The sequence below is a fragment of the Microchirus variegatus genome, assembly GCF_963457635.1.
Source record: "Microchirus variegatus genome assembly, chromosome: 3".
NCBI classification, from domain to species: Eukaryota; Metazoa; Chordata; class Actinopteri; order Pleuronectiformes; family Soleidae; genus Microchirus; species Microchirus variegatus.
In genome coordinates, this window is record NC_139804.1 from 27629304 (window position 1) to 27773482 (window position 144179).

The 144179-nt window shown below is 40.9% G+C and overlaps 3 protein-coding genes across 5 annotated transcripts in view; 2 read left to right on the forward strand and 1 right to left on the reverse strand.

Moving 5' to 3' along the window:
• Window positions 1-10848: 10848 nt before the first annotated feature.
• gria4a (glutamate receptor, ionotropic, AMPA 4a) lies at window positions 10849-119038 on the forward strand (the record flags this gene model as incomplete). Of its 3 annotated transcripts, none has more annotated exons than XM_083886687.1 (18): window positions 10849-10942; window positions 13396-13554; window positions 64303-64542; window positions 67702-67754; window positions 68005-68136; window positions 70529-70582; window positions 71155-71313; window positions 76164-76331; window positions 76984-77088; window positions 77872-77982; window positions 84663-84869; window positions 87119-87334; window positions 88335-88495; window positions 101481-101679; window positions 107499-107746; window positions 111120-111234; window positions 114448-114585; window positions 118874-119038. In XM_083886687.1, the coding sequence occupies 18 exons, from the start codon at window positions 10849-10851 to the stop codon at window positions 119036-119038; spliced, it is 2724 nt and encodes a 907-aa protein (XP_083742813.1). The 3 variants fall into 3 exon arrangements, with proteins under 3 accessions (XP_083742813.1, XP_083742814.1, XP_083742812.1); XM_083886688.1 differs by lacking the exon at window positions 111120-111234 and adding an exon at window positions 112675-112789; XM_083886686.1 differs by lacking the exon at window positions 118874-119038 and adding an exon at window positions 112675-112789 and having other exon boundaries at window positions 111120-111323; window positions 114448-114693.
• A 7677-nt stretch (window positions 119039-126715) lies between these two features.
• Window positions 126716-133798, reverse strand: msantd4 (Myb/SANT-like DNA-binding domain containing 4 with coiled-coils; the record flags this gene model as incomplete). Its single annotated transcript, XM_083886932.1, has 5 exons — window positions 126716-127629; window positions 129201-129491; window positions 132510-132605; window positions 133091-133286; window positions 133791-133798. The coding sequence occupies 5 exons, from the start codon at window positions 133796-133798 to the stop codon at window positions 126871-126873; spliced, it is 1350 nt and encodes a 449-aa protein (XP_083743058.1). The 3' UTR covers window positions 126716-126870.
• A 1082-nt stretch (window positions 133799-134880) lies between these two features.
• The window catches only part of aasdhppt (aminoadipate-semialdehyde dehydrogenase-phosphopantetheinyl transferase), a 12380-nt gene continuing 3081 nt past the window's right edge, over window positions 134881-144179 (forward strand). Inside the window, exons 1-5 of the mRNA XM_083886719.1 lie at window positions 134881-135119; window positions 136114-136227; window positions 136943-137063; window positions 137474-137595; window positions 138373-138534. Of these exons, the coding sequence (XP_083742845.1) occupies window positions 134973-135119; window positions 136114-136227; window positions 136943-137063; window positions 137474-137595; window positions 138373-138534 (666 nt within the window). The 5' untranslated portion in view covers window positions 134881-134972. The remainder of the gene's footprint in view (window positions 135120-136113; window positions 136228-136942; window positions 137064-137473; window positions 137596-138372; window positions 138535-144179) is intronic.

Genomic DNA, 144179 nt, shown 5'->3' on the forward strand with positions numbered 1-144179 from the left:
TTTAATAGTGGCTCCGTATGTCTGTCTCTTTGTGTTTCCACACTTGCACTTGCCAATTTGACCAACAGAGGCCGCCAGAGGCCTGTTGTGTGAATGAAAAGTTATATTTGTTCTTATAGTTTACAATGGCGGGCCCTGTCGTCTTGTTTATATGCTTATTTTAAAACTGCCGAAATCTCAAAATTAAAGTAAAAACAACACTGACTTGTTCTCTTTCATCAAGTTTGGTGTGAGAAAATCGGAGATTTCATTATTGAGCCAAATTGCCCAGCCGTGGCACAAATACATTCACTTGTGTTTAGTTCTGTATTTATACACATAGGTAAGCATTCTGTGGCTTTATTGCACATTTGTGTATCCGTGTGAATACGTACGTGTCCATACACTCATATTATCATGGGCAGTTAATAGCCATCTGCCAGCCTGTGGAGGACTGAGCTGCCTCTGCTCTGTCAAGCAGTCTGTATTTAGCCTCCCTCGTGAGAACCTGGGCAGATCATTTAGACAAGGTGAAGATGCAGGACCAACGCACAAGGGTGTAATCATTATCTGACAGGCGCCCGGGGATGGTATTTAATCGTTTTGGCAACTAGCCCGGCAAAGGCGTCTGTCAGCTTCATACCATCTCCGCAAGGATTGATCAGAAACAAACAACAACGTGAGACATGTGGGGTGAAGATCATGTAAGGTGTGGAGAGGGTGTTTTTTTTTTTTTTGCCTACTACTTGTACATAGTTTCCATTTGTGTTTTGGACAAAGACTCAAACAAAATTTGGTTTAAATGTGTTTATACTGTTCAAATTTAATATATAAAAATGTGTATATTTTTAAAAGCTTTTTTTCTTCATTTTAATTTTTTTATACACATTTTAACATGTTGTAAATTGTAAATAACTGCCAAAAAGAAAAAAGGGCAAAAGCACATTTCCTAGCCCTTTTATGGATAAAATAAGCAAAAAAAAGAAATGTCCAGACAGATATTTTGAGGGCTTAGGTGTTAAAAGGTTAAAGGTTAAATATTTGTATTTCACAAGTTGATCAAAATTACCAAGATAAGAGGATCATTTCTGGGATTTATGGTGAAAGTGAAATTTAGGGGTCAAAACCGGAGAAATAAAACGTGTTAAAAATATACTGCTGGGATAAATGAAAACAAAATGAAGAAATAGAGGATGCAGTTTACACTTTAATGGGTAGAATCTTAGTATTATACAATGTGTTTACAGAGACAGACAAAGGTCTCAGTCGAGTGTCTGGCAATAAACACCTGACACCCACATTTATACTTGAGTGCAGCTCGCTGAGTTCTCTCCATGAGCTCCAGTACTTTAATATTTACCATTTTCAGGGACAGAGCTCTTTGTGCAAGCATATGCCATAGAGATACATGCATATGTATAGTTGCTTTTAGTGTGTGTGCGCCATTGCTTTACATAACGTAATAGTATGAAATTGCATGTTCAAGAAAATACTACAGTAGAGAGCCTTTTTTAGATCGATAACAAGTACTATAAGAAAACAACATTATTAGCTCCTTGTCAGCTATTTTCCTTTGATCAGTGTTCCCATTTTATTGATAATTTTGTTGATTGAAAAACATGTTATATACTCTTTGGTTTATTCATTTATGGAATATACCACTTATTCATCATTCACACTTTCTCTCTCTCACACACACACACACTCACAAATGTATTGAAGGGAATGGCCTAAGTTCAGTGTTGTGCCCATTGGTGTTCGACTCCACTTAGAAAAGAGGAGATCAGAGTCAAACAGACAAAACACCTGTTACTTAGCATTCGCATGTAATCATGCTTCAACTAGACTGTGAACACAAGCATGTTTGTAGACCCTTGTAGCCTAAATGTGCAAGACTCTGACATATATTAAAGGTCACATAGAGTGGTCCTGTTGCACATAAATGTTAGTTATGGAGGTCTACTTACATATATTAACTTGTTTTTATGGTCAAAAACCGCCTAGTTTCTGTAAACTAGCCGATAGAAATCCTCTTTTCTGACAGTGTTTTTCAGGCGCGATGTTTCAGAGTGAACTTTCACCCCCAGAAGACAGAGTCTTGTGATTGGCCAGTACTATCCAGCACATCCGTTCTCAGAAGCGCAGCGCCCCCCTCTGGAACGGCGGATGCACTGCTCCTCATTATCAAAGCATTGTTTTAACAGTGTTTAAAAATAGCTTCGTCACGACTCCCCGCCGCAGTCCCTTTTATGACTTTAAACCGGAGTCAGACCCAGAGTCAGAAGACACTGTTGCTCGTGAAACACCTCCACAACGGACGTTATTCTTCTTCTGCGGTTCAATGTACTTAACCGGATGTGACCGGACTACCGCCCGGAGGAGGACGATCGGTTGTTCAGGAGAACCGCTGCTTACGTAACTATTACGGGATTTTCAGTGAACTCGTTGAGCCCCGAGATTACAATAAAACACAACGTTCTCAGCAATGGCTGAACTGTTTGTTTCGAACCGTCAGGGCTTCATAAACAAGGTAATGACGCAGATACACACCAAAAAAAACGGCGATAATAGGAACTTCCGGTCTAGTTCCGCTTTAATGTTATGTTAATTTCTCATTAGGCACCTACTATGTGCAGGAGCTGAGCCAGGAACTGTTCAGTGGGTTGGGCCTGGGTGGAACCTGTGATCATTAAATGTACATCACAAAACAGACAAAATATAGTAGATTAGATCAAAAGTTAAAGAAATTGGAGTCATAATTTGCTCATAAAACTACTAGTTGAGTAGTTTAAACTCTCTCTCTCTATCTATATATATATATGTATGTATATCTATCTATATAGATAGATATATATATATATATATATATATATACATATATATACATATATATACATATACATATATAAAGGATTCTGTTATAGATTTATATTTTTACTTTTACAGCAAACATATATTTGTTCATAGAGCCAGGCGGAGGATTTCCTCTCTGACACTTCATATTTCTTTATCTTCTCATAATTCCCAAACAAGAGACATTTGAAATTGTAAAGACGACATATGGAAGAATCACACTCAAATTCAATTAAATAGAGTCTATCCAAGGGTATTTTGAATTCATGCTATTAATCTGGGCTCTGGCTCATGATGTGCAACTATGTATGTCAATACACAACATTACTAACGCCGCCTATCTCCATCCGTCATCCACTGTACATCTAACCCTCGTAGTTGGCCTCGACACATTAGCCTGAGACCACAGAGACGAGATAAAGAGTCAGCCATGTTTAAAAAGAAACAGACAAACAGAAAACGGAAAAACAAGAAAGAAGGAATACCCTTGGCAACTGGCAGGATTTTGTGTGTAAAACATAAATGAGCTAAACTATCCATCTATCATCCATCCATCCATCTCCATTCTTAACAAGTCACTATAGATTATGAAGGATGTGATGTTGTGTCCGTGTCAGCGCTCGTCCTGGCATCTTGTCATCACTCCTGATTGAAACGTTGCAAGAACAGCCATCACCCCCACTTTCATCTCTGGTTATTCATCCGTCCATTCTTCTCTTTCTCCATTCCCCTGTGCGTGATGATGACTCATCAATCTAAATGCCTTCCTTCTCCCCATGACCTCGTCCATCCCCAGCCTCACCTCATCATACTCCTCGGCTCTATCCGCCACCTCTTCCGTACGCTCCTTGTCTTCTGATTTCTCCTTCCCTTCCTTAACCCCCGTACATTTCCCTCAGCACATCATTATGATTATGATCCACTAACCCTTTTTGTTATCATTCCTTCACCTGTATCTTTTCATCTCATTTTGCCCTTCTTCCCAACTCAACCCGCTGCACCAATCCATATCTCCTTCCTCCGTATTTCTGCTGAAGCATATCTTTTTTTTGCCATACCCTCAAGAGTCAATTCCTACGTTCTCTCCACGTCTCTCCCTCTGCATAACCCCACCAGCTATCTTGTATCTTATTGGAAACAGACAAAAGGAACATTAGCAGATACAAATCAATTGATGGTGTTACATTGTGAGGGTTGCAGCTGGGGACTCATCACATTACTCTGAGTAAGGTGAGGATCAATGCAAGTCAATGGCCGAGAGCACATTCATAACATGCCACAGCAACAGTTCAGCCCCCGTGACTCCGGGTTGATTTTGTCATTGTGATGGAATATGGAATATTTTAACGGTAATGAACAGAAGGCAGAGGGCACTCACCAAGACATGGAGGTAGTTTTTCTCATTGTTATGCAAATCCTTGTCTCTCCTTGTTGGGCACATTTTAATTATATAGCTGCAACTTTTATTAATTGGGTAAAAATAGAATTTCTATTAGACACTGATGGCCACTGTGTTTCTCTGCAAGGATGCAACAATATCCCACACATCCTCATGTTTCCTAAATCCTCGAGGAGCTTTGAAAGTGTTCTTAGATCCCGCTCATGATTGGCTGAATGAGCCCTCTCACAGAGTCACAGAGCCCTCTGCGCCCATAAACTGTGACTTGTATGTTTTGATTCAGTGTGCACACGCGATCGCACAGAGACACATTTGTCATTTTCAAGAGACTCCATATTTCCACTAAGTGATTTTTTTCTTCCCTGTTTGATATTTTGGACTGACACAATGGCTCTTGATTTTGGTCTGGTTTCAGGGGAAATCTTTGCTGGTTTAGTCGGCTTAACAACCAAGGAATTTCCTGCCTCAGCGGTGAAAGGTTTTTGCCACTGTTTCATGATCCAACCAGGTTTGGCAAAGTCTTAAAGGCAGTGGAGATGCTGGCATTGGCCCCGATTAGCCATGAATACGGTCATGTTTGAATTCCAGCCAGAAGAGATTTGGCATCGGACTTGTTAATTTGTTCTCCAAACACGCACTGTTGTCGTGCCATATGGACTGCAATCTTAGTCTAATTAAACCCATTTTGCACCATAAAATTGGGCAAGAGAGCACAAAAATGAATGGTTTAATGTGATTGACCAAGAAACATTCAGTTGAAAGGTAGACATTCCCTCATTAAATCACTTTCATGATGCCAATCTTCACTGACCGTGATTTGTGCGGAACACAAAGCTCACATCAGACTGTGTCAGTGTCCACATGCCTATAGACCTCTCCTTTGATTACTTTAGGCCTTTATTACCAAGGTGTGACTGTCATCTAAGTAAGTGACTTTGGCCAATTCAGACAGAGAGAGAAAGCCTGGGGGGGAAATGGATGTATAGACGAATGAATGGAGGTATAATGAATACAGATCTATTGATTCAGTGTTCTGTGACATATTGGAAAAAGAGAGAAATATATTTTTTTCAATGTGTATGTGTGTGTTTTCTTACAAGGTCCATGGATCTCAAACTGTGGCATGTGTACCACCAGTGGCTTGGTTTAAAAGGTTTCAGAACCACCGCACTAGTTCAATATCTGAACTTAGTAGCATAATGTATTTGGCAGTGATGCGGAGTAATTTGAATTTATGCCGTCGCTGAATTGACTAATCCGTCGATAGCTTACACTCGAGTTCAGGAGGCTTTTAGAAGCTGCCTTTTACCCGAGCAGTACAGCGATGTGTCTAAAACATATACAGTAGAAGAGCTACACAACACCTTAATGGAAGAAATGGAAGGTCTAGGGAAGAGGATCCTCTCTCACCATGATCTTCTTCTTTTGAAATACACTTTTCTGCTTTTTCCTCTTGGAAATAAACATGTATTTCCAAGAAAGGGACGTGCACGTCCTGTATTCTGTCGCCTGCTATGGATACTGTGTTTCTTATACATACAAAGAAAATATAAGAAACATTCAGAAGTTTCAAGGGTTTTTTAATGAATAGTTGCATAGAGCGGTCTTATATATAGCATTTTTAATGTTAACCCCCCCCATAACTTTGATTTCACTGCATTATATTATCCTGGTGGCAAAGAGACAACCAAGCTAAAGGCACTAAGGAAATGATTTATTTTGTATGCAAAACATTCACCTGATATCTGGTGTGTTTTTCATGCTCACTGTGACACAACACCAGCTTGAATGAAAAACACTGCATGAGCATGTACACAGTTTTAATTGAATCCATTCTGAAACAACAGTAACACTATATAAAACGTACTTTGTAATTTTAATTAGTTTCCATTGCTTGATGACTTGACTAAGTCAAAATTCACCGATCTGCCTCGAGTTACTGGTTTTGATGTTGTGTTTGATGCGTGTGTGTACACCTGTGCTGTGTTTGTTGTAGCTCATTATTCAGACTTGTGTGATTCTCTTACAGCCCTCAGCTCAATTATTTGGCCCACTCAGTGTAAATAAAAAAAAAAAAAAAAAAAAAAACTCAGTTCCCAAGTTGGACAAGCATGAATTACCACACAGTTAAGAAGCAGCCGTACAAGATATTATCATACTCCGTGTGCTTTCATAAATAAGTAAGAGAACGGAGTGAATGGACTCCAGTTTGTTCATTTTGTTTGTTTGTTTTCGTTCGCAGCAGTCGTGAGCTGAAGACACAGTGTAGTGCTTTGTCATTATCGAAACAGTCACACGCCTGAATGCTTTGTTGATGTCGCACTTTTCGTCCACGTTAAATGCAACTTACGGGTGCTTCACATAAAACACCGCCACCCAGCCAACCCACTCACACATTTACCCACCCAGAAACATTCACATACCTCAGTATATCCAACTTAGACATGAAGACTCGAATGGATCATACATGACAAACGAGCTGAGGAAACTCTATCAAACCAGTCTGCAAAGGACAAAACACCAGAGGTCTATTTACATATACTGTACAATACTATACAAAGACATATTCTGGCGATGTTCTTAAGGTGTTAATAAAAAAAAAAAAAACAGTCTGAGTAATATTTCTAATGTGTGGATCAAATTCAGAATTCAAAAATAACTCACAGATGACTTGGTTAATTGGATTCAAAGCCAGGGCTTCGGTACCGATGAGTAAAACTTCAAGGAAATCCTTAAAGAGAGCCATCCTTGACTTGATGTCTAAAAAAACAGCAGTTAACAAGGGCATCCCTCCGCCCTGGGTCATCAGGACAAAGATGTTTGTTTTGGATCGCTCTGCATCAGCCTTTTTCTTGGGAGTAGCTTTTCCCAAAAAAACGTCTTTCGTTTGCGACCGACACCTGTTGTTGGCAACTTTTCTACCATAGTGTTGCTGCAACTGTCTCAATCGATTTTTAGCAAGCTAGCATAAGCTCTGGCGTTGTTTTCTGCACATGTGCGATTAGTGCACGAAGAGGGGTACGTGCATGAGGGAAGGGCAGTCTGATTGATGCATCACAATCCAATTCATTCGTTGGGGACGTTATTCATTGGATCATTCATTAATTGGTTACAATTGGCTTGTGAAGAGGATTTTGAGCAATACAGTAAAATTATCTCCCACCCTACCTTTAACTGATTGAAACATTTTCTTTTGTTTTTTTTTTCAGAAGGGGTTTATGTGTGGCAGTTTTCAAGTCAGTTGGAAAAACATCCATCTGAAGAGAGTCATTTACAATATATTAAGTGTATCAGTTTCTAAAGAGCTACTGAACTGATTTAAAAAAATTATGACATAATAGGATCTAAAATGTTCAGCATAACCTTCAGAATCTTCTGGGTGGATTTATCATGGGTGAGGACAGGTAGGTCAGTGTCCTCATGGTACAGGACTGTGAAACACATTTTGGAAAGTATCACAGTGTGTGCATACTGTGAATTAAATTGTAAATAAGGCCTGGCTCTGTATCTGCAGCACAATGATATTATATGTCCTTGGTCGTCAGACGTTTTCCTAATTTCCTGTTACAGCCTGTTTTCTGGTGTAAATATCTGGTGGATTTTCTCTTTTTTTTTTACCCTCAATCTGATAAAAGATAAGAGTTTAATAATAATAACACATGACTTTACTTTGGTCTAAATACATTTAAATAATAACATACATAAATGATCCTGAAACTGGAATTCAAAAAAAAAGAAAAAAGAACAAGTTTGTAAATGCACTTTTGGATGAAAAAAGAGGAATTTTTTGTCATTTTGCACTAAACACTTTGTAATCAGTTTATATTATAAGTAAATAATAATAATAATATTACATTCATTTGTTTAAACGCTTTCTTTCAAAGTTATTTACAGTAAATAAAGAACAGCATGAGATTTGCAATGGCTTACTCAGTTGTCTGTTGTTAGCAAGAAGTTATGTTCCACAGGTATTATCCATAGCCAACTCGGACTATACAGTTAAAAAAAAGTCCACTTCAGAAACGTTGTTGTATAAAGGAGAATATCTGATTTATTACTCGGTTTCAAAGTTATGATCCACTGACTTACAAAAGAACGTGGTTGGTAAATACACTTGTTGTAACTAGGTAGAGAATAAAGTAAGAAAACCATTTTCTTCCATATCTCTCAAGCACTGACTCTGTCATGCAAAAAAAAACATCAAGCCCACGTAACCGGTCTTAAAGGGAAAGTGCACCTTTTTATCAAAAAGTATCAAAATAAACAAAAACATGAATCCTAGTCAGTTTTTAACATTTTTAACATTCACACAAATGTAACATCTTTCATTAGCAAACTGCAAAGAAAAAATGAAACAACAATAATTATAATTAACACTGTGAGCTGTTCTTTCGCCTCAACACAGCCGATTAATTAAAAGTAATCAGCAGGGCAGATTATTTTTAATTAATAATTGTCACCTGAAAAATCAAGTGTCCAGGTTCACAGCTGCATTACTACAATTTCTACAACTGTTACAGTATTGTATATTTGAGGCAGACACATGAATATCCCATGAAGGCCATGCAGTCATGTCAGTCTGGAAAAGGTGATTTAACCAATTAGCAAACCTTCAATCAAGAGACAAGTAGCTAATGAGTGCGGCCTCCTGGCGTGGTGTTTGTTTTCAGAAATACCTGCAGACTCTGTGCTCTCCGTGTGTGCAGAACTCGGTGTGAGAACAGTGTGGAGCCTGTTCTCTCCCCCATCACCCCCTCACCCTGCTGCCAGCATGTGTCACAGTTTGATTTCAGCACCATGGACAGAGTCTCTCAGTCTGCTGAGGGAAAAAGGAAGTTTAAAAACACAAAGTGTTGTTTAAAAGTCCACACTAGGACATCAACACGTGTGTGTGGTATGTTATCGTGTCTTCCATCAATAGTTGATCCTAAAAGCATGTCTCTAAAGTCTTTAGTTCACTGCATTATCTGCTATTTGGTTCATAAAATCAAATTAAACACCATCACTGTATTATGGAATCTCGTTTTGTGTTTATTCAGCAGCCCTGTCTAGAAATTTGAAAACAAAAAATGCTTTGTAAAACTCTAAGAAACGTTGAACTCGCCCTTTCCCAAGCCCCCCCCCCCCCCCCAGCCTGTGTGATTTATGTTCTGCAGTGGACCGGGAAAACCCCCTAAGAGACGGACAGACCGCATCTTTCACTGGGACAACCGTGAAGCATCCCTTTCGTTTTGCCATCTGTAAAAATGAAAGTGTGCTCTCCACCGTGTAACTACGCGCGAACCCCAGACCGTCTGTCAATTTTACCGACCTGCTATCGGCAGCATAGATAAAATGATTCCGGGAGGAATTACGACTACAACATAATGAACTCTAACAGAATATAGCTCAAGCTGTGATTCTTTTTTTTTCACCCCTTCTTCACAGTTTTATGTTCTCGCACATAACAGCTCACTGTTCTTTTCTCTCTCTTTTTTTTTTTTGATCTGTGTCGTTGAGTGATCGCACTTTATTTCTTGTCCATCTCTTCCACCGCACCTTCCACCCCTTTCCCTGCCTGACCAGATGTTTGCGCTCATAAGGTCGTGATGTTGAAATAACGATGATTTCTAGCGGATCCCAAGGGCGCCATCATCAGTGTCCTGCGGCTGTAATGTGGCCCGATGTCCCCTCTCTCTGTCAGCTGTCCTGCATGCTGCTGCTGCTGCTGCTGCTGCTGTGGCGGGACAAACACGAGTGGAGTGAACCAATGCGCCAGGACGTTTACGCGCAGGCAGAGCGTCTCTGTCGCTCTCACTTTAATCACCATGAAAACGCATCAAATCAGTGTTGATCACTTCAAACACTGATAGTGAAAATGCTCATGTTGGGGGGAGCAGGGGGTTGGGGGGGGGGGGGGGGGGGGTGCGTTTGGAGATTGATGGAATACTGAGAGGTTCAATATTCCGTCAAGTGCACACGAAGACCACTACCGCGGATTGTCATTTGCGCGCAAAGACGCACGCGCAATCCATTTCTGAAGGGCTTGTTCCTCCAAGTCCGAGTTGACCAAGCGTTATCAGTGAGAATTCAGTGTTACAGCAAGTTAGAGACGACAGACTGGGAAGACAGTGATGAGGAGGGAGGAAAGCGACACACATCATCTCAATGAGAAAGAGAGAGAGAGCGGAGAGATACATGTGTGAGTGGAAGAGGGAGAGAGGGGTAGAGAGACGGGGATGCGCATGTCCAGTTCCTCCATGCAGACTGTTTTTTTTCAGTTCGCCAATCACACACACTCTCTCTCTCTCTCTCTCTCTCTCTCTCTCTCTCTCTCTCTCTCTCTCTCTCTCTCTCTCTCTCTCGTATGTGCATGTGCACCGGGCGCATACTTCTCTTCTGAGCGGGCACTGCAGGGGAAGAAACGAACGAACCCACCATGGAATAGGAATAACTGCTGGACAAAACGGGCAAAGACAGCCTCTCTCATCTTTATTCCCCCCTTCTTTTCCCTGACACCCCCTTTTTTCTCTTTTTGTCTCGCATCCCCCTTTCTGCCTCTCTCAATGTCTCTCAACAGTTTCTGAAGGGATTGAAGGAATAAGGCAAAAAAAAAAAAAAAAAAAAGATTTTCAAAAATGAGGATTATTATTTTGTCTTGGCACTTTCTCTGGGTGCTTTCCACCCTTTGGGAGGTGGCGACGGGGGCTTTCCCCAGCTCAGTGCAGATAGGTAAGTTGGATGATTACTGATTTTACGCACGGACACTCAGATTTAACACACTGCGCCGAATATCAGTGGGCTTACAGCAGAAACATCAGTCACAGAGAAGAGGGGAGTGCACCGGGACAACTGAGGCACCACAACACAGATGCCAAACTCAATAAATGGATGCAAAGATCATAGATCAGAGCACATAATGATAAAACATCTTCCCTCTCTTCTCTTCATCCTCATCCTTCAATTATTCTGTATCCCAGATATTTCACACCTCATGTCACTCGTCTGGTTTAAAAATGCACAGTAACTCTACTTCATCTATGCTGTATGAGTGGATTCTGGACTCATGGGTGTTTTAGACCCTTGTTGCCTTCTAGTCTGCTTTTTTCACTGTTTAGATACTGCAGTACTCTCTCTCTCTCCCCCCACCCCCCCCCCCCCCTCTCTGTGTGTCAGTGCTGGGGAAACCTGTTTTTTTTTGTCCATCTCATACATAAAGTTTGCAGAATCCAAGACATTGATCACCATTGGTTTGCTCAGTGCCTATGGACCATGTACATAAAATATCGCTCTACCCCCCCCCCCCCCTCCTCTCCCCCTCTCTGTCTTGCACACACACACACACATTCCCACAAGCATGTGAGTGATAATGAATGCACTGCATCACTCCTTGTGGGGGGCAGCTGGGAGGTCCTATAATGAAATCCAGCTCCTTGACTCTTGTCTCCCTACAGCTGCCAATAAACTTAATGCTAAATATTTTCCTCATTGTCACTCTCTCTCTCACACACACACACACACACACACAGTGGGCTCGCACATGCCTCCATAAAACATAAACATACATTCACATGCATGTACAGCACTGATACGCGGGGCATGCACATGACGTGTGCACACAGCGGACATGTATGCGTGCACATGCATAATGCACCGTACAAAGCATACGTGCTCATGCAGAAGAAGACACACACATTCATACTTGATGTCTGTTGTCTGTGTCTGTTAAACACTCACACTCTATGTGTACACTCCGTCGTTCTCTGGGCTCTTAGGCAGGCAGTTCACTTGAGGAGTTTATTTGCATATCTGCATTGCACACGAGTCTAATATCAGTGGAGGCAGAGGCGACGTCTTTTCACCAACACAGATTCAAATGTTAGTGGAATTTCTTGGAGCGCCTGGTGCAGTATGGGACATGGCCATGTGTGTGAGTGTGTCAGTGTCGGTGTGTGTGTGTGCACTCTGAGGTGTGGAATTCTACCCTAAAACAGGATCTCCAAGCCTTAACAGAAGACTGTGAAATACGCTGTGTGGCTACCGTTTAATGCAAATTATGCTTTTGAACATTCACTATACATGCTTAATACGTGAGGTCTTGTTTCATATTTTGCTGTGATCTACGCAGAGAGAACGCAAACAAAAACACTTGCAGTACACATACACACACGGATATGAGTGGCATGCCTAGACTTGACGGCCTGCATGGTAATCTCAGTCTGACTAAGTTAAACTCACATCGCACCGGACATCAGTTTACCGTCGTCCAGATGAAGCGACCTGTCAGTCAGGTGTTGGCAAAGCAAACAAACGTTCATTTACACAAACGCAACAACTTAACCCAACAGCTAATGAAGTGTTAAAGCCGACGATGACCTTTAATCAGGGATACAGTCGGGTTTGTCATGCTTCAGGTCTCGTTAAGGATCAAACGTTGCGTCTGTCATTTTAAGCTAAGACATTTTGACCAAACGGCGTCTGAACTTTTGTGCATTATTCTCCGTATAATCACTGCACTGATGTCACACATTCAATGTCAAGTTAAACATGTGTTATTTAGTTCCTGCATGATTTGCCAGTCTCCTTTTTCTCTCCTTACCTCCTCCTCCTCCAACTCTTTGAGCTCTTTTATGTTACATTCTCTGCATCGTATCATCATTTCTCTTCCCTTCTATTCCTTTTCTGTCAGGAAGACAATATTGAGGGATATTCTCCTTTTAAAGGCCAACTGACACTTAGCACTCACCTCCCCCTCACTTTCTTTTCCATGACCCGTGCTCCTCCTTTATTTATCCAACATTTTGGATTTGGCTTCCCTCCTCTGATTTCTTTTATATCCTCTCCAGCTCATTATCTCTTTGACTGCCTTCCTGTCAGCTCGGTTGTTTCTCTTTTATTCTCTCTCTTTGTCTTTCTTCAGTTGCATCAATGAAATGAACAGTGTGTTTGCTAGTCATGTTTATGAGTTTAAGAGAAGGAGGATGTGCTGAACGACAAATTACCTCTTGTGACAAACTAATGAAGATCTTTGCTGTTTTCCTCTACTCTCCCTTCTTTTCTTATCTTCTTCCTGACTCCCATACTACCCCCTCTGCCCTACAATAACTCACTTCCTTTACTCTCCATCATGTTCCTCTCCTTCTTGCCCTCCCCCTCTCTCTCTCTCTCTCTCTCTCTCTCTCCAGGCGGGTTGTTCATTAGGAATACAGATCAGGAGTATACAGCATTTCGACTAGCTATCTTCCTTCACAACACCAGCCCTAATGCCACAGAAGCTCCTTTTAACCTGGTCCCGCATGTCGACAACATAGAGACAGCCAACAGCTTTGCTGTCACCAATGCATGTAAGTTTAAAAATGTGTGTGTGAGAGTGAAAGTGATGCTCAAACAAATATGTGCTCTATCTTGCTCTGATGTTTGTTTCCCAGTCTCTATCTGCACTCTGCTCCCCAATGCTGTTGAATAAGAAATGGTTTTACAGAGCTTTCATCGTGTTACAGCAGTTGTCTGTGGTCATCTTTGAACAAAGTGTTGTTTTTGGGAATATGGAGTTTGATGCTGTAATTTAAAGTCAGTGTCATTGACTGATTATGGCACACGTTGTTTTTCCTCATACTTTTGTTCCATACCCTTTTCACATCTATTTCCCCTCAGCACGATTCATCCCATTTGGAAGAAAGATAATGTTACTCAGCAGCTTATTACAGCCATAAAATTAGTCTCCGAACTGTTCCACACAGTGGTGGAAATGAGTCCTTTGTGTTCAGAGCACAGGGGAACTGTTGGTACTTGTGTCTTCTCTGTTTTTTTTTTTGTTTTTTTTTGAAGGATGACAGGTAATCTTTCACCATCCATGTCTGTTTCGCTGAGAAGTGAGATCAATCCTTCATATACACTTTCAGGCTTCGAGGAGGTCTTTATGATGTTTGCACTGGCAAGTCAGTGCTAACAAGGCTGCTGTGGGCAGCTAGCAGAAGTGCTCAACATTCAGTAGTTGCCTGTGTATTCAAATTGAAAAAGCGTCACGGAATGAGATGGATTTATCACAGTGACCATTGTTATTATTTTGATTACAGTACAGGTGTTATTCGTGCTGGTGTCTTTGCCTGTCGCATTTATACCAGTGCACGTTGGGTCAGCTGCAAGGTTGTCAGCTGGTGCCAACGTTCACCGATGTTTCCCGCCCTACCCAGTGCATCTCCTGATGGGAAGGATGCAGTAACTAGATGGGGCCGATCCCGAAAAACTGTCCCTTCTGTGTAGCCACAGCAAAAATGTAGTCTTCTCCACCTCCACCAGCTCTTTGATGGCCCTCTGTGAGTTCGCCCCTGTAGTCCCTGCTGCACAAAACACTTGGATTGCTGACTCTGCCACAAAACCCTTGCAACTAACTTTCACTGGGTGAATATTTTCACGCCAGCCAGCCACTCTGCACTTTTCTGCCAGCAGCTCAGAGTACTTGAGGCTCTTGAGCTCATGTGCTGGAGGTCCTCCGTCCCATGGAACTGTGAGATCGATGCTGAGGAGGACACTCTTGGCAGATGTGGACCACATCACGACATCTGTTCCGAGGCTTGTTTGTGCGATCTCAGCGAGGAAAACAAGCTCCCTCCCCAGATCGACACGCATCTCCCGTAGCGTTCCAGATGTGAGCAGCGACAAAGATGTGGTCGATCCCACTGCTATCTTCTGTTGGTTCTCTCCTGGCTTCACCAAGGCAGCGTGTAGCTGCTGTTGGTTTGAAGAATTGTTAGCCCCACTTCTCCAACAGCTCTGCCAACTTCTGTGTCAGTGCAGCGTTGCATCCTGACAGGATGTGCTGGGAGCCAGTGTTGCTGCTGCTGTTGCTGCAAAGTGTGTGCTTCTCCTTCCTCCCAAACCACTGAGAGAAAGATTCCGGAGCATGGAAGAGCCTTGACCAGGTAGTTCTCCTGCTCCATCGATGTGACCTCCTCCAGAACTATTATCTTTCTCTGCTCCCTTGGGTTTGGGGCATAAGGGAGTAGGTTTGTAGAATTTCTCAGCTGCTCACCTGTGCACTTCCAGCAATTTCTTTGTATTGCCTGCTGAAGCTGTTTTTTAGACTCTCACAGCTCCATAACCAGCCAGGTCTTCTCCTGTTTGTATAAGGGAATGTATTGGGTACTGTTTTTTTTTTTACCAAAGAAGCCAGACTTAGCTACCAGTGGGCTAGCTATACCTACTCACTTTCTGATTTCAGGCCCCCTAAAGGCTGCTGTTCATTTGTGTAATTTTGCTCACAGTGACTGAAATCCATTTTCAAAATGACTCCAACAGTGTATACGTCTCTCTGTAGTAGTTTACAATAGTGATTGGTCTGGTTATTGGTCTCCTCTGTCCCCCATTTTTCCTTTCATCCCAACCGGTCGAGGCAGATGGCCACACATCTTCGAGTCTGATTCTGTCAGAGATTTATTCTTTCCACTGCTGCCTAGTGATTGCTCATTTCAACTGTTGGGGTTCTCTGCTCTCCATGATGTCTTGTACAGTGCCTTGAGATAATGTATGTTATGATTTGGCGCTATACAAATAAAATTGTGTTAGATCATAAATAATGAAAGAATAAAATTATCCAACAATATCACCATTTTTTGCAAGGAAAATAAGATGCAGTTCTGATTTTAACAACATCCTCTTTGTATATAAACGTACACATATGTTCTCTTTTTGCACTGTGGTGTGCATTTCTTCACAATGACTAGACTTTCTTTTCCTTATGATGATACTGTTGGCTGTTGGAAGAGGATTAAAATAACTGCACTGATCACTTTGCCTGCACTAACCCCGACCCATAATGAAAATGAGTTAACTGATCATATTATTATTCTCTTAACTCCCAGGACCGCTGAATGTCCTGTCTCTAGCATCTTTCTCACGATTGCTGCGCTGCAACTGTCTGTGTCTTCACTTGACAGAACAAGATTGGTTATTTGCTTTCCGACATCGTCTGCGTGACACTGGCAAAAGTTGCAGTAATCCGAATGCCTTTAATGTGATTAGATGCGTGTGTGTGTGTGTGGGGGGGGGGGGGGGGGGGGGGTGTATGTGTGTGTGTGTGCGTGCTTGTGAGTGTTTTCCCCAGTGTGTTTATGTTCGAGATGGCAACAGTCTCTACAGGATACCCTCTGTGCAATTCTCTAGCTCATCTACTTCCTGTTGAGAGGAGTGTGTGCAATAATGTCACTGCATGAGATGCAATGAAGGATGATGATCGACCTGATCTTTTTTTTTATGTTAGTCAGGAAGCTGTTTCTGAAATATAAAAGTGAAGTATTGGAGTTCATTTTGATGACCATTACATACGATGAGATTTCTTGTGTGGTTGTATTGTCCTGACCATGTCATGTTGTGTCATGACATATTGTGCCGTCTTATTGTTGTGACGTTTTCAAGCTATAGTACAATATTTTACCCCCTCACCTCATTTGACAGCATGGCCACACTCAAAAAGATACAATACAAAGCAATACTTCATCCTATTATATCAATAATGTTTAACAGGATTCTGTAAACGTCCCAAGGTACCAAACTAAAAAAAAGCCCTTCTGTTTAACAAGGTAATGAAAAGAGCAAAAATCCATCCATCCATCTTCTACCGCTTTATCCTCCACATGAGGGTCGCGGGGGCTGCTGTGCCAATCTCAGCTGACATAGAGCGATAGGCGGGACAGTTCGCCAGTCCGTCACAGGGACACACATAGAGACAATCCACAATGTCCAATTTACTGTTTACTAATCCCCATAGTGCATGTCTTTGGACTGTGGGAGGAAACCGGAGAACCCAGAGAAACCCCCCTCACACACACACACACACAGGGAGAACACGCAAACTCCATGCAGAAAGGCCCTTGTTCAGACCAGGTCCCGAATCCGGGTCTTTAGTGCTAATGCTAACCACTACACCGACCGTGTGCAACCCAGAGCAAAAATCAATCAATAAATAAAAATAGTTCTCAAATTCAATAAGGGACGTTTGTTGTCTTCCACATTAACCTACATGAATCAACAATCGATGATTACAAAGTTAGTAATCCAGTCACCCCCTCCCAGCCCAAAATCACATCACATTCTCCGTCTACTGACAAAGTGAGTGACACATACTGAAAAAAACACATCTTGTGGCTTTATTATGTTAGAGCAGGAGTAGGATTTTTTTGTTGTTGTTCCCAGTAATGGCAAAATGGGTGTGCTGAAGAGAAAAGGTTAGACACAATCATTTCTGAGGGCCAAAAAACAAGCCAGCAGATGTTTTATATTATTCCCAATGCAAGCACTGACAGCAGATATGTTACAGTGGTTGTCAGAATCCTTGCTCTCACTTTGTACTCCTATTCTTATTTCAGCTGCAGTATATCCAGTTTAACCCCAGTGACCTGTCAGTGCTTTAGTTATAACAAAATCATGCTGTGATGTGTGCGCGATATCTCGACTGTTTCCCTCTGGCAGAATGGGGCATCCATAAAAAGATGGGAGTCTTGAGTTATAAGATAACAGGCAGTGCGAACATCACAGTTCCTATAAGAAGAACGGCATCTACAGAGTTTATATGTGGCACTGTCAGATCCTAAAGAATAGAATACATTTTCTTATTCACTTTAAGAAAAACAAAGCTAGGAGTCATTTGTTATTGTCATTAAAAGACAGTCTGACACAAACAAACATACACAGGTACTGGACCTTGGGTGTCATAGAGCTTCTTGATCTCTACAGGCAACACATACTTTTTTTTCTATATGTCTCTCTCATCTCTGTTTTTATACACCCTCCCTTGTTGCCGGCATCTCCTCCTCAGTCTCATTCCTCCACTCCTTTATCCAAAGTCATGTTTTCCAGTCCATCTTCCCTTCACAGGCGTGGTGAATGGCTCTCTAAATTACTTCCTGACACTTGCTCCGGATGCTTAGCAATGCGCTGAATTAGAATAGGGAATTCTGCTCGTGACCTTGGCTATTTCCTCTCACTCGCTAGTATTCAGGGAGCGTGAACGGATCATAAAAAAATCCCTGATCCCCATTGTTTTCCCCATTCGCTGTGGAATACGACCCTTTTTTTCTCACTGGTTCACATATTCACATTATCCTCTGCTGCTGTCTATCTTTCTTTGTCTTTGTTGCTTCTTTTGTGCATGCACATACCTCTTTTTTCTGTTTTTGTGGCATGTCGATGTGTATATGTGTGTACTGTACTTTCCTGCTTTTGTGTCTTTTTGATGTACCTCTGCCAGAGAAGCACAGTATTCCACTGGCTGTGTTTACTGGCGCATAGAAAATAATGCACATGAATCAGCACAACCAAAAGCTATTTAGTGAACTTGGTGTGGGTGTGTGTGTGCGTGCATGTGCAGTGACATTTAACTCCATATGAAATGCATGCGCGCACACTTGCGGTGTCACTGAGGTGTAGATAAAGAACGTGACTGTGCGCCGTCAAAAGCAAAGTCTGCTGAAACAGTGTGATGAAGACAGACTGAGAGAGATTATGTGAATTAAGGACAGCAGGGCTAGAAATGATTTGTTTTATTGCAAAGAAGTGTTTATGCCTGATTTGTGGTGAGCTGATGACAATTATGATTATGTGCTGCCATGGCTGTGAATGCAATTCTTGATATGTGGGATGTAACCCCTATTTTTTCCAAAGCATTTCGTAACTTTGTCAGTCTAATCAGATGAAATGCTGTTCTATTCTATTCTATAATGTACAGCAGTGATTATAATCATGATGGTGTGTGGTGTTGTGGTTAAGAATGGTTGATTATTGCAACCATGCATAACCTCATTTGTCATCCAGAGTTAACATAGATTGCCCCCTATAATGAATCATTCACAAATCAATACAGTTTATGTATTATTGACTGCCACAGATTGCATTTAGATGAAGGCTGCACCTGATTATCTTTGCAGCCTGACTGAGTTGTCAGGCACTTAGAGTCAGAAGAGTTCTGTCCCTCGTAATTTGGGGTTATGGACAAAATGAACTCCGAGATGTGGTGGGAAAATAACAATCTCAGTCAGGTTTAGGGCCTCACATTTTGGACAAACGGCAAACGGAACCAGTGTGTGAGAATTAGTAACATCTAAAGGTGAGACTGCAGATTGTCTCTCTTCCTCAAGTGAATTAGGGAACTACAGTGGCCTTCACATAGTGGAAATGGTGTCGTTCTTTTTTGTATTTGTGTAGTAAGCTTCTCCTTCAAATGTGAAACACACCCTCTGGCTGATTTGTCCATTCTGTTCTGCTGTAGAAACACGGCAGCACAAGATGACGTTTGTAAAGCAGAGCCCTAACCTAAAGTACATTAACATTTATATTTTAAAGACATTATACATACATAACTTTCTTATGGGTAGTATATGCAATTTCCAATATACCCTCCTAAATGTTACACACTGGACTTTTACAATGACGTGGATACACCAACTTTCATGTAACATAGATGGTGCCCCTACACTCTTAGAAATAAAAGTGCTAAGTAGAACCATATAAGGTTCTTTGGCTTGTTCCTCATAGGGGAACCCTTTTTGATTCCAGGTAGAACCTTTTTATAAAGGTTCCACCAATAACCCTTTCAAAACCCTTTATTCAGAAAGGGTTTTTAAAGGGTTCTCTAGATCAAAATGGTTCATACTGGAACCATTAGTGTTGCCAAGAACCCTTGAAAAACCCTTTCTTTGGGAAAGGGTTTTTCAGAAGCAAATGGTTCCAGGTAGAACCTCAGCCCTTGTAGAAGGACCCTTTTGGAGCCTTTATTTCTAAGAGTGTATTTGTTTGGAGTATGAATTTGACATTTTGTCCAATTCACATGCATTGTCCCTTTAACAAACATCTTACCTTGACACACACACTTAAAGTGTTCATCTGAGTTCAAGCATGGACATTCCTTCGTGAGATTTTGATCAAATTTGCGACTCCGCAGCACACACGCTCTCACACATACATTCCCCGATACAGTCACACATTGATTTGTAAACCTGTCCATATACTGTATATTCAAACTTCCTAGCATTGCATTGTGCCTTTTCCTACCTCACTTCTTTCAATAAGCAGCTCAGTTTTATGGCCTTGCACAATCATCTCGTAGAAGGTTTGAGATGCTCAATAAAAGCACTGTACCGTCGTCTTTATTGTTGACATTTGCGTGGTTATATGGCCCCTTAATGGACACACTGAGGGAGATAGAAGGGAATGGTATCCAAAATTGTGACAAGTAATAGAGACTCATACATTTAAGCAACATACTGAAGTGCAGGATGACTCTGACGGGGGCCTAAATGCATTTCCTGGCATCAAGATATATTTGGATATCTGGTTCAGTTTAACTGCGTAGTAATAATAGATCAATTTAAAACTTTTCTCATTCGCAGGCGGCTTCACCGGGGCATTGTTTGCCAAGTCACCAGTTAGTAATTTCAGTGCCTTATCGTAGTGTTAACAAAACACAGCGAAACAGCAACACCATGGTGCATTGCAGCTGTATGATCTTGTATACATAGCGTACTCCATATGATGAATCCTGTGCCTGCGAGCTGTGGAGACGGCAGTGCCACTCATCAAAAGGGTTCAAAGCTGCCTCTTGAATCAAATGGTTCTTATTTCGTCAAAGTCAAGTTAACCTCTCGAGAAGCAGAAAAAAATATGGACTCTTTTTAAGGACAGTATTTTCTTTTTCTTACATTTGAAGAGTTTCTCTGAGTGTAATGACACACGAACGCCTTGGTTGGCTTATGAAGTAAATCTAACTCTATTACGACATTAATTCAGATTTTTCCTACATAAGGTGTTAATACGTGCTTAATATTGACTAATAAAGGGCTAGTAGGGTTAGTAAGCGCCTAGTTAATGGTGAATATGTGTCCCTTAATCTAATAAGTTACCAAAAACACTTTCTACTCCAATAATTTCCTAATTTATGGTGCATCTATTATCACAAGATGGCAACAGCAGCAAGCATTTAGTTAGTGAAATACATCTGTGTTTGCAAAAGTGATGACATTTCTTTGAATGCATCATGTTAGCCACTCCTGTTAGCTCAACATGCTGTGGACCCTGCATTACTTATACTAGCTCTTATGTGCTGGAGTTTAGAATATTCAAATATGTGATGAATAATCCTGTTTACAATGTAAAGAGAATTGTTGCTTGAAACCCCCATCCCTAGTAAGGACTGGGGCAGTCATTCATTTTAGCATGTTTTCTCATAATCAACGAATGAATGAAAAAAATGCAATTTGTGCAGTTCGTCAGTTGTGTTAGAAATGAAGAGGAATCCGATTGTGCAGAGAATTATCTTGGTTTGTGAGTCATCAGAAAACATCTCGAGTTACTCGCTTATGTTTTTTTTTGTTGTTTCAGCAGCATGAACTTGAAACCCTTCTCTTGTAACAAGGTCAAGTCTCAGATGTCAGCAATGTAAAAAAAAAACAACAACAATCAAGGTTTAAATGTATGTTATTTCAGAAATCCTTCTTGGAGTCCAATGTGGTGACAAAATGTTGCCTGACACCATTTTGGTTGCTTTTACTTCAGGTCAATCAGGACTTAATGTGATTTCACATCACTTGACACAGGTTTGTCTGTCTGCACACATGCTTTTGTGATTAATTACCTCATTAAATCACACTTTTAAAAAAAAAAGAGTTCCTCTAATGACGACCGAATTACTGAACAGTATTGACTGTGTGTGTGCATATCTTTATCGTGGCTCTTGCAAGTGCTCCCGGAGGAATCACTTAGTTGCATCACTTTATTCAAGCCTCAGCATTAATGACCAAACAGCAAGCAATACTGTTAGCTCAAGCAGCGTGTGGCAAAATGAATCTGCACATTTGCTCCAGGTAATCTGATTTCATTTAGTGGTACAATAAAACAGTGTGTCTCACTTCTTTCATTAAAAACTCCACTGCTGCAGTGTAAAACTGACAGCTCACTGCTATAGCATTAGTGAGAGGGTTTTTTTAAGGACAGTAAATATTCTTGCTTTCACAGCTAGTGGTGATGCACAGACGGATTATATTATTTAATAATTAGACAGTTGTTGTTCAGTCTTACAATTAAGAAAAAGAGAAAATGTCTCTACTGACAGGACTCCCCATCTTTTAATCTTTACACTCGCTGTACACTCGCTGTTCACCACCAAATGACACATTAGTGAAGAGAATGGAGAATTTAGAATTCAGGTTAACACTTAGAACACAGAGCATTCCAGCTGCTTTTTCCCATCACTATGATTAAATGTACACTATAATACATAGGATATAAGAATGTGCAATATAGGGTGTCTTATATTCTTTCTTTTTTTTTCAGCACAACCTAGGCAATTTTCACCAATTATATAAGCAAAAACTACTCAAAATGTTTAAACTGAATACCCCCAGGATGTCCATATAAGGAGTTGTAAATTATTCCTACTGCAATTTGCACTAAAGTTTAAGAGCCTAAAAAGTGCATAAAATAATAGATATCATGCATTGAAAGAATCATGCTAAATCTTTGAAACTGAAACTCTGAAACTGGTCTAGTGTTGCCAAGCAATATTAACTATTAGAGAGTAAAATCAACAAAAAAACAAACATTTAAACCAGTCATTAGCTACAACATTAAAACCGATAATTGGTTTTAGACTTGTGGCAGATGCTTTTATTTTTACTCTCACAACAACGCTAGTTATGAGTTCTAATCAGGGTTTAAAATTCAAGTGCCACTGTGCTGACACAGCTTAAGACGGGAGGGTTACTTGTGAAAGCCACTTGGTCCGTGGCGTGCACTTTTATTGATTTTATTGCAGCACACTCTCCATCTGGGATCTTGGTCAAAATCAGTCTTTGTAATCGTCTTTGGTGAGCCAGAGATCTTGGAATTTGCATTTACTTTAGTACAATTTTATGGGATCTGTACTTTACTCGTGTATCATTTTTGGGGAGAACTCATGACTTAATTCAAGTGCAGTTGAGAGACAAATATTGTACTCATTGTACCCAATAGATTTTTATCCATAACCATGTCCATAACCGTTCTTCTTCTTCTAAAAAACAAAACCAAACATCTCCATGGTCAGATTTAGTTGAGAGATGAAACCATGGACGAAACAATGGAAGAAGACGCAGTAGGTCCATCCCAGGAATCGCCAGACTATTTCAATTCTCTGAACAAGTTGATATAATAGTGTTCGCTTCAAGTGTTTGCTGTGTATACCAAAACAAAACATCACCACTTACAATAATTAAAGGTGCATTATGTAATAAATCTAAAGCATCTGGCCATAAAATCCTCCTAATATGTCACAGATACTCAGAAATAATGTTCATATAACATACTGAACTCAACAACAACAACACTACAGCCAAAATATTTGCATAAAAAAATCTACCAATCATTGCAGTCAGTAGAGTCTCAGCTGCCGAGCAACCACGGGTGCCAGTTACGTCTGAGCTGTAATGGCGGCGAAAACGATACCTAAAAGACCTCGGTATTTTAAGTTTTGATGTAGTAACCGTTTTTGGCCACATTCTTACATATGGCGCCTTTAATCTTCCAACTTGAGGAAGCATGTCGAGGTGCGTACATTAAACATCGTTTCTATACATAAATTAAATGTTTAGAAAATGTACTCTTGTACTCTTGATACTCAAGTACTTTTAAAAACAAGCACTTCAGTACTTTTACTTAAGTAGACATTTGACTGTAGTACTTTTACTTGTACTTGAGTAAAATTTAGCAAGGGGTCCCTGTACTTTTACTCAAGTAATGAAGCTGTGTACTCTGTCCGCCTCTGTGCTTGACGTTACGCGCTCATTGTTCTGCATGGAATCTCGGGTCAACGTTTAAGAGAGACAGTGGACAGTGTCCACAGCACTGCGGGTAATTACAACTCAGAGTTTGTTCTCCTAGTCTATCAGGCAATGCAGGGCGCATGAAACAGGAGGCAGCGTATAACAAATAATGGAGACATTTACCCAAATATCAACATCACTTCTTTCTTGCACAAAATTCAAGCACATTCAATGACCAATGTCTATTTAGGGCAAAGTCCTAGGTCCAGGTCAGTGTTAAACAGTCATAATAAACAGTGGGTAATGATATTATTACACTACGCCTCACTGTGAACTCTATGTTCCCTCAAGGTAATCCGACTTCACATAGATAAAAGGCAGGCTGTGTCTCTTGAACACATGCTGGCCCATACCTGCACACTTGCACATACACACAAACACACCCCAGCACACACATTAGAGCCTCTTCTTGTCTAATGAGTTTCATTAAGACCCTCTATTTTCCCTCTGGGCATGATAGCTCTACTGTAAACAGAAAAAAAATGTCTGTTTCCTCTTTTGTGTTTGTTTTTCATACTCTGTAGTTTGGAAGATGAAAAGCATGAGAAGGGATGACAGTGGATTTTAAGTGTTACGCACCGCCGTAGCAAAACACAGGGGTGATTATAGTGAATGGCGCACTGCTCCCTGTAATTGTGGCTGTGACGTCCTTTTGTTCTTCTTCAGTCTTCGGCTTAGCTGCTGTTGTTTTCACGATCTGATCAAAGGGTTTCCATTTGCAGGAACTTGTTGTTTTTTTTTTTTTACACTTGTTAGCACACACATGCGCATGCATATAGTGACAAAATATTTGTGTTTTTTCCTGCTTTTTAGCCTTTTGACTTTCTGAATATGTTGTAAATTAAACTGTTTTTGCTTGACATTCCACTCCTAATTCTGCTAATCACCATACTGTTGCAGTCTATATATGTATATATATAGATATATATATATATATATCTATATATATGTGTGTGTGTATATATATATATGTGTGTGTGTATATATATATATACATATATATGTATACACACACCTTCTTCGCATGTTTCCATGGATTTATGGTGCGATGAAAGGAAGGGCATTAGTTAATATTGATGAGTGCTGCCACTCTGGTCTTTCTCACTGAGGCTCACTTAGAGATGAGAGGCATGACCTTTACACACACACACACATGTGCGCACACACACACACGCATACACACGATTTTACCACGTATCAAACAAAAACAACAACAAAGGTTTAGGTCATTAGTTGTGGTGGTATTATGTTCGTAAAAACAGTCATGTTTAAACCCCGAACCGTGAAGCCAACGTCAGAACGCCTTGGAACAATTTCATTTTTTGATTCTGTCTCATTGATATTCTGTCGATGTAAAAGATTCCAAGGTAACGAGCACATAATTCATCACGCACTCAGATGAGAGACAAAGCAGGTAGTGAAACAGCCACACACTGATCAGAGGGGCACCAGGCCTCGTACGAGGAGAGAGAAAGAATGAAAGACTCTCATGAAGGTAGGAGAAAATAATTCATTAATTAGTTAAGCACTCCCTGGCAATTATCATGGGGGAAATACACATGAAGAGGTGAGGAGGGCAGACACACACGAGCACGAACGCAAGCACAAACACACACACACGCGCAAACACACAGACAAACGGTTTCCTCCTGACAGCGTTGGTATTTATCTCCTTACATTTACCAGTGTGTGTGTATGTGTGTGCGCGCGTGCGTGTGTGTGTGTTTCAAAAGTCACATCACGGTTTGCCCACTCACATTCTGTCTTTCTGAGGTAGTGGAGTGCATCACATCACACACACACACACACACACACACACACACACACACACACACACACACACACACACACACACACACACACACACACACACACTATCGATTTGGCTCTTCAGACAGACAGTGATGGATGGACGCTGCCTGGGTTCTATTTTTACCTCTGAGCTCTCTCTCTCTCTCTCTCTCTCTGTGTGTGTGTGTGTGTGTCTGCTTTCTCATCTCACCGAACAGAAAACACGAGGAAAATCACGATACAAAAACCGCAAACTGGTCTCTGTGACTGCGTAAGGAGGATATTTGCAACTAGTCCCCATTCCGATGACGAGCGTGCCTTTTTTCACACCCTGTGGTTTTTCATGCCTGAGCCTCATCTTCTACTCTACTACTTCTGAGGCAGCAGTGAGGCGCACCACCACATGGAAGCACTTGCTAGGAGGTTCCTTGGTATTTTTTCTTCTCTGTGCATGCAGACAGTCGTCACACAGTGAACAGTGATGGAATGTGAGACAGCACCTGAGAAATATTTTAGAAGTATGTTGCTTTTGGTATGCAACTCGTCGGACCTTCACTTCAGCTTGTGAGCATTTGCGAGGCATGTTTTCCTGGAGGTTGACGATAACATGAATAGACTAGAAAAGCACTCAGAGAGTGCAGACCTCCGCCAAGGCAGCTCAGTGCCTACAAAATACACCCTGTCGGTGCACCTGGGTCAGACAGCAAGTGTTGTAACCAGTGATAACATTATGGTTAGACAGCAAGTGTTGTAACCAGTGATAGCATCTACGGATCACGCCCAAAATGTAATCACTTGTTCCTGGACCCATTGTGGACATTTCCTGAAATTTCATCCAAATCCGTCCATAACTTCTCGAGTTATGTTGGTCACTAACAGACAGACAAACAGACAAACAAACTGCGGCTAAAACGTATATACCTCCTGAGGTCAATAACGTAATGGCACGGTTCGGTTTGGTATAGTATGGTACAGTTTGGAATGGTAAAGCCCTGGGTCAGGCTTCCATTTCGGGTTATAGCAGTGAATTTACGCTGTGGTTACGCTGTTTTGACCAGTGCCATGTTGAGGTTTTACACCCAGAAATTCACAGGCATCACCAGCTCCTGGTGTACTTTTGGATGACATCAGCTGTCAGTCACACTGGTGTCCACTTGAATCCGTAGTAGGACCGGTCGTTAAAATCCCTGGAGTATCAGCACATCAGTTGACATGGTTGGAGATGTCATCTGTCTTTCGCCTTTTATCACAATCCACCCTCATCCGAGGCTGGCCCACCACCGGCTGATCAGACCTGGGTGTGTGTCGCACTGGAGGCCCCATACGCTCACTTGACAGCCCACACTGTCTTCTTCCTCTTCAACCACAGCCAGTGGCTACTTCTATCTCCTTGATGGTCCTCTGTTAGGCCTGTCCTCTGATTCCCACTTCCTTCAATAGCCTTGTGGTGGCGCTGGCAGCCCACCTCCACTGGCCACACCATAATGTGCTGTGCTTTATTGTCTGTTTTCACTGAAACGAGGAAGAAAATGTGAATGAAGTTACAAATCAACTGAGGATTCAACAAATTCTCTTTTTGCAATTGAGTCGCCCCCTGGTGGCTATTCAATATATTGTTAATTCCTGTTTAGCATCATCGTAACATCCACATTTTTTTATACCGTCTGTGTACACGCAGTAAACTTTCTTTATTTTTTCTCTCTTTATAACTGAAACACGTCAAATAGTTTAAGGTATGAATTGAATCCAAATGGTTCAAGCTAAGCTGTGGTTATTGATTATGGAATTTCCTCTGTTTACACTTGTCCAATGTTATTAGAAATGTTTCTCCTCAAGCTGAGGCAGGGACAGTATTATCATGTATTCATTATAATACTTGTTCATATGAATTTCAAGTGCATATTCTCCCACTTGATTAAGACCAGGGGATAAAATTATATTTTATTATGTCAAGGGTGGTTAGTCTGGGTGATCATCACAGTGACACACAGTTTCTGTGATGACTCTATTTAGAGAGTACAGGGAAATGCAAACTAGTTGAGCATCCACAGAACCTCTTGGCAGTGCAGGAAGAGTTCATAACAAGGTCAAAACCTTCCCATCTGGGGCCCTTTTGGTTGGAGGAGTCACCAGAGGGTGCTCACTAAATGGGATCACCAACTGCCTGGAGGACTCTACTGCTGTTGTTTTCCCCCCTCTGATTTGTTGTCAAGGTAGAACGTCTAAACTGTTTCTGTTATATTCAAAATTATCATCAGAAAATTAATTTGTTTTTCTCAAATTTGGTCTCTTTTCCCCCTCTGTCCAACCATCCGTGATGCATTTAAATTAAAGGAACTAAATACTGTTCATTAGCAGCTATTAGTGTCTGTTGACTGAGCAGTGGGAGCGAAACACTTCGCTCTGAAGCCAGTGATGCAACAGCTTTCAAAATACAGTCAGTAATTACAAATGCAGCAGTCCCACAGGCGAATGTCAAGTTTTGTCAAGACGGTCTTTCTTTCTCTCTTTCTTTCTTTTTCTTTCTTTCTTTGGAAAAGAGAGGAGATAAATATTACCTCAGACAGCTTTTGGTGTTTCTAAGGCAGTAGGTGAGTCTAGAAAGGAAAGAATTGGGTCAGGAATGTGTTTGGTGTCTGCTTGTGATCAGAGAGTGTGAGAGGGAAAAGAAAAAGACAACACGTTTATCGCTGTATTTATTTATGTGCAGATCTGTGTTGCCATTATAATCACACGTGTCCCCTTGGTGAAAAGCAGACAGCGTGTCACCTTCTGCCTTTTCAAAAAAGGATTATTTTGTTGCTGGTACTATATGCCCGAAAAGGTAGTTATAGTGTCGTGACCGCTGTCACGCAGACCAAGAGCATCAACGATCAGCTCTAAACCCGGGATTATCATGTCAGTTACTCTATCTGTGAATTATTGGCACCAATGCACATGCACTCAAACTCTCTCCCCATCTCATTCATTCACATGAGTACAGATATGCTCTCTTTCTCATTCTCCCACAGGCTCAAGTCCACACATATTCTCTCTCTCTATCACACACACACACATGGTCATACCCTTAAGGGGATGATAGGATGATAGTACAGATGGCATAGTGGAGTAATATTCTCCATATGGGAAGGTAATTTCGTCAGAGCAGTCGCATGGGGAGAAGGAGAGAGGGAGATTAGATCTGCAGAGGGAGAGAGACAGGTTTAGTCTCTGTAGAACATGGCCAAGGGACCATGCAGGACTTCATTTAGTAATGTAGATTAATTGCTGTTTATTTTATAGTAAGTAGATCGTAGTAAAAGTCAAACAGTGTGACACACTCATGACATGTCATGTATACATACATCCGTCATATTTTGGTGGCAATAACATTGGAATGAACCATGTTTATAATCCCCATTAAGGACCAGTCCGATACTGGTCTAAATCAGTGGATCTGATATTGAAAAAGATAAAAGTAACAAGCCATAAGCATGTAAAACATGCACGCATCACATTAAATGCTTCCTCGTCAAGCACAGGCCACTTGCGCCACTGTCATGTGACCAGGATGTGAGTGAAGACTGCATGTGTCTTTCACACTGTTGCAGCATTATGTTTTCTTGTATTGGCTGTTGGTGACTAAGTGGTAATTGCATCAGCTCAAAATGTGTTGTTTCCCCGCACGTTGTTGAAAATGGCTAAAGAGACTTTTATTGGACCGATATTGACGGATACTTGAAGTTGTGATGTGGGTTTCACGACACCAAGAATTGGTTTTGAACCATCAAGTGGAATACCTCAAGACTACGGGAACTGGGAGCACTCACAGTACACAAAAGCGCATGCACAGCTGGAAAATGGGGCGAAAGCTTGGTAAATTGGAGGCACACTGCGTCCAAATAAACAGCTAAAAGCATGTTCCGTGTGCTATGGTTTAATCATGACCCAGACGTAGGGAGGCAATGTTCCTTTTATTACCCTGTAGGCTTGTATTTAACTAGATGCGGCGACAACAGGGAGAGCGTAAACAGGATAAGACTGATGACCTCAGTTAGTATGGTGGTTGGTTGTGGTTGTCACAGTTACCTACAGGCAATAATACCGGGGAGAACGCTGGTGCATTCCTGAGCAGGTGCCTCTGCAAGCTGGATTATGGAGTCAGCACCATGGCTGTGATTGTGACACACAGCGTCTCCACTGGGAATACCAGCTCCAGCCAGGCATACAGGAAAGCCACTGAATTCAAGTAACTACACCTCCTGTAAGGGAGTGAATGCATAAGATATGTACTTTTGTAGTACTTTTTCACTTTTGCAAAGGGTTACAGTAAATCTGATTTCATATTTGGTTCATACCTGGACTAAGTCGTTATTCTGTTAGGGATACCTATTTCTAGAGTCAATGAAAAGCAGGAAATCTCTTTTCTGTTTTTTCTTTTTTGTTTCATCGTCCTTTCTGCCACTCGCCCACTCAACTCTAAACTTGGCGAGCGAGAACTTGCGTAGGTGCAGAGTCAAAATTATTCAAATGAGTGGTTTTTGTGACAACAATCTGAAGTAATTGGGCTCCAATGTGTATTATCTTATTATCTTGTGTATCAGAAGATACGGTGGTGTTTGCACACTCTGGCATGGATATTAAAAACAGTTCAGTCACCGTGTTTAGTTCGACTTTATAAAAACCGACTGTAGATTTTTTTCATTCCCCATCATGTATCTGATATTTGTTTTTCTTTAACGTGAAACAACAACAACAACAAAAAAAAGGAGGACCCCTACAAAAAATAAACCTCTGCTTCATTTCATTGAAAGACTGGGGAGTATGGACTGTACTTTCTTTTTATAGAGCAAATTTATTTTTCATGAGACGACTTCTGCATTTTGAGCTCCCTCGACCTTCTGAGTGTTTGCCCACTGTAGATGCTTTGAACAACTAAGAGAAAAGGAAACGCAGATGACGCAGACAACGAATGGACACACATGACACTAACAACGCATTAAGCGCTGAAACGTGTCTTGTATTATTAACTGTTACAAAAACGCATATTTCCTCTCAGGCACATTGAAGGCGGCAAAAACGCGGTCTTCATTAAATCTGCGTCTGTGCGTTTCTGCATTTGTGCTCACCCGACCATCCATCTCGCGGGTGCTCGTGTCCTGCACATGTCTTTGCACATTCATCTTCATATTTCATGTTGTGTGTGTGTGTGTGTGTAATTGTCTGCCCTGTTTGTTTATGGTTATCTGCACACAAACAGCTTAGCCTCAAGAAAGCAAGAGATTGAGTCATTACCAAACACAGCGCCTGAAAGCTTGATGTGCAGATAAGGCTCTGAATGTGTATCTGCACATGCATGAAGATGTGTCTATGGGGTACAAGTTCAGTGATGTATGTAAGTACTGTTTTTTTTTTACCATGGCCAAATGAATGTGGCAAATCTATCACTATATAATACATGATCACAACACAATCTCAAGGCACTGTACATAGTAAGGCAGAAACCAGGCAGAAACAGACTCAAAGATGTGTAGCCATCTGCCTCGACTGGTTGGGGTGAAAGGAAAAATGCGTGTCACGATCTCGATTGTAAATCGAACATTGAGCTAAACATTTGACAAAGGTGGAATCTAGGATTTAACCACACAGCCCCCACAGTGTTTTGGTTGTAGCCATTGTAGCACGACTACACATCAACTCCTCCCGCTAACCCCCCAAGCTGCTAATAGTAAACATGGCATCTTCTGTTTTGGGTGACACGTTGACCGAAATCGAAACCCCTCCCAAAAGCCGTTGTGTGTCATTGTGTGTCATGCAAGTGTGTGCAGTCCTCAAAATTCAACTCTCACTAAAGCCAAACTAGCGCTATAGTGCTATTTAATCAGCCTTGTGGAACCACACTAGGAACAGGACAGCAGGTCATATCTTACTACAAAGATGTTGCCTTTGCCATGTTTTTTTTGGAGGTCAGAGCAGATTTAGTGGCCTTAACAACAGATTGCTGGACTTTCAGAACAACACAGAGCGACATGACTCTCTGTTGACTCTCTGTTACTGGTTATTGTTATGCATTCATGTTGTTAACAAGTCATTTCAATTTGACAATAAAGCCTCGAGTGTGGTTTATTGCAAACAAAGGATGAGTATTATATCACTCATGACACCATATAGACAATCCAAAATTAAATAAGTTGTCATGACATCCAATGATCCTAGACTAAAGCAGACAAGTCTAAAAATGGCAGATCCATCTGCAGAATAGGATTGAATCGTGGTCTTAAAATCAAAATTCAAATCAAATTGAGGATTTGGAGAATTGTGACACCTCTAGTGACAGAGGAGAGTTGGGGGACAGAAAGGAGGGAGAGGAAGGGAAAGAGGGATGCGAGGAAGAGTCAGAAGAGAGAGACTTGGAGCAATGAAAACATTTATCTAATACAAATTAAAATAAACTATTCATTGAGTCCTGTCATTAAGATGCAAAAGATAATGAGAATATAATTAATGTTGGTTTGAGTATGTGTTATTTCACAATTAAACTGAATATTTGTTACACAGGCTCTGTGGCTAAACCATTAATTAAAAACTGCAGTGGCATTTGTTGCTATTGACGTCTAACCTAAAAAGAAGACAAAAACTGCTTTGCATGTTTTTCTTAATAATTTCTCTGTCAAGGACAAAAGTGTTTCAGACGCACTTTTCTTACCAGGACATACTGGTAACGTGCATCTCTTATTAAGTCAAAGGCAAAATTTCATTTTCTAATGCCAGATGAAAAATAAAACAGATAAATAAAGCACAAATAAAATACACAAATAAAAACATCTTCAGCAGTTTCACTACAAAATAGTCTTCCTCCAGTTTCCTACCGCTAACTTCTGAAGGTGATTATGACCACGATGACTGACAACCTTCATAGACATAGTGTGTGCATTCCTCAGTTTTTCCCTCCTGTTTTGCCGGAGTGTTTTTCACTCACTGACGGCTGCTGCTGCTGCTGCTGCTGCGTTTCACTCAAGATTTGACCTTGATAAAGCCATAATATCCACCTCATTCCTATCCCCCTTAATACCTCGCGTGAATTATGGGGGCGACTTCTGGTGCGTCCTGTCGCTGAAGCAGAACTGGTGTTTCCCATGGTGACTGGACTCTAATCACAGAGAGCGACTGTGAAATGTAACATGTGGGAACATCACTGTGGCACCTGCTGTGATCACAGATCTGTCCTCTTCTGCGCAGTCAATTCTGCGGTGTTAAAGTCACACTAAAAGTGTCAATTTAATACCAATTCTGATTAGGACAAAATGTCCTAATCAGACATATTCACCATTAACGAGGTGCTTGCTAACATGCATATAAATAGCATACTAGCCCTTTATTAGTAAATATTACTAATTAGAGACGTATTAGAGATATTTTTTATCATTTACATCCTTATATTTAAGACTCTGGAGGCCCTATCAGTCAGCAAAGTGTGAAAAAAGATGACTTCCGCACTCATTGGGACACACAATGCGCTAAATTCCTGGAATTGTTGTCTCGCAGAGCTCCGCTTTGCCCGTAAAACAGAGCAAAGGTATCCGAAAACCGGAAACCTGAAAAGTTCTATTCTTGGCTCCACAGTGCAGCACAGAGTCCTACACAAACTTCCAGCCTCGGAGGATTTATCTGTCCAGTTATACATGACGGCAATGTGCCTGCGAGAGTCTGCATATGATCACTTTTCCAAATGCTAACTGCTGTTAGCTCCCAGTAGCCTCTGTGGCTGATGTCATTTCCTGTCCCTTAAGTTTTGTTTTACTTTTTATTAAGGTGGACCTTAAGAGATAGGGTATAATACGACTCCTTTAACACCTTGTGTAGGAAAAATCTTAATTCATGTCGTAATAGAGGTAGAAGGTTATTTGGAATAAGGTGTTTAAACGTGCTTAATGATTACTAATAAAGGGCTAGTATGCTTCTTATATACTGTATCTTAGTAAGCACCTAGTTAAAGGTGAATATGTGTTCCCAGGCTGTTTTACTAAAACCATGCGGTTTCCCAAATAATAATAAATGTAAAGGTGAAATGGGACACAATCTTATTTATTTAAAAGCAGACACATTGTCCCACATCACCAAGCCTGGTTTTGTGTTTCAACACCAGGTGATGTACAAACTGCAGGATGCTCATGTATAGCAGGAACAGCACGATCCCACAGTTACACAGACACCGCCCTCACCACTGCTTTTGGCAACTGGAGAGAACTTACTGTAGCTTACTGCTTGCTGCTTCCGCTTCCGCTCCAGAAGTTCCACCTGGAATAATTTCTCCCATCTTGCCTCCAGGAATAAAGCGGATACTGTACGTTTTTAATGCTGCTCTATTGAATTACCAGGACTCCCCTGTTTGAAGCTGCTCGTCTGTCAGTCATGGCAAAGGCTGGAAAAGCTGTGCCAGTTACATTTGCTCTATCAAGACATGACAGTTATCTGTGATTCATGGAAAAAGGTCCAGGTCTGGACAGCACAGCGTCTGGCTCCGCCATTTTATGACCCCTCGTATACATGTTGTAGCGTCTGTATGGACGTGGGCATCCTGCACATCAATATCTGCATATTAATGGTTACTTAAAAACTAGGGACTGGGTTTATTGCTTAGCTCTCATAAAACTGGTGAGGTGCAGCATTTAAGACAATTGCTTTTGTTCTCTCATCTCAATTAAATTTCATGAACACTTAACTGCTCTGAGACTGTTATTCATTACAACAGTTCACTAATGGTTTTAAATTACTTCTCATATCTATGATGTTCGCAGCTCATAGAATTGATTCTTTAATTGTCACAGTAACTGCCAGCTCATATACCGTATGTACACGACATATGTTCACAGAGAAAGATTTTTACTTGTAGGATCTCATCATTTTTTTTTACTGTCATAGCTTTTGTTGCACCAATTGTTGGTTCTTGTGGAGTGTTGAGGATTTTAAATATCACCGTTTGATGTTGTTGGGAGTATATGATTCTAGCTCTATAATAAAAGTTTTAGCTATGTACACTCAGTTGTGTATAAAGTACCTTAAAGGGATACTTGAGTAAAAAAAAATGACTTTGGTAGAAGTTGAAGTCACTTTTTATAATATTACTTAAGTAAAAGTCTTACGGTTTATGACATTTACTGTACTTAAATATCAAAAGTATTTTTTTCTGATATAAAATGTACTTAAGTTTTAGAAAAGGGGGGAGTTTGGACAAGTTGTCTTTCAATTGGAGGGTTGTGGGTTAAATTCCTGGCTCTGCTATGGTCTATGTGTCCTTGAGTAAGACACTTAACTCCATGTTGAAGCATACGAATGATTGTATGGCAAAACTGTGGCGTGAAGCAGCTCATCGAGACTAGAAAACTCTATATAAATACAGACCATTACCAACTCTTCTTCTGATTTTATAACTGTAACAAATATAGTTAGATTAAATGTAGTGGAGTAAAAGTACGCAAATATTTAGGAAATGTAGTGGGGTAAAATTTGCTAGAAATATAAATTACAAAGTTAAGTACAGATTTGACCTTATGACCTTATTTGTAATCATTTCATCATTGGCCTAAGAACAGTGTTACGGGCGCTGTAAAGGTTGAATTCCTGATTCAAGGGCACCTCGACATTGATCAGTGATCTGACTTTTGACATACTGTGTACTGGCTTAACTCAGCATTGCTTTACTTCGGAATCTAGTACCAGAAATGTATGTAAATGAGAGCTTCACAAAAAGACTAAAATGTAAATGTGATGGAGGGGATAGAGATTAAAAGGCATGCTGCAATTGAAATGAAATGAAACACTTTTTTGAGCCAATTCATTATTGCTTCACCGAGAAAGGGCAACATGAACTTGCACTCATAAACCAAGGAAAGTAGTTTTGGTTCCCTGTTGCGTTGTGTTTTAGAGGTAATTTTAATTACTTATGTTGGCAGTGAAAATGTGTTCTTTTTTGATATTCCGTAGTGTCAGGTTTGAACACAGTGAAGCTGCAGGGATAAATGTGCGACATGATGAGTCTTTAACCACGACACAAACTGTAGTGATGTCTCAAGAATGTAATTATTTTAAACTGGAGTTTAAAAAAAGTAAACCGAAACTTAAGGGACATCAGCCACAGAGGCTACTGAGAGCTAACAGCAGTTTGTATTTGGAAAAGTGATCATTTTCAGGCTCTAGCAGGCACATTGCTGTCATATATAACATTTATCCACTGGACAGATAAATCCTCTGAGGCTGGAAGTTTGTGTAGAACTCTGTGCTGCACTGTGGAGCCAAGAATAGAACTTTTATCTCCTGTACGAAGACTGAGGAGGACCACAAAACATTTTTCACACTTTGGCAACTGATAGGGCCTCCAGAGTCCCAAATATAAGCATTTAAATTATTAAAAAGTTGATTTTGCATAACACAAAACCAAGTCACATTTGAAAATCCTCTAGTGCAGGCATGAGAGAGCATTTGTGTGTTATACACTGGCAGCACAGGGGTGGATGGGGACAAGAAGAGTTGAAACTTCTTTGTGTCGTCAGTCATACGTCAACCTGTTTGAAATATGACTGAAGCGCTTCAACTACAGCATTATGTTCCAAGGAATTGAACATCAATGAAATGTCTACAGAAGCATATTGTCTAGACTTCTGTGGCTTCTCCGTCAAAGTCCCAGCTGAATTTTAAAATACATACGTGTGTGTGTGTGTGGAGCACTTCTCCATGTCGTCATCTGCCGCACTGGAAGAGGGATTAATGATTGCACTTTGATGGTACATCATAAATGAATAAATATTAAAATCATTATTAATAATGTGCGTTTAGCCTTCATTTACAGAGATTGACTTTGTTCTTGGAGACAAGGACTGTTCACTGTCCCTGCTCCCCTGCTGTCTGTGTTTGTGTGGAGGTTCCCAGGGGAATGAAATTGCATTCACACTCACAGGAACAAGAGCAGGAAAGGTTGTGTTACACACACACACTTGTGTCTTTTTACTAAGCCCTTGAGCCAAATGTTTTATAAAAGTACAGGAGATAACAGACACGTCAGGCGCCCTTGCAGACTGATAATTTGAACTTGGTGGTATTACTGATTACATCATGCTAATCACGCCGTGTGTTTTGTGATGAAAGTGCAAACCAATTAGAATGCAAGGTAATGTCGTTTTAGTCAGGCTTCCTTCTTGTTCAGAACACCAGGTGATGAGATGATGATGTAGTAAGAAACTCCTCTGACACAAGACTCGTATCGAACAAAGGGAATTTTATTTGTCACAAGTCAAGCGTCAGATCGAGTACTGCAGATACTCGAGAGAGTGTGCACATGTCGAATCTCCGAACAACTCTCCCTGCAAAGAGCAGAAACCTAGTTTTTAAGGATTCTCTGAGTTCCTTATCTTAAACCCCACATTTGGCGGTTGCCCCTGTCTCCTACTTTTATGAGGGTAGCTTTCCTGTGAAACAAGTTGTGTCAGCCAAATCTATACATTCTCACGATTGTCTCAGAATCGATCCTCTCACAAACGTACACATATACAAGTTTTGACATTGGTGTTATTTGGTCCAAACAGGAAACATCTGTACTTCTTTGACCTTATGCATTGTTCAGGACTAACAGGCTTCTGTTGCATCCAGGTTTTAGGTGATGCATCTGGGTGCAGACTAAACCCTCTCGTGAGGAAGTTCCTGTTTGACTCTCAACACATACTCTTCACACAGACAGGACAGAAATCAGCTGAGTCAGAATTAAACACAGCATGTAAAAACCAAAGATTAGCTGTGTTGATGGTGTTTATCTTTGTTCATACACTTCATTCCCCCCTTCGGGACTTCATAGAGTCCCGAAAAACAAACACAGCTAATTTTCTGTCATGTGCCATTGACACGCTTGCTTGCTTCAACAAAATCCCCTTCATTCCGTCCTATATCTAATTTAAAAATGAATATTTGCAATACTTACATTTTGTGAGTAGCTAATTAAGTAATCACCTATTTGATGTCCTATTCGCACACTAGTTTAACTATGTTAGACTAGGTAAACTAATCACCTATCTTCATTTGTTCCAATTCGGCTACACTTAGCCACATCCGCCAATTTCCTTCCAGCCACACTTCTTTAAAACAAATACTTCTTTGAGTGTAGGTGTAAGGGAACCTCACAGATCAGCTGTTATCTCCCAATCAGAAAAACCACCCCTCCTAAAAGGTGGGAAAAAGACTAGGAGACCTTTCCTAAAGTGAAATTGGAGAAATTCCCATCCACAAGCCAATCAGGATAAGAAATCTCCTTTAAAATTAACAACTAATATTTATTTTCTAATTGCATGACCCTTTGCCAATCGGCCATGTAACTCACACTGTCAGTATCTAAGAATTCACAACATCCATAACATCAAAGTTAGAAATGACATGATAATAAAACAAAAATCCATGTTATAAAAGACACACCATAAAAATAAAGAAAAGATAAAGAAATACAGATTTTCCATCTGTGGAACATTCACACATCACTCAGTGTGTCGTTAGATTGTTGATGCAATGTCCAGAGAACGTTGATTCAGTGAATCTTGTCACGGTCGTGTTCAGGGTCCACAGTCCAATTTTGCTGTTTGAGCCGTTGCTCTCTTGCACCTCAAGGTTTTTCCTGGAAAAAAAACATCCAAACCAGATTCTCCGATTGAAAACAGCTCTCCTGTTCCTTCAAAGTCCATGTCCAAAGTGTCGGACCAGTTCCAGTGCTGGCTTCATATTGGAACCATCAGAATCATCTCCATGATCAGGAATAGGAAACAAGTCTGTGTCCCCAGTCATCACCTGAGCTATTTGAACCAGATGTCATTATATTTATATGAACCCTTCTATCAGTCATTCGTCCGTCTCTCATCAGAATGGGAATGATGCAGCATACTGTTACGAAAATTATTATTATTACTATCAATGCACTGACTCCAGCCTTGGCTAGTTATGCTCCTCACTTTCCTCAAATTTTGGTCCAGTCAATCTCATGACATTGTTTTTCCCACCAGCATTCCCTGCAAGCTCCAGCTTCGCAAGGAATTCATGACAAGTGAACAAATTCCATCAGTTGCAGTGTTATTAAGGATATAAAAACAATATTTTCAATAATCTGCCCTGCTTCATCCTGCGCTCTAAAGTCTTCTGGAGTTCTAATCAGTTACTTTTCACTCCAGACATGATATCTAGTGAGACATGGTGTCTAGGTCTCTAAATTTTGCATTACCAGTGTAATGAATTCTATTACATATACCCCTACATAGAACATTATCTCTAACAAACATTATCTCCACACATTTAATAACCGTCTACTATTACTTTCTTTGTTTCTTTGTTCTCCTCTGTTGTCCAGGAAGAATCCTCCACTCCACGAGTTATAAAAATTCTAAATTTTGTGCATGGTTCGCAAATAGAATTAGCTGGACCTGCCAGATCCGCTTGTTAATCCCTCATTCTCCTAATTATCATAGTCATCTGTACACTATCTTCCTCTCCTTATGCCAAGGTTGTTGGTTAGATCAGATTAACATCAGCCATTGTCTTATTCCCTGGTAATTGAGTCAAATTATCAGTTTTTCTATTTGTTTACATTTCAACTGAAGTTCAATACCTACTTCTCTTCACAATCTCTTACATTAACTACTCAATTTCAAGTTACACGGTCTTATCTTTCAGAACTCTCATAGCAACATTTCTTCAAGGGAGTTGAGGTTGCCTGGTAATGCTGGTGTGAATTCTAATGTGTCATGGTCTGATCTGTGTGCATCATACTCATATGAGTCATTGGTCTTTTCTGGAACGGTGTCACTTTCAGGGTTCCGGTTCACTGGGGCTCCGGAAACTGTCCCATCTCCTTCAGCTTCAGTCTCTCTCTTCCCAGGTTTCCTTATATTGTCTTCGCTCTCAGGCCCAATACTGCCCTTCGTCTTGTTGTGCACTTCCTTGTACTGGCTCAGTTGACACAATGCCACACTTCTTTAGTTTGGACTGCCATGATGATAATGATGTTGGTCTCATCACAGTTCAGGCTCCTTCTCTCATTGGCTCATTCCACTTCCTTTGGACCCCCCTCGGGTACACGGGTTCACAGGCAGCAGTCACTCAACTTCCTCATCTCTAACTGAGCTCCTGCCATCTTTTCTGAAAGTCAACAAAACTATGGACATGCCTATGGAGGGCAGTCAACTAATGCGAGTTATTTGATAAAGACAATGCAATTATATAATTCAATACAACTCAATCTTTCAAACAGTGGGTCCTTATGGGTCCTCTCAGCAGCTGTGTTAGCATAGGTCGACCTATTAGCATTTCATGCAGTGTTAGCCCTGGTGTTAATAAGCATGCATTGATTCATAATTGTAATTGTAAGTAGCCAAACATATATTGAGCTAAGTGTAGTGGTAGTCCACAATGCATTAATTCTCTCAACCAAACCTTGACTTTGAATAATAATAAACAACCACTCACTCCCACACTCACACCTACTGTCAATTTAGAGCAATTTACCTAATCCCCTGCTCGGAGATTAAATTTAGAATAAATAATATTCAATTCAAATTCAGTTTATTATTCAGTTCAAATTCAATAATCAATTCAAATCATTTATATAATTTTTTCAAATTCCAAAAACTGTTTTTCTAGAGTGTTTCTTCTTCTCTTTTTTATCAACTGTTTCTGCTCCAAGGTTGTCCGATGGTGCTACTATAATCAAGGACTACAATGGTTCCTCACTAAATATTTAAACTGTCAATCTTCGAATAATATTCTCAGAGGAGTATTAAACTACTCTACACACCAAGATGTATTAGATTATTTCCTACACAAATTTCAATTACAATTTATCTCCCTTTATTTCCTCATTGTAAATGCATAACTTCTCATAACTTCTATTAAATGTATTTTGTTCTTCCAAAAATTGAATTGATTTAATTATTCCAAAACATACTTCCATTATTCCCCCCTCGCACAGATTCCAACTGTGCGAATCCTAAACAAAATGAATCTCAAATCACATTCAACATAATTCCAACTTGCAAATTTATCACCACATCACCTTACTTTAAACAGCATTGTGCAGGGGGAGAACAAAAAAAAAAAAAAATACATATTGCACTAGAATTTAAGACTTTTTTCAGTTTCTCTCAACATTTGGGATCAAATAAACTTCTTCCATTGATTAATAGTCACCATTGCTAACTCACCACTTTCCTTAACCAATAAATGTTCACCTTTGATTGATTGTAAAATAGTTCAATAAGAATACTTTAAAATCCAATCAGGAACCCCCAACATACATCCCCAGTAGAAAAATTTAGAATTGTGTATTTTTCACACAGTTCTTCCCAATTGATTAATGGAAATTTGGGCAGAAGCCAAATTTGGCATTTTGGTCATCACATTTCCAAAAGTTCCCCCTTATAGAAATATTCTCCCCACAAATTTACACATTTATTGGACTAACACCTTCACCTTGAGCAGGCTGAGCTCCACAACCACATTCCTCCCAATCAGGGTCAGCTTGTGAACTTATGCAGTTTTTCACAATGTGTCCAGTCTCACCATATCCACAGCACAGCTGTGGCAGCGTCATTTACATCATTGTTCATCGTTGCAACTTGAGTCTTCTTCTTGCATTTATTGTCAATCCTCAAAGCTGTAACTGTGCCAGCTTTCTTTGCACTGCCTCTCTTTGCATCTAAAAGACATGTTCACTCTTCATCACCTCTAGGGTCTTTTAGTGGGAGATTCACCTGGCAATACTCTCCACACCACCTTTTGATGGTTGGTTTGAGGGTTGAACTTAGTCTCATCTGCCATGGAATTTATCATCCAGCCTTTCCCTCTGGAGTGCAGTAGGTTCTCCACTGCTGATGTTCCAAGAACACAGCTTCATTTCCTTCATGTGGCAAAATTTTCTTCCACTGTCATTTCCTCATATGTTCTCAGCCACTCACTAGCCCCTTCATGAATGTCTGGCAGTCTGGACATCAGCCTCACAAGGTCAAGTGTATGGCGCATAACGACCCTGAGTACCTTTAATAATGAATAAATAAATAAAAAAAACAAGCCGATGAAAGTCTATCTGGTGGGTGTATGTTGGCTCTGTATTTCGTATCTTTTAATGTGATTCTCAACATTATTTTCTGCAGCTTTATCTGTTTGTTGGCCTGCAGTTTCCAAATGTATCTAAACACCGGTCTTTCCCTGTTAAGTTGCATCTCGTGCTGCATAGCAATCTAAGTTTTCTGCATTCTGCTTTTTACTATTGAAATCAAGTATTATGATTGGTCACTTCTAGAATGGAAGCAGTCTGTCATATCAGAATAACGTAAGAAAATCAGTAGGCTGTGGGGATTTTAGCTTTGTCTTTAAATTCTAAATCACCATTAATGTAGATGGACCCTATAAGCAATTGATACAGCCCTGCAATCCCCAGCAAGCTTTGCTGATTTTCTCTGTTTTATTTCCATTACATTTCTGAATACTGACAACCCTGTTCTTCCGTTAATTCTGTATTGTTGGCCTTCCGCATTGAAGAAACCTAGTATAACCAATTCTAATTATCTTTTTTGTTGTTGTTGATAGTTCTTGTCCTATGTTTTGTGATCTTTAATTTGGATTGTCATGTCCAAACACATTTAAATCAAAATGTTCCTTCTTTTGGCCTAAAAAATTCTAATCCATTATACCTGTTCTCCCATTTTACTGACATATTTTGACTGTCCTTCATGAGGTCAGGATGTTTCTTAAAGTTCTAAAATGAATCTTGATATTCAACCCTTTAAAACTAGGCATTAGTTGGTGTTTCAAATCGACAGCCAAATACAATATGACAAACTAAATATCAGAATATATAAACATATACCAATCTATTTGCTGATAGCTGAAATCTGTTAAAAATGCTCAATTTAAATGTATTTACCCAAATCTTAATAGTAACTCTCCACTTTTTAATTGTATGTGTGCAGCTTACATTCAGTGGCTCTCATCCTGTTTTCTCCCTTCTCAAAGTTGGTGAGAGTGGAGACTGAGGATTCATGGTGGAACCGGGGGTGGTGACCAAATGTCAGAGGAAAAGATGATAGGATAGCATGGATAGCCCCTCCTACTTCACTGAGAGTCCTCAAGTTTCATTTCTGCCAAAGACACCCAAGAGAACACTGCTCCAGGCCACACCTAAAACAGCCATTCCAGCTAAACATTAATTGTCCAGCTGCTATTTACACCCTATTCATCACTAAACTTACAAAATTTGCAAAAACTTGAGTCACTAAACAGTGATGAAACATCATGATCATGAAACATTGTTAATCTACCTTTTAATTTTAAGTCAATCAACTATAAATGACCACTGTATTTATCTTAACTTCACAAATAAAAGTAATCAATGCCAACACCATCATAAACACCCTGAAGCAGAAAACCATTTCCAAATTAGCACATTTAACTTTTTAATTTTTCATTCAAACATTTAAATTCAGGTGACAAGGTATAGTTGCAACCTACATACATTCGATTGCCAACACACTTTGGACAACTTTCAGCACAAACACATATTCTTCATGACACACTTCACATTACTCACAGACACACACACACACCAGACAACAGACACTTCATAGTTATTTTGCACATTTCTTCCTTATTAGTCAGTCAGGTCTGTTAATGTAGTCAGTCCACGATACCTATATTAAATGTATGTAATTTGTTAATTACTAATGTCATAATAATATATAATGTAAATTATCAGAAGATATTTAATTTTGGTCAGTATATGTGTTCACCCAAAGCTTGAGAAGAAAAAGAGCGTCCCCCATTTCTCCTCTCTTGGGATCCCCGAAGAGACACAGCGTCCCATGTCTCTCCTTATGACCTCTGATATCTCCTGAGCCTGATTATAGATTATGTGTCCAAATGTTACTTCATACAGTCAAATTAATTTATTCTAGATTACAGATTATTTCAACCCTATAGTGACTGGAATGTATATTACAGATTTATGTGTTAGTTTATAAACACTTCAATGTTTTTCTCATCACATCAAAAACATCCACACAGCACCCTCCTTGTCTATCATGAGACAAAGCCATTTCTAATTAAACAGCATCATGTCACAAATTCAGCTTAAAAACGATTAGTATTTAATTAAAGTTCACCATATTCATATTAAGCGAAGAAAACACTGAATCATTATTGTCAAACTTGCCTAACCCATATAATTCATTAACTGAGGCCATTCAAAGCACTCTTGAACAACTCAGTCTCCCATTCATCCATTCAGATTCTCTCTCCAATACGTACAGTCACATAAAACATACCAACATATATCGGGAGGACTTTGTGTCTTGATCAAGGACACTTTGTCATAAAACAATCCTCTTCACATTAACCAGTTCATGCACTATATACAGTAAAAAGAAACAAATGAAGGTTTCACAGTTGAGCTGACTCAGTTCCAGCCACACATCATCCTCTCCTTAGTGACAGGAAATCCTGCTCCTTTCCAAAGAATAAAATCTATCAACTCGGCTTTCTCCCTTATAATCTCAAACAGAACCTTTCTATTTCAGCCTAATTTAACAATTGAATAATTTGTGTATTATGTTGTTTTTTATTAATATTACAAAATACACAGTTCCTATGATTTATTATAATTATTATTTAATTAGTGTGTTAATTTATAATTACTGTGTTTTTTTCTTTTCTTTTTTTTTTTTTTACTTTATTTTTAAACATTTTAATCAAACCTCAACTTCAACATATTCTTTCCCTGCTCGATACTTTTTAAAGTTTAAAGTGCTTTTAAATCTGAAACCCCCCTTCTCTATGTCTCTCTCTCTCTCTGTGCAGCCTGTAGAAGATTTGACACTCCCCACAGGTGGAGCCACAACTCTTATCATTTTATACTGGTCTTTTCAACATTTAAAAAACCCAAAGGCACATGATTACCATCCAAAATCCAAACACCAAGTAACAACCCTTTTTCTCATCCAGTTTCATACAGCTTCATGCAAACCACCACACCCTTTTCTCTCCTCCTTTTTAATTTTAATTTTTTTTTTTTTTTTTTTTTTTTTTAATTAATCATTTTACATATCAGCTGTCTACAGCAGATCAAAAATTAACTAATGCTCTAGACATGATCTATCTTTTTGTCACAGAGGCATTCCCTCTCCTCCTAAAACTTTCCCTTTAAGACTAGACTACCACCGAAATTATTCCTAAATCAAATAAGCTCATTCAACTCTATTTTATTCAACTTTCTTTTATTAATAATATTATTATCATTATCGATATTCTCATTATTATCCCAAATTCAATCGAGATTATACTTTTTCCCTCTTTTTTCCCAAACTTTCTGCTTGCAATGTATGCTAACCAGACTGTACACCGGGACACATTCTGTTTATCAATGCATCCATTACAACAATCAAATCCCTAATTAAATTCAGTATTTGCTCATCAGTTTAAAGACACCATCTCTCCCTCAGCAGCCCTCCTGGCTCCACAGCCTGCAATGACCCCATGCAAAAACCCAACCTTTCCTCCTCACATAAGCTCTGCAGACTGAGCTCATGTCAACATGCACAAAACAACACAAACCAGCCACACACATGAAAACATCATAGAACAAAACAGAACAACACAAAACAACACAAAACAACACTTAGGCCAACTTTTAAATTTTACCCAATTCTAATTTTAATTTTAGTCGACTTCCAAAAACAATATACCTGCTCGGTCTTGAAGCCAAACGAGGTGGTATTTCGCAACCCCCCAAAACTAATTTTCCGATGATTTGGCCCTCACGAGACAGTCAATTGCTTTCAGTTAATTTAGGATTGATCCATTTATATACAATTTTGTTTTTCTACTAAATGTCTTTGCCTGGCCAGGCTTTTTCACAATTGTCTATCCTTTGATAGACTTCTTTACCATGCGTGCACGCTATGAATCTCAACTTCTCAACATCTCTTTTCATCTGCAGTTTCACTTCTTTGATTAAATAAACCCATGGGATTTCACTCTTTTCCTCTAAATAAACCTGTACACAGGATTTTTCCTTTTCCTTATATATGCACCTATGCACAGGATTTTACTTTTCTTCTTCTTCTTCATCAATTTTCACGCTTCCCGCTACTTGACCTGGCTTACAGTTACTTAATTTCTCCTGCAGTGCCCAAATAGTCTAGTCCACGCTACTCGTTATTCTCTTGAGCTACTGTTGACCTGCCACTCCACCTGACCTACAGATACTTAATTCTCTTGCAGTACTAAAATAGTCTGGGTCAACAGTAGTCATTCTACTTAGATTTCCCTAACGTTAACAGTTCCCTACCAAATTTGCGCTCAACTTTCTCAAAAGTATAGGTGAATACCATGCCTTACAGTTCAGCGAAGATTGGGGCCCTTCTTCGAGATCTTGCACCGTTTACCAGCTTTACTGTTAGTTACTCGTTAGCTCTTTCTTCCCAAATTACTAACTAATCTGTCCCTAATTTCTCATTCTCTTCTTAAATCTAAAATTAATTTTTGCGGGCCCTCTAATTCACACATATTGGTACTTTTATTCCTCTCATATGGCCATTTAGTCTGGCTTACGCTACTCATTATCTACTCATCTACTTCTACTCATTATTCTCTCTAACTTCTACTTTTAACTCTTCATTTTCTTAACTCTTTATCTTTATTCTCTTAACTCTTTGTGAAGGGGACCTACCTCCCCCCCTTTTTTCTTCTTCCTCAACATAAAAATAACAAACAAATTTAGACGGAGCTTACTGCACCATCATCACACCTCAGCCTGCTACCACACAAATGATTCTTTTTAGCATGCTCGTTAGCCCACAGCATTCCAACAGCTAATTCAACAGATCTCCTCTGGCTCCCATACAGTGAGAAATCACTCACCCTTTTATATGCCAGCAGGGAGCAAGAGCAGATCCATCGAAGAGCCATCGGTGTCGCAGACACAGAGCAAATAGACCATCCTGTTCGTGACGCCAAAATGTCGTTTTAGTCAGGCTTCCTTCTTGTTCAGAACACCAGGTGATGAGATGATGATGTAGTAAGAAACTCCTCTGACACAAGACTCGTATCGAACAAAGGGAATTTTATTTGTCACAAGTCAAGCGTCAGATCGAGTACTGCAGATACTCGAGAGAGTGTGCACATGTCGAATCTCCGAACAACTCTCCCTGCAAAGAGCAGAAACCTAGTTTTTAAGGATTCTCTGAGTTCCTTATCTTAAACCCCACATTTGGCGGTTGCCCCTGTCTCCTACTTTTATGAGGGTAGCTTTCCTGTGAAACAAGTTGTGTCAGCCAAATCTATACATTCTCACGATTGTCTCAGAATCGATCCTCTCACAAACGTACACATATACAAGTTTTGACATTGGTGTTATTTGGTCCAAACAGGAAACATCTGTACTTCTTTGACCTTATGCATTGTTCAGGACTAACAGGCTTCTGTTGCATCCAGGTTTTAGGTGATGCATCTGGGTGCAGACTAAACCCTCTCGTGAGGAAGTTCCTGTTTGACTCTCAACACATACTCTTCACACAGACAGGACAGAAATCAGCTGAGTCAGAATTAAACACAGCATGTAAAAACCAAAGATTAGCTGTGTTGATGGTGTTTATCTTTGTTCATACACTTCAGTAATCAAAACGTTTGGTAAACATTAGACGGAAGGCATAAGACGAAATTATTTTGTTTTCAAATACTGTCGCAAAATTATGATTTCTCTCATGCTTCCTCACGGCACGTATTTGGAATGACATTAACTGAAAATGTTAATATTATTTAAGATTTGATGTTCCATCTGCTGTGGTTGCCTGATTTAGAATTTAGAAAATCACAGGTCCCACAGTTACACAGCAGTGTAACAATAATTAACTTATTACATCCCAGTAGTCCTGGCTGTCCTGTTTTATTTTAACAATGCTCGTACAGGGGGAATGTTAGGCTGAATATCCACATTTGTATTTTAACAGTGGAAAAAAAAAAAGGATCTTAATTATCATCTAGAGCAGGGATCACCAACCTCTTTGAGACCGAAAGCTACCTGAAGGGTAAAGAATAATATGGAGGGCTACCATATTAACATTTTATGCGCTATTTTTTTTTTAACCATTTAAATGGTTAATATTATGCATTCAATTGCATACACATCAATTCCAGTGCTTACTCCTAACTATTATCAGTTTTTATAAACAATATCAATGATATTTTACAGAGTGATCATATGGATAAATGCAAGTGAGGTGAAGTGAAGTGAGCCCGCGGGCACCGTATTGGCTGCCTGCGGGCTACCAGGTGCTCGCGGGCACCACGTTGGTGACCCCTGATCTAGAGGTAGCTGTAGTTAAGTTGTAGACATTTCACCTCTTCAATCCAGGTATTTAGCCTCTGAAAGCTGGATAACGTGTTGAGAGAGTTGTTATGTGTAACAACACAGGTTGTTGACCACGGGACACAGTTTCAGGCTGTTAGCTTTGTCAGTTTCAGGGTGCATGCTGGTTCATGCATTTGTTCTGACTTACATGTACTGAGGTTATCTCCTGGTGCACGTGCAACGTTGAATTACCACTATATAAAAAAGGAGACATTTTGCCTATAATCAGACAGTTTCTGTAACAAGCACAGTGTATACCTGCTGTACACCCACTTATATAGACACAAATTTCACTCCAGACAATGCACCTTCAAAATAAGAGTCACATGTTGCACCACTGACTTCAGACCAGGTTGTTTTTGGTTATACGCTTTGCATTAGCTCAGCTTTCAATGAGACAACAACGTGTCTGAGCACAACACGTCCATGGGCGCTCAGATAGGAACATGTGCTGTGTCTAAAAATTGCCAGTAGATAGAAAATAACCATAACTGCTGAAATGAATGACACTCGGCACAAAAATATTGCAATTTTTGAGCAGCCTTTTAACAACATATCAAATAAAAGTTGCCAAAAATGTGCCTCATTGCTTGTCTTTTATATTTATCTTTATGCTGCAATAATGCAATGCAATACATTTGTATCAACAGGTTATTTCTGGCATTCATCGCTATGTAATTAGTGTCACTTTCAAGTCAACAAATTGGTCTGAGGACAAAAAACCCCCCCACAAACATCCATTGCTGATGCAATGAGCCGAGAAATGAAGATGATGTTATAGCAAGATCTTAAGAATATGTTGAAAACGTGTGATATTACACTGACAACATTTGAAAAGACAGCATGATCAAGTATAAATGTATCCACATAGATGGGAATACAATGATATTCAACTGAAATGCTCTCTTCCATCAGCCATCTGTCGATCAGTGGCACTCTTCAGATACAGCGTCTGTGGGAGCAGGAGGCTTCACTCTGATTTGGAATAAATAAAAACAAACCCGATTTGGTTCTCCTAATTAAATAGTTGCTGTTGTTCATTCCAAGAGAAATATGAGACACTTAGGGCCTCTGTCCACCAAGCACCTTGTTTTTTTTTTTTTATTTGCTCGTAGCAACACTCAGCAGATGCTTGGGGAAAGTGCTAGTCATGGTTCCTACTGTTGCTATGCGACAATATGAGAGCACTGGAAATACAATGCTCTTTGGGTAAAATTAGTTTTTTACTGTAATCACACCGCCACATTGACAAAAAAATATAATTTTTTTCGACCTGCAAACGAGAAGACTTTTAGCAGAAGAGCTGCACTCATTTCAAACATAGGAAAAAGTGACGTTGTTCTTGAGCTACTTCACTTTGTGCATTACTTGCTTTTTGTACATGATGATGTTTTATGCCCAGGTTAGGTTTTGGATCCACTCTGAGTAGTTTAAAAGTAGCAGTGGATACAACAAAGCACAGAAGAACTGCACTTTTCTATCACAGCAGGCAAAGCCATTTTCAGTTTGCCTCACATTCACCCACCAGTGGTATTGGAGGGGAAATTCATCGCAGTAGAAATGCTTTGTGATGCCAGGAAATGGCCATCAGAATATTTAGGAACAGCGTCTTGATTCAAACGTTTGGATCGTATCTGTGTACGAACAAATTTAACCGGCTGAGATTGATTTGCATCTCAAAAATGACTGAAAAGTGTCTAATTCTAAAAGTGAGAGGAGAAATTAGGGAAGCAGAAGAAGAAACTTGAGTGAAGTGGATGGATTGAATGAAGAATGAGGAATAGCAAGGTGAGCAGTGAGACAGCAGGAGAAATGGTTGGTGGGATGTCATTTCCTCTATTAAATTACTGCTCTGTTTATCTTGTGAGCACACTCGATCACCGCAGACCCACTCAGCTGCAGGGATATACACAAAACACACACACACACATACCCAGTGATGAGGACACTTTTTTATTACTTTTTAGGACATTATATTAAGGAATATCTTTCATTCATTGTGGTAAAACCACATCCCCTCTCACTTCACTCTCTCTGTCCCTCTATCTCTTCCTAAACACAAGACTTCTGAGTAGGGTTGCAAAATTCCTGGAATTTTCATAGTTGGAAGCTTTCCATGGGAATTGATGGGAAATTATGGAAATGTATGGGTATTAATGTGAATAAACATAGTTGGTAATATATATGTACATATATATTATAGCATAATATTGGCTAAAACTATCAGATTTGATGTGGATACAGTTGAGTATAATATGCTATTCCTCGGTCACATTGATGTAGCACTAACCATTGTGCATTTCTTCATCACATGCACAATGATTTCTAGAATTCTGAACGACTAAAGCTACTTTTCTGAGCCCACAACACAAATAAAAGCCTATTGAAGCCACGCATTTGCTTTATTTTTACATTTTTAATCAGACTGGAGGGGAGTTTTGAAGGGGGAGCTGTAAGTAATATTCCTGTTAACATTCATGTTTTCGTTGTTCAATGAAAGAAAGAAGTACAAATATATTTGTGTCATGTTTATTTTATTTTATTTTATTTTATTTATATATTTAACTGTTTAATTTAATTGTATCCTTTTGCAACTTCTACTTGTGAAAAAAAAACAAATATTTATCTTTATGTTGGTATATCTCTCAGTTTCTTTAATTTATCCAAAATTCCCATTAATTCCCATAATTCCAATGGAAAGTTTCCAATTTGGAATATTTTCCAAATTCCCAAACTGAAGTTTCCATAGAGAGTTTCTGGGAATTTCCCAGGAATCTTCCGCCCCTTTGCAACCCTAGTTCTGAGGAACTGAAAGAATAGAAAAAAAAAGGACCTGATTCTATGTGTAGAACTATTATCCTGCGAATGAATCAGACAAGTAACCTTCTTATCTGAGTTATCCGTCTGACTTGCTGTTTCTTAAGAGTGAACGACTACACTATTGTTTTGCACAGCACAGCACGCCGGATGCAACTGGACACAAATCCAAATCATTGCTGCTACATTCACAGTAAATCTGCAGCAAATGTTTCCAGGCATTGCTCCCAGAAAGAAACAAGAGGTTTCTTTTTTTTTTTTTTTACAGATAAACACACATCATGAATCATAACTCGTGTCTACTGTGAGCAAAAGGATGAAGGGCCAAGTATGAAATCATGTGAATGATTTGGTCAATAAAACATGCGTCTTTGCCAATCGATTTACAGATGTGAAGGGGATTTTTCAACATGTCTGAGACTGACGAGCTGCTTTACGATACAAGATGAAAAGTAGAGACCATTCCTATGAACCTGCTCTACTCACACCCTTTTCTAATAACACTATCAAATGATGCCCTGCGGTTAGATTTCGCTGTTGAATTACCGCATAAACATTCTACATTCTAAAACATACAGTTCCTTCAAACAGGCCTGTATGCAAAACCATGTCGAGCAAAAATGGCTTTATGCACCTGGGGCTGCGGTCCCAAGTGTGGAATTGACAAGTAGGAAATATTTGACGGGTTATGCACGGTTATACAAAACTGCAAGGGAAAATAAAAAGCATATCAAAAGAGAGCAGTGCAAGAGTGGCATGGCCTGCCACTGGAAAGCAAGTTTCTCCATATGAGAGGAGATGAAAGCTCGGTACTTACATACGTACAGTATGAGTCGAGCATAGTGAGTGAGTTTCTCCTCCTCCCTTCCTCACTTTCTTCTCTTCTCCCCCCTTTCCTCTCCCTTGTCTGCTGTGATGAATGGTTTTGATATTGGCCGTGTGTGCCTTTCTTTCCTTGCTCTGCATGCATGTGCATGTATGTGCATGTGTGTGTACGTGTGTGTGTGTGATGAATGACTGTGGTCATACTGGACAGGCCCGCAGGGCATTAGCTACTGTTAGTAGTGCTTAAAGATGACTGGAGTAAAAAGGCTCTCTGTCACATCTCTCTCACTCTCTCACTCTCTCTCTCTCTCTCTCTCACACACAGACACACAGAGGGTGAGCAAGAGAAAGATTAGCCCTGCTTAAAGGGCTGTGTCCTAAGGGTATGCAGCACAGCACAGTGACAGGTGACATGTAGTTTCCCTCTCTCTCTCTTCCCTTCTCCCTCCATCTATCTTTTATCTCTGTGGCTGCAGACCTTATTGGCGGGACAAAGCTTCTGCAGCACATTGTCAATATTGTATAGTCAGCTGCAAACGTGTGTGTGTGTGTGTGTGTGTGTGTGTGTGTGTGTGTGTGTGTGTGTGTGTGTGTGTGTGTGTGTGTGTGTGTGTGTGTGTGTGTGTGTGTGTGTGTGTGTGTGTGTGTGTGTGTGTGTGTGTGTGTGTGTGTGTGTGTGTGTGTGCGCATACATGTGCGTGTGCAGGCATGTGTGCATGTTCGTGTTGTAAAGCAGATACGCTTTAAAGACACATTTTTTTGCCACAGGCTTCTCTTTGCCAGGTTCAGTATTACAAGGTTTATAACATGCTTCAGTTAACACGGGTCCTAGGGACATTTTTTTTTTAATACTGTTTGCATAATAACAAGAATTTGTTTTATTTCTTAAAGGGCAAGAGATTTGGAAATTTGGCACGCTTATTGTAACTGCAGTCCAAATAATGACTGTTTTCCATGATGACACATCCATTTTCTGAATGTCACAAACCTACGTATTTACATAACAATGTCGGGGAAAATGTGTAAAGCAGCCAGTGTCGGCTGACTCATTGTTTGAAAAATCTCAAATAAGGACTAATTTTGATTATCCGGTTTACAAGACAAAAGATAATCTAATCCTGCTGTTAGTGGGCTGTGGTCAAGAGCTTTTCCAATGGTGCGTACAACATGATGTACATTTCTATGCCAATTAAGAAAATGGTGTTACTACTGTGGCGTATTCTATGTGGTATTGTCACATTGAATATATTTGCTTCTGTTTTACTGCCTGAAGTCATCTGATAATAATTCGACAGGTGCATGTGCAGGTGTAAAATGCGGTACAACTCGTGATGGCGCCCGCTGCGATTCCAGTAAACATCTCAAAAAAGTCTGCAACTTCAGCAGTTTTGTGTGAATTACGTTCTTGTCATCTCGAAAAAGGCAACTGAGCCCAACTCTCACTGCCACTGCGTGTGATTGTCTGTGCGCAAGACGAGTCTGATGTTCCAAGTAATGTGCTGAGCTAAGATATATGGAGTAGAGACACTAATGAGATGTTACCAAAATGTGTTCATTTCCCCATGACTTTACAGAAAAGGAAACAGAAGTGCTGATTGTTCATATTCATGGCTCATTGGACTGAGATAGTACTAGTCACAGCCAACATCAGTGTTCAGTGGCTTTTGCGTGTAATTCACTTCCTCCACAGTTTCTTTGTCACGCTCCATTTTCACTGTTGACTAATGCAGAAATGCCACGTTGATATTGAGGTGTGAGTTTTGAAGTTTAGATTTCCCCAATGTACAGACCTGTAAAAATGATCAAAGAAACTTCAAAAACTCTACATGAAAAACATTATTTCTACTTAAAGCGGATCTAGAGTGGTCCTGTTGCACATATATGTTAGTTATGGAGGTCTACTTACATACATTAACTTGTTTTTATGGCCAAAAACCTCCTAGTTGCTGTATACGAGCCGATTGAAATCCTCTTTTCTGACGCTGTTCCTGAGTCGCGATATTTCAGATTGAACTCTCACCCCCATTATCAAAACATTGTTTTAACAATGTTTAAAAATAGCTTCTTCACGACTCCCCGCCGCAGTCCCTTTTATGACTTTGACCTGGAGTCAGACCCAGAGTCAGAAGACACTGTCGCTCGTGAAACACCTCCACAACGGACGTTGTTCTTCTTCTGCCGTTCAATGTACGCAACCGGATGTGCCCGGACTAGTGCCTGGAGCAGGAGGATCTGCTGTTCAGGAGAACCTGTGTTTACGTAACCGGACCGGGTTTTTTCAGAGATCTCGCTGAGCCCGAGATTACAATAAAACACAGCGTTCTCAGCAGTGGCTGAACTGTTTGTTTAGAACCTTCAGGGCTTCTTAAACAAGGTAATGACGCTGATACGCACTAAAAGACAGCGTTAATTGGAACTTCCAGTCTAGGTCCGCTTTAAATAATGTCTTTGCCCTCACTTTTTTTGATATAATCGGCCTGGATTGTCTTACTATAGCATACGTTGTCTTGTGAGAACCAACGTGCGACATAACTTTGATTATTGTTGGTCTTAGTGAACAGAAAGGAAGTTATTATTTGCTTTCTGTGTCAAGAACCTTCTTCGTGTGTATACATGAGCAGGACAGGGACAGGCGGCAAGTACAAGAAACGTTTATGTTTATATCAAACTCCTGAACAGCTGGGTTTGTGACCAGTAGAATTCACTTCAGAGATGCGTCGTAGCACCTCTTTGTGTTCCATCATCCCCTTTACCTGTTGAAATGAAATGAATCACCTGTTTGCAATGCGGAAAAGTCGCCAAGTGACAAGAGACCTAAGCACCCCTATAATGAGCAATTCAGAGAGAGTCATGTGGAGCTGATGGGCTTAATCAGCACTGTGTGAACTCATTTGACAATGGATTAAATGTAGCAGACATTTGTTTCTATTTTAAAGTCGCACAGGACTGTTTTAAAGCTCGGTGTCATCTGACATGTATCTTTGTGGATGGTAAAAGTTTATATTTTGTTTAATACATTGTGTCAGGCATATAATAGTATTGTTACATCCATGGTTTATTTGAGCAAAGTGCTGGCCCGATGTAATCGTTGTGTGCAGGCACTCGACACATGACTGCAGAGCAGTGTGGTGATCTGATCCCGAGTCCTATATCTATGTATGAGGATCAAAGCTAGTATTATCTATTATCTCCTCTGTATATCAAAGCTTGACCTATGTGATGACCTTTGAGGCAGAATGTGTGTGTTTGCTCTTTTTATTTGATCATCCTACTCGGCACTCACACACAGAAAGAGAGAGAGCTATAAAGAAGCGGAGGACTAATTTCCGTCCGTTTCCAAATGGCCTGCTGGGCAACAATTGCTTCCTGCTTTTTTTGTGTATATTTGCTGTCAGTTTCCCCTGCGTTCTCTCTGTGGTGTCTGCTTGGCAAAATCACTGCCATCAATGTCAGAGTCCCTTGTGTGTTTTGGAACGACTCTCTTCCTTTCTTGCTCTTTCTGTCTCTCTTGCTCTTCCTTTTCTGTGTGATGCAGTTTGGTGGGGGAAAAAAGGGGAAGATAGACAGAAAGCAAAGAGGAGACAGACAAGGGGATGAATGGACTCATTCACAAGCACAGCAAACCCGACACAAACAGAAGCAAACAAAACACATCTATCTATCTATCTATCTATCTATCTATCTATCTATCTATCTATCTATCTATCTATCTATCTATCTATCTATCTATCTATCTATCTATCTATCTATCTATCTATCTATCTATCTATCTATCTATCTATCTATCTATCTATCTATCAGCTAGCAAACTTTCATTTTAGCTAGCTAGATATCATCTACATTTTAGCTAGCAAATGTTAATTTTATCTATCTATCAGCTAGCAAACTTTCATTATAGCTAGCTAGATATCATCTATCTACCTTTTAGCTAGCAAACTTGAAATCTATCTATCTATCTATCTATCTATCTATCTATCTATCTATCTATCTATCTATCTATCTATCTATCTATCTATCTATCTATCTATCTATCTATCTATCTATCTATCTATCAGTTAGCAAATTTCATTATAGCTAGCTAGATATCATATATCTACCTTTTAGCTAGCAAACTTGAATTCTTTCTATCTATCTATCTATCTATCTATCTATCTATCTATCTATCTATCTATCTATCTATCTATCTATCTATCTATCTATCTATCTATCTATCTATCTATCTATCTATCTATCTATCTATCTATCTATCTATCAGCTATCAAACTTTCATTTTAGCTAGCTGGCTATCATCTATCTACATTTTAGCTAGCAAACTTTCATTCTATATATCTGATTTTGATTTTAGCTTGCTAGATATCATCTATCTACCTTTTAGCTAGCAAACTTTCTATCTATCTATCTATCTATCTATCTATCTATCTATCTATCTATCTATCTATCTATCTATCTATCTATCTATCTATCTATCTATCAGGTTAATATTATATGAGCACACTTGAGGCCTGATGCCAGTGCTAACCCTTCATCCGTTAGAACAGCATGCTGATGATAAATATGACATAAACAATGAGCACCCATGAGTGTGAGTGTTACACAGAAACTACAAAATTATTTAAAACCACAAAATACGCGGTATATGCCACTAGGGGTCTCTCAATCAAAACAGTGACAACCCCCCTAAAGAAACGGCTTTTGATGATATCGGGTATCAGCGTGGGATCGTGGTATTATTGTTCTTCCTCACACTTCACACAAAAAGAGCTTTAATGCTTTAATGAAAAATAAACATGCTTAAATAAAAAAGAAATGAAAGACAGCCCGCTGCATGGCTAACGAGCAGTACCAAATGTTACCTTCCTGACTGTGATGTTTCATGAGGGTTTGCGCCGGACGTCATAGCAGAGAAGGTCAAGCATGACGTCATTATGAGGTGGCAAAAAAGTCTGTTAGCTTGACTAAAAATTCAGATATCTATGGACTAGAGTGTTGGAGATGTTGTGGAAACTGTAGGTACTCTACTCAACATATAATATATTTTGTTGAGTTTCTAGTCCTTTTTCAGATACTTTAATGACAAAAGTTGCATATTACTTATATCTGTAATTGTGCTCTTTTCGGCGTCCTCGACTCAAAACAGGCAAAAACAAAAAGGTAGGCACTCAATAACATCCTAAATCGACATATATTGATCTGCTTAGGATGGCTGGTCAGTTGTTATCAAGGCTAAAAATAATTTATTAAGGAATGGGTGAAATTGATACGGATGCATAGATTGTTTCAGATCTAATGTGAAATATTATTGAAAAACTAATAATTGCTCATTTTCAGTCATTTAATAATTTTGTGTTTGCTTTGCTGCTGCTTCTGTATTATCAATATGATATTTGGTAAAATTCGCTTCTTCCGTTCGAGTTGCCCATATTCTCTTTTGTTCCATTGTGCCATAATCCATGTTATAAACTAGGAACAAATATGAAATCCATACAGAGACTTCGGTCTCTGCCAGATATTGATCCCCAGGGTTTGTGTTCATAATGCTTCTCTTTGGATGGTGTGCAGGTGCCTTTGTCATATGACACTATTGCTTCAGTTCCTCTCAAAAGAAATCCTTCATACTACTCGTCGTACCAATCAACAATTTAGTTGTAGGTATTGTTGTTATGAGTACAAAACAAGAGCGGGAAACAGCATTTACTGCACTTTTGTAGTGGAGAAAATTGAATTCATATTCACAAAAGCCTATGTTATTGTTTTTTTTAGTGCTTTAAGTCCTTAGCCACTATTTTACATTGTATAAAAGCTCCATGTCCTGTGCTGTCCCTGCTCTGCTGCTAAACTCCATCCTTGATCTCCACTGGTTTGAAAAGCAGAAAGCAGCTATCAAACTCTCAAGGAAAATAGGCAGCCGGTGAGCAAGTGCCATCCACATAGTAAGAGCTGAAATTACTGAAGCAGAGAGAGAGAGCTCTCCATTTATCTCCAGTGAATGTTCAACAAACTACAGCTTCTCAGAAACCTAAGAGTGGCTCAATTTGAAGTGCCCCCCGCACCAAACTTTGTAGGAAGATCATGCAGTGTCAGTAATTTGATTTGGTTCACTCTCTTATTTCGTGCATCTGTCAACTGGGATTGTGAACAATGTGAAACACCCAGTTTTATACATAGAATTAAGTTAAAATCAGTTAAAGGTGCATTATGTAATAAATCTAAATCAACTGGCCATAAAATCCTCCTAATATGTCACAGAGACTCAGGAATAATGTTCATATAACAAACTGAACTCACCAACAACAACAGTACAGCCAAAATATTTGCATTTAAAACATTTTTTTGCAGACTGCAAATCATGTTTCGGCATGTGGCGCCACCTACCACTGTCTACCAGTCATTGCAGTCAGTAGAGTCTCAGCTGCCGAGCAACCACGGGTTGCCAGTTACGTCAGAAAACGAAACCTAAAATACCTCGGTATTTTGAATTTGAATGTAGTAACTGTTTTTGGCCACAATCTTACATATGGCACCTTTAAATCATAACAGTTATCGTTCTTCGGTTTTTTTTCAGTGATGGATATTTTGTTGCCTTATGGTTTTATGCCGTTTTTCTTGTATCCCAAGAGGTCAAATTAATTAAAACAGGGTCAGGAAAAAATGTGTACACGTGCAACCTGTTACAACATCAACTTTAATGAATGTGGATGGATTTCAATCTTCCAGGGCATATTTGTTGTTAGACGTATAAAGACTGACATAAATGTTTGCGGTGGCCTCAGGGAGAACTGATTAATTTTTGCCATTTGCAACAAATGTGCCAGATATGTCACAGATAATTTGTCATTCTCGACGGTTAGAGTAATTGGTGGAAAACTCAGCATCTGTCCCTCGCATCCTTTGCCTCTTTTAGCTCCTTGCAATGACTCAAATGTGGTGCAATATTCACTCATTTCTGCTTTCTGACTTAGCCGCTTTCTCTTCCTCAGTTCCTTTGATAATGATCTTTTCGGTTTCCGTTGCTGTCCTGATGTTCTCACTGAGAATACTAAGCTAGATTTCTCTTACAGCACCAGAGTTATTGGAAAACATTGTGTTCGAAAAAGCACTCTGGCAATGTCAAACGCACAGTTCTCCCTATTATTTGTTTCTGTATCGTTGTTAAAGCTGTTGTTTTAGGATTAATTTTTGTTGCTTTGAGATATTCTGCAACGTAGGAGCTGTCTTGAGACTTCAGAAGGTGATCCCAGTGATTCCACTTTGAGTGTATAATCTCACTACTTGGCTTTTGTATTAACACCCTGGACAGTATTTGTGTCATAGCACATTAGGAGAAATCAGCCTGACAAAATTCAAGCTTGCTATTCAAACCATGTTCCACCTTTTGCCTTGTTTATATCATTTTAAGAAGCAGACCAACCGTCTTTCTTTGAATCTGTTCATAGAGTTCCGTGTTCATGCTGGTGGTTTTTTTAAATAAATGCAAAACTGTTTAGTCGAAAAAAACAACACAGTGTCATTAGTGTACCGCCACCATTTAATCGTGTTGCTACAATTATAATAATAAATGAAACAATAAATGAAATAAATTTCCCGTAAGCCTAAGAAAAGGTTATTGCAATTAGGGGCAAAATGTGCCCACATTGCAGTCCTCTGGCCCTGCATACATCTGTTCTTACAAAAGGAATACAATAAGCGAAATGAAATGCTATAAAGCTTTTAGTCCGTCACCCCAATTACAATGAAACATTAAAATGTAATAGTATTTTTAGCATGTTTTTAGGAATTCTACTGAAAATGTAATTCAGTCTCTCTTTTTTTTTTAATAAATAGTTTAATTCAATAGATTAAGACAAACCCTCACTTGCTGGTAGAGAGGAGAGATACTTAACCAAAGGTGACCTGGTTCTGTTTCTGTTGGTCTGGTAAGTGTAAATAGATTAGCTTATCATCATATCTACAGTGCATATATACAGTATATAGTGTGTTTCAGCTCGCTGTGTGTCAGGCCGTGTTATTAAAGTCCTCTTCTCGTTCATAAATCAAGTGATTCAAACAGTGTGCATACAGTGAGCAATAGGTTATACTGATAAGCCGGATTGAAAACGCAAACTACAGAAAATAAAGCACAGTTGCTGCTTTGTCCTGTTTTACTGATTAGTTTTCATTTATAATGTCTTTTAAAAAATAAAACAACGCTATCATCCATCCATCTTCTATAGCTGCATCCTCCTCCACATGAGGGTCGTGGGGTGTGTTGTCTCAGCTGACATAGGGCGATAGGGGTTGTATCAAATGCTCACAAAGGCTATTGTACCTGGTCTGAATACATGGTTGTTTCTATATTATAGGGCTGAAACAATTACTCGATTAATCAATTTTTAACTATTTTGATAATCGATTAATCCGTTTGAGGGTTTTCTGATTATTAAAACAAGCTGTTTGATTGTTTCAGCTTCTTAAATGTGAATATGTTCTGGTCTATATGCTCCATAAAACAAAGAAATCGTTAAAACTGGATCATTTTGGTTTGTGGACAAAACAAGACGGTTGAGAACGTCGTCATTTCCAGGTTTGACAAACACGGATCAACATTTTAAAACATTTTCTGACATTTTATGGACTGAACAATTATTGATCTATCGAGAAAATGCTAATCAATTATGAATAATTTTTAGTTGCAGCTCTACTACATTACAAGTCTCAGTATCAGATATACATTTCCCACTGCCACAATAGACCCTGTTACCAGTATTAATGCTGTGGCTGACTGGTGTCATGTTACTTTTCATGTATGTTGTTGTTATTGTTCCCTCATATGCTCATGATATTATGTGGGTGGAAGGCGACCACAGGGAAGAAAGTTGTGATCAGATAATGGACACTGAGAGACAAAGTGATATGGACATGATTTAAGATGCCTTTCTGAATGCACACGTGCAAATGAAATAAATCAGATCGAGGCAGAGTGCTGCAGAGGAAGATGTAGACTGGATAAACTGTGTGCAATACTGCAGAGTAATCTTCATGAAGAGAGACAGGTTTTACAAACGGGCAAGTAATTAAGAAAAAAAAAAATCAAACATATTGCGATGCTGTTGGAAAACAAGTGAGGGGAGTAATGGAAGCTAGAGGTAAAGAAAGTCCCAGGAGACCTATTGTGTCCAATGCTTTTACTGTGGTGATGATGCACCATGCCGCTGGTCCTCTCCTCTCATTAAAGTTTTATGAAGCAAGCTTAGCATATGTTTTATTACAATGACGCCACTGCCTGGCACATTCCAACCTTGCGGCGAGGTGGTGTTGGTGAAGTGGGCTGCAGCGAAACATGCCCATTGGGTCAGACATTAGAAAGAGATACGTGGAACAAAAAAAGCGATGAGCAAGTCTGAGAGGCAAAGTCAGAATGAGAATGACATACATGGAATTTTTGTTTTGTGCTCTGAGTCTGTGTATGTCTGAGTATATGGCTGCATGTCTTTGTAGTGTTAAGAATAGGTATATGTTTTCGCCGGAGTTTGTTTGTCTGTTTGTCTGTCTGTTAGCAACATAACTCGAAAAGTCGCAGATGGAAATTTTCAGTAAATGTCCGCAATGGGACCAGGAACAAGTGATTACATTTTGGGCGTGATCCGTAGACGCTATCACTATTTCATCGCTATTTTGGCGGAGGCCTGCGCTCTCCGAGTTCTTTTCTAGATCCATTAGTTTTGTTGGTGAAAAATACAAATTATGAAAAGGGATGTCACAAACTGCATCTAGGCGAAGGTACTACTCAACCATTTGGTCGACCACACTATAAGTCACTATGTCTCATTGAAAAATGCATCAAGCTGAACTCACTAACACTTAATGTGATTTGTTCTGAATGGTGTACTTTATGAATTATGCAAACAAGGTTTATTATGAACAGAGGTCTCAACCGTTTGGTAGAGGCCTGTATCTGAAATATTAGGGTCTAATTTAATATTTAAAATGTAATATTTAAAATTTAATAATAAATAAATAAATAAATATATATATATATATATATCTACATATATATATATATATATATATATATATTGATTTCCGTTATTGTTATCATAAGTAAATAAAATAATAATAAAATAATAATAAAAAATACAAAGAAATCATTTTTCCTTTGCTTTTTTCTTGGTGTGTACCTTAAAGGGTTAAAATCTTTTAAAAAGTCAAATAAACGCAAGTTAGCACTGAGCAGCACCCCTGAATGTTAACCAGTTTGTCATTTCACAGATGCTTATTTTTTATTCTGCTGCCTTTTTATTTTTGCAGAAAAAACAGGTGATAACAAAAACTAATTAATTTAAATCGAGGGGACTGCATTTGCAATGACACTGTTGTCAAAGAAATGCAATTGTATTTTGTTTTTCATTTGTCCTTAGACAGTTTAATGACATCATTTCCCTGAGCCATTTTTCTGCAGAAAGCTGCCGTCATAAATGCCAAGTACGGTTTTCCCTGCGTGTTTCAATTTTAATAGCTGCTTTCTATTTGCTGTACGTTTTTGTCATTCCCTTGTTATTTTGGTTTTCTGTGATTCTTTTCCTAACTTCTGAGCACTTAATGACAACGTCAGCTTCAACAACTGGACATAAACATAACGTATATTAGACTGAGTTAAATATAGCACCTGTCATTATGTAGTTTGTCACACACACACATACAGGCTCATCTCTATTCACCACCTTATTTGTCTCTTCTCTGCTTGTGTGCTTTCAAGTATCATATAAAACCTTTAAAATGAAGTTAAAAAAAATCATCTCTGAGGACACTAAGTATATGAACTTTGAGGACACCGTGACTCAGCTTCTTCTGAATGACGCATGCTAAGTGCATAGTACGCTAGTACTCTGAATTGAAGACATTTAGCTCCTGTCATAATCAAAGACTAAATCCCTGCCTTATTGCATCCTGGGTGCAGAGGCCTCAACTCTGTTTAATTGCCACAAGCCAAACCACCAAAGCTGCATCTCCCTCAGTGTTTAGCCCCTCTGAGGCTTACGGCTGACAATGGAATTACTCCGACTCCCATGAAAGAGAGGGAGTAAGAGAAAGATGATGCAGTCCTAGCAGAAGACACGAAGGAAGCAAAAAGGGGGGGAAAGGAAAGGATGGATGCAGCTGTCTGTCCCAAAAATGAGAAGAGAGCGGAAAAAGGCTTCGAGATGACACGAATCACAAGGAGGTCAAAAGAGAAAAGGTTACATGGTGAAGACCGGCTGTTGCCTAAAGCGAAGCCTGCGGTTCGCCTGTCTAAATGTTTACTCCAGTGTGAGATATTACATGCAGGCTGAACAGGGCAATATGACGCAGGAGATAGAGCTGCAGGTTTGAAACATGTCTGTCTGAAAGAATGGACGTAAGAGAAGACGAAAAGAGAGAGAGGTGGGGAGGACACACACTTTTTATCAGTTTACTCTTTTAATTCTTGGATTTTTTTAATGTTCAAACACAGTTTTGGTCAAACACCAGTCTGCACTCTTAGAAATAAAAGTGCTAAGTAGAACCATATAAGGTTCTTCGTCTTGTCCTCATAGGAAAACCCTTTTTGGAGGTTTCCACCAAGAACCCTTTTAAAACCCTTTATTCAGGAAAGGGGTTTTAAAGGGTTCTCTGGATCAAAAATGGTTCTTACTGGAAACATTAGTGTTACCAAGAACCCTTGATTTTTCACAAGCAAATGGTTCTGGGTAGCCCTTGTAGAAGGACCCTTTTGGAACCCTTATTATTATAAGAGTGTGGATGACTGGCAAACCGAACCATAGGGCAGGTATTTTGGAAGCGAGATAAGTGGAGGATGTTAGTGTCTCTTTGTCACAGATGAAAGCTTTGGGATATTTGAAGACTGCGTTGCATCATTGTAGTGGAAAAGGACTTCACATTTGATGAAAGTGCGCTACACAAATCATATGTGTGTGTCCATGGATGGTTAACTCTGATCAGGAGGATTTTTGATTGCCAGGCTGATCTGATGAGCATGCAAATATGTGGACTCATGCTTCATAACTTTATGTATGAGAATTGGTAGAGAAGGAAAAAAAATCAACAAAAGTAAGGCATAGATTTGTCTTTTCTCTGTGGAAGTTTTTGGTAAATGAGTCACACTTATGAAGGTTCACATAGAGAGTGGTGTTTGTGGATTTTTAATTGGGAGTTGGCTGACACATGCTGAGGCTGTAGCTTAATAAAATGGTTGGCAAAATTCTACAGAGTCAATGCATTTTTCTCGTTGCTCTACCAACTTATTTGCTCTGTTTTTCACAGAAAAGGCATCGAAAGCATTTGTTCCCTATTAACTTTCATTTTTTAATCTCTTTCTTTCCTCCTCCCTTCCCACCCTGATCCCTCTATCTGCAACTCCATCTCTCCTTTTTTTCTCCCGCACATCCTTGCAACAGTCTGTTCTCAGTATTCCAGGGGAGTCTTTGCCATCTTCGGCCTTTACGACAAGCGCTCGGTGAACACACTGACGTCGTTCTGTGGGGCCCTGCACATCAGCCTCGTGACCCCCAGCTTCCCCACTGAAGGAGAAGGCCAGTTCACCCTGCAGCTGCGACCGTCCATCAGAGGGGCTTTGCTGTCACTGTTGGACCATTATGACTGGAGTCGATTTGTCTTCCTCTATGACACAGACAGAGGTATGTCTATGCTTTAAAAAGAGTTGGTTTTCAATTTGGCTGCTTTACATGTGTTACATGTTTTTTTTTGCAAGGATTATCTGAAGGACACGTCTACACTGAGTAGTGTAAACATCCAAGGAAATCAACAAGTCAGTTAGTATTAAATTTGGACTAAACTAATTGGCTGTTAAGTGGAAAAAACTGTGGGTCTGAGATTGAGGAGAGTTGAAGTTTGTGTGAATTTTAAATTATAGCAGCTTTGTTGTAACCAAATCCTCCCTTGTTGGTTTTTAAAAAAAGGACAAAGAAGGGAAATTAACGTAAAAGAGGCTGTAAGTCAGTATTGGTATATTCTACACTGTTCCTGAAGTACTCATGAACTCCACTGAGAACGAGAGATACAGTAACTGAAAAGACTCTCAGAAGCCAATCTGAGAGCCCAAAGTCAAATCAGTCATGGAAGATGAAAATAGATTTCCAAATTTGTTTGGTTTTGAGTGAAGAATTAGCTTTTTAATTTGGATTCATTTTGGAAGCGTTACAATATCATCAATTTATTATCATCTTGTTAAAAGGCTGAGATTAACTCCTACATTTAGCCCTGTTTTTGTATGGGTAACGTATACTGTACAAAGGCAAACACCTTTGAAGCTGCACCGTGTCGATGAAAGGATCCAGCTACAGGAACGAGGGTGTAGCCTGTGACTTTGTTTTTGCCTCAAGTCTCGTAATGTTTACCTGGCTTTTTAATCGCCCCCATGAACCATGTGAAGCAGACACGGCTGATGCATCAAACCCCAAAACCACTATTTATCATTCATCCCTTTCACTCTATCTTTCACCGTTTTGCTCTCTCACAGATATGCAGACACAAACAGAGACAAATTCTCTGCCACAGGGAGAGACAGAGAGGTCAAATATGATGCAGCATCCCCAGAGCCCTGAAAAGTGGCGTATTAGTGAATCAGTGTGTTGCGCCATGTGTGTATATATACGTGTGTGTGTTTGCATGTGTGTGTGTAATTGTGTGTGTCTGTGCCTCCTCTAGGTTGTCTGGGTTAGAACCCAGGGGAAGAAGAGGGAGAAAGAGAAGGGAAGGAGGGGAGGGGGGGGGGCAGGAGAGACAGGTAAGGTGAGTTGAGCTGGTGGAACTGCCAAAAGGAGAAAAAAGCAGAAGAAGTACAAAATGAAAAGAGGAGGAGACAAGCAAGGTGGCAGAGGAAGAGACTGGAAGAGGAGATTGGGGATGTAGATAGGAGGCAGTGGAGGGAGACAGGGGAAGATTACAGAAAAGGCACAAAGGGGGAGCAAGAGAACTGACAGGATCATAAGCCTCTGGGTGTACACATAGCAGGGTGAGGAGGGGTGATGATTGAGAGAACGGGGAAAGGGGAAAGTATGAGGAAATGGTGCAAAGGATGGATGCATAGAGTTTGGGCTGTGTTCACCCATGACTTGGCCGAGGCAGGACCCTTCGTTATAGGCTCCCATCAGGCCCTGCTGCTGCCGGTAATGTGCTAGAAAATGGGCAGTAACATTGTGATCTGTTTTTACGCTCTGTGCTCTGCTCTGCTCCGGATACACACACACACACATACACACACACACACACACACACACACACACACACACACACACACACACACACACACACACACAACATGTACTATGTGCATTTCTTCAATAAATGCATGTACACATGGTGCAAACAAAACCCAACACCTACCTTACTGAGAAGTTCAACCCTTGACACGAATACAGCAATTTAGACATAATTTACAACCGGTTCTAGATTAAATGCACAGTGTCACATACATATTGCACATAAAGACCGATGTCTTTGTCAAACACAATACGACATACATTCACACCCATACACACGGTGATAACTGGGGCTTCAGATGTACATACATTTTGCTTCAATTGAACCAATAAACAGCCCCTATACAAACACAGAAAATAGAGGGCAAAAGTTCATACGGTTTGAGGTACAGTATACACAATATGTGCCTCTGTTTACATCGCTGTCTTTATTGCAGACATTTGCTCTGTGAGGTCTGTCACTTTCCTTGTGCGTGGCTGTGACATCAAGCTCTGACATTTTATTTTTTTCACATAATTTGGAAATTGGTGATACAGACTACAAAAAATGGCAATTGTGTGTCCATATTATAAATATATTATTTGTGTACTACACAAGTTCTACACTCTTCTTCGGCCTGTCCTCATAGGAGAACCCTTTTTGGCTCCAGGTAGAACCTTTTTATAAAGGTTCCACCAAGAACCCTTTTAAAACCCTTTATTCAGGAAAGTGGTTTTAAAGGGTTCTCTGGATCAAAATGGTTCTTACTGGAACCATTAGTGTTACCAAGAACCCTTGAAAAACCCTTTCTTCAGGAAAGGGTTTTGCAGAAGCAAATGGTTCCAGGTTGAACTTCAGCCCTTGTAGATTAAGGGGAAATTCAATTCTGCAGTGAGTTAGTGAACACACACAGCGAGGTGGAGAACATGCTAACCCAGCGCAGTGAGCTGCCATGCCAGTGAGCGGCGCTCGGGGAGCAGTGAGGGGGTTAAGTTGCACTTCAGCTGCGGACTGGTCGGGGATTGAACCTGCTACCTCCCAGTCTCGAGTTTGAAGCCCTAACCACTAGGCCACAGCTGCCCCCAAGAAGAAGAACACTTTTGGAACCCTTATTTCTAACAGTGTAGTGATTTCTACACTTGTTGATCAACAACAATTGAGCTTTCATGAAAGCTGGTCCAAATCCATTCAAATCATAAAATATAACACTGAGAGCTAAAAGCCTGTTACTTTGTAGAAAGTTCCTTTCTCTGTATTGTTCCAGTCTATAAAGCTGTCGTTGTTCTCAGATGAGTTTACACTCGAGTCAAAGTTCACTACTAAAAAAGACACAATGCGACGGTCAATTTAAATTAAAATGTCACTTGAAGCTGTTTCCCTTTCAATTAAACTCACAGCCAGTTCTGTCCGCTCGTTCCTTTTGTCCGTAAGAGCTCTGTAGGTGACAGTCAGAGGAGCGACTGCAAAAGTTTCAATTATAATCAGGCTGTGACTCAAGTACAGGCTCCACTTATTAAATCTTTCTCTCTCTCTCTCTCTCTCTCTCTCTCTCTCTCTCTTTGTCTTTGTCCCTCCATTTCCTCTGTGTTGTCTAGGTTATGCAATACTGCAGGCAATTATGGAGAGAGCGGGACAGAATGGATGGCAGGTCAGGGCACTCACAATCATACACAATTTTTTTTTTTTGGTACCAGGCCAAACAAGCATGGAACACTCATGATTACTTCAGGCATGCATATACATATGTACTTTTTAACTACACACACACGCACACAATATGCACACACTCTTTGGTTTCTTTGCAGGAGCAAACGTAGCAATTTAACTTGCTTGTGGTAGCACACGCACATTACCTGTTTGCGTAAATGCACACAAATGTACATAATATGTTATCATAGGTGAGTGCAATCTGTGTGGAGAGTTTCAACGAGGCAGCGTATCGCCGGCTGCTGGAGGACCTGGACCGACGTCAGGAGAGGAAATATGTCATCGATCTGGAGCCTGAGCGACTACAGAACATCCTAGAACAGGTAACGTCGTTGATTAGATTACCGTAGCACACAACATGAGCTGTGCAGCTACAACTGATGGTATTAGAGCACAGTGGTACATGGATCGACAGAGTAATCGGAAGGTAAACTCACCTTACTTCCACATATAGCACCAGTTTTAAAGACAAAGTGATGGCAAGGGAGTGATTTATTCATATTTTATATTGCTGTATCTGTACTTTTACTGAGGTGAGAGTCTGAATGAAGCAAAATGATTACATCAATATTTTCCCATAGTGCCTTCACCACAGCGTCATAAATGGTGGGAGATAAAAGATGGAAAGTAGGACTGCATGAAGTGTTTTTACAGACTGTACTGTTCACTCAAAAAGACACGGAGCTAAAGAGGAGTGAAGAACAGCGGGAAACCAGGCGTGACACTTTGAAGGGAAGCCTGCAGCAGGAACTGGGTCAGCGAGAGCTAATGTTCTTACTTTTTTTAAACAAATAAGTTGAAGTGAAATGGTCCATCAAAAAGACTTGGATGTAGCTCCGTTAGAGAGGGCAGAGATTACATCACTAACCTGATTATAATAGCAATTAACATCTCGCAAAGAGGTTCAACAACACAACACACGCTGAGACCTTAAACCACATCGTTCAGCACGGGCTGTGGTAAGTCATGAGAGTCTGTGAGTGGATTTAAAACAATTAGAGTCCGCATTACATCACATAATATTGTTGAATGCACCTGTTTTTTTTTTTTTTAATGTTTGTTGTTTTCTTTACTTGTGTCATGTCTGCCTGCTGTCTGCTCCAGTCAGCTCGCTACAACAGCACTCCTTATGCTTTCTGACATCTGTGAAGAAAACACAGTTTGAGATTTCCCCTGGAGACATTGAATGAAAAATGTGACTTCACAAACAGACACATCAGAGCGGGACACACAGTGTGGGGTGTTTGCACATCAGTGTAGGACCACACCACCACACCACCACCACACCACGCTGCCCACTAAGATACAGATTTACACGCACACAAAAGCTGACACCTTACGCTTGTCCAAGTTCATTAGATGAGTTCTATTGCTTGGTGATTAAGTCTTGAGCTCTGTCAGATGCTGCAGCGTGTGTGCGAGCGTGCGCCTGTGTGGCCTGTGACTCAGGATCCAGTGTAACATTCCATTGGTTCTGCCGCCTGTCATCACATCTGTCAAACTCAATGACCAGTAGTTACACTCACACACACACACACACACACACACACACACACACATTTTGTACTTATAGATTTGTGAGGACACACATTGACGTCAAAAAATCTCAGACATACACACACACACACATTCATACAAAGCATGCAAACAGAAGACACATTCTGCTTCTAACTAGGGCTGAGCGATTTTGAATAAATATCTAATTGGGATTATTTAAACAGGAAATGCTGCGATATGATTCGCAATATCAGAGAGAATGGTAATTTTTACTTCATTATTCTCATATTCAAAAAAACATACGTAAAAGGATAAACGTGTGATATTTGTGCAGCTTTGTGAGGAACAAACACATTCTCTTCAGTCTGTAGAATAAGATGTGTCGTAATAATTCATCTAAAATGATATTTTGACACACATTTTGGCTTGAGCAAATATTGTGCCATCCTGCGATTTGAAAATTGCAGTAAGCGATCAGTTGTTCAGCCCTATAAACTCATACATGCAACCACAAGCAAACAAACAAGAATAACATTGGTGCCCACACACTCTGCTAAACACGGAACAACACAAACACACATCCACTAACGGCCTCCCAGAGACAGACTGACAGACTGCTTCTCAATTGGCTTCTCTGGTGTGTGTGAACAGACAAACGGACACACACACACAGTCTCCCATCACGGTGGGCTGTGTGGTGTCTCTATTGGCGAGTCTCCCTGCTCTGAGACAGATACTGCTTTGTTTGTGTGCCCCACCAGCTGCAATCTGTGTGTGTGTGTGTGTGTGTGTGTGTGCATCTGTCTGTATCACTGATAAGTGTGGGTGGGTGAGAGAGACGAGAGGAAGCCAACTTTCAAATAAAATGTATTAAGTAGGTTTATGCACCATGTTAATACAACTACTAAGTTTCACATCTGACCCCATCCAATTGTACAGATCAAATGACGATTACTGACTTTAGTGTTTGAGCAGAAAGAATAAGAAGTTTGTTGGCAAACTGTCAGACACTCAATCCCACACGAGACACACAATCAGTTGTAATTTTTCTCCGACAGCATGTAGTGGAAAAGAAAAAATTTTCAGGTCAAGGCAGTTTGCTAGGATTGGTTGCACCAAATAGTTTGATGCAAAATAGGAGTCTGAACTTTTTTCTAAACCAGTTTAAATCACCTCTCTCCCATCATCTCTTTCTCTCTGTTTTTACTTTATTTCCAGGCTGTCAGTGTGGGGAAACATGTTAAAGGTTTCCATTACATCGTAGCAAACCTGGTAAGAACTCTTAATGTCATTGCTTTCAGCTATTATTTTTTGATGTATGTTTGTTACTGTGCTTTCAAATCAGAGCGCAGGATGTTTGGAGCCACATAACAGACTCTACTCACTCCAACTTTTAATGTTAAAAAAATAAAATGAAAAAAACCTTAAACGGTAAATAAAAATCTCTGGAGTAATTTGTGGAAACAACAAATTGTGTTTGGCAGTCGCACAACAGTCATAGCTCTAGGAATCACTGTCAGAACCCATGCCAGTAAAGGATCTCTGCTATGGTTAAAAATAAAAAAAATAAATAAAAAAGCTCAGGTCAAGCTACACAGAGCTTTTAGCAGTTACCCAGTACAACCTTCACATGTCTTTACACTCTGGCTCTGCTCCTCTCACAAATTGATCCCTCTTCACAACTACTTTACTGTGAAGTGACACTACATGTGGAAATCACTCCACATTAAGTACGGGTGCAAATGAGTATGATCGGGATGTGAACTTTCACCAAATCCTCCAGAGGATTAGGTCACACACGCTTCTTCTGTTCTGTTCCCTTAATTCTGTCTTTCTTTCCACAGGGATTTAAGGACATATCTTTGGAGAGGTTCATGCACGGAGGCGCAAACGTGACTGGTTTCCAGCTGGTGGACTTCAGCAAGCCCATAGTCATTAAACTGATGCAGCGCTGGAACAAACTGGATCAGAGGGAGTACCCTGGATCTGACAGCCCACCGAAGGTAATAAAACATGTTTTTAAATACTCGCTGTATATTTACAGATTATACTATAACTGTCCATGCCATGTCCCTCCCACTGTCACATGACTTTGTCCTGATTTCATCTCTCTGCCCTTCCTTTCTGTCTGTCTTTTTCCCCTCTTCTCCTTATCCACACCTCTATTGACTGGCTACTGACCTGCCGCCAACTGCAGCTGATTTGAGAATATATTAACTGGAAATATGTCCACCTACCTATTAAAAAAACATCGCTATGCAGCCTTTTTCCTTTGCTCCCTGGCTCATGCTCACATGCAGTCGGTTGCAGGAGACACACACATACACAGTGTCGAGAAATATGAAAAATCGTGTTGTGGTCGTAGTCCATCATTAGCATGTCATTTTTCACCCAGGGACTTGTGGTAATGAACTAATTAACATTCGTAGATTGGCCTGATGGAATCTCATGCACACGCCGGCTGCATTAATTGTCCCTTAATGTTTACGTAAAATTAGCTGTGTATACCGAGGTATAGTCTTATGAGGCATGTTTTTGATGAACAAGACCCCGTGAACATGCAGTACAGTACTGTACAAGGTCACGACAAGCTACGTGTGAGTATTTTCTGTACATTTGATGCAGCACTTTGCGCTGTTCTCCCACAAAGAACTCTACAAAGGATTTTGGCCTTTCCCAACCATGGGAATACCTTTCTTTGTGATCTAACAGAATAACAGAAAACCAGATATCTCAAGTGTCAACAGATGTCTTTAAATTGTTCTAGGCTAATTGGTGCTATGTAAAATCTGTACTCAGTTAGCCTTGGGCCAATTCACACCCTCAGGCCAAGTAGAACTAATAATGTGCAGTGTGAAAAGCACTAATGGGACTTGTCCCTTTTGCACCGAAGACTGGAGTTTGAGCGAGCTGCTTTTAGCCATCAATCAAAACGGCTCAACCCAGTGATTCTAGACTTGTGTTCCTTGAAATGAGCTCTTGTGTGCCAGGAGATTTTCGCTGAAATGTAATGAAAATGATCAGCGAGCTGGCAAAGTAATATTCATCAAACTTCATCAAAATACACAGTGCTTGTGATCTTCTCTCTGACTTTTTCCCGGATCAAAACCTTAGCATATTTCTGTGTTACACTCGGAATATTTACAACATTTGAGTTACTGCATTAACTAACATGACAACCTTTATCAATATTTGTCCATGAGTCAAACATTTATTGCTTGCCAGACTGGTGCAAATCTCACTCTTTATCCTCCACATGAGGGCGTGAGGGGCGCTTGCAGCAAACTCAGCTGAAACACGGGGTGCACCCTGGACACAGGTAATAGGTCCATAACAGAGCCACATATAGAGACAAACAACCATCCACTCTTACACCTACGGTCAATTTAGAGAGTTCAATTTACCTAATCCCCATAATGCATGTTTTTGGACTGTGGGAAGAAAATGGAGAACCTGGGGAAAACCCACACATACATGCAGGGAGAACATGCAAACTCCATGCAGAAAGGCCCTTGCACACCAACCATCTTGAATCTTGTAGGCCCTATACTCTATGTAGAGTCAACCATTTGGAACTGGGCCTTCTCTACACTATGATATTTATAAATATATATAAGATTTAATGTCTTCTAGTCAAACCTCGGTAGCCCCACCACCACGTACCACTGAGTGAAGCAGCTTGGTTTCAGATCTGTACTGATAGATATCATCAAGTGTCATTATTCACGGGCGTTTGACCCTCATATGACCATATTGATATTCAGGCCGCCTAGACTTATTTTTTTTTTATGGCTGTTGAATTGTCAAAAAATGTTCAACGAGTGACTGCCCCTTTTTTCAAAATAACTCTGGCAGTTATTCAACCGTTTAGGAATTATGGAACTGAGAAGCAGACGTCACAAACGTGCTGGTGAATCTTGTCTGTGATTGGACGTTTGTTCCGTGGAACGAAAAGTATATGGGTGCAGAGCTCTATTTCTCTGCTTTCTGCTTTCCATCCATCCATCTTCTACGGCTTTATCCTCCACACATCCTGGACAGATCCCCAATCCATAGTTTTTGTAGATATCACAAATGGTCTAAGAGTTACGGTCATGAGAAGTAGGCATGCTAAATCTGGTGATTCTGGTCACAGAAGGGTTAACCTGTTTCTTTATCTAGACTAGTGAAATGTCAGCATGCATACCTTCAAGACAGGAACACACATGGACATACGTTGAACAACTGTATGTGACGGTGACCTATAACTAATGTGACTTCTGTGTTTTCTGTAACTCCTGATTATGTGTCCTGAAGATGTCGATAACACTGACAATGTAGCATCCAGACCCATCTCCCTCACATCCTCAACCCCCTGTTTTCACAGACGCTCCTTAATTTGATATTAGCCTCGTCCTCTATTAGCACAACGTTTGTGACAATGTTTGAATAAATAAATAAAGGATTTAGCATGAATAAATGTAGGAATAAAAAAAAAGTTTTCCTTATGCATGCATCATGCCTTTATCTCACTTAGGTCTGCTCAATCCCTGAAGTCAGTTCTATAATTTATAGAGGGAATCTGTTGGGACTGGATTTATCTGTACTAAAAGAATTGTCATAGGGGAGTAAAACAAAGTTTAGAAACAGACTTTTCTGTGTTCCCAAGTGGTTCTTGCGTGACCCTGACAGAAACAGGTCTGTCGTTGGCTCAGTATTGCTGTTGTTTTCTCCTTGATTTAAATTCTATAGTCCTCGTCTGTCAGTTACCCACCCTAAAGTTCTCTTTAGTTTCAAAAGGGGGAGATGAAAGAAAGATGACATGCTTGTGCAGCCTTCCAAAACATGCCTCGTGGGATATAAATCAAGGGATGTCAGTATGGAGAGAAAACTACCTGCAGAGGAATGGAGAGCGGCGGCAGCGGAGTTTTTCAGATGACTTCCCTTCTTTCCTCCCATTTTCATCTTGCCACTTGTTTCTGCTGTGATGTGAAGGCAGCCTGCTGTGTGTTTGACTGCCTCTGTCTGAGTGGTGCTGTGCGTGGTGTGGGTGGCGGTGTTATTGCTGAGTGCGTGGCATGGCTCCCTGCCGTGCCTTGCTTTACCTGTAATGAATTTGTCAAACAATCTGCCAAGATTACCTCCGTTTTAAGAGAGCAGATACTGGCGACTTCTTCTCCTCTTTTTTTTTTTTTATTCATCCTTTAAAGGTCCCTTCTAACACTGAATATATGTAATTGACTCCAAATGACCTCTGGTGTGCCACATTCATGAACCAGTTATGAGATAATGAGTCCCTGGGCGCAGACATGTTGAGGGCCAGCACTGCTACATAATGGACAGAGCCCGAGAGTCAAAAAGAGACTACTGTACTTGTTGTTGTTGTGGTTGTTTTACATCTGTTTTTATTCATTCTTGGTATTTTTGTTATAGTTTGATTGACTTCTCGCCAAGAAGTAGTCACCTTCAAACAGTAATACAATGATGAAATTGTCATAAATCTTGTTATGTGAACCCAAATCTCACCATTAGTAGGAATTCTCCAGTTAAGTGGAGTTAATGACAATCCAGCTATAAAGCAAGCTGCGTCTGTCTGTCTGTGACGGGCATATCTCACTGACCATTATTCAGATCGCCCTAAGAGTTTGGATATGGGTTGAGCATGGCCGGATTGTGTGCATCTTTGATTTTCACATTTAGTAATTTAGTAATTTTAATGTTTGCTGAAATATCACGCTACACCAGGCAGGCAGCGGCTCATCAGCAGCAGCTGCGCTGTCTGGGGCAGGGAGGTGGGAGTGAAGAGGGCTGTCTTCACGGTGGGTGAGACATTTTCACACGGTTCAACGCAGAACATGGCGTTATACTAAAACGATGAAGTCGGTGTCCATTCACCAATGCACGAGCACATATTTATTTAGCATTACAATGCTATTATTTTGCGGCTGACTTTGCAAACCTGTTCCCAAAGGTAAGCTAGCGAGGCTACGAGTAGCATTAGCGTAGGGCTAACATAATACAAACACTGTGCAACCTCATTAGGGACAAGGCATTATTTTTAATTTTCAATTAGCATTAGCGTAGCTAGCTGTTTTGACTGTCGGCCACTCCAGTTATTAAGTTAGCCTTTACGTTCCTTATCATGCTTTACCATAACTGAAAAATCTTCTTCAGCTCCCACTATAGGAATACATACTTCCTACAGGCACTGCACTAGACTCAAGGACTGTATTAGAAAACCGTCAGCTTGTCTTGTTGCATTTACAGTGGTGTTGACTGATCAAATAAATCTAAGAGTGGTGAGATAGAAAGGGACACAGGTCAGCATGGTCTGCTGCTGAGGTTTGCATGGACTTAAGATGGTCCAATGAGGTCCAATGCCGTAATAAAGCTGAGGTTTTACTGGCTCTCACATAGCTCTTCACTACAGCTCTGCATCAAACCTGTCATGGTCTGTATTTACACTATTAGACTCTTTTCAGTCTTGATGACCACAGATTACACACCACAGTCTTGCCCCATGCACACCTGTTTACACACACACACACAGTGCATCTATTTGCAGTACTTTTTTTTCTAACACGCATCAATAACAACCATTCACACACTGCCAACAGAGCAGCCAGAAGCAGTTTGGAATTAAGTGTCTAGCCCAGGGACACATTAGCATGTAGACATGTAAACTAGAGGAACCGGGGATTCAACCCAGACCTTCAGACCAACTCTGTGCCCTGACATTCATTTCATCACTTTCTACCATCCTGTGCTTTTTTTTCGACTTCAAAGAAATATTTATATCCCTGTGAAAAAAAAGGTTCAAAACTTGTCATTCTCTTCCCTAAGTCTGCCTTTGTCTTGTTGTCTTGTTCTTCAGTATACCTCGTCGCTAACATATGACGGTGTCCTTGTCATGGCCGAGGCATTCCGCACCCTGCGCCGTCAGAAGATTGACATCAGTCGCCGTGGAAACGCTGGTGACTGCCTGGCCAATCCGGCTGCTCCCTGGAACCAAGGAATAGATATGGAGCGTGCACTCAAACAGGTGGAGACAAGTGCCATATACATATAGACTGGCAAAGACATAATGTTCACAAAGTATACCACAAAAAAACACAAACATCTAGACATAAGTGCTCAACACAAGCATTTTTAAATGTTTGTATTTATAAGTTCTGTGACACTATGATTCATGGGACATTCAATTCCTTGGATCTTAAAATTGTAGTGCAGGTCTGATAGTATTTCTTATACTGTTAAAGGTGCATTATGTAATAAATCTAAAGCAACTGGCCATAAAATCCTCCTAATATGTCACAGAGACTCAGGAATAATGTTCATATAACAAACTGAACTCACTAACAACAACAGTACAGACAAAATAAGTGCATTAAAAAAAAATATTTTGCAGACTGCAAATCATGTTTATGTTTTGAAATCATGTTTTGGCCTGTGGCGCAACCTACCACCGTCCACCAACCATAGCAGTCAGTAGAGTCTCAGCTGCCGAGCAACCACGGGGTTGCCAGTTACATCAGAAAACGAAACCTAAAAGACCTCGGCATTTTGGATTTGAATGTAGTAACTGTTTTTGGCCACATTCTTACATTACATTTAGTAGTTACTGCGTCATGTAGAAGAGGGTTGTAATTCAGTTTTCTTCCCACTCCTTTCTGTCATTGTTCCAACAAACTCAGGTACGCATTCAGGGCCTGACTGGGAACATTCAGTTTGATCACTATGGTCGAAGGGTCAACTACACCATGGACGTGTTTGAACTGAAGAGTAACGGACCACGGAAGGTGAGCTCTCAAATATTTAAACAACAAAAAAGACATATGACTCATTCCCTTTTTGACTCTTACATACTGTCTTAATCTTCACTGAAAGGATATGCTGCAATCGTGCTGTGACGAATGGACGATTTATGTAATTTTCAATGTGTGTTGCCTTTATCTTGCTTTATAATTTTTACCGCATAATTATTGCCCTTCATTTGCAATGAATAAAATATCATTTGTAAATATGTTAATAACTGAAATCACACCATTGCAGCTTCTGATCAGCTTTTCGTTTTAGCGACACTCTGACGATACTCACACAAACGGGAGATACATAAAACTTTGTATTGACAAAAAGCAAAGTTTAAAGATAATCCATCTTAACTATCGTAAAACAGATGGTAAATTTCAAGTTTAAAGTGGTCATAATTTGTGTTAATTGGGGGCAAAAAAAGCATGTGTAGCAGCAATAACGAGGAGAAAAGACCATGTTCCAGGTCCTGAAGTGTTCCCTGGACAGCAATGTGTGCTTATTGAAAGTTCCTACCTCACACTCAATATCTCTCAATATATTCTACAGTACCAATGGGAAATTTGCTGAAGTGAGCTCAATCCAACAGATTTTATTCTTTTTTCTATATCTTTCTCTCATCTCACTTATCCTCCTTCTTTGTTTTATATTACGTTTTTCCCCTCTATCTTGAGTTTATCTTACTTTATTTTAATTCCATAATGAATGAGTTACAGTATATTCATCACTCTCATTAATACACTTCCTGTACTTTTTTCTATTTTTTCTTACAGATTGGCTACTGGAACGACATCGACAAACTTGTGTTGGTCCAGAATGAAAACGCTCTGTCCAATGAGAGCTCGGCGATGGAGAACCGAACTGTTGTTGTGACGACCATCATGGTAATGTACCTTCATTTCTAATGCCTTTCCCATTAATTCCAATGAATAATAGTTAATTCATCATAAATCCGGGATTAATTTGCCTTGATTGCCTCCAAATTATATCCAGTGATTAAAAAAATCATTGATAAAAGTATAATTTGGGGAGAGAAAAAAAAAAGGTTTTCTTCAAGCTGAAAACAGCTTGAGTACCCAGGAGCCAGTGGCACTTATCCAGCTGGAAGATTGCACTAATGTCTCATTAGAAAGCTAAAACTAAAACTGACCTCAAATTACCATTTAGAAGTGACCTCAGCCCAGTGTCTTCTAATGGCTTCCACATAGACAACAGTCTGTAGCCCAGTTTAATTATTCCTGTCTCCCACAAACAAGGATAAAGAAGGGCTAATTGGTGAATTTGTGCACATCCTCTACTTACATTTGATTTCACTTCACCCATCTGCAGCCTTTTTATAGTGGCCATCCCCTTCCTGTAAATGTAATCAGGCTAATTCAATTGGGCATGCAAAATGATGCAAGTGAAAGCAACTCAAAAGACTAATTTCAGCCCAGAGATAAAACACACCACAGATGCTCGCGCTTCAGTGGTTTTCGGATTTAGTTTCAAGGCACATTGATTTATCCAGCAAACTCACACTCAAGCGTCAACAAAAATGTCTGTACTCGTTGCGGTTTCTGTAGTGTGAACAAAGATCTTAAAGATTGTCCAATGATTTTTGCCGTGATTGTAAAAAAAAAAAAAAAACACTCGAGTGCCCCCAATGGTTAGACGCGGTAGTGATGGTCAAGTCTGCATCAGAGAGAAAACAAGCACATACATGCTGCTGGACAGGGTTCAGAAAAGATGAATTCATCTGCACTAAGTGACAGCTCCACCTCCAGAAATGTGCACTTCGACAGGCAGTGTATTAAACCACGCTGCAGTGTGCAGTGTGGTGCTGAGAGCCAGGTTCAAGACAAGCAAATACAAACCCATCAGCACAGTCGAATAAATGAAACAGCAACCATTATCAACTATTATGATTATATGTTAATGTGTAATTCATGTATATCAAACACTGTACTTTGTGTGGATTGTTTGTGTGGCGTGTACATCTTTCCGAAGTTTGTCCCTCCCATGTCTATTGTTTTTCCCCGATACTGCTATCCTGTCTCTCCTCTCACCGTGTCTTGCTGTCTTTCTTTGACTCCAACCATCTCTGTCAAATTCCCCCGCCCTTCCCTGTTTTCACCTCCATGCTTTTCCCCACCTGCATATTTCTCTGTGGATGGTGACCTCAGCAGGCCTTGGCTAATGTTAGCTCAGCCGCCTCCTCCTCTTTGCAGCCTCTGATGATGAGGAAGCCTCTTCTGCGACACTGATGCCGGGGTCTGCAGACAGAGTGACAGACTGACACGCAGACTCACCTGAGTCGTAAACCCCTCGGGAAAGACAGAGGACAGACATTGATAGACTATAAAGTCTATAAAGATCGGCACAAGGATGCTCTGTTTTTGTCATGATGCCTTTTCCTTTGTTTCTTGCATTTTGTTTTGTTTTAAATTATTTTCTCCAACAAAGGCACCAAGCTTTACAGGCTCATGTGCTCACACGTGCTCAGTTGGACAAGAGCTCTGCGAGGGATTCTGTCGCTGTTTGTCACAAAATCACTGGACCTTTGCACAGCCCCGATCGTTTTCCATTGTTTCATTCTTTTTATGGACGCCACACTATTATCTGTTTCTTAACAGATCACAAATTCCCTTTATCACAATTTATTACTGTGTCATATTGTCTTTCTTTATTTCTGGGAAAAGAGAGACACAAGAGCTCTTCATGTCACTCCTGCATTTGGCAACCTTCACCTTACCACTTCTTCACCCTGTAAATGTACTCTGCCTAGTTTCCTTTGCTTTGTTTCAGTGTCTGCAAGAAACATTTCTAAAATTTCCACAGTGTGAGAGATTTGACATTAAGGCATTGACATGGCACTGTTTGTTATTTTATTAACTTTTGAGGTTAGTTTCATACTGGTATTGCAGTTGTTTGTCACAGTAAATATTTGACAGTAGATTGTGTTTAAAAACTACAGTGATGTGACACTGTTGCTCACATTTTTGCCATCCAAATGTAGCCGATTTTAAACCTTTACTCGATTATTCATATACACATGTGCATGTAGGGCCACACAGTTGGTGTAGTGGTTAGCACTCATGCCTTTGCAGCAAGAAGACCCAGATTCGAGCCCCCAGTTTCTGCAGTTTGCATCTCCCTGTGTGTGTTTGGGTTTTCTCCGGGTTCTCCGGCTTCTTCCCACAGTCCAAAAACATGCAATATGTGAGAGTGAATGGTTGACTGGTTCTCTGGCCCTGCGATGGACTGGTGAACCGTCGGCCTATGTGAGCTGAGATTGGCACAGCACCTCCCGCGACCCTCCTCTGGAGGATAAAGTGGTAGATAATGGATGGACGGACGTGTGCATTTCCAAAAGTTAAGTCACTCTCAGCAAAGTGCATTGACGGGGACTTATTTGCCTTGACAAGCACTTGGTGGTCTTGTTAACTCCTAAGAGATAATGCCCCAGAGAATATGACACTCTTTTGTTTATGATTTTAAATTGACCTTAGGTTTGCTGAAGCAAGCAAAACGTACAATTGATTTTATATTAATTATAGTTGACCAACTGGCTGACAGACTATATGAATTCTTTAGCTTTTCAACAACACTGATCCAGGAATTAGAAGCACAAAAAACAAACAAAAAAAACCAGCCTGGAATAAAGACTCACATGCCCACTCCAAACGCAGAAACGTTTCTGAAAAATGATGGACTTGCCTTCATGACTTTGACTGGTTTGTTACCATGTTTGCAGCTGACATGGCTTCTGACTGTCCGTGTGGTTGTCTGACTAACTGGGTGTAAAGCTGCTTTACTGGCAGGTTGACTCAGTGATAGACCAAATGACACGGTGACAATCAGACACAGGGGTAGTGGAGTGACTGGGTGACTTGAATGAATGAGTGATTGACTGGTGTAACGACTGACTGGCCATCTGGCTGCAGAACTGCCTTTTTCTTCTTTAATGTCTGGTAAATAATCGTCATGATTCACTGGCCAAACCTGAGACTAGATATGATTATGCTCTGTAATTGTAGTAATTAATAAATGAATGAACTGATTAACCAACTGAGGGACTGACACGGGCTGTGACTAACCCACTGCCTGGCTTGGCTCACTGACCATGTGAATGAATGCTTGCAGGCTGATTAAATGTCTTGGTGGTTGGCTAACTCTTTATGCGGCCGTCTGGCTTTTAAAACGCTGAACTGATTGAGTGTCCGGTTGGCAGCCTTGATGAATAACTGGACAGTTAGTGAGTGTCCAGTTGGATGCCTGTCTTTTTTTTTTACTGGCTCACTCGCTGGCTTACATAGCAAGTCCTCTCTGCCTTTTTGGCTCCTGTGTGGCGTGTTTCATGTCTTATCAGCCCCAAACATTTGCTTCTACAAAGCTGCTCCCCCTCTTTCACCCGCTCCTTCCCCCCTCCTTTTAGCTCATCCACTTAGTCTGTTCCTCTCTCTACTTTCCTCTCCATTTTTCATTTTTGTCATATTCTCTTTTTTCTCCTAATCTCTCCTTCTTTTTTTACTTTCTACTTTTCTCTGTATTTTCGATCTGCTCCTTCAGCTTTCTTTTATAGTTCCGTTCCCAATCGATTTTCCACTTTTCCCATTCCCCCTCTTTTCGTTGCCTGAGCTTTGCTCCTCTTTTTCTCCTCTTTCCGTCTTCTTCCGATGTCCAGATTGGTGAAACTACCAAGTTATAACATCAAGCACAAGCACGCGATGATGGCATTAATCCTATCACATTGAGACAAGAGTGTCTGAGGCAAACTGATAACAAACCTTGAGGAGGCTTTGGGGTTAAACTGTTGGCAGAGCTTCCATTAGTGAATATATACATGTACAGTAGATGTATATGACTGTGTGTAGTTACATAATTCTAAATCGACTAAACGAAGCAGCCTGCTCTGCTTTGAACAACATAGATAAACCGATGGAGGGTACTTTGACGCACAAAATTAAAAAGGATGTCTCTGATATGACAATCTCCCACTCAAGGGTCAAGTGTCCTATTCACTCTTAGAAGTAAGGGTTCCAAAAGTGTTCTTCTACAATGGCTGAGGTTCTACCTGGAACCATTTGTTTTTCATAGGGTTCTTGGTCACACTAATGGTTCCAGTAAGAACCATTTAGATCCAGAGAACCCTTTAAAACCCCTTTCCTGAATAAAGGATTTTAAAAGGGTTCTTGGTAGGGTTCTCCTGTGAGGACAAGCCGAAGAACCATATATGGTTAGACTTGGCACTTTTATTTCTTTAATTAAATTATATTTTATTATTTGGATCTGTGATGATCATTTCAGTAAATACAAAACTGATAAATCGTATCACTGAGGATGGATGTTAACACCAAGTGTGGTCTGATCAATAAGTATTCAACAAGGAAGCTCATAATATTTACTAAAATGTCAACATATCTCTTTGAACTGTGTTTTTTTGTGAAATTGTTTTTATTTAAATGTATTGCACAATATTTAGTCTTTATGTCTCAGTGCCATGAAAGAGAATTACTGAATGAACAGTGACGGAGTTGATCTGTAAACATTTTGTTTTAAGTCTATCTTTTCATTGCATTTAAGTATCTCCAGTGTCTTGCATCATGTTAATAATTCCGTCTGAATATAACCACGCTCACTGTGGTTACAGTTGGCTCTTTTTTGACTGGCTTATAAACAATCTGTGCTCAATCGTCGCTCAACACTTGAAGTTTATGATATGAAACTGATTCTGTTTTTTCATGTAGCAGCTAAAAAAAAAGTATTGCACTTATGACATGTTTGTCACTTAATTCTGAATTTCTTAAGTGTACCTCTTCATTGTTCAACATCACTATGAATTTGCCCTGGGGACTATTTGAAGAACCATAATTGTATGTTCTGACTCATAATATGTCCAGATTTGTGTATTTGATGATCATAATGGTGATGTAAAGTGTTTACGGAATTAATTGAGAACTGAACTCTTTATTTTTTTATTCTTGTGTGTTGTGGGTTGTTTTTGAAAGCAATATTTTTTTGTTTGGACGCATTTTATACTGATGACTGAATAATGTATGTTTCTGTTTTAGATATAATGTCAACACAAAGCTTGGTTGTAGATTCATTTATATGTAAACACATTGTTCTTATTAATATTTCACCATGTAATGGGAACAGCCACTCATTGGCACTGCAATGGTTTGAAATACAAACTAAAGTCAGAACAAAATCCAAATGATAATATAATATATTGATGTTTGTCAGCTTTATGTTGTTTACTGTGCATGTGGTACAAATCAGATCGACAACTGTTTCATAAATAGTCATTCTTAACAAATATGAAAACAAAAATAAAAGTGCTCCTTTTGTCTGAACATGTAAACGAAATGAATAATCAAACAGAAATTGAATTAATTTGCATATTTGTCGCACACGAGTGAGCAAAGAAATTGTGATTTCATGCCATCTTTTTTTTTTTTTTTTTTACTGAAGAAAAAGAAAATCAATGTCCAAATCCGGCTTCTCTCTCTAGGTCTTGTTTGTATTGATTTGAATGCCTCAGTCTGACTTGTTTTCAGTGTAACTCAGTTTCCCAAAATATTACACTTGTCACTCAGCGACACCTTTCAAAGAACGTCGGTGTAAAAACAACTTTGGTCAAATTCATGAATGAAGAATCTATAAAGAAAAAAAATACAGTCAGTATATGTTATCATTTTTATCACTGCGCTTTTTCGATCAACCTGCTTAAGTAATTAGATTAGATTAAAGTAGTTTGGAAGCGTTTTTAATAGGCGTGGATTCACTTGGATTACAGGGTGAGCAGCCCTCAGGCGTAATACAATAACTCTGCTGCTACTGCTGATGCAAACGCTGTCGGTGGAAAACAAATGTGTGCTTCTTTTCTCTGTGCATATGCCGTAGCTGCTGTTGTGTCTGTGGGCATGTTTCTCTGTTATCATGCACATGCTTCAGTCGGTGTGCGTGTGCGTGCGTGTTATTTCTAATGCAATCACCATTTGGCTAAAGCCTTTCATCTTTGCAGACCGCACGCTGTGATATCATCCTACATCCATTGACGCGTCTCGTCTTTCTTCTTTTCTCCTCTTCCTCCCTTCTCCTCTCGCGCTCTCTCTCTCTTTCTCTCTCTCTCTTTGCTGTTTCTCGTACATTTCTCACTTCTCAGCAATAGTGTTGTTCCGAGTTAGACGAAGATTCCCTGTGGTATCACGTAGAGTCAGACGAAGGCAGAAAACAAGACACTGGAAGTCAGAATTACAGGCTATAAAACATCTACCTTAAAAATGTTCCAGTTTATGAACATATGCCATCCATTGTCATACATTGTCAAACATATACTCTGTTTTTGAGTTGTCTGCAACGTTGCATTGTTTATACTGCAGAGCTTTGCCCCATTAGTTATAATAATAAAACAAAAGTAATACACATTCATTTAAAAAATATATATGGTGTAAGGTTTCCAACCAAACTACTTCCTCCTCTGGATTAATTATCATGTTCCTTATTTCATTAATGCATTTTCTCGCTGTGATGTTCCTCCAAACAGACGTGTTTTTCTTCCCTTATGCTGCTTTTGTAGGAGGGTCCCTACGTGATGCTGAAGAAGAACTGGGAACTTTACGAAGGCAACGACCAGTTCGAGGGATACTGTGTGGACCTGGCGTCAGAGATCGCCAAACACATTGGGATCAAGTATAAGATCTCAATCGTACCAGATGGCAAATATGGAGCCAGAGATCCAGAGACTAAGATATGGAATGGCATGGTTGGAGAGCTTGTTTATGGGGTAAGTTTGTGGACTTTTAATCAGTTGTTTTGTCTGTAACGATTGTGGTCGATCTAATGTCAGATCTTACCGTATTGTCTTAAGTTGCCTTTGCAATTCATGATGCTATTAATGCTTTATGTAAAGCAACTTGAATGTGTGTCTGCCCATGAACTGCTTTCAGATGAGTCTAAAACATTGATCCCGTAATTTGTCCAGCATCAAAAAGGTTGTACGGTTTCTTAAAATTTGTGACCATAGATTATTTTTGAATGATCTTATTTTAGAGCTCAGATTAAATCTGAAATAATATTGTGTACACAACAATCAGTTAAGTCATGTTTAAAGCTGCAGTGCATACCTTTGCCAGCCATTTTCAGAGCAGAGAGCCCCATACTGCCAGCCGTTTTCGAGCATTTTGACCCATCTTTTGAGACCCACAGAATATTTTGCTTTATGAATATGTAAACATAGGCTGATTTCACCAAAAACACAGCTTTTGACCAAAAAACTGCAAGAAATGCGCCTTCTCACCGATTCGCTCCCACCTTTCATGTTCGCCATGTTCCCCCCCTCCTCAGTCCTCATCTCGGGTCTTCTTCTCATGATATATACTGATCGATTGCTCATCCATAAAGAGCAGTGCTGCCACCTACATGGTCAATTCGTCATTACACTTAGTTTACAGGTTTGAAAACACAAAGGAGCGCCCATGAAAAGTTTCAAAATGTAATTGTGCCTCAGAAATCAGCACGTATTCACTCAAACACTCCCTCAGTCAGGTCTGATAGTGTTGTATGGCAGAACAAAGATGAAGGACATGGCATATAAAACATTTTTACATTGCTTCTGTCCATGAAGACCAAACAATACCAACAATAAAACATTTCAACAAATTTTTTATGCCTTTTGCTTCAGACCCACCACACATTATGAGCACAGACAATGTAGAATGTTGCCTGAAAAGTACCTCAATAGTATAATCATCATAGGGGTCAAACTGAATATGCTGCAGAGCCGTTACGTTGCCTGTGACGTGACTCTGCCACTGTGGCTGCTTTCACCATAGGCCTTCACACAGAGCTGCTCAAAATAACTACAGATAGTTGTCTGAAGCTTCCGTGTCCATGTCAGTTTCCCATAGAAACGCTTCAGAATCCAGTAAGCTGCATAATCGCGCCTATAGGCGGCCATATGTATACGGTGTCTGAAAAATTCACAACTCAGACTCTGTGCAAACTTTTATCAATACACAGAAGACACTGTTGAAAGTGGAGGCTTTGCTGCAGAACAGAGGGAAATGACAGAATTAATTAGCCTCCAGAGTGTGTAGCCTTCAGTGGAGGGTGACACAGCAGAACCACTGCATTGACTAATCAGGTTTGATTTGTTCCGAAACACCCGCAGTCCTTTCCAATGGCTCTCCTGCTACACAGACGAGATTTCAGCCCTTTGTCCTCTATGTCCTTTCACAGTTGCTCTTATATATTTATCCCGTACTCCATGCCTATCCAAGTGTTTTCCCCCCTTTTCTTTCATGTTGTCATGTTGTGACACTCTGCAGATCTAATTCATTTCATCACTCCCTCTCTCTGTGGTGCATTGTGGATTTTCTAACACTCCTGTGCCCTCTCATTCACTCTTTTCTCTCCATATCACTTCTGATTTCCTTTGTCTCTCGTGTGGTGTTTATTCTCCTCGCTCTGTAGCGTCTTCAATCCTTGTAGCAAAGGATGTTATTTGATATGCTGTTTATGTAGCCTCCTTTACCGATAAGACTGCAGACGTTGTTTAGACACACTTAGCTACTCAGACACAGATACTCACTGTGTGTTGAATGAATAATGTTTCTCTTGCAGTGTCTGCACACATGCAAATGTGTGAGAGACCTAACTTATATTCAGGCAGTGTCATACAAATGGATTACTTCGCTGTCATCCCTCTGGTTTTCCCTGTAGCTCTGTTCAGTTTTGCAACTCTTCAATCTTCTCCTTCTTCTTTCACCGACAGCGCAGAATCCTTTCCGTTGCTTCCTTTCGTTCTTTCATTTCCTTCCCTCTGCTGCTCCTGCTTCAAACGCCACAAAATCCTATACAGATCACCTCTACCTGTCATTTTGTTTTGTGTTTTTTCCTCCCCGAGTTCTCTTTACGTCCTCCCTTATCTTTCTGCTCGTACTCTCTCATTTTGCAGACGACACCGATCACAGACCAGTCCCGCTCACCTATTTGTAAGCACTACAAATACATTTTGCACCTCTTATTTTGCAGAAAGCCGAAATAGCCGTGGCCCCTCTGACCATCACCCTGGTGAGAGAGGAGGTGATTGACTTCTCAAAGCCCTTCATGTCTCTGGGTATATCCATCATGATCAAGAAGCCGCAGAAGTCTAAACCAGGTGTTTTCTCTTTCCTGGACCCACTGGCCTACGAGATCTGGATGTGCATAGTGTTCGCTTATATTGGAGTCAGTGTTGTGCTGTTTTTGGTGAGTGATTGCGGAAACTAGAAGTCAGCGTTTGACTTGAGTTTACAGGGCTGTCTGTGTCAGTTGGAGAGGCTATTGTAGTCCTGGGTTTTAGAACAAATATAGCACTCTTTTTAATGTCATTTTCATTCTTATTCTTATTATTATTCTGCAACCTCTCTCCATGGCTGTATGTTATGGAGCCCCCGAAGTGACATAAGGAAAAAAAAATTAAAAATGAAGATTTTTTTTTTTTTTAAATCTTGAGTTTCCAAAAATGATGGAAAAAAATGTCAACCTTTTTTTTATTTTTTCATATTTTTTGGAAAATCGAGTTTCCAAAAAATTATGATTTTTTTTTTCTTCAAAATATTTTTTTTTGAAATCCTGAGTTTCAATTTTTTTCATATTTTTTTGGAAACTCAAGATATAATTTTTTTTTCTTTTTCGTCATTTTTTTTTTTTTTTTTCATGTCACTTCGTAGGGTTAGGGTTAGGGTTACCTACTATCATCTTGGTGAGAATACAGCGTCTGGATGCTTTAATAGATTCCTGACACCCTTCAATAAATTAATGCAGTTAATAAACATTGTTACATTGCCTTTATCCTCCCAGCTGGAGTGTCTTTTTACACAAAGTGTCTGCAGACACTTTGTGGCATTATTTCATTAATAAACCTATTTCTCCCTCTCTTTATTTGCTTCCATCGATAAAATCTATATTATTTATTTTGACATACATATATCTTCATTAGGTGAGGCTACTTTATGTTACTAATTTTAAATCTTATGGTCCAAGCTGTGAAAATGTGTCTTTGACACCACGTAAAACACAAGATAAATTGCAAACATAAAGACAATAGTTAAAAAGACGAGAGAGCTTGGAGTTCAATAAGAGACAGTTGAATTATGTATAGAAGCTCTTCAAGTTAACCATTTAATTGCACTTGCAGACACTTTGTTTTCATTATGGATGTATACATGGTCCAACATCTTCTTCTTACTTTCCTTTGCCGCCTCAGGTGAGCCGATTCAGTCCGTACGAGTGGCATGCAGAGGAGCCAGAGGAGGGCGCCACAGAGCAGGGCCCGACCGACCAGCCTCCCAATGAGTTCGGCATCTTCAACTCTCTGTGGTTCTCGCTGGGAGCTTTCATGCAACAGGGCTGCGACATCTCACCACGGTAAGGGAAGGAAATAAGAGTGTACGAGGCGAACAGAGAATAGTTGTGGATGCGTGTGCCAGACAGACGGGGAACAAAAAGTGTTGTGAGTCACTCTGTTGGATGAGTTCAGAGTAGTGTGTGTGGGCTGGGGAATATTGTGTGTGAATGTCTACTGTCTGCAGTTTTGGAGTGCTTTATTGTGATTCAGGCTGTTGACAATGTTATTTACCTCTCTTAGCGCTTATATCGTCGAAGCAGGACTGAACAGGACTGATAACACGAGACGTGGCATGTTACAGAAGATGTCCTAAAAAGGCAAACACAAATATGCAGAAGGGAAAAACACAAGTGAGAAGAAACCACCTGCACACGCTCCCGCAGTCATGTCTATATGGGTGCACAATGGTGGGAGATTTAGCGGTTTTCTAGGTGTTTATGAATGTTTAATGCACAACTGAAGAGGCTGAGTCCAGCTGTATTTTTAGAGTATTTAAAGGAGTATGACATTTTATTGTTGTTACCCTGAGAATGAGGTTTAGTGAAATATTTATGGCCGTCATCCTTCGAGACCTTTAGGGAGCAAATCTAAGGAGAGTCGGAGCAGGGAGAGCTTCAAAACCAAAACACAGGATCAAAAAGAGCTGATGGATGATGATGCGAGAAGAAAGAAACAGTTTTAGCAGTTAACTAAAATAAAAATGTGCGTGTGTGCTTGAGAGACTGAAAGGTTTTTGCAAGTGTGTGAGCAGACACCTTCATCGTCGAGGTGGACAGAAGTTTGGTGTTGAACAATGGAGAAGAAAAGGTACAAATTGTGGGTTGTACATTCTTGTTTTATCAGAGTTTGCTGACATTCTGAGTGGGAAGTTGTCATGTGCTGCTGTTTTGTTGTTAACATGTCAAAATGAAAACACTCTTGCGTTAACATGAGATTCTATACTCCTTAACCCATTGACGTCGGGAAAGCATTGCCGCGTTTCTACCATTAGAACCGTGAGTGCGGCTACGTTTATTCTACCATAGACGCCGGTAAAGCAGATACGTCAATATTCGGGGGGTATAAGGATTACTCAAGGCGTTGTTTTGAAATTTCTTGGAGGACTTTGACAGCTGAGAGATTTCTGAAGGCAGTGATTTTGAGGTGTTTCTCGGCTTCGATGACATCATCGCTGATAACTTTGAACGCGCTGAACCAATCAACCGGGATTTATGGTTAAGACACAATTATGTTTGAAGACGACGATGTCGGCGATAACGACGATGAGTTTGAAGGTTTTGAAAGTGACGGAAGACGGAGAATTACCAACGTAATCTGCGGAGTGTTTTCAAGCGCACACCAGGGGTGACAGTGGATTTACCTGCAGATGCCACAGCGCTGTAAGCACCATCACCGTCACATGTGAAGCAGACTGTTAGAGTCATTACATGCTGTTCCTGTTCTTCACAGTCCATCAGGACTAAATCAAGGCGTTGATATTACTTTATTTTCCTGCTGTTTTTTTAATTGAAAATAGTTATTCACTTTACTTTTACATTTTTTTGTATCTAAATGAACTCAATTTCCCTGGAAAGCCACATGCGTAAGGTCTCCAATGCTTTTTGAATTGTGTTCCTATATCTGCTACAGAGGCTGAGAAATCAGTCATTTAGTAGGCATTGAACCTCAGGTTTTAGAGGCATTTTTTCTTGGCGTTTCAGGCCTTAATGGTTTAAACATCCCAAACTTTATTCTTAAACATTTCTGCAACATATTTTTGTTCATAAAGTAAAGAAAAAAACAAAACTTTACATCTACACCAGCTGCCCTTACTTATGTCCTCCGGATGCTTTGTTCTCCTTTATTGCTTTCACTCTTTCTCTTGTCCTCTCTCCTCACCTGACACCTGACATCCCACTCTCACTCCTCCCCATGTTACTGTGAGTGACAGGTCAATTCTTGTCCCAAAACCAGCTGCACACACAGACAGACACACAAGTTATACACACAAACACACACCTCTTATAGATCTCTGTGCATAAACTGCAGTTGCCATAGTGATTATGATGTGATATGTAGTCAGTGTTAATCATATAAATCACCTCGTCGTGTCACTTAGAGCCAGATTACTGCAGTTATAAATACTGAATTATATTTTGACGATTTGAAATATGTCACTTTTTTTACTCCTCTCATTCTTTACTGGGCTTTTCACACAAGTGAAGAATAGTAAAAGTTGTCAGACACAGTTTTCCAGTTTTCCGGTGTAAGACATTGTTCAGTGATTTAATATGCACTTAAAATTCCGAAGCTCTGAGACTCTGCAGGATGCAGTACGTTAGATCAAGGGGGTTTATGTCACGCTTTACGTGGTAATCAGGATTTGTCCGAGTTGAAGTCGTTGTCATCATCGATCTAAAGCTTCCCCGCCTGAACAACGGTGTTCGGTGCCTCTCGGAGCTTATGAGACAAACAGAGACAACACATAAATTGAGTAAAGCCTCATGATTTTACACTCTCTGCTCTTTGCACCGTGTTCCCGGCACAGTTTTTAATCAGTCATGCTCTGCTCACTGTTTTTGTTCCGCCTAAGCCTCCACTGCTGCACCCCTCACCGTGAGCGTCGCTGCATTATCATCATCATCATTGTCACCACGATCATGCTGCTGGAGTTATTGCATTTAATCACTACACTCCTCCAGCATCCACCTGTAGCCAATGATTGCAGTCTGGTGGAGGGGACAGGTGTGCGCGACTCGTGCATACACAGTGGAGACATCAACTAAAGAAGCTGCCCCTTCATTTTCAACCATTGTGGGTCTGTTGCTCCACTTTACTCGCATTGCTCAAGGCAGAATTTGGGAAATGTTCATCTTTCCAAGTGCCAGCCAATCGAATCATATGATGCAAATATTCCTGCCCATAAACCAGGTTTAGTGTTCAAGCTTAAACAGAACATCGTCCAAAAGGAGCTCTCAGACAAAACGCCCCTGTTTTTGTTAGACAGAATAAACAGTAGACACCATCACTTCAGCATTTTCTCTCTAAAACCAACTTTTAAACAAAATGTCCATTAGATTCAATGGACAATCCTGATGTCACCTGGTGACATACGCCCACAATGCACACAGGAAGGGATTCATTTTATGTCAAGAGACAGATGGAGGATAAAACGGCAACATTGCTCTAGCAAAGCGAGACGGCTGAAAACACAAAGATGCTCCCATGACAAGTTTCACAAGTGAGTTCTACTGCTCAAACAGGCTGTTCAGTGTTTGACAGCATTAACGCTTCTAGCGGCTGCCTCTGTGCTGTCCCTGTAGACACTTAAATGCTCCCTCAGTCAGGTTTGATAGTATTGCTTGACAGAGCCCCTTTTCAGACGACGGACGCAGCATTCAAATCACCAAACATTCTGCACTGCAGCTTTAAGTTTATGCTGCAGGGAGTGAAGTCTGACGTTTGTACTCCTCATAAGCTGAATATACATGAGTAATGACACCATTTATGATTACACAAGAAAGGGGAAAAAAAGAATAATTAAAAGAGCTAGTGATCAGAGAGTTAACTTGTTCATTAAGGGTCATTGATGAAGAAATTAAATAAGCCTGCAGACATGGCTTTCTGTCATAAGAATCAGGTGATGGATGAGCCTATACTGAATGTGCTCTGCAGAAATTGCTCATGGCCTTAAAAAAGGGAATGCATGTCTAGGGTATCATCATGTCCTATCATTATTCTCCCTCTTCAGTACTCCTTTGATCTCTAATTCTTTGGTTCACCTCTGTGGGCAGACAAAGCCATAAGCCTAAACTATCAGTGCAAATGTGCAAGGGCTGTAACAAAGGAAAATACATAATTAAATCACAAGACGGCTTCTTCAGGTCTCCTTCTAATCCTATAGCTGCACAGCAATGTCAACAAACAACACAGTGAACTAATTAATCATAAAGAAGAACACATACCAGAGCCGGAGAGAGCCTACGTCCTGCGAGTGTCTCTACTTACTTTGAGTTTCTCTAGTCCACAGAGTCCCAATTACAGAGCATAACTCTCTTCTATGTGATGTGTTGATTCAGGCCAATAAGGCACATGGAAATTGAGCTTTGTGAATTGTAATTTCTCTGTGCATTTATAACGAAATACATTACTTAGAAACACATAAAAGGTGGATCCTGTGGAGAGACGAGCAAAGTTGTGTTTCGTAGAGTTTGTCGAGAGTTTGAAAGCAGTGATCGCTGAGCATCAAAGTTCGTGTTTTATCATAGTTTTCTGTGCCACTGTCCACAGATCTGAAAATTAAAAAGCACACAATGAGAATGTGTGTCTTCTCAGCACCCATACCTTGGTTTATTTGTGGCTACTGGCACAATATTAACAGTAATCGCTGCAAAACGTGTCTGTCCAAATGGTTAGAGGACATACTATACCCTATTTCTACAAGTTAAACTAGTTCCCTGGTGTCCTAAAGAACATGTCTGTGACATGCTTTGGTCAAAATAAACCTTAAGGATGAAGCGCCACAGCAGTTCCATCACCCTGCCAAAACAGCCCTGTTCAGAAATCCTCTGAGGCTAGAAGTTTGTGTAGAACTCTGTGCTGCCAAGGATAGAGCACTTTGCAGACTTCCGCTCTTCCCGATACTATTGCCTTCGCCTGCACTCTGGCGTTTTTTTGGGACAAAGCGGAGCTCCGTGAGACAACAATTACAGCACAATGTGACGTAGCAATGAGTGCGCAAGTCAAAATCACATGTTTTATCTCCTGTACTTAGACTGAGGAGGACCACAAAAACATGAGTGAGTCATCTTTTTTCACACTTTGCCTACTCACAGGGCCTCCAGAGTCCCAAGTATGAGTATTAAAATGATTTAAATAGTTGACTTTGCATAATATGTCTCCTTTAAAATCATGGTAGCACTGAACGCACCGACTGACTTACATACGAAGTGACACACACACACACTAACACACTGATAATGCGCCAATTTGTGCAGTCAGACCGGTTAAAGACGACACCACTCTGCGTTTGTGAACAGACCTAACATCTGTTGTGTATTTGCATAGCGAGCGGAGAAACGAGGTACAAGTGGTCACAGGAGACACACTCGGGACAGATTCAATGCCAGGTGTGAACACGCGAACGGAGCTTGTGATCAGTCGTCATCAGATCTCTCGGGAAAGATGTTAATACTGCGCCTCAATGGGACCATTAGTTACCATGAGCACCTTCTCGTCTGCGAGTACCTTAAAGCACCGCTTCACTAATGAGCCGGACCTTTGCTGAGGAACTGGCAGTAAAGTGTCGGAAGCACCACTACCAAAGGAAATTGTCCTCTCGGAAGCTGTCTGTTTACTATTTATGTTTATTTCTGTGTGTGTGTGTGTGTGTGTGTTCATTACATCTGATGGTCCAGCTGGTGTCGATACTGTGTATGTGTTAGTGAGACTGTGTCTGTTGTGTATTGTATATTGAGCTGCCATAGTCGGGCCCATTGGTATTCAGCGTGGTCTCTCTCTGCTGCAGTCATCACTGCAGTCTGAGAAACAGAGTGTAACACACTCCTGTACTTCCCCTCTATTCTCTCTCCCGCTCACGCTATCTATCTATCTATCTATCTATTGATCTATCTATCTATCCTTCTTTCTTTTAATTTTTTACCATCCCAACATATAGATACATGCATTCATGCGTCATCCTCCACCTTTCCAATCAAGCATGAAGGCGATCGCAGACAGCAGACATGACCACACGTTCACAGTCTAACACTTTGTCAGAGTGACCTTGAGGAGGCATATACACCACCTACCTTTTCATCTTTCCGCCTGGCTTTTAGGATTTCTTATGTTTGTGATTTGGCCTGGTCTGGCAGCAAGAAAGTGACGGACAGCTGGGTGATGGGAGGGGATTTTTTATTTTATTTTTTTTCAAAAAAAGCAGTGACAGAATTACAGTGGCAGTGAAGTGACATGGTGTGCGTTGAGGAAAATCCCAGAGTAAGAACGAAAGATTGAAAGAGAGGGTAAGATGATCAGTCGTGAACATCCCACAGGGATTGGATCCGTCTCTGTCAATGCACATCTGAAATTACAGCTCTCTTCCTGTGTGTGTATGTGTATTGAGTAAAAGAGCTGTGGGTGTGTTGAATAGTTAATGGCAGCATCGGATCCAGCTAATGGCATGACTAACTAACACTGAAATATACTGACTAATTCATGATTACTCAAGGTCACCAATTAAAACTTAGTCAATACTGTGTTTTGATACTTCACCGGTGATAGTTTTTATGAATGCCATGAATAATCTCTCTCATCCACACTCTAATGTGTCTTTTCTTCTTCTGTTTTGCTATTCAGATTATGTTTGCTTATCTGCCTGCCGCACCTAATCTCATATCTATTAATCAAATTTTCTTTCACATGTGTCTGTTTGCCTGCTTTTGTTCTGCCTCCAGTAACCGTGGAGTCTTTCCAGTCGTTTCACTCGCAATTTAATTCACTTTATTTCACACTCGGTGTCCAAGTAAGAGAATGAGGAAAGACGAGAAGATAAAGGACCAGAAGAGCAAGACAAAGACTTTTCAGTGTCCTTCTGTCCTTGTTTGTGTGTAATCACACTGCCACGCTTCAGTTTCACAAAACATCAGACACATAAGCAACTGTCACACTCAGCATTTGGTAACATGTCTGTCACCAACACTTTCTCCCAGTGGGGAAAAAAAGAATAGCAAAAACAGTTGCATTTTCCTCTTGGCATGTTTTAACACACAAGGAAATGAGATTCTAACAAGCACATGATTTACATAACAGATGGAACACATGACATCCTTCATGTCTGCTTTGTTCAGAGAGGTTTGGAAGTGTGATTTCTCCTGGATACAAGGAAACACTTGTTGGACGACGGGCAAGGTTTTTCTTTCTTTCCATCTGCTGCTTACAAAAATCCTAAAGCTTGTGGGATTATCTTTGTAAGTGGATCCTTGAGACTCTGTCACGTACGCACAGTAGTGTTTGACCATTGTAGGACACAAAGGTGTGTGTGTGTACATTCATGCGTGTGTGTGCATTTTGCAATTGCATCAGATTTTTTTTTTCTTTTTGGATCAATAGGTTTTCATGTTGAAAAAAATGGATTGGATGTACTAATTTGACCACAAATATCTATCTATAAAGCAAGTTGCGTATGTGTGTCTGTGACGGGCATATCTTGCTGACAATTAGTCAGATTGCCCTAAGACTTTGGATATGGGTTGAGCATGGCCCGATGGTGTGCATCATTGATTTTCAATTTTTTTTAGACGAATTTTAATTTTCACTGATTTATCACACTGCACTTTAGCTGATTTATCACGCTACACCAGGCGGTAGGCAGCAGCTCATCAACAGCAGCTGCGCTGTGTGGAGTGGGGAGTTGGGAGTGAAGAGGCTGTCCTCACTGTGGGTGAGACATTTTCACAGGGTTCACAGCGCAGAACTTGGTGTTATACTGATACGACGAAGTCGGTGCCCATTCACCAATACGCGAGCACATATTTATTTTGAATTAGCATGCTACTACTTTGTGGCTAACTTGATAAACCTGTTTCCAAAGGTTAGCTAGTGAGGCTACGATTAGCATTAGCGTAGGGCTAACATAATAAACGCATGCTACTACTTTGCGGCCGACTTGGCCAACCTGTTTCAAAAGGTAATCGAGCGAGGCTGCGATTAGCAATAGTGTAGGGCAAACACTGTGCAACCTCATTAGGCACAACGCAAATGTTTTCATTTTTGATTAGCTTTAGCGTAGCTAGCTGTTGTGACTGTCAGCCACTAGTATCTTACATTCTCTTTATAGACTGCAGAGAGAGAGAGATTAATGGAGAGATGCGTGCGTGCGTGCGTGCGTGCGTGCGTGCGTGCGTGCGTGCGTGCGTGCGTGCGTGCGTGCGTGCCTGCGTGCGTGCGTGCCTGCGTGCGTGCGTGCGTGCGTGCGTGGTATTCCTTATGTTATTGGGACCTAAATCTGCTCATACAGTCACTTATATCATAAGTTGATATCATATCAAGGCCCCAATAATGTAAATTACTACATTTTAAGGTTAAGAAGACATTTTTTAAAATTAGCCTAATGTTAGGATTATGCTATTGTTAGAGTCAGGGTTAGAATTACCAGTAGTAATAATGGTTAGGATTCCAGTAAGTCTCCAGAAAATGAATATAAGTCAATGTAATGTCCTCTGAAGTCATGGAAACCAGTGTGTGAGTGGGAGAGAGAGAGCGAGAAAGAAAGAAAGAACCAGAATGCCATTAATCTTTCACACAGAGGATTGCAAAGGCAATCTGTCTGCTATCATAGATGATACATGACCTGCTACAGAACAACTCGCCTGTTGCATACCAACACACACAAAACAACAACAACACACAGGCTGCCCACACATTTACGCACACTCCCCTACCGCAGGTTCACTCACACAGGCATAAAAATAAACCCAAGGACATCACTGTTAAGCTCGTCCCACGTACACCACCACAGTGCATGTGTGCTAAACTCACACGTGCTGAATCGAGCATGTTACGTCTGTCTCTAGTAAGTCAACGTTTTCTCCAACAAATCAACGACTTCACATGAAGAAGTCGACACCATGTTGTTCATCATGTTGTCACCGGCTAATTAATTTTCCTGTCCTCTGTGTGGTAACTGTCGTTCGTGCTCCTGAGACATTTTAAATGCTCTGTGTTAGATTAAAAGTGCCAATCCACAATACATACAACATGAGAAAAAAATATGTTTGAGTGAGTCTAGTGTGTGGTGTTGATGAACGCAGCATGTACTGTGTTTGGTTTTGAGAAGACTAACTCAAACTGTTTGTATTTGATATGAAGTTCCTTCTTAAAACTTGATCAGGTTTATTATAGTGAGTATTTATATACACAAACATAGTTTAAGCTTTGTTTAAAGCCACATTTTCACGGCCGAACAACTGTAACATTCTGTGGTTTTCTTTCAAAGCATCAGTCCTGTAGCCTTAAAATAAAATGCAAGTGCATTCCTTTATTAGTGCAATATCCTTCTAGTGCCTCGGTTTCCTTCCACATTATAACATAAGCATTATATCCATAATATCCATAATAAATGTTACAAATAACAACCCCTGTATTAAACACATAACCCCACAAATAAATGGTGACAACATATGCTATTGTTTAAAAATGCTGAAATAGCTGAACACTGTAGCTGCCCAATGTTCAGAAACACATTTTTACAGCCAGGTAAAAGTTACACTCCTGTAATGTAATGTTCCCAAATAACTACATGAACCTTTGCTTTCACGCTCAGCAGGTTCATCGGGTAGCTGCACTGTTGTTCTGTCACATTTTGAAAGCAATACAACAGTTAGGAACACACACACAATAAAGTGGGAAAATCAAATTCAAATTCACCTGCCGTTGAATGTCTTTTTTTCTGTTTATCCGGCACTTTATGTCTGCATTGTTGTTGTTGTAACCTCCTTTCTCATTCTAATTCTCTTTTAGCATCCAATCAAATCACATACTCACTTCATCAGGTCACATTACAGTCAAATGCTGCCAAGGCTTGTTTACCGTCTCACCAATCACTTCAGACCACACACCCCTGCTCACCCTTTAGAACCCATGGAAATTGGTTTCTAATGATACCAACCCTTTCAACCCTCCCTGCCTCTCTTCATCTTCTTTTTCCTCACGTCATTTGTATAGATTGTTTATATTTTTTTTATTATAATCAAAAGAAAGGGTAAGCTTTACTCTTCTGAAAAATGTGTTTCCACTGTCTCCTAATATTGTAAGTTTAAAGCACACAGCAGCTCTATCCATCATAGTATATGTCACTTTCATTAATTCAGGTAAACGGATCAATACCATAAAACCAAGGACAAACACTATCAATTCATATTTACGTGTGTGTGTGTGTCTTGTGTGTGTGTAAGGATTAAGAGCTGTGCTCGCTTTTGAAGAGAAGCAGAATGTGGCGTTGCTCCACAATTTATGCTGAGTCAGATGACAGTGCAACATCTCCAACACCAGCACACACACTCCTTAAAACAAAAATCATCACGTCTCTGTTTAGCAAGAGAGAGGAGGTGTCACCCAACAGCTGCGAAATGAGTCAGCCAATAAATAGGTGCGATACAAGTTTGCAGTTTGCTGCTGCTGTTGTTTGAACATCATTTAGCTAAAATTGAATGTTCTTTATTGACCACAGCTCCCTTCAATCTCATAGGTCTGATGTCAGCAGGATCCACAAAGGCCCACTGAACTATGAGCACTGTCTGTGCCGCAGCAAATGACAAACTAAGCATCAGGCTGGTGAACATAGTTTTGCACTTTGTAGCTTAACGCTCACATAGAGTGGTCCTGTTGCACATATGTGTTAGTTATGGAGGTCTACTTACATACATTAACTTGTTTTTATGGTCAAAAACCTCCTAGTTGCTGTAAACTAGCCGATAGAAATCCTCTTTTCTGATGCTTTCCTCAGCTGCGATATTTCAGAAATAAATCTCACACCCAGAAGACAGTGTGTTGTGATCAGTGTGTTGTGATAATTGTCTTGTGATTGGCCAATACCCGGAAGTGACATAAACAGCACACCCGCTCTCAGAAGCGCAGCTCCCCCCTCTGGAACGGTAGATGTACTGCTACTCATTATCAAAACATTGTTTTAACAATGTTTAAAAATAGCTTCTTCACAACTCCCCGCCGCAGTCCCTTATATGACTTTGACCCAGAGTCAGAAGACACTGTCACTCGTGAAACACCTCCACAACGGACGTTATTCTTCTTCTGCGGTTCAATGTACGCAACCGGATGTGCCCGGAGCAGGAGGATCTGCTGTTCAGGAGAAATTCTGTTAACGTAACCAGACCGGGTTTTTTCAGAGATCTCGCTGAGCCCGAGATTACAATAAAACACAGCGTTCTCAGCAGTGGCTGAACTGTTTGTTTTGAACCTTCAGGGCTTCGTAAACAAGGTAATGACGCAGATACACACTAAAAAACATTGTTAATTGGAACTTCCTGTCTCGGGTCCGCTTTAAGAGCCAGCTGTTTCCCTCAGGATCCAGTGGATACAAAGAAAGCATTCACCATGGTCTGCCAGAACCTTCAATCATTAGATGTTTAAATAACTTAAATCACAGTATGTACAGTCATTTCTGCTGCTGGAGGTCTCTCTCTCACTCACTCACTCTCTCAGTCAAGACAATAATCATAGACTTAAATTATGATGTATGTGAGCAGCATGGGATCCTGAGCTTCAGTTCACATCCTTATCAAGTGACTGATCCTCTTGGTCTTTTTCCCAAAGTCGCTTTGTTATTCCAGCTTTTTTTAAAGTTGTATACCCCACACACTAATCAGCATTTTTTAAAGTGCGACACTGACCAACCGACTCTCTCTGTGTCGGTAATGAAGAGAATGATTACATGACTCACTACGGCTGGCGAATCTTAGCTCCGCCGAGAAGCCATCAGCATCTGTATACCTGTTTCAGTGAAAGCAGTCTAGAGTTTCTTAGTTAACTGCCTCCATTCATTTTCTTTTCTTTCTTTTTTTTACAACAAGGCAGGACCAGCAAATATGCAGCTTCACACTGAAGAGTCCTGGCATTTTATCCAATACAGAGAGCATTCAGAGCATTTAAATTGCATTCTTTATGGCGATTTGCAGAGGCAAATCTTGCAAAGCATATGATGTCATCAAAAGGTGACCAAAACGAATGGAGTTGTTTGTTTATTTAATAATAATAAACTATGGATTTCTATGAAATCAGCAAGGAATGTCAGGATGTAAACACTTGCTAACAACAACGTTACCTTCTCCTTTGGTTTATTTGTGGGGTTTATGTGGTTGAAGTCGTTTTTCCTGGCTTGTGTAGTGAGCTTCTGCTTCTCAACATGAAGCTCAGGTTTGTTTGGACTGCTGTGGAAGCACGGCAGCTCAGTATGGCAGCTTTTGAAAAGCAAGTCTTGTCTAAAATACATATAAAAAGGCTTTTTAGAAGGCTACGAAAACCAAATGATTTGTATTTCAAACAAGAAAAACATGGCCGTACTTATGCTATGAATGTCTTCCTGGACTTTTTTTTTTTTTGCATAGAAAGTTAAAGGCAACAAAACGGGTGTTTACTCACTGTGAAGAGCAATTGCTCTTTTACATTTGTATACCTTCTTTAGTCTGAGCATATGTTTTGCCAGATATGCTCTTCACTGTCATCCTCCTCCTTTCTTTAGCGTGGGTGTTTTTGTGCCCATTAGAAATGCATGGTCTTTTATTGACCGCAGCACAAAGAAAACTTCAAGCATTTTCCCACCTTCTCCCAGCTTTCTCTCATTTTCTCTAATGTGCTCACTTGTGTTTGCTCTCCTCCTTTTTTTTCCCACTGAGTGCAAGTTCATGTAAACAAAATGAATTGCCACTTACTCTGGTGCTTCCACTCACAACGGGAAGCTAAAGAGAGTAAATATGGAGGAAAGTGAAAGAGAGAATGAAGGTAGAGCTGGAGGAGGAGGAGGAAGAGGAGGAAGAGGAGGAGGAGGAGGAGTGCCCTGATTACAATCTGTTTCACGTTGCCTTTGTTGTTATTGTCGGTGCCGAATTAGTTCAAGGATTGAAAGACAATTACGTTGGCAGGAGTGTCACATTTGCAGTCATTTACAGTGGTGTTGAAAATGCTTTGTAAAATTACAATGTATTGTGTTGCATATCTCCCACTCAGGAACTAACCCCGATGTATTTATTTATTATTCCTCTCTGTTTTTTCCTGCTGTGTTTCATGAATTTTTGTAATCCCTGTCATTTTCACCCCTCATTTTCTACTTGTCACACTGCAAATGTATTATCTGCAAATCCTCTCCTTTATCTTTTAAATCTTGTCATATCTTCTGTTTTTTTCTCTCTCAAATCTATCTTAACCTTCTGATTTTTTTTTTGTGTTGCCTCCATTTCTCCCTCTTAAATCAACTTCCCCTCGTCCCTTTGCCTCCATCTTTCTTCTTTCCAGGTCACTGTCGGGACGCATTGTTGGAGGCGTGTGGTGGTTCTTCACCCTCATCATCATCTCCTCGTACACAGCCAACCTGGCTGCTTTCCTCACTGTGGAGAGGATGGTCTCACCCATCGAGAGTGCAGAGGATTTGGCCAAACAAACAGAAATAGCCTATGGGACGTTGGACTCCGGCTCCACTAAAGAGTTCTTCAGGGTAAGGACTCAACCCATTCTGCTCACTTGATTCCTATAGAAGTTCCAGGCTTAAACTATGTTAAAGGTCCCATATTATACAAGTTAACCTAGTTCCCCAGTGTCCTAATGAACAAGTCTGTGACATGCTCAAAATACCATAAGAATGAAGCACCGCAGCAGTTCAATCACTCTGCCAAAACAGCCCTGTTCAGAACGCTCTGTTTAGTAGTATCTCTTTATAAACAAAAAAACACAGAGGCTGCTGGGAGCTAACAGCAGTTAGCATTTGGGAAAGTGATCATTTGCAGGCTCTAGCAGGCACATTGCCATCATATATAACATGTATCCACTGGACAGATAAATCCTCTGAGGCTGGAAGTTTGTGTAGGACTCTGTGCTGCACTGTGGAGCCAAGAATAGAACTTTTTCGCGGACTTCCGGTTTTCGGATAATGTTGCCCTCGCCAGCACTCTCGCGTGTTTTACGGACAAAGACAACAATTCCAGGATTTTAGCGCATTGTGACGTTGTGTTTTATCTCCTGTATATAGACTGAGGAGGACCACAAAAACATGAGTGAGTCAACTTTTTTCACACTTTAGCAACGGGTAGGGCATCCAGAGTCACAAATATAAGGATTTAAATGATTAAAAAGCTGTTTTGCATAATATGAGACCTTTATTGAACTTAGGCTACAGAAGAGGTAGAAAGTGACATGCTGCGGTCAAAACAACAATTTGCGTTGAGTGGCGCGAATACTGGAGGTGGATACTTTGACCGACTTTCTTGCCGCGTTTAGTCCGAGCCTTTTCCTTTTTTTAATTGGTCTATGTAGATACAACTTTTAGTGTCATAGTGATTACAGTTTCTTCTCCATCGTGAACCAGTCTGACTGTCCACTAGATATGAACAGTCAGTCATATTACGTTTTCCACTTGAGCAAATGGAGCAAATTATATGAAAATACACTGGGTTATCCACATCCATCCCAGCCAACAGGAAATGCATGTCTGTGCATTGACTTTGTTTGTAAATGTACCACACGAAACATGTCACTGTGTCTCTGGTGCGACCGCAGCATCAGAGGATCAAGAGGACAATTTCCCTTTTGCTGGTCTCTCTATGAATGATAAAAAAACTGAATCAGTACTGCAAAACTAGCTTTTTTGAAATTCTACCCTAATCTCAAGGTTTCAGGTTGTGATCATTTGAAACGAAATGTTATAAATTGTGACATAATTTGCCACGGAAAAAACCAAAAGACGTTTAAAGGTGACCTGCTGCTGGGACGGATTGTCAGACTGCTGTTAGAAGAGGGGAGCACATAGACAGTATGTGCACATAATCCTACGGTTGCAAAGTGAACCCCCGCTTTGAAGCTGAGAGAATCACAACTGGAGCGGTGCCATGTCAATTTTTGCAACCAGAAATTCACAGACATCACCTGCAACCAGGCTCCTTTTGGATGATACCAGCTGTCAGTCACTCTGGTTCTATTCATTTAGAATATGTGCTGTGCTTTATCTTCTATTGTTCTCTAAATGGGAACATGATTTACAGAATTGACATCATGTTCTATAAAAGAAGACCTGAAACTAGCAAATGAGACCATTAACTCCTTTACTGACCTTATGAATCAAGTAAGAGTTATAGGTTTAACAGCTACGTCTGGATCACTTTTTAAACCAGCCGATCCAATAAGGTGGAACAATCCAGTCAATACATTAGAGCTGCAACTAACGATTATTTTTGTAATCGATTAATCTGTCGATTATTGGTCCATAAAATGTTAGAAATGTTAAAAAACGTTGATCAGTTTTCGTCAAACCTGGAAATGGTGATGATCTTGAATGTCTTGTTTTGTCCACAAACCAAAATGATTCAGTTTTAATGATTTCTTTGTTATGTGGATCAAAGAAATAAAGAAAATATTCACAATTAAGAAGCAAAAACAATCAGAAATCTTGTTTTTGAAATAGTATTGAAATAGTTGACGATTAATTTATTAATTGATTCGACTAATTGTTTCAGCTCTATTATACATGTTGGATGGAATTTCTCTTTTAAATAAATGGTGCCAATGATGTATTTAAAAAACACACAGCTATGTCCATGCCAAGGCTAGGATTTTTTGTTTGCATCAAAACAATATCGGGAGCAAATAACAAGAGAAAGTGAATGTAAAAAGGGAGACGCTGTCTCCTTTACTGAAGCAAAAATAAAAGCTAAGCAGCAGACTCAGACTGAAGGTAAGAAAAGGATGGAAGATACATGACAGCGCACAATGATTTGAAATAGTCTGGGTGGGAGGTGAGGAATGAATGTCTGACTCTCCTCGTTTTGAAATGAGAGAGGCCTTTGAAAGAGACAAAACTGTTGCTTTACCTGAAACGTCTGACTTTCATCTCCAGTCAATTTCTATAAAAGTTTATAGAGTCACCTGGGTTGACACGGGCTTTGGAGGGCGTTTTCTGAATAGTAATGGCAAGCAGCTTAGGATATTTATGCTTTTGATTACAATTCTCCAAGCGGCTTTACCGGAGGAGTGGATCAGATGTCGGATGAAGCGATATTGTTGACGATAAAACATATAGTATAGAGCAGTGAAGCAGAGGTGGACTGCATAAGCAGAGGAGGTGGACAGAGCTGTAACGGAAAATATAACGACCACAGGGAGCTGTTGTATTAAGCAGTGACAAATAAATTACAGCAGAGTGGAGTGAAGTGGCCCAGAGGAGACCTGGAGTGGCTTCACTCAGTGACTTATTCACCCACGTTGACTGCAATTATATAAGTTCTCATAAACAAATGCAAGAACACACACACACACACACACACACATACACGTACACACACAATGCTGATGAAGGCAGAATTTTCTGCTGACACTGGAAAAAACACCAGTGTCAGTATACTTGTTTACAGACAAAGATGCTCCGTCACATCGTCGACTTTGTAGGAATATTCACAATCAATTGGGTGCTCAAGCATTTTGTGTGTGTGTATGTGTGTGTACCAATTTGCCATTATACTTTGTAAAGATGTGTGTGTGTGTGTGTGTGTGTGTGTGTGTGTGTGTGTGTGTGTTTGTGTGTGTGGGTGTGTGGGTGAAGCACAAGGGGAGGAGGGACGTTTCAGCAGACAGTTTGTGCTTTTGTGAGCGGCTCTGGCATCATCAACGTAACGAGCGAGGCCTGAAGTCTGTGGAGGGTGAAAAAGCAATTTACTCTCCCTCAGCTGAGGGGATTCACCGCCACCACCACCATTAATTATCTGTGTGAATATGCACATGTATGCCAGCATGAATGTATGCATATTCATCAACATATGGGAGCGCGTACGTTCGTCTCACGCGAGCGTATTATCTGTGCGCTGACGTATATTTAAACGTCTGTTGTGTTTTTTTTCTATTGTGTGGAGGACCTGAAGGTGACTTACAGTGACCATTTCCTCCTGCACAGCCTCACTCATTGTTAAAGAATGTGGAAAGGGTCACGCCGTATCATCACATATCAAGCCCTCTAAGGCCAGATGCTGCTTTTTATGTGCACAGTCGTCATCATTACTGTCTCTCTCACTCTCTCCTTCCAACACACACACACACACACACACACTCATAGGTTTGTGCAGCTCTCCTTTTAAGGACTCTGCATTGACTTATTTGCACAGCCTAATCTAAGCGTCCCTAGCGGCCCCTCTTACCACAATTAAAATCTTACCCCTAATCTTAACCAGTTCCTTGGAAATGAGGTTCTGCCTCATTAGGACCAGGTTTTGGTCCCCATGAGGACTACTGGTTCTGACAAGGTCAGTGTTTATGCCAGAAAATGTCCTAGAGAGGCGACAAACGCAAGCACACATGCACACACAAAGGTGACCGTGCGCAACACAAGCACATGCAAATCATTTGTTTGGGTCCGATAAAGAAATGATCTGATAGAAGAATAGCGATGAATGGATGGATGGATTAAACATGAGGAATGAAAGTGATACTTAGCCTCGGGGGTTTAAAGACAGATCATTTTTCCCAGACAGAGAAATGGAAAAAGAAAAGGCAAGGAGAGAGATAAATGGTAGGATGGAGAGTGAGGGGGGAACCTGTTGGTCCTCTTAGATGTGAGTTACATTACAATGGTACGGGTATGCGTCATGCACTGGTGACACACACACACACACACACACACACACACGCACGCACGCCATCCCTGGGTGCTGGTTTGAGGAGCTGAAGCCATGGCTTGTGGCTCGCAGAGTGGCAGAGTAACAGAGAGGGGGAAACAGAACTCTGGTGGGGGTTGACAGTTTAACTCCTCCACTTGTTATTTTCACTCTTGAGTACGCACACTCACTGTTGCAGGACACTTTTGTGCACGTTGCGTAGACTTAGGCATTGATTTCCTGCAACGTTTTCCCCCTCAAGTATAGACAAAGCATAGTTCCCCAAACACACACAAATATATATATATATATATATATATATATATATATGTATACAATAATACAATATTTTCTATGATACTGAGCTGCACAAACACATCAGAGTTTCACTATTCCAGTCATAAGCTCATTTAGAGTAAGATTGATGCTTGACTTTTAGGAGAGATGTAGTGTTACATTTATATGTGGTTATAAATGTCATTTTATGCCAGAGGATAAGAATGGATGATGAAAGAGACAAACCCTCCATCAGCTGTGTAATTTTATTCAAGGACTATAATAGTCAGACGACTCTTCATCATACCAAATGAAATTTAAACTCTTACCGTGACTATATTTTTCTATACACAGAGGGGAAAAAAAGGGTCAAATCAATAAACAGTGAGTTGTGGTAATGAATAGGGCATTTTGTTTTCATCTCCTCTGATCTCATATTTACATCCCAGACCTTTCGTATTTGTCTCAGTGAGGATGGCATGATGATGATGATGATGATGATGATGATGATGTGAATAAGCAGAACTGTGAACATTTACAGAGGCTGATTTGAGCTTCAGTGAGATGTGATTGTCCATCCATGAGTAATAAGCTGTAATAACAGTTGTAATAACACAAAAACTCTCTTATTAATGGTTTACTGCTCATTTGGGAGACTGCACCTGCTCCAAAACCACTGCCTTGTGTTTGCTAACTAGCTACCTGATGTGTCTTCTTCAGAAACACACAGAAAAGCTCTGCCACTTTATTTAAATTTGCTATAATAATTAAAAAAAAATAAGTATAGAAGAAGAACAAAGAGAAGAGCAGACTGTGAGGCTGCAGGTATCACTGATCGAGGAAGAGGGAGACAAAGCCCTCAGATATATATCTTTTTAAGCAGATTTATGTTGTCATCCTCCTTTTCCTCACACGATATACTTCAGACACTGGTATAAGGAAATTCGATTAAGATGGAGTGATAGATAAGGTGACTCTAAATATTGTTGTTTAATGATTTTCATTTTTGGTTCTTTGTTTTTATCTAAGCACTCTGATCACATACCCTGGTATATGCAGTAGAACACTAGTTCTGATTTCCCTCCAAGTGCCACCAGAGGAAGCTCATGTAAACCTGGGAATATTGGAATACAAGAGTTTGGACTCACTGATGTGTTTTTAAACAACATATTCGGCTACATGAGCTCCACTTTCTCATTGTGATAAATTATGCTTGGTTTATAAAACCAAAAATCACCCACCCACATACAGTAGATCTTATGTAGGCATCCTAGCAATCTGTCATTTCTTTTCTGTTTCCCCTCACTTGGCACAAAATCTATACTTATCTCTGGGACAATCGAGCATTGTATGTGTACACAATTCTTCATTAACCTCTGCTCTCTCTCTCTCCTCTTCACCCCAGAGGTCCAAAATAGCTGTATACGAGAAGATGTGGTCATATATGAAATCCGCTGAGCCGACAGTCTTCACCAAAACCACGGCGGAAGGCGTGGCGAGGGTCCGCAAGTCCAAAGGGAAGTACGCCTTCCTGCTGGAGTCTACGATGAACGAGTACACGGAGCAGCGCAAGCCTTGCGACACCATGAAAGTCGGGGGGAACCTGGACTCCAAAGGATACGGCATTGCCACGCCGAAAGGCTCACAGTTAAGGTGGGTGGAATAGTGTAACAATAGGAGACAGTAACAAAGCTGATACTGTACTATTGCTGCGATATTCCACCTACCCTGCTGTGCCTTTTATATCACATGTAATTTAGCCTATCCCTGCTGTCGGGTGAAAACATCACATATCCAATTGGACTTGTTTAGATCTGACCTACAGGAGTTATGAGGATAACTCGCTCAAACTTAAGGCGTCATTGCAATGTTTGGAATCGAACAGGTTTTCCACCCATCAGCAGCGATGGACAAGTGCATTGAGAATGCAAATTTCATCATGTTTCCTTCCCCTTTTTTTAATTTCTTTGTCCCTCTGTTTCTGGCTCTGTCCTTTCCTGTGATATCCACCTGTTAATTTAGGGCCAGTTAGCTCCATTTCTGTGTCCTGTGTCACGTCGTTTGTGCGTCCCCCTACTGCTTGTGCCCATCCTCATTGTCCCTGCTCTTTCAGTCGCTCTGTCTCTCCACAGGGCCACCTTACAGGTAACTCTTTCCATTTGTCTGTTGTCCCGTTCCCTTTGTTTCTTTCATGCTGAGAAATGGTAGTCATGATGATGATGATGATGATAATGATGATGATGATGATTATCATAATAGGTGCATTTTATTAACTGGATGTGACTGCAAGGAGGGGCAGAACCTCTGACTGCTGCCACTACATACAGGGCCACAAGGGGGAATTTATAGATGAACAGCAAACAAAAAGTGAGAAATGAGAAATGTTGAGGGGCCTGGCCAACGGGGGGAATAGAAAGTCATCACAATACAGAATCCTACACCAACAATGCTGAGACACAAATTACTTCAATTGAACAACATCAAATGAAATGAAACCCAAATCGAGCAGTGCTCAGTCGTCTATTTAAAGAAACGCATGGCCGTGTGTGTATTTGTCAGACAGTGTGCGGCGGAGGAAGCAAACATGAAACTGGATATTGGCACAACAAAGTTGGTCCTTTTGTTCTGGTTTTCCCTCAGAAGCCACTTGTTTATCTGGCTTGTTAACATGAGCCTAAAGAAACAGTCCCAGAAGGTTTCCCTGAGGTATACTGGCAATGAAAGTAATTATTTTTCTACAAGTGACTGTGACATGCAGAGACAAAGTCTTCACAATGTGACAAGTGTCTCTTGAGGGAAAATAATTGAATAAATTCAGTAACGCTGGACCACTCTCTCTCTCTCTCTCTCTCTCTCTCTCTCTCTCTCTCTCTCTCTCTCTCTCTCTCTCTCTCTCTCTCTCTCTCTCTCTCTCTCTCTCTTTCTCTCTGTGTGTGTGTGTGTGTGTCTCTCTCTTTCTCTCTCTCTCTCTCTGTCAGCCAAACAAGAATCAGCCTCACGTCCTATCCCTATAACTTCCCCCTGTGTGTGGTGCAAAGAAGCCCCTTAAAACCACAGTCACTGTCGTTTATCTCTTGTTTCTGACAAAATTGGTTTTTCCGTTTATGGGGGGAAAGTGACAGACAGCAGGGTGGGTATAGGTTTCTTTCCTCTCCCCCACCAAAAACAAAAAAACTAAACAAAACAAAAAAAAAAGCTCATTTATCAGGACTTTCTACAGTTGTCTCTGACTTCTCTCAATCAGCGGAAAACCCTGTCTACCAGGTGCACGCATGTGGCTGGGAGTGTGCACGTCAGGTGAGCCTGCCTCTCCTTTCACTGCACTAATCACAGTGTTCATTTGAATCGATGATGTTGATGAGGAGGACGGCTAACCTGATAATTGAAATGAATGCTAGGGTATGTGTACTTTCTGAAGTCTAGCTACCTTTTTTTTTTTACATGATGTGTGACTGTAGTTCTCATGACACGGATATGTTGACCTGTTTTCATCCATACGATGAGTCATGGCCTGTAGCTCCGATCACCCCAGAGAACACTCTGTCTCTCTCTCTGAATCTCTCGATCGTCTTTACTTCAGAGAGTAAAGACGATCGTTGACGATAAGGAATCGAAAAAATCAGAGGAAACAAAATGTGAATATAAATTGTGCATGCATCATTTGTTTTCGAGTATTGAGCCTGAACTGAAAATCATTCAGTCACAAGCTCTGGGATGATAGGACGTCCAGACAGAAACATGCAGGCTGTGACTGCAAAAACTGACGCTTTTGTGGCGATGAGCTGCAATTACAATATCTCACGAACAAAAGAGTTGACAGCAGAAGGTTATTAGCTGCAGAACATCCATCCATCCATTTTCTACCGCTTTATCCTCCACATGAGGGTCGCGGGGGGGGGGGGGGGGGGGCACACTGTGCCAATCTCAGCTGACATAGGCTGATAGGCGGGATACACTCTCACATTCACACCTACAGTCAATTTAGAGTTATCCTCTGCTGCAGAACGTGTCCGGCTTTAAAAAGTGCGTTTAAAGATGAATCCACAGTTGCGCGACCAAAATCAATTTCGAGAGATTTGAAAATAACTCCAGATCTGATCCATTAACCTCGTCCATACGTTTCTGTTGAAGCTATTGTCGCGTTATAAATTGATAGTATGGATTCATTGCGGTCCTCTTGCTGAGCGGTTATTTCCAAATGTCACAGTCATAAGGACGTTTCCCGAGGATGGTTTCTCTTTTTTTTTTTGTTTTCAAGTGGACTCGAGTGTTTTTCGTCAATGCAGAAGCTGTTAAAACCTTTTTAAAAATCCATGCTTTTAACTAGATTGCGATCAATGAAGACGACAGATTTACCCCTTAGGTTTCAAATATTGGCTATTTCATTTTACCAATACGCTAAAAAAGAACAAGTTAATCTCTTTGGGGAACGTACCAGAAATAATGAAGATGAACGCATTGTACACAAGTAGCATTAATGCTCAATATTTGGCCTGGTGTCCCTGAATCTTGTTTTGGAGGTCAGTGCCTTCAGGGGTGAGAGCAGGAGGGCTCACACACACACACACACACACACACACACACACACACACACACACACACACACACACATGCAGATGACAGTGGGGAGGGCAGAGCACCATGGTTAACATAATTCATACCCACAGTCTGACACTTAACAGCGGAGCTTCCTCTGTTAGTCTAACCCTGTACAGGAGAGTGATGCACAGAGACAGTAACATGACAGAGGATGTGAGATCAGAACAGAAATTCTGTGAAAAAACGTCTCTGAAGTGGAGAGAAATTCATAGAGAAGAAGAAAATGTTGTCTGGGGTGCATCCATCCCCACTAACCCACCTTTGTCTGCTCAACCCCCTCTGACTTCTCCCTCTCCTCCTTTCCCCCCCCCCCCCTCCCTCCCTCTTCCTCCTGGCTGTCGTTTTCCCACATCCATCGTGTCCGTTTGTCCCTCCATCCTCTGCTCTGACCAAACTATCTTATCTGTCCCTCCTTTTTTACTTAAAGAAATGCGGTCAACCTGGCCGTGCTAAAGCTCAACGAGCAGGGCCTGTTGGACAAATTGAAAAACAAGTGGTGGTATGACAAAGGAGAATGTGGCAGCGGGGGAGGGGACTCCAAGGTTAGCCCTCTCTGTCTGCCCACCCCACCACTAGGGGACGGGGGCCGTTCACCGGCTGGGCAGCCTGCAACGGTCCCCGTCCTGAGAGTGTAACGCACGCATCTGCCCTGGCAAAGAGTCGACAACAGACAGCTTCAAAAAATAAACACGGTGTTGCACTGATGTCAGTGGTGTGTGCCCTTTTGATATATGAAAGGTTCAGACTCAGTGACAAAGGTACAACACTGCTTGTTAAAATACAGAAAAAGTTAACTTTATTTTGTTTTGGAATTTAACAATTTGGCTTGAGTTTGTTACAGATTTAGATATAGATTATTATATTACATTACTATGTGTAATGTTTGGGCATTAGGAATGTATTTTTTCCTGTTTTTAATGGAGGGAAATTTCTTTTTTTTTTCGTATGGCAAAATCTGACAAGCCCGTCTAAAAGGTCACAGTGCAAGGTAATGGGATGTTGGTTCAGTTTAAGGAAGGCAGCTACTGTCAAGACAGGAATATTCGCCCCCTAGTGGTAGCTCTGGGGAGAGGAGTGATGAGATGGCAGTCTGGAGTTAAACTGATCTTTATCACCCCTTCAGCTGTATCTCTCAAGAATATGACAGACAAAATAGGTGATAAGACGTTCCTTGGGGAAAAAATATTGAGTTATGCTCAGGGATTATATATTGCAGCCAGTACTTATTATTAGTTCTAGTTCTTTCTTATTCCATTTATTTTATTCAACAGCAATAAACCCATCTTGTTCAAATCACAATGCCATTAATGCCATTACATACGGCAAACGAAACAATTTCCCCGTGCTTACAGATGCATGACGCTGAGAGCAAGTTGCTACGCTTATATTTTATTATACTTTATATTTATATTAGTAGCATTTCCCCCCGATCTGTTGTTACTGTACATTAGTTTCAGATTAGACATGGAAGTGTAAGATGTGAACACCAAATAACTGCAGGCCAAACGCTGACCTAAAATCAAAGAATAATCCCTCTGTAGTTCCTCTGTAGATGTTCTGAGAAATCCTCAGACACGTTTTTTCCAGTTCTGTCTCACTTCATTCAGCTCACTCTTCCGGTTCTAACACAGTGCCAGCCTTTGTGCGCATAGTCCTGGCTTAACAGTGCTGGCCTCTGTCGAGCGTAAGGACAAGCTGGGGCAGCATGGGTGTGTTACCTGTCGTGACAAAGGTGGGTCCCACTCATATGTCTGTAGCTCGCTTTAGCTCCTCGCCTCCCCCCAGCCCCTCGTGAACGAGCGTACACACATGTACTCAGTGGGATCCATGCTAGGTCACCTGATGTTGTTGTTGTTGTTGTTGTTGTTGATTTTTCTGATACATTTCTATGTGACTGAGCTGTGCAATGCAAATGTTAAATACCTTAATAACATAAAATAACATAACCTATGATGTTATTTATGTTATTTTTACACGCGAAGAACCCCGGTAAACCTTGCAGTTTTGAAACTGAGCGAAGCAGGCGTCTTAGACAAACTGAAAAACAAATGGTGGTATGACAAGGGAGAGTGTGGACCCAAGGACTCTGGAAGTAAGGTCAGTCTCATGCTGCTGCTGCGGCCCACAGACCGCTAGCTATAATCCCTCATCCTGAATACGCTCCAGATTACTGCAACTGTCTTAAAAAAAGAGCATTTTAAACACTGTAACATCACTTGAATGTGCCAAACTAGACTAGACGATCTATTTTAGTGGTTTCATTTCTTTTCCCTATTTGTATTTCAGTGCTGGATCACATTAAGATAAATTGGCATCAGATTAAACTCTTGATTCTAGATTCTTCCTCAGTCTCTGTAGCAATCTGTGGCAAACCCATCTTCATTACAGTCAGCATTAGGACTCTACTGTACACTTTTGATTGTCATCTGCCAACTTTCACTCACATGTTTTTGTTTTGATCTCATACACTATAGCCCATTTTTTTTGGTAGCCTGAAACCCATCCACAAAGATGAGATGTGTCTTAAGCTCCAGCAAAAAAAAATTGATTTGAAATTATTGGCTTTTATCTCTTCATGTTGAACATAATTTTTGCCACACGGCAGACTGTTTACACTCAGGCTTGGTAAGGCTTTATTTTACTGGTTCATGTTTTTCCGATCATGTTGTGGAACATCTACCATTGTGTACCAATTCCAGGTCAATTCAATTTTTGGACATTTAAATTTTAATATTTTAACATTGATATTTGACAGTCACTGCAGAACAGGTCTATTGACCATTCAGCCAAGGCAACTTTTATTCATGCATTGAACAAATACATAAACAACAATTATAAAATATCAAATATATTATAAATAAATAACATTATTCATTCAATTATTCATGCATAATGTATTATTCACCACATGGGCAGTGATTAAGCTGTTACTTCCTGTGGAAAAACCAACATTTCTATGTAAGCTCAAACACAATTAGCCTAATTATAGCTTCAGTAATAACCGGTAATTAAAACCCGATAACACTGCTCTTGTAAAATTTATTTGGAAAATGACAAACCTGTGAAATAAAGCGCTACCATTACTTTATGATAGTGATGCTGTTTAAGTGTTATAGCTAATTCATACTGCATCTGCCAGCACTTTAAACACAGTCAGCAGTTACTGTTGTTCAGAGTAGAAACACTTTTTTATTGTGAAACTCCAGATGTTGAGAACAGAGAACATTAAAACTACAGTGACATGTCACAAGCCTGCTCTGTAATATATCTATATATATTTAACTATTATTGCTTTAAGCTGTGGTGATATTATTGTGTGTAGTTCTGTAGTACTAAAATGTCACAGATGTGTAGTAAAGTGTGTATATAACTGTTGTGGTGATGGTTGTATAGTCGTTAGCCGTAGATTGTAACACCATAAAGTAGAGTAGAATTAAATAATACTGTAGTAACAGGATAACACTGGATTTTGGCTGCTAATATTTAGTTTTCTTTGACAACCTCTTTCTCTTTGTCTCTGTCTGCTTTTTCCTGCCTCTTATCTGCTCTCTGAACTCCTCCCCTCTTCATCTATTGTCCCTCCTTCGCCTCCTTCACTATCAATCACGTCTCCTATCTTTACTTCACTACTCCACCTCCTTTCCCTCATATTTTCCATGCACGTACCTAAACGAACAAACCCATCCTTTAACCCCGCACGTGGCCTCCACCTCCCCCCCGCCCCGCCCCCCATCGCTCTCTCTCTCTCTCTCCAGGACAAGTCATCACAGGCCCTGAGCCTGTCCAACGTGGCCGGGGTCTTCTACATCCTCGTGGGCGGCCTGGGCCTGGCCATGCTGGTGGCCCTGGTCGAGTTCTGCTACAAGTCACGGGCCGAAGCTAAGCGCATGAAGGTGGACCTTAGCCCCCCCCACTGCCCCAGCCCCTCCCCCAGCACCCAGAATCTAGCCACTTATAGGGAGGGGTACAACGTGTACGGCTCCGAGGGGGTCAAGATATAGGGGTAGGATTTAGAGGCTCCCATACATAGGTGGGGTTACTGGTGGTGTTGATCATGGTGATGGTGCTGTAGACTTTTGTACTGTCCATGTAGACGCAGCCACATGCAACTGTGCTGTTCTTCATGTAACATATGAGGATGTGGTCAAGCATTGTGGAACCAACAAAGCTCCTTATGTTTTTTGGTTTTTTTGCCTGTTTTATTTCTATATCTATATATAAATTGGCCCCATTTGCTTTGTTAAAGATTATTGTTGCCAATTTAATTTTTATTTATATATATTGGACTAATATTTAATATTTTTTTGCTAGTTTTGTTACAGTTCTTATTTTTCATCCCAGACTAGAATGGGGTTAGATACAGTATGTGTGACTACAGCTTTGGTTCCATCGTCTTTGGCTGCAGATGATGATGATGATGATGATGATGTTGATGATGATGGTGGTGATGCTCTTTGCCGATGACTTGGCTAGGCACCTGCATTGTAATCTTAGGTAATAACAAAATATTGAGAAAGCAGGGATGTACAACTCCAGCCTCACGGTCTGCCACAGGATCAAACATGTTTAAATGATCCACCGAAAAATAATAAGACAAAGAAAACTCCTTTTTAGCAGCCTAAATCATCCAGTGTTATCTTGTTACTACAGTATTATTTAATTCTACTTTACCTTATGGTATTAACCCTTTAAGGTACGCACCAAGAAAAAAGCAAAGGAAAAATTATTTGTTTGCATTTTTTATTATTTGATTTTATTTACTTATGATAACAACAATCAATATATATATATATATATCGATATATATAACAAATAATAAATATATATATATATTTGTTTAGCATTTTTTGCAAATCTATAAAATATAAGCATGTAAAAACTCTTTGTACACAGTTTATATTGATGACAACAAAATAGAAATGGCTTCCTGATATTGACTTACCATATAAAAGTCTATCTTAAACCCCTACAGTATGATTTTTGTTAGGGATGGTGAACTGAACTTTCTTGAAATCACAGAAGTTTCTTAGTGCTGTGATCCTTATTCAAATCAAACTGCTTCAAGCCACAAATTAATTAGCTGTCGTGTGGACTCCACTCTGGCTCAACCCAAATATCTAGGAAGGAGAGAAATAACGACATGACTAGAGCCGTCAGTGATTCGTCACCGTGTCAGAAGTTGTTTCTTTGATGAGCTATAAAAGCGGAAAAACACACACAGTGAACATAATGATTTGCTCCTGTCCATTCAGGTATTATATTTAATCAGAGGTGTCTGTATTATAACAAGAAAAACACCAGCAGTTTTTAATTACTTTCACTTTTTGTTCAGATATTATCAACCTCAGGTGGTTAAAGGTGCATTATGTAATAAATCTAAATCAACTGGCCATAAAATCCTCCTAATATGTCACAGAGACTCAGGAATAATGTTCATATAACAAACTGAACTCACCAACAACAACAGTGCAGCCAAAATATTTGCATTAAAAATATATGTTTATGTTTTGAGATCATGTTTTGGCATGTGGCGCCACCTACCGCCGTCTACCAATCATTGCAGTCAGTAGAGTCTCAGCTGCCGAGCAACCACGGGGTTGCCAGTTACGTCAGAAAACAAAACCTAAAAGACCTCTGTATTTTGAATTTGAATGTAGTAACTGTTTTGGCCACATTCTTACATATGGCACCTTTAAATTATGTGTAAAAAAAAAAAAAAAAATTTAATAGATCCGCATTTCTAGTTTGTAGGACTATACCAAAGTCCTACAGGAGTTGTGCACCCCCGCTTGTCGATGCTCCAAACAGGCGTTTTGACTTGTACCAGCCATCACGACTGTATAACAGCCCAGTTACTTAGTGTTAACGCAGACGAATAATCAACGAGAACACTTCATATAGAAAGGCTACCTGGTGAGGCTGCTGTAAAATGTTTATTAATGTTAAATTGCAATTAACTAATAGAGAAGGAAACGCTGAACTTTCAATTTCTTCTGCTGAGCAAACCTTTCAGACGATCGCCTTATTGAATGCAGAGGATGCAAAAAATAAAGTGAACAAAATGTGACGCACTAAATATCAGCCATTGTCTGTTCAACTGTAACAGCACCAACTTAAAATGAAATACAAAGTTTAGCACAAATAAACCACTTTAAGTGTGGAGCAGTTTTGGACTCCACTCAAAAGCGATAACACAGCTCTTAACTGCATTTCCTCCCGCTCTCTGCAGTGCAACTGACTGGACCTGTGCCATATTCGCCCCCAACTTTAATCATCTAAAGGAGTTTAAAGTTGTAAAAGTATACCATCTAAAAATCCAAGACAATATAGACAATATAGAGTCCCGGTTTTTGCAGTCACTTGTTTTTTTCTCTTTAGGTTTTAATTGAGCGGAACATAAAAATGACAGAACTGATGTCCCAGTTTCTGGCAGTGTGTTACCATTCACAGCTGTTTTATGTTATTTTATGTTATAATAGAACTTCATTATTAACTATGGTTAATAAGCAAAACAACAAATTGCTATGTGTCAGAAAGTGAAGCATATTATCTTCCCTGGCATCATTTACAGTGGTTAAACTCTCTATTGCTGACGGTTTTTGTGTAAAACCCTGTAAAACATGAGTGATATTACAGACTTTTTAAGAAGTGACTCTGTCACTCTGAAAATCAAGTTTTCTGGCAATGAGAGGATTGAGGTTTCCATTCTACAGCAGCGACTGAGAGTGAACAGAAAAATCATCGAGTAGCCTTTCTGTGTGAAGTGTCGCCCGACTCTGAGCAGTATCGTCAGTCACTCCCTCTCTATAAATCTGAAAACCTCCATGTTTACCTTCTCTCTTTCCAAAATCCTCACCTTCCAAATCCTTACCCCCGAATCTGTCAGATTATTGAAAACCCACAACCCACAAAATGCATGGTCACCTATGAAATGCAGATGTCTACGATCTAAACCCACGTGTGTCTCTGTTGTCCGTGTTTGGTGGATGTTGCCTGCTTCTGCATTTTATTCACCGTGCTAGTGTGACAGTCGAAGGGAGATTTGAATTTGTACACGTTTGGGGTGCATTCACACCGCTCACACCAGCGTACACGTGAGCAGATCATGTGATTCACATCCTGCTGTGGTTACTGTTCCCCTAATTGACAGGCGGGGGCAGCACAACGCAACAAGAGACACTGAAACACCAACAAAGGCAGGAAGGAAGACTTGATGCCAGAAAACATAGATATAAACCATGCATAGACACCACATCAAGTAGACATGGAAACTATCTTTTGTTTTTCGCGACAAAATGTGCTGATGTTTTTTATTTAGCCAGGAAGGTCCCACAGGGAGTCCTGGTCAAGATAGCAGCGGAGATAGTACAAATAGTTACAGATTCAACCCTTTAACACCGAGCGTATCGCTGACGACATGTTCGCACAAACGCACTCTGCGTTACCGTAGTTACGAGATGGTTTGTGCCATCGGAAAAATTTAGTAGTAGTATTAGTACATAGTTTCCATTTTTTGGCCTGTTTTTGCAAATTAAGAGACAAAGAAACATTGAGAGTCTCAAATTTAACATGCAAAATCTGTTGTTTGTGTACAACTGCAGTGTTTAAATTGTTAAAACGGTATTTTATTTAAAGTAAATTGTAAATAACTGCCAGAAAAAGTTGGAAAACTGGGCAAAAGCAAGGACATTTTCTGGTCCCTTTATGGTTCAAATGGGCAGAAAAAGGTCCAGATGGGCATTTTGAAGTTTAAGTGTTAAAGGGTAAAGTTTTTAAAATGTAATGATTCGTATTCATTTCATATTCTCTGGCAGAAAATTATAGACAGATAATAATTGTAAATTGTATGTATAAAATTGTAAAAAAAATTGCTATAAAAGGCACAAGAGTACGGCATTGTACTGCTCCCTCAAGGCAGTGACATATTCTCCTGCAGTCAATGCGTTAAAATTACTTTTTTCCCATTGAAGCAGTTATGTGTAAGTGCACCCCAGACTTTTTCATGTGTACAGATAGATACCAGCACGTGCATGTTTAAAAGTTTCGCATGCATTTTGCAAAGAAATGTCTGTGTCTTTGCATGCACAGTAGCTGCAGCTGTTGCCAAATGTCTGCACAAGATGTCTTCCTTTAACAACAAACTCTCCGCTCTGCCCTCTCCTCCGTCTTTGCCTCGTATAGCTGTCGTTTTCCGAAGCCATGCGGAACAAGGCCCGTCTGTCCATCACAGGAAGTGTGGGGGAGAATGGCCGCGTCCTGACGCCAGACTGCCCCAAAGCTGTGCATGCTGGCCACGCCTCCCTCAGACACCCCGGCCTTGCAGTGGTCTCCTCTGGACTGCCCTGAAAACCAAAAACACCTGCCGTGCCTTACTGACACACACACACACACACACACACACACACACACACAGACTTTGACAAGGACACACACGTCTCCATATATGTGCATACAAACAGTACTATCACACACATCCTATCATAACACACACGTGCATAAAGTTAAGCTCAAATACAAATACTCAAACACACATTTTTACACACTTGAATACACAAACATCATCTCACTTTCCTGTTGCCATGGAATTATTTTACAAGACACGCGCAAAATACGACTATGTATTGACCAGCGGAGGAAAAAATATGAACAACTACAACAACAATGGCTGTCACGATTGCCTGCAGCATTTCTTTTTTTCTTTCTTTCTTTCTTTTGTTCTTTTTTTTTTGAGAGGATACCGTCTTGATTTCTACACCACAACAGGAAAGCCAGCACAGACATACGTGACATGAACTATGAGAGCTGTGAACATGAGAACTGAACAGATCATGATGATGATTGTGATCAAGATGATGATCACAGCTGACAGTTAAAAACAACAACTTTGCTCTGTCTACATTGGAAAAATGCCTTACCAAGACTACAAACCTTGTTTTCATCGTCATCCTCATCATCATCATCATCATGGTCTTTTAATCATTTTTGTTTGTCTTGCCTGCAAAGATTGAGTGCCAGGTATTTTTCACCCATAGAAGACCAGAAAACTGTAAGCTTGAACGTTTGGACTGTGTAAAACTCACTTCTTTGCCATGGACTGAACGAAAAAATGCTTTCTTACTACACGTAACGGAATGATTTCTCGTCCCCAAAACCAGCGAGATAATCAGCCAATATAGAAACAGAAGTAACCTCGAAACATGTTTGCCATTCAATTCACAGGGGTTTGTAAAAGACAAAAAAAGAAACTGTAGTACTTAAAGAAATCAGTCATCAAAATCATAAACATGATGGTAGAAAAGCGAGAAAAAGAAATAGTGTTTTTTTTTTCTGGCTTGTGGCAAAGGCAAGGTTCAAGCTGTGCATTCAGTGGTGGAAAAGAAAACGAAATGTTGGACGAGCTGAAGATGGCTACCGGACAAACTGCTTGTGAACAGGACGTCTTGGCCTTTTACAGAACGGTGGAGGGAAATGCGGTGTTTAAACCATGTGGGATAAAAAAAATCCTTTCAGTTGTGCAAAAAAGATCCAGCCTCCGTGTCCCCATGAATAATTGATCCAGGCATGGGGGGATCCAACATTTTCCCACGTTGGGGTGTCCTGATGAGTTCTTTTAATCGTCTGTAATAGAACCGAGAGTAATTGATCTGTTCTGTGTGCGCCTCATTTGAACTGAGTCATACAGTAAAGACGAAACGTATTCCGCTGGGCAGTTTGGTTGTCGTTTGGGGTCCTCGGTCCTTCCCTGTGAGCGGGGAAAAAGGCACCAGATCAGATCAGATCGCTTGCTTTTTAAAACTGTTGTAAATAACTGCGTAGCAGAACAGAGCTCACCTCTCTTTTTAAAAAAAAAATCATCTTAGATAACAATTCATTGCAATAATGAATATTAAAGAAAAATGCCACTACTTGTAATTAAGATAAAAATCCTTTTTTTAATAAATCTACATATTATATATAAAACAAATAAATAAATATATATATATATATATCTATAGAGAGCTATAGAAACCATTGATCACTGATTGTCAGAGGCTGTGGCATACATTCTGTTATATGGCTGTTTTTTTTTGATAACTTGAGAATATAATATGCCACCGTCTTTGTGTGTCCTGCTCAACACTGAATGTCCATCTGGTACACACACACACACACATGCAGGAAATGCACGCACACGCACACACATTGCTGCATTCACAGGGTCAGCGCAGAGCACTGGAGGGGAGAGGAGGATTTTGTTATTTTGCCTGTTTGTCTTTTCACTGCTTTTCATTGTCTAACTGTGCGTGTTTCCCCCCCCCCCCCCCAAAAAAAAACCCTCTCTGAAAAGGCCCCAGTGAAAGTGTACATGACAATGTTCAACACTGATACTGATGCAAAGGGGACACATTTGTGCCGGCCCTCAAGAGGACGGGCTCCTGTCCATTACTGTACTGTCGGGGGAAACAATGCGCTCTGACATTTCAAAAGTGTAGCGTTTGTGTTGCTTTTCACGTCACCTCTGTGCTTTCAGTGTCGTTTGTTTTCCCCCTCCCATCAAATGTGAGTCAGTTTGAAAACTGAGAGTTCAAAATTGAAGAGGGTTGGTGCTTTTTGTGGATTCGCCGTATTCTGTGTTGCAGCCTTTTGGAACATCTGTTTGCTGTTTGGCCTTGGAAATGAGAAAGAAAATGCATCAGACTTGCAGGGACACGGTGTATGTGGGAGGGAAACATTGTGTTTTCTGTACTGCTCACCTCTGCTCTTCTTCCTTGTCCTTGTTTTCTACATTTCTGTCCAACCTCCCACCTCTCTTGTGCTATCTGCTCTCACTTGCCCTCCAGTCCTATACTGCGAGACAAAAGTGCAAATGCAAATGGACGCATTGTCCGACCAGATAAACTACAGCATCATGGGCAAAGATGAAAGAGGAGTTCCAGTCAGATCATTGCATAGCTTTTGCAATGTGCAACATTATCACCAAAAAAAAAAAAAAAAAAAATCTTTGAACGACACCCTGTCAAATTCACACACATCATTCATCCTGAATTAAATAAATGTAGGTCAAATTTAACAGACTAAAGTTTAAATAGAAAATAAGATCATCAAACAAGTATTTAAAACAGAATCTGAAACTAAGACAGTTTCCATCAATCCAGCATGTAACTAATAGTGGGTTTCTATAATGGATGCATTTGCAAAAGACAGTCGACACTGTTCACCAGACCAGACACACAGGCCGTTCATCGGTATATGACACTGTTGTTTATTTCTTTGCCAACCTCCAGCACATGAGATTTCATGCACAGACAGCGAAAAAAGGCTGACTGCTGGCTTTAACACTGTTCTTCTTCTCTTCCTTTATTTCTCTCTTTCCATTTTGTTTCTTTTTCTAGTAAAACATCAATGCTGACGCTGCTTTGTCTGTCTGTGGTTTTTCTATCCAGGTCATGTTTGTGTTGTTTGTAGCCACGTCGTTAATAGTTCTTGGGGGCACTTTGTCATTTCTGTCGTTCATTTATCAGTCCTAAAATACTGTTTGTAGAGAAAGTTTTGTGTGAAATGGACCAGACACACAAGGTAAGTTAAAAAAAATTAAAGTATGGGTTGAAGGCAAGTGGCAATCAGTCATGATGTCACCCGCAGGAATCTGAACTTTAATTCTAAAGCCTCAGATTTGTGATTCGGCTAAAATCATGTTGAGGTTTTGGAAACAGAAATTCTCAGATATCACCTGCAACCAGGTTGCTATTGGACGTAACCAGCTGTCAATCACACTCGTGTCCACAGTCCACTTACGTGTGCTAGGTTTGACTGTCTAGTTTCCTCTTAAATGTCCCATATTATACCCTATTTCTCCAAGTTAACCTAGTTCCCTGGTGTCCTAATGAACATGTCTGTGACATGCTTTGGTCAAAATACCATAAAGATGAAGCACCACAGCAGTTCAATCACCCTGACAAAACAGCCCTGTTCACAACGCTCTGGTTAGTGGTATGTCTTTCGGTCCACCTTAAAGGTCCACCTTAAAAAAAAAAGTAAAACGATACTTAAGGGACAGGAAATGACATCAGCCACAGAGGCTACTGGGAGCTAACAGCAGTTAGCGTTTGGAAAAGTGATAATTTTCAGGCTCTAGCAGGCACATTGCTGTCATATATAACATGTATCCACTGGACAGATAAATCCTCTGAGGCTGGAAGTTTGTGTAGAACTCTGTGCTGCACTGTGGAGCCAAGAATAGAACTTTTCGCGGACTTCACTCTCGCGTGTTTTACGGACAAAGTGGAGCTCCGTAAGACAACAATTCCAGGAATTTAGCATATTGTGACGTCCCAGTGAGTGCAGAAGTCAACAGTGTGTGTTTTATCTCCTGTACTTAGACTGAGGAGGACCACAAAAACATGAGTGAGTCATCTTTTTTCACACTTTGGCGACTGATGGGACCTCCAGAGTCCCAAATATAAGGATTTAAATTATTAAAAAGTTGATTTTGCATAATATGGGATCTTAAAAGGGGACATCATTTACAAAAGCATCATCATTTGATATTGAAGAAGATTCAACTAGCGACCATTAGACCATTGACTCCTGTAGAATATTAACTGGTGTTACAAATCATGTGAGAAATAGACAGTGTTCTGGACTTCAATTCAAAAGGGAATTATTTGTGCAACCAAGTTGACCTCTAGTGGCCATTCAAAATATTGCTACCTCCGGGTTTGTTTCAGAAAAGAAACGAGAAGACTACAACCTTTTTTTTTAATAGTCCACGGTAGCTACAAAGCTTTTCATTTGCATAAATAACAAATAAGATTTAATTATGCTTCTCTATAAATAACTATTTTAATTATGTTCCATAAATAAATACCCCCCAGCCACCCTAAAATCAGTTTGCACACATCTGGGTCTCTAAAAGTACACAGACACATAAGAGCATTTGACTGGAAATAAAATTCAAACTACAGCCAGAATTTTAAATAATTTAATTAAGCTCAAGGACAGAGGGGTTTTTTTTATGATTATTGTCAGCTCTTTGTTTATGAACAGTCTCTGCTGCTGTGGGGCTAAAATAAAAAAAAAACCTTCCCTGCTGTGATTTTGTCATCTGAGCTCTTTTCTTTGGTCCATGGAGACCTAACACGACTAATGCAGAGTCTTCACTGACAAGCATTTCCCATTATTTTCCATCACACTCTCTCACACACACATACACACACTTACATGCTGCTGGGTTCTTTCTGACAAGCATTTTCCATTTAACTAAATATGACGCAAACTAACACTTTTGAGACAGTTTTGCTTTCCTTTGAACCTTTTAACACAACAGCCCGTTCACCCTTTTCTCAACCCCTCTTCATTTCCAATTGCTCTTTTTATTATCCTCCTTTACTTTTCCCATCATAATTCATCTCTCCATTTTTCCATATACTGGTACAGTCATTCAAATAGAAATAAATGGTCCTCAACTGGACCCACAGTGCAGATGCAGGAGGCTGAGTCACACTCAGTGATGTATTACAAATGATAAACTGAATCCATTCTAGAAGGCATGTTGAGAATGACAGAGCAGTGGAAGAATCAGTGAAAGAGCAAAACAAAAATCATGTAGAAAAGGTTTTAAGACCACAAAAGTTAGTATGGGAGTTCACCACCGGAGTATCAAAAATTGAATATACTGTAGCAAAGACTACCAAGGAGTATTAATATGCAGGTGGTGATCAACATGATGAACAGCAACTGTGGTAAACAAGAGAAGGAAAGTGGGTCAGACTGAAAAGGCTGGAAACTGACAACAGGTAGACAAACAACTGACAACCATATAATATGAAGGGGAGAAAAGGGGGAAAATACCAGAGAGAACAAACTCGGGTATTAAAAACTCCCATCATCTATATGAATTGGTACTAAACACATTGATTGTCACAGCAAATCCAAAAAAAGAGTGTAGTTTAAATTTTAGACAGAGTGAATCAAAAGGAACTTATTAGAGGTTTATTAAAATCAGGATTGGTGTCTGATGATGGATCGTTGATCTTTTCCGTCACACTCAAAAAGAAGTGATAAGTCATTTCTGATGAGAAAAGTATCTGAAAATATTTATTACAGACGTCGGCACAGCACATCTTTCAATGCACGCCCTAAAAAATGTATTACATGATGATTTTGTTGAATAAAATGTATACTTATTTGACATTTACATGACATACATTACAAACTTATTCAAAAACCCTTTAATAGTTCATTCGCACCTCATCCCTTTAGCCCCCCAGCATTAACATTTAAAACATTTGTGCATTTGAACACATTGTACTGTATAAAACATTAAACTCTGACGTGTGTTAATTAATTAATTATGGACATATCCCTTTAATGAGCGTAGAAAACGGAACATTATAAACTTCACGATGGAAGAATCCATTCCATGACGATTGTATTAGTCTGCATCCGTTTGTGGCAACTACTGTACATTTATTTTAATCTCTGTGCAGGTAACACACAGTATGTAAATATGTACATATTATAATTACAGTATCTGTATTGATGAGAGGGAATGAGGTTGATCACAAACACTATGATAATGCTACAGAAAGACATGCTGGGTACGGCCACTGGTTTTCAAATCCGAAAACATAAAATATTGCTCTAGCCTTCAGGCAAAAATAACAAAGCTTGCACTCGTACAGAAAACTGAGTCACGTTCTTCTTATTCTCTTTTTCATTATTCTTTAAAAGCAATGTAAAAACATGAAGGTTTAACCGACCTAACAAAAGCAGTACTGGAGGGTTTGATTATTATTTTTTTTAGTTCTGATCGAAACAGAATTCAGTCACAGAGTAGTGTTGATTTTAGTGGCTCTGTGTGTCTGTCTGTTTGTTAGTTTGTGCTTCCACACTTGCACTTGCCAATATGACCAACAGAGGCCGCCAGAGGCTTGTAAGTCTGCCATCTCTGATTGCCTTGTTTTACTCTAGACAGTTATTTGGAAACCACTGCCAGTTTGAAATATATAATATAAAAATGTATGTACACATATTCATGTAAATCAACGATAAAATGTATAATCCAGAAGAAAATAACTAAATTGGGCAGTTGATCAGGTCATGAGTTGATAAAAAGACAAATGGTTGTTAGCTCAGAACAAATCTATGAAAAGTAATAATGTTCTTCAGGGAATATTGTGTATAGCAGTTGAATTAGGCCTCAGTTTCCATTAGCCAGTATGTTTATAGCACATATTATATGTTTAAAATACAAGGGGAGGAAAATACCATCATTCAGTAATATTTTGACCCAGCGTGTCCTCATACAACATCCAGCAGCAGCAGCTCACCACAGATCTTCAGACTCTCCTCTGTGTCCACAAATCTAAACGTCAAACTTAAATGGGCCTCTCTCTCTTTTTTTTCTCTCTCCACAGAAGGGATTTTCTCACATGTCACAACAGGAACAGCATCAGTGTCACTAATGAAATAATTAGCTGCTTCAGTTTTAGGGTCTTCACTGTCAAACCGCCATGACCTGCTGAGACTCTTTAACAGAATTAAACAATTATGAATGTCACAAGAAAACACTAATTCTTTAACTGGCTACTGTGGGAAACAGCTATGATATACAGTATTGATCGAAAAGCATTCCCACTTCAATTAAATTTGAAACAACAAGAACCTGACATTAAAACATATAAAGCATAAAGATCTTTGTACATTTGTGAGTTTTGTTATTTTAATGCTAGAAGCTTAATTATATAGATAAGCGCCCAAATACTGGATTTATGGATCTATGATCCCTTTCTCTTATATATAACATTTTCTATAATATGTTGCATTTATGTATCTACACTGCACCTTTTGTGCATGAGTGTATTTCGGGAAAATGCTTCAACTATGTTATATCTTCAGCCATTGAACAGCTGTGTGTAACACGCAAATCCAATATATTTGTTGTCATGGCATCTTTTATGCTTTTAATGAAGACAACATAAGGCACTTCTTTAGCATGATGGTTATAAATATATCACCCCTCTAACTCTGTCTTCTCTTTGGCCAAATGTTCTTCAGTAATAATCGTTGACGTCACACACACCCGCTTAAGGGAAATGTGTGCGTAAGAAATAGAGTTGATCAAAGAGCAGTTGCTGTTGCATTAAAAACACCCCAGAAGCAAATGAATATCTGATTTATTCTCTCTCTCATCAGCCTCAGTGACTCGAGTGATCTTTGTGCAACTGCATTCTCTCCTTCTCCACCTGGAGGCGCTCTCTCTCTATCTTCAGTCGGCCTGATTCAAATTTGAAGAACTGCAGTCTCTCTTTCTCCAGCTGCAGTCTCTCCTTCTCCAGTTTCATTCTCTCTTTCTCCAGATCCATGACGCTCATCCACCGCTCACCTTTCTTCTCCCTCTCACACTGTCCGTCATGAGTGCAGGACGAGGAGGGCATGGAGGACGACGGCGGGCCTTGCTGTGACAGCAGGTTAAAAGAGGAGTCGACAAACTCTGACTGACTGCGCAGCAAAAGCCTCAGCCTCTCCCGTTCTACCTGTAACCTCTCCCTCTCCAGCTGCAGTCGCTCCCTCTCGACCTCTGTCTGGCGAAGTCGCTCCTTTTCCACCGCCAGCCGCTCTTTCTCCACGCCAAGGCGTTCGGTTTCCACGGCCAGCCGCTGCTTCTCCAGCTCCAGTCGCTGTTTCTCAACGGCAGCCAGAAACTCGGTGCCCACGATTTCGCCGTTGGTGAATCCTCCCAGAGCATGAGAGGGCATTCCCATCAGGCCAGCAGCCGGCGGCAGGTCTCTGTTGGTGGTGGAGGTCGGAGTCTTGGAGGAGCTGAGCGTGCCAACGTTGTTGTGTGAATAAACATCACTCACATGGCCCTCACCACGAGACTCGATGTCACTGAGGAGGGAGGGAAGATCATCTTCGTCTATTTCTCCTTCTTCATCTCCAACATCACCATGCAACTAGAATGAGAGGGGTGGCATTATCAACACAGAGCATTTAGGCTGCTTTTTTCTTCCATTACTATGTTAAAATGTACAGTAGAGTACAGAGGCGAATGTGCAATATAGTGCCTTTTTTTCAACACAATCTAGACAATCAAAAAATGACAATCACCAACTATATAAACACACCTGAGAAAAAATGTAAATCAGATATAACTTTTGAAATTTGAAATACCTAACGGTTCAACATTCACTTAGCTAGGAGATGAAAAAATGCATTCTGTAAAGCCTGAATAAACACACACACACCCAGGATGTCCATATAAGGCACTGTGTATTATTACCACAGCAATTTACCATAGGTGCACCATGAGCACTCAGAGTTAAGTCAAGTCAATTCAGTTTTATTTGTATAGGACCAAATCACCAATAACCATTATGCTGATGTGGCCCTCAGTGAAAATGAGTTTGACGCCCTGACATAAATAATTCTATTTGCTAGTTCTAATGCTAGTTTATTATAATTTTAAATGCACTTTTTGAATTTTCTTTTAGTTTTTAATTGTGTCCTCACCTGCTGCTTACTGGCTGCAGTAAATGTCTAGCCCAGTTAAATGACTTGGTTTCAAAATGCGGCCCAACTGAGTTTGGAATCGAATAGTCTTGTTCTATTACTATGATGTTTTACTTCTTAATATGTTTTCCAATTAATGTAGTTAATGTTACATATTACCCCAAAAATATATACTGTACATGTTAATATTTCTTGCAAATGTCAAGGTCAGCTCCCTACACTCTTAGCTAACAGCTAAGCTAACAACTTCCTGATGTTAGCTTTGCGTAAAACGAGGAGGGGGTGTGGAACAATTCCTAGAAAATGTTAAGTCTTGTCGTCCTCACACAGTGTGTGTGATAATCATTAGTATCATGCCGATATTAATGATCATATGATATTTTAGTGGCGGCATTCATAGTCTAGTGAATATAGAGGAAATGCTAAAGTTAAGACATTTTCTGATCTTAATGCATTCACAAAGAAATTAACATTTAAATGGAAATGGCACATCAGAGTAAATTGGGAACAAGGAGTGGGTGATGCAACAATACGGAGGGGAACAGCCGTACAAATATCAAAGAAGGAGAACGTTAAATATTAAGTTTAAACTTAATCCTGATTGTGGATCTGAACCTAGTGAATCTACAGTTTGTGAGTCCAATCAAAAGACTGCATTCACAAGAGCCACTTGAGCTATATAACGTGTTCATAATGACTGTGTTATATTTAATATAACTACCTCTGCTGACGAGGACATCCATTAAGCAATTTAACACATTAGCGAATGTTAAAATGTCAATATAGGCTGCTTGTAATTTAATAACAGGAGTAACATAAACAAGAGCTCTGTATCCAAAGGCATGAAGGTGTTTAAGGAAACAACTGTGCCTCCTTCATTTGCATATAAATTGATTTAATAAACTCGAAGGTTGAATCAGAACAACTAACCTACGGGGGGGAGAATATGTGGTGTAAGGACAAAACTGCCGTCTTATGTTGTTGTTCTACTCACAGGAAACACAGTGTGTCTTACTCTGTATTCACTGACATTGTCTTCCATCTTCATGTCCGGCGGTGCCATCATCGCTTGACTGCTGAGAGCCACCAGCTCCGGCCAGTCACAGTGACAGTCCTTTGGGAAGCCGGAGAGGTCCAGCAGCTGGTCGTACCCAGACCCCAGAGATGCTGACTCATGCTCAGGGGAGGAGTGATCGTACTCGGTCTTGAGGGCCACGGATGAGGAGGAGGAGGAGGAGAGAGAGAAGTCAGACTGAAGGTGCTTTCTCTTCATCAGGGCACGGCAATCCAGGTAACGTCGCTTCACCTGTGGAGGAAAGAAAACAGCAATTACAAGATTAGGAGGAGAACAAAGAGCAGTCAGTATCATATGAGCCAATACTCAGATTAAATGACAGTTGAGTGAATCTTTAATCGATGACCATTTTCTGTGAAATTCGTCCATTTAACATGACCCACTGACTCTAATCCAGGGGTCTCAAACTCAAATGACCTGGGGGCCAATGCGTATCTATTGTGGTCAAGAGGGGACGGGCCTAGAGAACAAAGAGTGGGAAAAAAACCAACTGTTCACAATATTGTATCATGATATCACATGTATACTTAATAATACTATTTATGATGCACACTGAATGTATTAATATCAAAAACAGACATTTATTTTAAATTACATCATTAATAGTGTGGACAATTGTAACTAGAAAATTCCGCCGGCGTAATTTCGATGGTGCCTGCAGCTTCCGGCATGTGTCGTCGCGTGCAGGACATTTGCTGGTAAAGTTGTACAGCAAATATGCGGGCACTTGCCGTTTTAAATGGCCGACTTCCTGTTGGGTCAAGGGCGTGTCCCTAAACATGTTCAGGACGGGTCCCTTGTCTTACATATGATGTTTCGTGCAGATCGGTCAATGTATGGCAACGTTACATTTAACTTCCTGTTTCGGGTGTTCCACTTCCTGTAGTGAGTTCATCTTCTGCAGACATGTTCAGGACGGGTTTCTGGTCTCACATATAAAGTTTGAGGTCTCTTCGTTAAAGTATGACGACACTGTGATGTTCTAAAGTGGACTGGGTCCTGATCATGTTGTTGACCATTTCTCATGTATGTGTATGTGGAAATGGTTGCACAGTTTTTGGGGATTTTTGTCGCCATGGTTACTCGAAACACTTAGAAAAGTCATAGCACACCTTTCCCGATCAAACCGCACATTTTGATATAGGATGTGTGGGGTTTTTCCCAAAACTGTGGGAGGAGTTGAGTGTCAAAGTTTGTGGTGGAGAAGTACATTTAGATAGTTGGAGACTGACAAGCCCCCCCAGCCCCTCCCCCTCCTCCTCCTCCTCCTCCTCCTTACCTCACGCACACACGCACCTGTGTCTCTGTCGAAAACCTCAGACAACAGAGAAAACGGGCCCTTTTAAAGTTGTCATATCTCATGAACGGTAAATGATAGAGGTAAAATTCTTGGTTTGTGAGTGTCACAAGGCTCTGAGCAGCGTCCACATTTAATTTCGTAAGAAACGGGTGAGAATTGATCGAGTAATGACAGTTTTAAAATGTCCTGAACTTGACTTTTCAAAAAGTCCAAATCTAAATTTTTAACATGGCAGTCGATGGGGACGTTGACCGGAACTCTCTGCGCAATTAGGTGATTTGAAGAAAAACCGCAAGTTGTATGAAAATAAAAACAACACACAGGGTTAGCCAACAACCATAGCAACATTTCGATGTAAAAAATGTCTGTTTAAGTTGGAAATTGTGGGCAGGAGAGGAGTTTGTTTGGAGATTTTGAGTGAATAATGTTCTACTTCTCACTACAGTGTACACTCTAGCTACCGCCCACGCACGCAATACACACCCATTATTAAAATTAAAAACGTAACATTTTTTTGCAAAACTTAAACTGCGATTGTGGAAAAACCGTAATATGTATCGAAACCGTGACTTAGGTGATAAAAGTCCCAAGTCTTGTGACCCCTTTAAAGTTATAATCACGTTTCTACGTTAAAGTATGACGACACTGTGAGGCTCCAAAGCGGGCTTGGTTTGTCGACTTTTGCCGTCCGTTTCCCATTCATGTCTATGTGGAACTCGTTAAGGGTTTTTCGCGATTTTTGTCGCCATGGTTACGCGAAACCCTTATAAAAGTCATAGCACACGATTCCCGGTCAAACCGCACGTTTTGATATAACTTGTGTCAGGGTTTTCTCAAAGCTGCGGGACGAGTTACGCGGCAAACTTTTGGCGGAAGAGGAATAATATCAAGAAGAAGAAACGCGTAGGATTATAAGAGATGCTTGCTCCGCAATGCATTTAGGCCTGAACTCTAGTTCTACTAGAGTTGAGGCCCTAAATGCATTGCGGTGCAGGCACCTAATTAAAATTCGTACCAGGAGCCATTTCAGCCACTGCCATTCGTGGCTCGGGCCCTAACAAGCGTATTTCTATATGTAATTGAATGTTGTATATCAGGGGTTCTCAAAGTTTTGATACCTGAGGGCCAATTTAAGAACCCAACGTTGGACTGAGGGCCGCCAAAGGAAAAAAAACAGAAAGAAATCCCATTTGTAATTATTTTAATGACCAGATTGCAGTTCTACAGTTTACACTTATTGGTCTGTATCCAGTAATGCCCAGTAAACATTTAACAAGCTTAAAACTATCAACTGTAATTCATTGCGGGCCGCCAGAAATGTTTCTGTGGGCCGCCATTGGCCCCCGGGCCACACTTTGAGAACCAATGTTGTATATGACACATTTAATAATGGTATAATTATGACCAAATGTCTTATTATTCCTGTTATTAAAAAACATTGCTAGCAAACATATATTATATTCTATCACCTCGCTGGCAGCTGTGCCTCAGTTACACACTGTGTTTAAAAGACGGTGAGGTCGTGGGCCATGTTTTCATTTTAACATGATATTAAGTGGGGGCCGCATGTAATCGATTATGGGGCCGCATGTGGCCCCCGGGCCGCCAGTTTGAGACCCCTGGTCTAATCCAATGCTTAATTGTTGACAGATACCCAGTACATATAAGAAACATCATTCTTATTTTTGTTCTGGTTAATATTCTGTCTTATTGAATCGGATAGAAACGGATTTGGATGAAAATTTCAGGAAATGTCCGCAATGGCTCCAGGAACAAGGGATTAAATTTTGGCCGTGATGCGTAGACGCTATCACTATTTTTATTGCTACTTTGTGGGGGGCTGAGTTGCCCTGGCGGAGGTCTGTGCTCTCTGAGTGCTTCTACTTTTGTATAATATTCACAAAACATTTTTTTATATGATACAACTGTGATTTGAAATACATACGGACCTCAGCAGCAGTACGTAGCTCGCCCTCCCCCAGTGAGTTGACACCTCGTGCCACTTCCTCCCACGACTGTCTCTTCAGCTCATTAATGGCTGTGTTCTGTTCAGATACAGAGAAGAAGAGAATCCAATTATTTGATTATTTTTACCATTACACTTGTAACAGGTGTTGGCGTAGTGTGTGTACAATTCATGTAGAGTGAAGTTGTGGATGTACAGCATGTCATATACAGGACAACTGGCGGTTAGAGAACGTTCTCTAAAGGTTGTATGGATGTTGTGACAAAGTAACGTTAGGGGAACCTTCTGGGAACCAAAGGAGAATGATCTATAAAGGTTGTACGAAGGTTATGACAATGTAGTGTTAGAGGAACATTCTGGGGACCAAATGTGCAACCAAAAACTAACATCAGGAGAACGTTAGCAGGGAAAACTTTCCATATAAACCACAGGAGAAACCTAGGGGGGACCAATACACAGACCAATACACAGTATAAACCTGACTTATGTGAAAATATGGTTTTAATTGTGAATTTCTAATAGACTAGAATGACATATTATAAATGATGAGTGAAAAATCCACACCTGCTGTCTGGAGAACAACACATCCCTCCTCTTGTGGATCTCCCTGATGAGAGTCTGTGTTTCTCTCACACTGTAGTTGCTCTTCCTCTTCCTCTTCAGATGTTTCACCTGCAGGAAATCCAGCTTGGCAGAAACGAGGGGCCAGAAAACCCCAGAAATACAAAGAGCAAAACAGAGAGACGAGGAGGAGAGATAACTGAGGGAAAACAAAGGTAAGAGAGTAAGAATGTATTAAAAGAAAATAGGAGGGGGGGTGGGGGGGGCAAGGCCACAAAGGCAGACAGGTGAGAGTAAATCAATGGTAAATCTCAGGTGAAGAGAATTGAGGATTACGGTTGTAAATAATGCAGCTTCCTGTAGCTTTTCTTTCCAAAGCACAACTATTCTCATGAGTTGCTCATTCCTCTGTGGTTTCAACAGCATGTTTCCTGGAAGAGTAAATTATCTAACACCTTCTTTTTTTTTTCTTTTTTTTATCAAAGGAGGTGTTTGCATTTTTTGTGCCTACAGTAATCTATTATGAAATGTTATACTCATAACTGGACTGGAACACTGCCAGGTGAGTTTACACAGGTAGATATGCAGCCAAAATGGCTCTCCAATTTTACAGGTAGTTACAACACAGTGCACAGTGCCACAGAGAGACTAGTTATTTTAGGAAAGGTTAGTAGATTAGTTAACTAATTAATTAACTAAATACTTGTTCATTACACGGTTGATTTATAAGCTGCACATGTAGTAAATATAAATAGCTATTCTCTAACCAGCAGTAATTTCTCTGATTTAGCAACTCACAATGTCTAATACATTTTATGACAAAGTGTAAATATTCACTCCACGTGAATGCATAGATTTCAAGTAAATGTAGCATTTAAAACCTGCATTCCTCTTTATAAGCCCAGATGTAGACTAAAAATGTGTGTAATATGTGCTTCTGGGTTATTTCCCCACCGTGTGTTTCCTCTATTATGTCTAATTAAAACATGATGTGATGTTCTTATTTTTCTCACCGGACGAGCACAATACATTGTAAATCCAGCGATTATAAATGTAACGTTGCCCCGTGTGTTCCCTGCACCTCCACTGACGCGTAATCTGTGATATATTGTGAAAACAACTCACCTTGAGCTCACAAATGTACCGCAATCAAAACAAAATCGGAGAAAGGCAATTTTATGCTGCGTTCATGGAGCCCCAGGAAATTTGATGTTTTCCGTGATCAGCTTTTGCAGATAAATGCATTACGCTATTTGGGGGAAAGCAAGCTAGTAGTAGTGGTGGTGGTGGTGGTGGTGGTGGTGGTGGTGGCAGCAGTATGAGTTGTAGAAGTGTTTCTATTTCTTTGGAATATAACAACGATACAATGTGGTCGCCTACATTTATTCAGTGGCTCTATGCTAAGTGGTACTTTTGAGTACCGTAATTCAAAAGTTTATCAATAATACCTCGTATTCTCCTGTCTATTTTAGCCAAGTGTAGAATGTCACATGTAGTTACAGTATTCCTTTCAACCTCGACTTGTAGTGATTGTCTAAATTCCTGAGAACATTTGAAGGGGTCGTCAGTCGACGGCTCCTATTGGTCAATTTTCCACCGCGCCCACTTCTGACGACAATCACTCTCGCCGGGCTCCTTCGGTCATGTGTTGTTCAACGCTGTCACATTCAAAATGCAAACCCCGTGTCTGCGTTAACTGTTGTTTTATGAAAAGTTCTGACTTCAGTGTTGCTGTTTCCACACCCTGTGGAACACTGAACATGTGAGCTACAACTTTTCCTGGCTTTTGGTGCTCGTTCAAACTTCTAAATGCTAACGCGCGATGCTAACGTTAGCTCCACGAGTGTCTGTGTACAGTCGTAGGTGAGTCCACGGGACTGAGGACATGCAGGGCTCTGTTCGGTGGGCTTTTCGCTGCGGGTCGTGGACACCGAGCAGGTGTGAGTGGCTGTTCGCGGCTCGCTGCATCCAGAGAGAGGAGAAGGACAGGATAGGACAGTTTGTATTTACCAAGGATGCCAAGTCAGCCATGGTGAGTACGACTGTCAACTTTCTGTCAAACTAACACCAGACTTCCTCTCATTAGAGATGTTGCAGTATACAATGTAAGCTAAAGCACCCTACAGTCGTTTTAAAACAATACGTTTTGCTAGCGTACTGTTATTTGTTCATGTTTTTGTAACGTTACAACATCTGTAACACTTTGTTGATGTGAGAAGGGCTGAACAAACAAATAATCATGATCATTAATTAACATCATAAATTGTCATGCTGAAATTAGATGATTTTTGCACTTAATCAAAATGTGAAGGAACCTATGTTTAGGTTTTAAACATTTTCAATGGACAGAATATAACAAACACATGTTAAACACTGCCATGTCTTAAAAATATTGAAGTATTATGTTTTAAAGTGTGTTTGCGCTATGCACATACTAAACATTTGTTCCCTTTTTTGTAACAGCAGCAGCAACAATTCAGTTAAAGGTGCATTATGTAATAAATCTAACGCAAATGGCCATAAAATCCTCCTTATATGTCACAGAGACTCAGGAATAATGTTCATATAACAAACTGAACTCACCAACAACAACAGTACAGCCAAAATATTTGCATTAAAAAAAATATTTTGCAGACTGAAAATCATGTTTATGTTTTGAAATCATGTTTTGGCATGTGGCGCCACCTACCGCCGTCTACCAATCATTGCAGTCAGTAGAGTCTCAGCTGCCGAGCAACCACGAGTTGCCAGTTACGTCAGAAAACGAAACCTGAAAGACCTCGGTATTTCGAATTTATGGCACCTTTAAGTAACTTTTCTAAAAAATATATATATATAAACAGAAATCTTTCTGAAAGCCTGTGCATATGTACTAAATTAAGGTAGATTATGCGTAAGCAGAGTTTACATTTCACAACAATATCATGAATTGCAATTCTTTGGTCAGGATAAATGTGACATCATTCATTGTCCACTCATCATGAGATGTTATGGTAATATTCTGTCCGTGTTTGTTTCCTCATCAGGCCGGCAGGTTATTGCTCAGGAAGTTTGTCTGTGAAAGGACAGGGATTCCCTGGTCAGAGATCAGACTGGAGAGGTCTGCCAAAGGGAAGCCTTACCTGGCAGCTCCACTGAAGGTTCATCGTCAAACATTATTACATTGTAGCAGTCTTCCTCACTGTATGATGCTGCCACTTCTCTTTCACTGGTGCTTTGTTACTGCAAATACAGGAAGAGTTAGGAAGGGACACATAGTTATTGAGTACATCAGTAACATTGTTTAGGATTTATAAGCAGCAGAACATTAACTTTTTGTTTTGTCACTTCAATGCAGTGTGTGTGTATTAGAGCACCTAGAAGGCCGCTATATATAAATTATAATAAAGTTATAATTATAAAAAATGTTATTAATACAAAATACTCTGGGCAAAATTGGGCAAACTTGGGTTTACTTGTGTTTTGTTTTTTGGGGGTTTTTTTTCGAATTCATTTGTTAATGTGCCTTCAGCACTTGAATAATAAAATTAGCCAAGAGTCTTTCTTAGTATTTTTGAAATGGAGTCATCAGAAACACAGTGGATTAACTGTAAATGTCCATCTGCACAAGGGCAGAGACAGGTTCTTCCTTTTTGTGTAATATGCTTATTTTAATAAGAATCACACGCATTTATGATTCTAATTCTTGTATTTGGAAATGAAAGTATCATCAGAACCAATTCTAGGTTAAATAAGTTATTAATGTTGTGGTTATGAAGTACAATGTGATTGTTATTGGGTTGTTTTCATCTTTAATTTGTAGAAATATTTACAATTTCAGTGTCTCTGAACTCCCTTCTTGCTTTCTCTGCCAAGGTTGGTTCAGATTCAGGTGAGGCCTGGAGCTTCAACCTTTCCCACCAGGGTGACTACGCTGTACTCGCTGCAGAGCAGGGGTTCCAGGTGGGAGTGGATATCATGAAGAACACCATGCCAGGTAAATACTGAGGTCAACAGCTGATACAGCACTAATAAAAATATACAGTATCTGCAGACACAGGGCAATAGTTAATGGCTAGTCTTTGAGAGTGAGGTCGGCTGTGGGAAGATGTCTGGCATTTAAGTTAAATTTTGTTTTAAGGCATGTTTTGTATTGTGTGTGCATTTCCCAAATTGATCACAAGGGATCACTGTTGTCTAATATTTGTTAGAGTTAAATGCTCTTTCCATTTGTTTGTTCAATTATTTGGATTTGTGTGTGTGCGCACACATGCATGGTTTGAAACACTTTGAAAATCTTATGTTTTGCATCTGATACCCTCCTCCGGCTTCATCTTATCTCCCTTCTTTCTCCATCTTCCTCTCTCTCTCCCTTCTTTCCCTCCTTCCCTTTTCCTCTCCCTCCAGGTAGCAGCTCTGTGCCAGAGTTTTTCCGCATCATGACTCGTCAGTTTACTGCACACGAGTGGAGCGTCATCCAATCGGCTGGCTTGGAGCAACAGCAGCTTGCTGCGTTCTACCGCCACTGGGTAACCACGGCAACCATAGTACTTTGTCGTCACATTGCATCGCTGCTAGGCCCTGCGGTCGGTGTTCTTTTTTTAAATTTATTATTATTTCTCTTTTGAAGAAAACGTAGAGGGACATAACATTGCCAAAGTCCTTACACACACACACACACACTCACACACTTGTGTGTTGTTGACATGTGTGAACTCTGCTCAAGTCCCATTATTCTCCATGTCTGTCTTGTCCCTTTGCGTCTCAATCTAACAAGCAAATGTGTCCTCTCCAAGATATGTCTCACACACACACACAGACACAAACACACGGACAACGAAAGCAATGGTGGTACCAAGTAAAGATGTTGTGAGATTGAGAGGGTGGCACAGAGACATCAAGCTCTGATATCATCAGCACACTGTTGACTAATGGCAGAGCTCGATGGTTGCCATAGCGATTAGCCTTGTAATACTGTTATTGAGGCTCATTGGCTGTGGAATAAGGGTGGTTTTGCCCAGACACAGACAAACACATACAATCCGGGTTTTCTTTTTTCTTTTTTTTAATAGACACATTGTTATTCATGTATGCATAGATTCCCATCTGTTGTGGTTTCAAGTTTTTGTGTATTGAGCCAAAATAGAGTGGGGTCTAAAAGTCACGAGAGCCTCAGATTTATGAAGCCCACAGGCTGTTCCTCTCAGATTTGTCAGACATTATAGCATCTTTTTTTTTCTTCTTTATGGGCCTGCAGTTTATTTTCCTGCTTGTAACTCATCTCATTTTGCTCCCTTTCCACCAAGGCCCTGAAGGAAAGCTTCATCAAAGCCATTGGCACAGGTCTAGACTTCAACCTGCAGAGGGTGGAGTTTCACCTGTCCTCTGAACCCGTCACACAGAGCCAAGTGCTGCGTCAGACCAGGATGCATCTCGACGAGAAAGAGGAGGAGGACTGGATATTTGAAGTGAGTCTTTTTGAAGAACATCCAAATAAATACACGTCTTGATGTCCTATTTTTGTTGCACGTTCTGTTCGATGCCAAATAGAAAGTAAATATGGATGCAATGGTTCAGAGAATACATTTACAAAAAAAGTGTAGGCATGTTCACATCCCAAAGAAAAACAGCAACATGTCTGTTGAAAGATGTCTGCTTTGTTTTCTCTTACTGATCCGTTGCCAGATATATAAGGCATTCTGCCAAACTGTTTTATTTTTTGTGTTTTCTAATAGCACAGCTTGTTTAAGACACTGGGCACTTTTATATATTTAATAATGTCAATTAAATTGCTCAGTTGGGTTCTTTATTCTTTCTAATGTTTAATCGTCAAGTTTCTTTAATCTTATAAATATTTCCATCTACTGTTTTAATGGACAAGTGAAAACCTCATTGTATATTGGCAAGAAGAAGCTCTGTAATTGAGGAAAATACATTTTAAACTACTTTGAACATTTAGGGGCAATTCCATCTGCTGATAAAGAACATGAAATGCAAGCATCTTAATTAGCTACTGACTGAACATTGTCGAAAGACAGTTTTATAAATCGCTTGTTGACAGGTTTTCAGAATAATTGCATGCCTAGTAGTTGCTGGAGGCAGCCTGTATGAAACCGTGATACTGTGGATTCCTCCCTGTTTTATTACTTCGGACAGTAAGTGAAACACCTCGACCTACAGAGACTACCTTCCTCTCCACTTCTCCCTTTGATGTTTTCTCCAATATCCCCTTCTCTATCATCATCTTCCTTCCTTCTAAGTTACCTGCCTCCTCTTTCTTGCTCCTGTATGTTTCTTCACTCCACCTCCCATGTCTTGCCTTCATGCCCAGTGACAGAGGGATTAGCAAGTAACTACTAAAATGCTATCTCACCTTCTTAGAGGTCTAATGCTGTTGTATTTTCATGGATGGATGATCACATGTTGGTGGCAATATGTGTGTCCTCTTTAAATTGTTAATCGTAATAATACAAGTGACTGTATGCTGTACAGCATGTAGGATACATTAATGGTATGTGTTCTATTTCATCCTTACTGACCGCCAGAGGCGGTGCTTAAAGCACTGGATATCTCCACCTCGCGCATGCGCATTTCGAGTACCTAATATCAACATAGTCACTTGTGACCCTCCCCGTGACACCGGGAAGGCTATAACTTCCGGTGTCATCGGAGGCTCAGTTCCTTTAATCTTCTCGCTGCGCATGTACCGTCTTGCACTTTGTGCTGAGAAAAAAAAAGGAAAAACTTCGTTTACAGCTGGCCGCGTGCAGCTTCGCGACGACAGTCGGAGCCGCGGGGAACCCGTCCTCCAGAGGCTGTGGCCAGCTGATCATCTGAAACCTGACGACAGAAGAGAGTAGCAGGTCTGTGTCGGTGTTTGTTGGCGAAGGCAGCGTGTTCGCGCCCTCTCCCAGCGTTCGCTGTCCTCATTGCTCTCAATGTTTGGGTTATCGAGTTGGTGTGTTAGCCGTTAGCTTGCTCGGTTCTAAAACACCGCTCTGTGTATCTTACTGGGACGGTAGTGTTCTCGCTCCCGCCTCCAGTAACGCTATCATTTATTGTTTCTATTGGCAGCAGCGCTCACGCTCGGCCTGATTGATATGCTTTATCGCCGTAGTTATTGGTGACGGCGGTGTATTCGCTCGCCCGCTCCCAGCGCTCATAGCATTTTGATTTTGCGTTAGCGGTTTAATACTACCGCTTCAATTATTTAATTGGTCTTTACCTTACCGGTGATAGTAGTGTTTTCGCTCCCGCTCCCGGTAACGCTATAATTTGTTATTTCTGCTGGCGGCAGCGTTTGCGCTCCGCCTGTTTCTATACTTTGTCACCTCCGATTGCTGGTGAGGGCAGTGTGTTCGCTCCCGCTCCCAGCGCTTGTAGCGTTATTGATTTTGCAGAAGATTAGCGGTTTAAGACTGCCGCTTTGATTATTTATTTGTCTGTACCTTACCGGTGATAGTAGTGTTTTCGCTCCCGCTCCCGGTAACGCTATAATCTGTCATTTCTGTTTGCGGCAGCGTGTGCGCTCCGCCTGTTTACTGTACTTGTCACCTCCGATTGCTGGTGAAGGCAGTGTGTTCGCTCCCGCTCCCAGTACTCGTTGCAGATATTGATTTGCGTTAGCGGTGCTAGGCTACCGCGTTATTTATTTATTTGACCATACCGGTGACGGTAGTGTTTTCGTTCCCGCTCCCGGTAACGCTATAACCTGGTTATATTCTGTTGGCGACAGCGTTTGCGTGTAGGCAGTGTGTTCGCTCCCATTCCCAGCAACGCTGCTTCGGCTGCCTTCTTGATGGCCCATCCTTGTGTCGCCTGTGCGGCTCCTCTTGTTCCCGAGGACGGTCACGACCACTGCCCTCCTTGCCTCGGTCTCGAGCATTTGAGGGAGGGCCTCACTGAAAGCGCCTGCATGAACTGTGGCCTCCTGCCCTGGGGGCTAAAGGTGGCTAGGGTGGCGGAGATGGAGCGGGCGATGACTGACGACCCTTCCACCTTAACCGGTCTCCCCCCACATCAACCCGACCGTTCTCGGCGTCGGCGTGAGGGAGCTGCGGTGGTAGGTGCCCCCCCCAAGAAAAAGGGGAGGGGCGGGCTGTCCTCCAAGGTGGACGGTTTGGCGGCTGACATGGAGCAGATGAAGTCGCTCCTCCTGGCCCTTCAGCCTGGGACTACTGGGGTGCTGGCTGGGCTACAGCCTGGCCCTCCCTCGGAGAATGCGCCTATGATTGATGATGCCTTATCACTGGCCGCTTCATCCGGTCTCTTCCATGAGGCTGTTACAGAGGACGATGCCTCCCGCACATTGGGGGAGGCCTCTTGCTCTTCGGTTCAGAGCTCTCTGCAGGGGACAGCAGACACTTCCATGGGGGCCATCATGCGTATGGCTCTTGCTCGCCTACAGCTTGACGTTCCGCAGACTGACTCGGCGCAGGCTAGCGCCTTCTTCAGGCGCAACCCTGCCCCGACCACTTTCACTGTTCCTTCTTCAGGGGAATACCTGAAGGAGCTTCATGCCTGTTGGAGGGACACGAGGGCACTTTCTCATTTAACCTCAGATGCCCGAACCTTAGCCGCCATGCAGGATGCAGCACAGGTTGGGCTGGGGCGTATGCCGTCCGTTGAGCCAGCCATTGCCTCCCTCATTTTGGCTCCTGATGAGGCCTTGAGGCCGGATGCCAGATGTCCCCGACCACAGTGCAGGGTCACAGACGACCTTCTTTCGAAGGCCTATGATGCGGCAGCACGTATGGGTCGTATTGGGAACTCCCTCTCCCATCTACTGCTGAGCCTGTCAACCTCTCTGCAACAGGCTCAAGTGGATCCTTCACTGCAGAGTCTAAGCGATGCCTCTTTACAGGCATTCGCTTTCATGTCGAGAGAGTTAGGACGGACAATGTCCACTCTTGTCCAGACTCGCCGCCAGGTTTGGCTTGCTCAGTCGCCCCTGTCTGAATCATGTAGGAAGGTTCTTCGTGCTGTGCCAGTGGAACCAGGGGATCTTTTTGGCCCAGCTGCCTTGGAAGCACTGGAGAGGGCGGCCCAGGCCACGCAGACCAGGCAGCGGCTTTCTGGCCTTCGCAGAAGAGTCTCCACTCCTAGCAGGTCTAGGGGCCCCGCTGCTGTTCCCCGGCAGCACTCTCAGCCACCTGCTGGTGGCCTACGGAGGTCTCAGCGGCCTGCTCAGCAACCTGCTGACGGGTTTCGGGCCCCTGAGCGCCTGCCGTCTTGGCAGCCTCGTGCGCCGCAGCCTATCCGCCGTCCCCCCAGAGCCTCCGGAGGCCGGGGGGGCAGGCGCTAGGGGTGCGGGGCCGGCCGTCGGATGTTTTTCCCATCAGCAGCTCAGTTACTGGGCTGCCTGTACTTCAGACCCGTGGGTGGTTTCCACCTTGACCCGGGGGTACGAATTGCAGTTCCGACGCCGGCCCCTAGCCTTCGGCCGGGTCAATATGACTGTTGTCAGCGACCCGGCGAAGGCCTTAGCTCTAAGTCAGGAGTTGTCTGCCCTCCTGGCCAAGGGCGCAATCGAACCAGTGGACCCTCTGCTACGTCCCGGGGGGCTCTACTCAAGGTACTTTCTTGTGGCGAAGAAAGATGGCGGATTCCGTCCCATTCTCGACCTGAGGGGACTCAACAGGTTCCTGAAGGTTCTGCCTTTTCATATGCTGACTGTGTCAGACACGCTTCGTGTGGTTGCCAGGGGAGAGTGGTTCACCACTGTCGACCTGAGGGACGCATACTTCCATGTCCCAATTGCATTGCACCACCGGCACTTCCTCAGGTTTGCCTTCCGCGGACAGCATTTTCAGTTCAGGGTACTTCCCTTTGGTCTCTCCCTTTCCCCGAGAGTTTTCACCAGGGTTGTAGCAGCAGCTCTGGCACCCCTGCAGAAGCAGGGCATGAAGGTCCTGCCGTATTTGGACGACTGGCTGGTATGCGCACCGTCCCGACCCCAGGTGGCTCAGGATACAGCCCGGCTAATTATGCACGTGGGCCGGCTGGGCCTGAACGTGAATTTTCAAAAAAGCAGCCTGGACCCATCCCAACGGGTCATATACTTGGGGATGGTTCTGGACTCGGTAGCCATGATGGCCTCTCTGGCACCTCGGCGTGTGGACGATATCCTCCTCCGCCTCCCCCTCTTCAGGGTTGGCAGGATGGTGCCGTTTATTCAGTTCCTCCGGCTCTTGGGAAAGCTGACCGCTGCTTCGTCTGTCGTTCCCTTGGGCTTGCTGTCTCTGCGCCCTCTTCAAATGTGGCTGAACAACCTCCACTTGGACCCCAAGTGGCACGGTTACCGGAAGGTCAGGGTGTCTCGGCGGTGCCTCCTCTCTCTGTCCCCATGGGGACAGAGGGAGTTTCTGTCTATGGGCGTACCGATGGGAACTATTCCATCCCGCCGGGAGGTGGTCACAACCGACGCCTGCCTCTCGGGGTGGGGCGCGGTGTGGCAGGGCAGGACTGTCCAGGGTCGGTGGCCGGCCCAGCACCACATGCACATCAATACACTGGAGCTCCAAGCTGTGCAACTGGCACTCGTTCACTTTCTGCCTCAACTGGAAGGCAAACATGTGCTTGTTCGATCGGACAACAGGTCCACAGTTGCCCAGATCAACCACCAGGGGGGCACCCGGTCTGCACAACTACTCCGGCTATCTCGGAGCCTGTTGACTTGGGCATATCCCCGCCTGGCCAGTTTGCGAGCAGTCTTCATTCCGGGGGAACAGAACCAGGTCGCAGATTTTCTGTCACGACAAAAGCTCCCACCGGGGGAGTGGCAGCTCCACCCGCAGGTGGTGGAGATGATATGGGGTCTTTTTGGCAGGGCGGAAGTGGACCTCTTCGCCTCGGCGGAGTCGGCACATTGCCCCCTCTGGTTCTCCTGGATGGAGGTGACCAGCCCCCTCGGCCAGGACGCTTTGGCTCACGATTGGCCGCAGAGACCACTGTATGCTTTCCCGCCACTGCCCCTGATTCTTCCTACGCTCCAGCGGGTGCTTTTGCAGGGCCACAGACTCCTTCTGGTGGCCCCCTTTTGGCCAGGGAGACTCTGGTTTCCACTGCTGCGCAGCCTCTGCTGCAGCTCCCCATGGCGCCTCCCCTGCAGGAA